Consider the following 103,701-nt stretch of genomic DNA (forward strand, 5'->3'; position numbering starts at 1 on the left):
TTTAATAGTAATTTTATAATTCTCCATAATATTGTAGTTTGCAATAATAGTCTCTATTTTTATTTCTTTCAAAGTGGGTACTTTGAGCCCTCAAAATAGCCGGTTTAAAATACAAATAAGGACTAATAGTGAATACATATTTTTTAAGGGTTAAACTTATAGCTCGTGATTTTATAGGGACTAAAACATATTTAACTTATGATAATAATACGTAGGAAACTTGGAAATTGAATGACGGTTTGACAACTTTGAGATCATTAAGGTTGATTAGAAGTTTTTCAACTTGAAAAAAGAATAATAATAATAATAGAAGTTTTTAAAAAATTGAGGTTGATTAAAACCTACTTGAGATGATCATTAATATCAAAAGAGAAATTGAAAGGTTTGACAACTTTATTAATTGAGAATTATATGTTTGTGATGGGGCCACATATATGACAATCAACCTTATTGAGTCGATGAACTTCGTGTTAGGGTGCTTAATAAGATATGAGGAAGTAATTTCAAAGTAGGGCAATGTGATGTTTTTTTGTTTCTAAAAGGGGTCAATTCAAAAAAATTCTTGGGTTTCTTTTCTCTTTCTCAACCCCACCTTCCCCCTCAATTTGTACCATAACATACATTACCACCCCATACTACAACATCAATCATCCGGCCGGCAACCTTTAAATTTCAAAAGCCAAATAAAATGGTCTTAACAAGGGCATTAATAACATCGTATATTGCTTAAACACATCGTGTGTGTATATATATATATATATATATATATATATAGGAGTTTTCTAACTTAGACCCTAGTTAGGTCTAAGTTAGCAAGGTGCACATTTTCAATTGGACCAAAATACCCATTCTTTTTAATTAATTAACCAAAATACCCATTAATAGACGCGGATCCAGTGTCGCGCGCGTACCGAAGGACCATGGTTACAGACCGTTGATTTCCATCAGACAGTCAAGATCTGATCTCATCAAGACTGTCTGATCAATCCGACAGCCCAGATCATCCTGACCCATCAGATTACAGCGCGTGCGCCACACTAGATTACACCCTGGAGAGAGAAAAATTTGCTTTTTAAAAGTAGGACACGTGTCACACAATGGTTGGCTGGACGTGATTTTTGTTCATTTAATACTTTGAACTCAATTATTTCGTTGTAAATTAATTTTTTTTTTTTTTTTATACCAAAATTCATAATTTTTTTTTCTACAAATAGAGACTTGGTTCGTTTGATTTGGACACCGAAAAAAAATGCAATTTTTCACTACCTTAATATCATTTTTTGTCTACTAAATACGTTACTTGTGTGTTGTAATTTAACACGCACCACTCAACCAACTCACTGAAACAATTATACCAGGAAAATAGTAGATAATATTCTGGAACTTTTGGTATATTTTATGAAATTTTTGGAGACATGAAACTATTTTTAGTTAATTAAATGCGATAAAACGGTAATTAAAAACTAATGTTTGCTTATGAAACCATTTTACTGGTAGAATGGTTGCACATAGTTGTATTCTGAAACCATTTTACTGGTAGAATGGTTTCAATGAGTAATTTATTAATTGTGTTTCCTTCTGAAACCATTTATCTGGTACAATGGTTTCAGAGAGTTGTAATCTGAAACCATTTTGCTGGTAGAATGGTTTCAGTAAGTTGATTATTAGTTATTTGCTTCTGAAACCATTTAGCTTGTAGAATGGTTGCACATAGTTGTACTCTGAAACTATTTTACTGGTAGAATGGTTTCAGTGAGTAATTTATTAATTGTGTTTGCTTCTGAAACCATTTAGCTGGTAGAATGGTTTCAGTGAGTTGATGTAAGGTAGTGAAAAATGAGATTAAGGTAGTGAAAAATTGGGTTTTTTTCTGTGTCCAAATCAAACGAACCAAGTCTCTATTTGTAGAGAAAAAAAATTATGAATTTTGGTATAAAAAAAAAATAAAAAATTAATTTACAACGAAACAATTGAGTTCAAAGTATTAAATGGAAAAAAATCACGCCCAGCCAATCAGACAGCGACACGTGTCCTGCTTTTAAAAAGTAGATTCTTCTCTCTCCAGGGTGTAATCCAGTGTGGTGCACGCGCTGGAATCTGATGGATGCGGATGATCTGGGCTGTCTGATTGATCAGACAGTCTTGATGAGATCAGATCTTGGCTGTCTGATGGAAATCAACGGCTTGTAACCATGGTTCTGCGGTACGCGCGCGACACTGGATCCGCGTCCATTGATGATAATTTGGTTAATTAATTAAAAAGAATGAGTATTTTGGTTCAACTGAAAATGTGCACTTTGCTAACTGGGTCTAAATTAGCAGCCCCCATATATATATATATATATATATATATATATATATATATATATATATATATATATATATATATATATATATATATGGGGTTTGCTAACTTAGACCCACCTAAAAACATGAAGGTTTAAGTTAGCAAGGTGCACCTTTTCATTTTGGACAAAAAAAACCATTAAAAACCAATTTAAAATAAGGGGTACTTTGGTCAATTTAGTTACTTTTCCTAAAAAATAAAACATCATAGAAACGGTTCCCTAATTTTCCGGTAATTTCCCTCTATTCCTTTTGGACCCGGATTCCGTGCAGTCACCTTTTTGGTGCAGTCATGCATTCAGGCCATCTACAGCCGTCTGATCAAGATCAGACGGTTATGATTTAAAAACTTATTTATTGACTGCATTTGTTTAAGTCGTCCGATCTAATCAGACGGCTATAAAACGACTGCATGGAAAAGTGACTGCAGCAGATCCAATTCCATTCCTTTTCTCATGGATATCGGAAGTGTTATTTGACTTATTTCTACATAGGACAGACCATGCCTTTGTTTTTTAGCTTAATTCTACTCTTAATTACTTTCGACCGGTTTAATTAACAAGGATTTCGTCTTTCTTCATGAGAGTATTTTTTTATAGTATTCACTGATTGATCATTTTTTTTTAATTCAACTTTTATTTAATCATCATTTTGATTATTGCATAGTACGTAATAAATCCAGGATAAAAAACGGTAATATTATAAGCTACTGATCGTTTATAATTAAAAAATATGAAAACCTGTCACATATATGATGATAGTTTTAGAATATAAAAATATAAAAATAATTTATTACTATGCAATAATATTATAAACGATCATCATATATTATAATTTACTCACTGATTTAAAAATATAAAAATATAATTAAAAATAATTTATAAAGTTTTTTCGACTAAATAATTTATAAGGTACTTTTTTTTGACAAATTTTATAAGGTACTTAAATATCATTTATAAATATTATTTTAATAAAGTTTTTGGGGACGGAGTCTCCGCGGTGCGGGAGATGAAACCCCATCCCATCCCCAAATCTTTCTCGAAAGGACTTTCTTCTACATCTCTATTTCCACCGAGAAAAATTCTCCATCTTCGAATCTTCAAATGGAACAACCTCCGTGTTATAAATAATATAAAACCATTTATGTAGCCTTATCCTAACAGCTTAAGCTTTTGGGATAATCGGTTATTTGACATGGTATCAGAGCCTCTATGACTAAGTGGTCTAGAGTTCGATCCCCGCTCCCCTCACTTTCTAATTAAAAAGTGGAATTTAAGCATATGATAGGTGGGCCTATGCATTATCCACGCTTCAAGCTCAAGTGGGCTCTTGCGTGAGGGGGCGTGTTAGAAATAATATAAAATGATTTATGTAGCCTTATCCTAACAGCTTAAGCTTTTGGGATAATCAGTTATTTAATACTCCGTGAAGATTTCTATTTATGGATGAAATTGACATCTCTAATTCCTACGAGAGGCTAGCTTTTGTCATTTCAAAGTTCACTCCAACTTATATATTATTCATAGACCATAATTGTTATTGTAGGTTCTCCTTGGAATTGTTCATGCTCAAATGCAAATTTGGCTATGTTGTAGGAATTGTTCAACTCACATCGATCATTCCATCCACTCACTATTCAGTCTTATAACATTTCAAAATTTCAAACTTCAAATAGAAGCCAAATTTGAGTCAGCAGTGCGAACTTGATGCGTAATTAACTTGTTTACATAAACTAATATACTACTTGTTTACTATTCGTAATATACATATTATTTTTGTATTTCCCTACAACTCCACCACCACCAATATTCCACCTTCATCATGTATGTGATCTTTTTTAGAGAAAAAATGCCAATTCAATGTGAATTTTTTTTCTTCTTAATGGCAAATATAATATAAAAATGAAAAACGTATAATGGACGGTTTAGAACAATAAAGAGGTATCAGAAGTACACTCAACCAGAATCCAATAAGATAGGAAAACAGACAAATAAAAGTACAAGAAAACACCAAACAAACTAGAGCCCCTCAACATCACCACTACGAGAAGAAGAATACACAAAGATTAATCACATGTAGGACAAAACAACAAGTGGGCCCCCAATCTTCCTGACCCAATGAGACCCAACACAACACCCCAACAAACTCTACCTGTTCCAGCATAAAGTAGGGTGGATGAGTCACCCGTAAAAGGAACAGGGGAGCCAATATTTTTACCTACAAACCACTTTTAAGATAAAAGTTTCACCCTATCAACCAGACACTCGATATAAAAGGTCCCTTCCAAAAAGAAAGATGTCATTTCAAAATTTTCAGATAGTCCACACAATAGTTTGCCAAATTAATAATCATCCAAATTTATCTCTTCTACCCATGCCCACCCAAATCATTGTGAGCTTTCATTTGAAAAATTATGTTTTACGCACCAAGATTTAAGATTGTAATATATTGAAATAAAATAATTGAAACGAAAGAAGGATAAAATGAAATGAACTAATTAATTTTGTTTCTCTTGGTTACAAATTAAATGAACTACAATTCGATTATTTAAATGTAAGTTATTTTATTAACTGTTTAATAAAAAGTTATTTTTATTAATTCAAAACAAAATATAAGTTTTTTTAAGGCAGTGTTGTACATAATATAAGTCTCGTTTGTATGACAATAAGTTTCATATCGATTGTACCAAAAAAAAAAAGTTTCATATCGATTATTTACTCTTTTTTTCTTATTAAATGATCAGCATCCACTTTTCAAAGTGGAATACAGCTTAGTAGATTAGTTGGACCACAGATTTGAATCAACAATTTCACATTTTTTAACATTTACACTTTAATGTGTGTGAATTTCACGACTAATCACTTGAGAACAAAAACGGTGTGAATTATTTATACTATAGTCTCTTATGAACGGGCTTATCATAAGTATCCTTGTAGCATTAGAAAACCCTTTACAATATTTTATGCATAAACTTAATTCTTAAAGTGATTTTGTATGTTGTCAAAAAAAAAAAAAAAGTGATTTTGCATATGAGTTATGCGTGCATGAGATCATTCAATATAAATGGTTGCATATTTACCAAGAATAATGCTAGCAATACACTCTTTAACAAACACACTCCAACACACTTTTTTTTATTGGTTGAAATTCACATGAGTCCCATAAAAAAATGTGGACCCATATAACTTTTATGGGACCCATATAAATTTTAACCAATAGAAGAGAGTGTGTTAAAATGTGTTTGTTAAATACTCCCATCCGTCCCAAAAAGAATGACCCATTTTGAATATATGCACTATTCATATATATTGTTTTGACCATATTTTTCTACTAATAAATAAAAATAAATATTAACATATAAGATGTTGTTAGATTCGTCTCGATGAGTATTTTCAAAATATCAATTTTTTATAATTTTTACTATTATACAATTAAAGATATTAGTCGCCAAAGTTATGCATTGGCATGCGTGTTTCGGTCAACTGGGTCATTCTTTTTGGGACGGAGGGAGTAGTGTGTTGCTAGCACTCCTCATTTACCAAAAAATTAAATATAGATGGTGGTATATATTCATTCGTTTGAAAGCTAACATATAGCTATTTATTTAAAAGACAATTTATATTAAGGTTGGTAAACGCAGGCATAGTTTTCTAAATTAATAAATTAATGATCATTTATTTGTCGACTATTATATATATCAGAGAAAAAAAATTATACAAAGAAAAAAAGCACAATTTCATTATTTAGAGCTTTTTAATGGTGATACCACTTTGGGTATCATATATTATTAGGTTAGGTGTTCAGTGCAGTCAAAAATATATATTGACTGATACGAACACCATCCGCAAACATCAAAGGCAGCGGTATTTTATCGAACCGATGACCGAATGGATTGGAGAAAGCATAAATCAAAGTCCTAGGAGCAGATGTGGTATCATCTAAATCATCCAATTTCGTAGCAGAATTGAACCCGACCTTGGAATTTCACGTGTTAAGCATATTATTTTACCTTGTGATCAAGATCAGACAATCCAAAATTAAAGATCAAATTTTCCCTTCTCTAAGAGTATGAGAGAACGATAAAGTCAAGTACGCGTCCGGAAGATACGAATCTGACCAAGAACACTTGCGTGTGGGTGAAAATTATTGTCATCTTCAAGGATGAGATCAATAGCTGATTTAGAATCAGATTTCAAGGTAATCGTACGTAACCTAAGCCCCAAACCAATTGAAGCACTTTGAGAATAACATGAAGAAATAAATTGATGCAACACTATTGCATCAGAGCACATAATAATAATTTAAGGAAAATGCTAAACAGTATCCCCGAAACTAGAGGTGGGAACGGAACAGGCCAGGCCGGCCTACACGGCCTTAAGGCCTAGCCTACATAGGCTCAGGCCAGGCCAGCCTATTTCTTTAAATAGAGCAGGCCAATGCTTTTTTATAAGCCTATTTAGCTAAAAAGGCCAGGCCGCAGGCCATTAAAAAAGCCTTTGAGGCCTACTAGGCCGGCCTATTTAAGTTAACATGAATAATATTTTTATTACGATTATTATTTATATATTAAAATTTATACTTTGATTAAATTATAAATCTATTAACTTTTTAAGTAATTTAAGTTTATTAATCTACATTAGTTTTTAACATATATAAATGTATTATTATAAACTAGAATTGAAATATGATGACATATATAGTCAAATTCTCTAAAATATCAAATGGAACATTATTTTATTAGTTCATAAGTATATTTCAAAATAAATATAATTATTTATTTAAATATGTTCATATGAAATAGGCTTTTAAACAGGCTAACAGGCCACATCAGACTTTCAAAAGGCCAGACTCAGGCCTAGAATTTAAGCCTATGATAGGCCACAGGCCAGACTCAGACCTTCGATTTTTTGACAGGCCAGGCTCAGGCTTGGCAAAGCCTAGCTCGGCCTAGCCTATTCCCACCTCTACCCGAAACACTAGTTAAACATATAAATAAGGTAAAGAAATTCTGTATTGAAAATTGTACATTCAATACATTGAAAGAGTAAAATATTATCTTATATATCAACATTAATTTTATCTTTTATTTCTATATTTGATATGCTTAACTAATACTAGGGAGCACCGTTACCGTGTTACCGTTTAACATGAACCATAATTTAATACAACATATGTAAATAGGTGTATACGTAGAAAACAAAACACCAAATTCTTAAAACAACATGACAACATCATAGGAAAATTACTTATAATTAAAAAATAACAAGATAATACCTATAGTTTGTTACATTCAAAGAGAAAAGTACCTTAAATATAGAAAATCTATAGCCATAAATATATTTATTAGAAAAAGAAAATCTGTTTGATTTAACATAATTTCTTATTTTTAGATATAACCCAACCAAAATTTAAAACTAATACATGACTTAGTTGTTATGATGAAAACACAAAGCATAAACACTTAAACCAAATCCGAAAACAACTCAAACTGATCCAATAGATTGGAAGGGGAAAGGTTCTTTATAACCCTTCCTCTTTCATTTTCATTCCTTGGCTCTCTCTTTTGAGAAAGTTCCATAAAAATTCTCATCATTTGGTTATTGCAATCGAGATTAAGGACTAACCTCCTAAATGCATGCATATTCATGCATGCATATGTCTCAAATTTTTATATTACAACCAGAAATTTCATTTCTGAAAGGTATGAACATTAATTCCTTTGCAATTTTTTTTTTCTCTTTTATTTGGAATTCTTTTAAATAATCATTTTGTTTTCTCTTCAAATCCAATTTTTTCAACATGATTATAATTGTGTTTTTGTGAAATTGTTATATTGACATTAATAAATCATGTTTTTCTCTTGTTTCAGAGTTTCAAGTAAAAATAAAATAATATAAAGCATGGCTACCGTAGGGTTCTGCGGTTTAAAGCCATTGCTTTTACGCCGCAAAGCTAGTATATTAGAGGTAAATTCATACCCTAAATGCTTGGTTATATGATTTTAGGTTTTACAATTTTTGTTATAACTATACAAAATTGATTTGTAAGACGGAGAATGAAGTTAATATCTGGAAAAATGACTTGTCAGCTTTGTTTATGATTTTTATTATAAAAACGGTATCTTAACATTTTTTGTTTTTAAAAATTTGTACAAGAAATTGTGGAAATTTTGTTGTTTTCAATTAAGTAGAAAATTTATAATATTTTTATAACAAAAAAGATGAACCGAAAACTTTCGAGTTCATAGACATTTAGTGACGGTTTTTGTGATAAAACTATGAAAAGCACCATTAATTGATATTCTATAAGCATTTTGCAGGGACTTAGAGTAATAAAAAGCTCAACCACAGCTAAGAAGTCTTCTTCCACACCTTCCACACCCAAGAAGTTTTTTAAGAAGTCTTCAAAGGCTCAGAGCAAAGAAAATGGAGACCCAATGGAGTTATCATTTGTAGGAGCAGACCAATTGATTTTAATGGTAGAGATTCATAAGAAGATCATGGCATTCAGAGACATCATGGACTTAGCTTCATGCAATAGCTCTGCTTCCTTGCGGGAGGTACGTGACTTAAGGGTTTAGTCTTGTAACCTTAAGAGACAGAGTTCAAATATCTTCGAAGATTGTTGTAAAATAAAATGATTATTAGTGTCGCTTTAATTAAAACGACCATATGTCACATTGCAGATAGTTTTGAAAACCCTGCATGATCTGCAAAGGCTTTATCCAAAGATCATAACAAAAACTCAAGTGTCAAAGATTAAGGACAAGCCTACTGATCAGGTAATTAGTTTCAACATTTAATTAGCTGAACCTCAAATGAAATTTTCTTAATTATAATAATTAATGAAATTTTAGCATTCTAAAATTTTTAAATGTGGATATTTGTTTTGCACTAGGCTATGGCTTACTTCTGTGTGGCTTTCAAGCATCTTGGAGAGTCATGGATGATGGATAATGATTGCATGAACAAGCTTAATATTGTATTTCCTACTTGCAAGGATAACAACAATATGCGTCAATTGGGTACGTTATTAATGATCTTATGCACCGATAATGTAAAACTAAAAACATTTTACGCATAGTAAAATGTGATCGGATATCAAGCCACTAGGTTTTATCTAGTGGTGAGGGATTTGGGTAGTATGCTAGAGGTCCTGGGTTCAATCCTCAGCTTCATTGTAAACAAAAACTAAAAGTGATCCAAAATCAGGACGGTTAAATCACTTACTTTTCAACGACAGTTAAAATACATGTTTGTCGCAATTCAAGCTCTCAAACTATTTGATTTGTTTTCTGTAGGTGACACTATGCTGGTGACTCTAGATAACTTGATGAAGTTAGCAAATGAGAAGTTTGACATAGAAGAAAATGAACAAAAGAACACAATGAGATCATCTTCATTTTCAGAGAGTAGTTTCTCTTGCTGCTCATCTCCTCTTACCCCAAGATCTGTCCTACCCGAATATATGAAATCGGCTTCAAGAATTAGTACCGAAAGTCCAAGAAATTCTCTTGCCTCGCCACTTCTTTCGTCTCTTAGAGATCAAGCTGTTGGAAAATTGAATCCAGTTGATGGTAAGCGTTTATCTTGTAATATGTCGCCAAAACATATCGAAAAGATAGATGAAGAACCTATAACAGAAATGGAAGTGGATGATGATAAGAATATAAAGGATACATCATCAGAAGATCTTGTGTTTGATATGGACACAAATGAGGATGATCATCATAAAACAACAGTTAAACCTGATCAAGCTATGGAGGAAGTTGAGCTACCACAATCTCCTAAACAAATTCAACCAGAATCTCCTAAACCAACACAAACACCTTTACTTCAACTACAAGAAACAGTGCCTGTTTCTTCACCTTCTCCCCCTCCCCCACCACCACCACCACCTTCTGCACCGACCATGATAATGCCAAAGAAAGTACTAACATTACCACCAACAACAACACCACCACCTCCGCCTCCACCATCTATGATGCAGCTAAATGTGGAAGTGCCACCACCTTCAGCTCCAGCTCCAACTACACCTCCACCTTCACCAGCAGCACCATCTCCACCACCACCACCTATGAAAGGTGGATCAGTTCCAGAACTTCCACCACCGGTACCACGTGGTAATGGAGGCGGAGCACCGCCGCCTCCTCCAGGTGGAGCAGGGAGAACCTTGCGCGCCAAGGCAACTAGTAAATTGAAAAGGTCAACACAATTAGGCAATTTGTATAGATCTCTTAAGGGAAAATTGGAAGGGTCTAGCTTAAATGGAAAATCAGCTGCTCCTGGAAAGAAAAGTGCTATTGGAGGAGCAAGCAATGGAGGAAAACAAGGAATGGCTGATGCTCTAGCAGAGATGACAAGAAGGTATGCTTGTTAAACCATCCACAACACCATAATCTGTTTGGATTGACTTATTTGAGGTTATCTACTAGTATAAACACTTGTGAGATTGTTTAGAAAAGCTTATGAAAACAGTTTATGATTGACGTGTGTATAAGCTATTTCCAACTTACTTTCATAAACTCTCTAGGATAGCGCTTATGAAAATTGTTTGACAATATGTTATCTTTTGTTATAAGAAGTAACTTATACATAAACATTAATATGACAAGCACTGATGTTATAAGTAGTTAAGTACTTAATTAAACTGTTTATCCAAACATATTTTGTTAACTTGATATACAAGTCTTGGAACCAAATGTCTCATTTCTTAATGTTTTTGTTTTGCCACTTCTTATTAGATCCTCTTACTTCATCCAAATAGAAGAAGATGTTCAGAAGTACACAAACCAAATCATAGAACTCCAATCTAAAATTACAAATTTCAAGACAAACAACATGACCGAATTGAGCAAGTTCCACGGAGACGTTGAATCCATCCTTGAGAATCTAACTGATGAATCACAGGCGAGTTCATGATAAAACTCATACCCATTTGGTTTGTATTTCTACTAATTATTGTTTCATTCACCATAGCTAATATACAATCTTATTTCTGTGTAGGTGCTATCGCGATTCGAAGGCTTCCCCACAAAGAAATTGGAAGCTATTAGAATGGCAGCAGCATTGTACAATAAGTTGAATTCAATCCTTTCTGAACTTCAAAATTGGAAGGTAGTGACTCCTATAGTTCAACACCTAGAGAAGGTTGAACGTTATTTCAACAAGGTAATAAAAAATCATCAAGTATATTTATTTACTTACCTTTGTATCCTTAATACAATTTTCATTTCGGAATTCTAACCATCAAAATGCAACAAAATGCAGATCAAAACAGAACTAGATGCTTTGGAACGAACCAAAGATGATGAAGCTAAGAAGTTTAAGGGTCACAACATTGAATTTGACTTCAATATTCTTATAAAGATTAAGGAAGCAATTGTGGATCTTTCCTCCAATTGCATGGAGTTAGCACTTAAGGTATCCTAGCTAGTTAGAACAAACTATGAAGCACGGACACTCGACACCAACACGAAACCGACACTTATGACTACACTTAATTATGTCATTTTTTCAAATTATTATCGGTGTCGACGTGTCAATGTTAGTGTCGTGTCCAGTGTCTGTGTCCTACCTAGGAAGAAAGTAAAACTAAAAAACTACTTTCGATTTTCGACCATTTTTACTTTTAAGATGTTGGTCCAGTGGTGATTGGCGCTGAACTTGGTAGGGAGGACCACGGTTCGATCCCCGGCAACTGCGATCAGGATGGGCCGGAACCACTTGATGCCAGAACTGACCCCCGAACCAGATTAGACGGTCCAGTGGGCCGGATACTGGTGGTGAAAACAAAAGCAAACCCAATTATAGTATTCACATTACGTCGCGCGTCAATCTAACACATGTTAATTTCGCGACAAAATTTTATTAATAAGCCTACTAAGTACTAACTTAATTTTCATTTTCTTAAATAATCTTAATATAGGAGAAGCGTGAAGAAGGCAAGAGTGATGCAAAAATGCTATGGAGAGCATTCCAACTTGCATTTCGTGTCTATACATTTGCTGGTGGACATGATGATCGTGCTGACAAGTTAACAAGAGAATTGGCTAAGGAAATAGAAAGTGGCCCTGGCCCTAATCATCCATGATTGCATGCATACATATAAACTATGATTTTATGGAGTGAAAAATTTGATATGGTGAGGTTCATGTGAATATATTAAAATGAAACCCATCATCATGAAACCTTTTTTGTTGTTTCAAAGCCATTTGTATATTAAAATGAATCACTGGCGACTTGGAATTATACATTTTTTGTTTTGTTAATTTTATAGGAGCTAGTCATGGTTGAAGAGTTATGAAAATTCATTTCTGAACTCTACCAGAAGTAGAAAGCTTAACTAAAGCTTCACTACTTTAGTTAATTTGTCTATATATATTTGCACATATAGTATATTGTGTGTATATATTACAGTCAACAAAAAAAAAGTGTATATATATTACAGTCAACAAAAAAAAAATATTGTGTATACATATTAAGCTTCATTACCTGTTCTGTACAAAATTACTGATCATTAATCGATCGTTAGTTGGTTAAGTGGTGATTAATGTTTGGTAGGAAAGATCACGGTTCGATCCTCGCAACTGCAATCGAGAAGAGACTAGAACCAATTGATTCCAAAACTTATCTTCGAACCAGATTAGACGGTACGGTACGTGGACATGATACTAATGTTGAAAACAAAAATTACCAATCATCAGAAAAAGAATTTTACCAATCATCAAACCACTTGTCTAAAAAGAGATAATAATTAAAGATGGTATTTAATTAACTTAAATGTTTTCCTCGGTGACAAAATCATCATCCTCATCACAATCAATAGAGCTAGAACTAATTCCGTAGAACAATATCCTTACCCTTTGAATAATACTATCAAGTTCTGTCAACATGTCTTGCATGTCTTGCACAGGCTTCTTCAATATTTTCTCTAGCTTATGACAAATTTGAATAAGGTCCCACGATGTTTGACACAATTTGTCACTCAACATTTCTTCCAGAGAAATAACCGGGAACCGGTATTTTTTATCTTTAAGGTCATCTTCACGGAAATTACCGAGAAATTAAGCAACTTTTTTATTGTTTGGCGGATTCGGTCCCGTTTGTTGATGCTGCATATTTGCATTTGGAAGCTTTGCAAAAGCATCTTCATCAGCCTTAAGGTCAGTTGCACTGGAATTAATCATATGCCATGCACCAAAACGCGGATCGGCTTTAATCATATGCCATTTGTTCTTACTGTTCTTTACACCAGGAACTTTAAGCACTGCAAAATTGAAAAATTGGAATACCTCCTGCTCAGCATCATCCACAGGCAGCCACTTAGCTGGTATCAACCAAAAAGTTAAGCAAGGTATGACATGCTCTTATGTCGGTCCTACGGGCATTTGCTTCTCTAAAAGCCTCAAATTCAGCTAGTCATAATGTTTCCAATTATCATACTATTTTCAACCATGATGACTAAACAACATCGGTGGGATCAGTGAGTGAGAGTAGCCGACAACAAACTTTACGGCAATTGACACACGAAATAACTAAAACTAAACAACCTAAAATTACTAAAAAAAGAAAACAAACAGAAGAAGAGAAGGGAGAGGTGTGAAGCCTCAAAAATCTAAAAGCCTCTATTTATAGCAATTTCGGTTGCACAAGTGGTGGCCACTTGGAAGACCTTTAACTGATGCGGGAGACTTGACCACCGATTGATCCGCTACTTGTAGTGGACAACACATTCAAAATTTCTCAAAAAATTTCTTATGTTTATAACGTACTTTACTTGGCGGAAAGGTAAAATTGAAAAATCATTGGGCGCGCGAAAAGCGTTTCCAAAAGAAATGTTTGTACAACAATACTCAAGAGATAAATATAATAAGTAATGACTCCAGAAGTTAACAGTAGTCCTCCTAAGGTTGAGGAACAAAAAACACTTGAAATAGATAGTTGCACTATATTACTCACATAACATGCCTTATGTTATGTTTTGAGTTTGTTAAATAAAATCTTTTGCTGCTAAAAAAAAAAGGTAGTTGCAGACTTTTGATTTTGGATGAAATAAAATATTGATTGGAACATTACAAGCAAGTATTTGTTAATCCCCTTTGCTTTCAGTTGTATACAGTTTTCATGTTCTTATCTTACTTTCTCATCTATCAAACTCAAAATTACAAGGCCAAATGGCATCCTGAAAAACATGAAAAATGTTGAAAAAATATACAGCAGTACAAAATTGGTTTCTTTTAACTCACCTGCCATTATTTCCTTCAAAAACTGAATTCAACACTTCAGCTCCTTTTAGCTGCCTCAGTAAAATCTTCATAAGCCTTTGGAAAAAATTTATTCCCTTTCCTTTCTCTATCTTGAATAAACTCCTAATATTCCACCAATCAGGGATAATAATAATAATACAATGACAAAAACCTAAGCATATTTGCTATGTATGTTTAATAATGGCATAATTAAGGAACTAGTAAATGTAATCACAACTTCTTGCTTTTCTTTCTTCCTTTTACTTTTTTCTCTAAGCTTCTGAGCCTTTGGCTAATAACGGCAGAAGAAGAAGGTGAAGGTAACTTTTTGTTTGATTGATTTGATGATTCTACTGGCATTGAGCTTTGACGTGCCACTGATGCGGCTTTTTTTATTGCTTCAAATATAGAGAAGGGAGCTTTCTGAGAACTGCTGGGTTCTGGAGGAGGTAAATCAGGAATACCCAACTTTTTCTTTACACCAGGAACTTTAAGCACTGCAAAATTGGAAATAAAAGAACATATAGGGGTCAGAAAAAATCAAAATACAAAAGTTCACTTATGTTTTGTACTGAGCAATTTAAAATAGAAATCCAAACCCATTTAATACATAAATTATACACCCTCCTTCCCTAATTATAAGATCTTTTGCCTTTTCAAAAAAAATTATAAGATCTTTTAAAAAAAATTGTTTGTCCCTAAATATAAGAACCTTTGCAAATTACTAGAAAACAAACACAGGGATCATAAAAACAATCAAGAAAATCAAAATACAGAAGTTCACTAATTTTTTGTACCAAGCAGTTTAAAATAGTAACCAAGATCCATTTAATACATAAATTAGTAAGAAATTTTTTATAGACTCAAAATTATAAGAAATTTAGGTCTCACTAAGCAACCAATAGGTCTCACTAAGCAACCAATGATTTCCTTTCTTTAAAGTAATACCTATCCTTGTTTTTAGAGTAACCCATTTTAATGCTCAGAATATTTCGTGAGGACTTGCAATACCAAGGAACGAGGGCGGAACAAGCACCCTTGTCCCTTGGAGAGTACAGTACAAGAGAAGTTAAATCTTATTTGTCCACCTAAAAAGGTTATGTAAAATTAGTCCCCCAATCATAGATGTGACATCAATTCGGTCCTCCAAAAAAATTGACATCAATAAAGTTTCTATATCAAAAAATGACATCATTTGAGTTCCTCAATCTAAAAGAGCATATAGACAATTTTGATGCCATTATCCATGTTTGCAGGACTAAATTTAGGTTGAAATTATGTGACACAACAAATGACAACACTTTTATCTTTGGTTCAATCCGTTATACACAAAACTATGGTTCCCTAACTCAAATATGCATTTCAGCGTATTGAACTGGTGAATAAGACAACGTGATATTGCAAATGAGAATTTTGAAGTTCCTTACCCATTCCATATGAAAGTGAAAACAAATTTGATGTAACCCAGTAACAAAATATAGCCTGCAAAAGTATACACGAACACAAGTTCAGACTACATAGAATGACAAATAAAAGCAGCAGTAGTTAGAAGAAAATAGGCAAACACACCTTTTCTTACTTGATTAGCCAAACACCATTAAATTCTTTACAGCACGTTTTAATTTATCATGTGTAATGTAATGACATGTGTGTAATGAAAAAGGATAATCAATAATCTATAGTGCATAATGGCTCTGTTGTAGATGCCCTTCAATTTAAGGTTAATTTCAATATTAGTTCTAATAATTGTTGAGACCTTTTTTTTTTGTTAACTGTTAAGACTTCTTTTCTAAAATATAGCACTTTTCTAAGTTCCTGACTGGAATACAATGTTGTTTTATTACGAGTCAACAGATAATATTTTCCAGGTTTTCCAACAAGTTTAAAAAATTGAATCATTTTTTGTCCGATTACTATGACCTATCTTTTTAATTAAAAAATAAAAATTCATTGAGAAGAGAAGGGAAGAGAAGTGCAGAGGAGGAAAAGAAATCCTTGTAGAGATTGAGAAAAATATTTGAAAAAAAAGCAGATATAGCAGCAAAGCCAGTTCTCGTTGTTGATACAAGGTCAGTAGAGGTACATAGGTTATTCAGCTCTAGTTTACATGTGTGTAATGCACACTACACCATGCATAGGATGCATTCTATATATTGCGAGACCTGATTTTTTATTTTATTGATGTTGTATACTTACAAGTTACAAGGTTGCTAGACAAATCACAAGCCGCAAAGATTTTACCATCATACCATGCCCTCCCGATACAAAAATAAATTTATTCCGAGATAATCTAACTAGAACATGTGGTTAATACTTAGTATCAAAGACAAAACTACTGTTTCTTCGCAAATTCATACAATAATTTTTTTTCAATGCATACACATGTGGTAGCTAAGGGAAGTTATTCCTTCCAATAAAAAGGTTAGCTAGGAGAGTTTACCTTCGGAAAACTCATGGTGAAAGGAACTGAAAGAAGAGCAAGAACCCTTGAGAAATTTTTCATGGTGCCAGCCACAGGATTTCCTTCCATTCCTTCTTGCATATTACACTGAAGAGCAATATAAAATTTGTTAATCTTAATTGGAAATCAAATATAACAGATATCATAAGACCACTCTTCTCATATCAATTTTAAACTATTTTTTGTCATATGAAGTGACTCGTTTTAGTGAACACTAATGAAATTAAAAACTGAAATGTACAACCAAACAAACATTTAGACAAGATCTCAGAAGGTCAAACTGCAATGATGGTTGAAAAGTTGAAAGTAATGTTTCGGGAAATGAAGTACTCACCTCTACAACTACTAAGAATGACAATGCAGTTAAAACTGGAAAAATGTATAAGGCATCTGGAGTTGAGAGATCAGTAAACCATAAAGCTCCACCATGCTTGAATGATGGCATTTTTTCAGCCATGTTGGTTATCTACCATTAAAGAAAATAAAATAAAATTGTGAATGGATAGAAACAATATTAAGGCTCATCAAATCCTACAATTAGGGGAAATATCAAAGCAAAAGTCAGCTTACCGCAAGAAAAAAACTAATGAAGACAGGACCTTGAATAAAGAGTCCTTTCAATGGCGTAAATGGACTCACACCATATCTGCATCAACGAAACCAGCAAGAGAAGATAGATGAGATCTAATGAAACAAAAGATCCACGAAGTTTATTTAATACTTAAAAGAAAGGTTCCTTAGTGCCACAGACCAATTACATCATATCTCTTAAATACTAATCATCATGAATCATCATACTACAATTGTAACCAAAAGAAATGTTTAAACATCTAATTCATTTGACTATTTTTACAGAAGCAACATTGTTTATTTAATGAAAACAGCAGAATCAAAATGAGGCAATAATAGTGAAACACGGAATATTAAATTATTTATGGCAATCACAAGTCACAACAAAGATTATTCCGCTGATACATTGTATCACCGAATGTAGTATTTACATAAAATTTGGAGATCAAACCATGAAACTGCTTACTCTTTGAATAGCTTATTCATCTTCTTCTGACCTTCAGCAACAGCCTCGGGATCCATTGTCTGAAAAATGGATCTTATTGTGTTAGATTATTTCATAGACAAACCACTTATCTTACTGAAAATTATTTTCGAAGGATTTTGTTGAAGTTGTTAGTTTTAGATGAAAAAAAAAAAAAAAAGAGAAACAATAAGAGCATTAAATTATTACTAATATTTGGATATTGAACTAATACAAAAGACTAAAAGCATTAATCCCTAACTATTAAAGATACAAGGCTCCTAATCCTAAATAAATAGGAAAATCATGACAGAAATCACGATAATAAGAAGTAATAAAAAAATAATCCTAGGTGACAAACTAAGATACTCTATGATTAGACACCAATCATAGAAGATAAACAAAGATACTCTAAGATTAATATCAAAGCTTTTCAAAGACATTTTATTTTATCTATTCTGAGATTACCATGGTAATACCCCGAATGGGTTACAGAAATTATTGAAGATTTTTCAGGATCCTAAAAAACTACCTTGATCATGCCATAGTGTTGGAGGAAGGGGAAGAAGTTCCTAATATTCAACCTTAAAGGTACCCCCATTATTGAAAAACTGGGATAGAAAGCTGGTCAGTGATACGCTGAAAGCTGGTGTGAATCGACCTAGTGTGAATGCCTATTCAAGCCCTATAATTCTTGTAAAGAAAAAGAATTGAAGGTGGAGGTTTGTCTTAAAAGAGGGATTAGGAAAGGGATAGGGAATTCGGGTATTTAGTGAGTGGCTGGTTGGGAGAAATGACTTGTCAACAGTAGATACGAGAATTCAATTACCACACTTTGACCAACAAACACTGGTTAGGGGAGAAGAACGTTCATTATCTCAAAGCACTTTAGCAGTGGCTATGGTTTGAAATTTCCATTTCAGCTAATGCAAATACCATTATTGCAGAAATTCATATTGCATATCATCTAGCTGTGCATAAATGGATTTGGTGATATTGTTGACGTGACGCTCACCAATAATAACCAAGTTTATTTGTGTGCTCGCTTGATATCAGATCACAGAATCGCATCAACTAATACAATTATGTATGTGCAGCAATGCTTCCTGGTCTCCAAGACTAGACTTGAAGGCGACAACTCAAACTCCTACTTAAGGCGTTCAAACATAGTATTATCATTCTTTTGAGTGTGACGACTGAAGATGCCACCTCCGTCTGAATCTCTTCATAAGAACACCAATCGAGAGGTATTACTCCCATCTAAATAGGGTAGAACACATTGTCAAAGGAAACTAGAACTAGAAGTGTAGAAAATGTAAGAGTAGATGCTCCCAACCAAGGTGAACTCCGACTGCCCCAATCTAAGAAGTCAATACCCAAATAGAAAACAAACACACCCCTGCAATTTTACTTTCCTGCCTATATAACAAATTCCATCACTTTCTCTCCCCTCCACTTAGCTTGTCCTTTTTTCTATTTCGAGCATAGGATGACAAAATAAGCTGTTAGAACTGGTAAAGGCTTCTCTAAATTGGGCTTCTATCCGAAACTCAGGGGGGTTTCTTGATTATGATCTGTCGATGAACCAAAAGGATCAGGTTCCTATCATATTCCAGCTGCTCCTCTTGCACAAGAGAACTTAGTCATACTATGAATGGAGAAAATGAGACTACTTAAGTGGAATTATATATTATGATCCCTATAGTTTTACCGAAAACATAGATCATCAGGTTAGACACTGACACTTTACCGGTGAACTAAAAATCCAAAAAAACATATGCAAACTAAAATTTCAAGATATAAAACAATAGAACTAGTGAGGCTCTTGTTGGTTGCTGCCTAACTTACCTACATAACAATATATAGCAAAGCATTATATCCAACGTTACTGATATTAAGAAATGACTTGATGAACTAGAGCACAATTACCTTCCCCTCCATCTCTTCCTTTATCTCTTCCAAACGAGGCCTCATTAGCTGCAACATGCGTGAAACAGTAAGCTTTGGTAATAATAAGATAGATAGAGATATTGAACAAGTGTATTTTCAAATATACAACAAGCTTTGGGACCTTCATTCAAAAGGGGGAAAAAATATTTATCAAAAAAAAAAAGGGAAAAAGTTGAAGGAACGAAATGGTGAAGTGTGAATAAACCCTACAACCCATATTAGGGACAGCGTGTTTCAAAATGGAAAAAGTAGCCAAGTGGGAAATTTCACTTCAAATAACTACTCCCTCCGGTCCTTATTATAAGAAACAATTTGGAAAAAACACACATACCAAGAAACCTTATCTTTCTTAATAAAAATTCTAAAATTTTACAATCTATTCCAAAATTAACCTTGGTGTATTAATTTATCCTTAGGGAATATATCACTCTAATTAATGCATAACTTTGGAATAGATACAATTTAATAAGGGTAAAAATGGAATTGTAAGAATAAATTTAATGATTGTTTCTTATAAAAAGGACCAAATTTTTTTTCCAAATTGTTTCTTATAAAAAGGACCGGAGGGAGTAATTTGTATCCACTCAAAACAGAACAGCAAAGGAGCAAGGGGCAATTAATAGTCATTGACATTACTTCATTATAGCAAGAAACTGGTATGAAAGCAAAGCAGCAAAACATACTGTAAGCTTAGAAGTGGCCTTGAGTTGATTTATTAAGAGTGGAACAGTTGCGCTTCGAATCAAGAGAGTTGTTAGAATTATAGCCGCCCACCTGATACAAAGGAGCAATAAGGTGAACGTTTCCTTTCAAAATTCATGTGCCATCAAATTTTCTATCAATTAACAAGTGATTAAAGAACAGTGTAGCTAGCATGTTCTCAAAACCCTAAATTTACATTCAACTTAAAAAGGTCCTAAAATAAGCCAAGATTCCGATTTGGATATTCTTAAGGGAAAATCATTAGCTTCATTACTTATTAAAAACAGTTACTTATGAACAACAGTTAGTAATAAACTACCTAAAGCAACTGATTATCAAAATCCACATCCCTGGTAAAAGCCAAATATCACACAATGCAAATTCGGGTGAATATCAATTCTGAACTATTTTGGCATTCCCTCAGAATTTCAACATACTGTTTTAGATTTAGGGATTGTTTATTGACTTATTAGAGTTTATCTACTAGCATAAGCATTTGTGGCTTATTTCCATAACCTCTCCAATATAGCTAATGAATTGGTTTATTTGAGATTATCTACTTACATAAGCACTTGTGAGACTGTTTAGGGCCCGTTTGGATTGGCTTATTTTTGAGCTTATGTGAAAGAGCTTATACAAATAAATAAGCTTTTATGTATTATAATAAGTTTTTCAAGATAGTTTATGAGAAAACAACTTATAAAGATACAAATTTTGTAAGTGAAACCTTATGAATTAACATAAAAGTTTATTTATTTGCATAAGCTATTTACATAAGCTCAAAAATAAGCCAAATCCAAACGGGCCAACAGCTTATGAAAACACCTTAGTACATATGTCCATAAGTTATTTTCAACTTATTTTCATAAACTCTCCATGATACCTTACGAAAACAGCTTATAACTTATTCGACAATAATTGATTTTATATTATCTTTTACTACACAAATAACTTATACATAAACATTTATATAATAAGAGCTTATGCTGCTATTAGTGCTTAATTAAGTTATTTATACAACCAGGGCCTATATAACTCATACGAAAACAGTTCATTATGGAAATAGTTCATATGAACTCACCAATTTAGCCCGGTGTAGGTATGAACAGCATCAATAACATACTGCAAAGCTTGTACAGGCAAATAAGAATCAGCAGCAGCAATAGCAACTTCACTAACAACAGGACCCTGAGAAGAAACAGCCGCCTCCATTGTCGAATCCTTAAGAACATCAGCAACATCAGCCATTATAGTAATCTTATCCGAACCAGCTTGATCCAGTGTCGACATATTTCTACACAAATTATATCCAGCAAAAGGAGAAAAGCTTTGTCTATGTTTAGAAGACGAGAAAAAACCTATTGATCCATTAACAGAGTTTCCAAAGGATCTTCTTTGAATAAAACTGTTACTAATTTCTGTTGAAGATGATTTTGTTTCATTTTGTTTGGGTTCATCGTTGTGGAGGATATAGGTGAAAGATGGGTGGCATCTTCGATCTATGAGGTTGTTTCCTCTTTGTAAGAGGAAACGTCTATATGCCATTGATTGAATTTGAAAGTTCTATGAAACAGTGTTGAATAACGGTGTTAGAACAGAACGTGAACGGTTTTAATGGTGTTTATGGTGGTTGATAACTAACTCCGGTAGCTTTTTCGGCAAGATTTTGCTTTTTACGGCAAATTGAGCTGAGTTCAGTGCGACAGCATCATTTTAGGGTTTTAAATTTTAATTAATTAATTATTGCAGTAATTTGTTAAAATCTGTTTGTTTCATCTTTTTTCGGAAAAATGTTTTTTTTTCTTCAGTGAATGAATAGTGATGGGCCGCTTACAAAAACAAATTGGATTGGGGTTTGGATTAAAATTAAAAAATCTCGTTTTATATCTCAAATAAGTAACTACGACTTCAACCAATTGAGAATATCTTGTTTGTCTTTGTAATTTTTGGGATACCGAAAATTGATCTAGGGTTATTTTATCAAGGGGGAGTCTGTGAATGGGTCGGTCATTATTAGTCTTGATGTTGAGAGATTTGTATAAGTTTGATATGAACAAAAGAGAGAGGGGTAGGAATAAGCGTTTTGGAGAGAGGTGAGAGTGAGTGATTTAAAGAGAGATCGGAGTGAACGATTCGTAGAGATGTTGTAGTGAAGATGCATGTGCATAGTTAGTATACTCTTTATATTATTGTCGTAATTTATATTTGGAAACGCAGTTGTTAAAAAGAGGTATTAGTCCCGTGTGGTAATTTATTGACTTTTAAATAATTTTAATGTATTACAAAATTGGCCCTTATTCGCCAAGTACATCATTTTATTTGACTTTTGAACTATGACCGGCTTTTAATCAATGGTAGAAGGCAAACAATGAGCCTTGATAATCGATTCAAAACATTTACCAAAAATAGTAAATCTTCTAGACAACAACTGTCATTCTCTCTAGTTTTGGAGCAGCAAGGCTATTCATTATGATGGTTTTTATCTTCATGGAGGTCGTAGCATGAAGTGGATCGGTTAGTGGATAATTAAACGGCTTAAATGCAGCTTTGATCTCGAAAGTTTTATAATTGTGCGATTTTGATCCCCCAAGTTTCAATTATGCGATTTTAACCCCAAGTTTCACAATTGTTCGATTTGGCCCCCAAAGTTTACCCCATAAACAATTTTTAGTCAAAAAGATCAACGAGAACTAACAAATGCAAAAGGGACCAAATTGAACCTTTTTTTTTTGTTTACTTACATCAGTTAAAACCCTTTGGACAAGCAACATATTCAACCCTTTTGTCTCCTTCTTCATAGTCTCAAACTTGCTCTATCGGTTCCTTCCATTTTTGTTCATGTTGCTCATTCTCCACATGTGTTGTAGGTTGTAGTGTGTCATAGTAGCAGCCATTATTCATCCCCGCACATCGCAGCTTGGAACGCAATGCAGACAGACAGCGCAAACTCCACCCACTTTTCATTGGTAGTATCAGCATAAACTCCACTTTACGTACCCACCACCACCTATAGTACTACTTTTTTTATTCCATTAGTTGGATTGAATCACGTACTTTTAGAAATTGGTATCTTTTGAATTCTTAAATTTTTACTAGAATAGAACCACAAGACGTAAATGAATAATTAAGGGTGATACTAATTAGTGTTTTTGAGACACTAATTAAAAAAATACTATATTTTAGATTAAAAATAATGTTTTTTATATTTTAAATATATTAAAATTCAAAATAATTTTATTTTTTTAATTAGTGTCTAAATTGCACCATTTAGCATTTATTAATTAAAATGCTAGGGAGAGACATGATTAGTTAATTTAGTGGTGATTAATGTTGAATTTGGTATAGAGGGCCACCGTTTGATTGACCTCAATTGCATTCGGAGGAGGCTAAAACCATTTGACAGGAGAATTAATTTTTGAATGAGATTAGACAGGCTAGTCTAGTAGTCCAATAAAAAAAAATGCTACTAGTATTGCAAAAGAAGAAAAAGGAGAAAACGTTAAAACTTGGAAACGCAGTGTCATGTCAGGAGTCACTTTGGTTGTTTGTCCCCCGTACGTTTCGGTTTGAGTTGCGGCTTCTCTTGTTTTTTGTTTTTATTGCTTGGAATTTGTTTGGACCAGGTTGTTGTTTGTTGGTATCAACAAATTAATCTCAAAATCTAATTTCATTTATTTATTTATCTTGTAGTAGATTGAAGAGTTGTGGATTCTAAGCTGGTTAATAGCTATGGCTTCTTCTCTGTTACTGGCTGTTGTCTTTGTGTTTGATCTCATTGCTTTTGCTCTCGCTGTTGCTGCTGAACAGCGAAGGAGTACCGTAAGTCTCTCTCTCTCTCTCTCTCTCTCTCTCTCTCTCTCTCCCTCCCTCCTTAACTTATTTTTTCTTTGTTGATTTGTTTGGTTCTACCCCAGGTTAAAATTTATTTTGTTAAATTGATTTTAATTAAAAATAAGTTAACGTAAAGTGATTTATGTTGGGATGTGTTTCGGTTTCGGTGAAAGTGAGTTGAACAATAAATTTGAGTGTAAACATCACATTTGCAGGCAAAAGTTACAAATCATAACTTAGAGTTAGACTCGGTTGGCAAAAAATAGCAAATGGTTGGTTAAGCTATTTTATTGATTTTGTAGTGTTTGGTAAAATTAACGGTTAAATTAGCTTATATGAAATCACATAAAAAAGATATATTTAATTTTTTTAAGTAAGATGACAACGGTATTATTGGAAGAAAAAATAATAAGTCATAAGCTTTAAGCTATAAGCTAGTAAAAATAAGCTATAGGTTCATGAGAAAAAAATGTTACCAAACGAGTCTTTTTTTCAAAATGAGCTTATAAGCTATAAGACATAAACTCAAAATTTGGTAGTACCAAACAGTGGCAAAATTTATAATCAAGAACTCCCAAATATGCCAAAAATCAATTTAAGTCTTCAGAGATAAAATCACTTTTGATGCTTCTAAAGTGAAACCAAACATGCACTTTTGACTCTCAGTCAGACCTCTTCCTGCTTACTACTACTTGGGGATGAAACTTTTATGTTTTGTAATGCTAGGAATTACACTTATAAATAACACTGCCTAAACTTACTTCGCAATTTGTAAAGAACAAGTAAATAAGAGGACACAATAGTGACTTAATGGTTAAGACTTAGAAAGTTGGTTGAAAATCATTGAGAATTATAGCAATGAGCTTAAATAACTAAATACAGATCTCACGACTCAACCAGCAAGGTTCAGATGATTCACACCGGTCCTCTTCTACATGTAGTCATGGATAGGATTAATTAGCGCGTACCGAAGAACAGAAACTGATATAGTCATATTACTAATGTAAAGAATCCTCTAAATACTTGTGCAAGTGCAAGTGTTTGGAATAGTTTATACAAAGAGTTTATGATATGTTCATAAGTTATTTCAACTTATCTTACTAAGCTCCTCAACACTATGGAAACAGCTTATGCAGAGCTTTCTCTTCCCTTAATAAGCCATGATAAGATCTTATTGAATAAATATTTTACCCAAAGACCCCCTAAATTTTTGCTCTTGCTCTTTACCTCCCCTTATATTAAATATCTTATACTTCAAAAAGTTAAAGTCACAAAGTACAATTGGTCTATTATTGATTTTACAAACTCTTATAGCTTAAGTGGTTTTGTAAGGGATTAATCAAGGGGTGAGTCCATTCAGTCAAAGAACTTGTAGGGCACTAGGAGAACTACGTACATCTAGAGATATTAATGAATTGAGCTAACTATTGAAGCTTGACTCATTAAATGCTCAATTAAACCATTGAATGAACTAGACAAACAAACTTAGGTTTGAGATTAGACTTATACTAAAATCAAATGTACACTAATTAGTATTTGTTTTTGTAATAACAGGCCAATTTAGCACAAAATATTGAAGGTAGAAAGTATTGTCAATATGATTCTGACATTGCCACCGGCCTAGGTGTTGGGTCCCTCTTTATCCTTGTTGCAAGTCAAGTGATCATTATGGTTGTAACTAGATGCCTTTGCTGTGGGAAAGCCATGAGACCTAGTGGATCAAGATCATGGGCAATTTGTTTGTTCATCACCACCTGGTATTTTAATTTCTAAGCACCGACAATGTAAATTTTGTTTATGCATGCTTCCAATCAAATCATACAACGAGATCACTTTGTTATGCCATGTTAAGAAGTCTCATATCGCTTGCAAGATGGCCTGAATATATGTTTATAAAGTAAAGACAATCCTCACACTGGTTTTATAGGGTTGAATTGGACCCAACTCTTAATTCTTAAAATATGTACACAAATATATACACTAGATGTATGTAGTTCTCCTATATGATAATGTGATTTAACCTATATGTAAAATAGGTTTACACTGACCGTGTATATAAATTAAATTCTACTTATTTTCTTTTGTTTTGCAATTCTTGATGTATGGTGTTTATGATATTGATGATCCAGGTTGACATTTCTTATTGCTGCTTCATGCCTTCTAGCTGGTTCAGTAAGGAATGCTTACCACACAAAGTATAGAGATCTATTGGGAGAGAGAGCTCCTTCATGTCAAACCTTGAGGAAAGGAGTTTTTGGAGCTGGAGCTGCTTTCATTGTTCTTACAGGCATAGTCTCTGAGCTTTACTATGTTAGTTTTTCAAAAGCTAATAATGGTGGTGCCCTTCCCTATGCTAGAGACACAGGTGTCACTATGAGCAATTTGTGAATTTAATGGATCTGGATTCTGTGCTGTAAGATTTTCATGCAGTAGATCACATCCTTTCATTTGAGATTGAACGGTTCTGATGTTACACACAGTTTTATGCATTAAAACAATCTCAACCACCGATTTTAGATTGGACGGCTAAGATCAGTTACTGTGTGATGCAACTGTTCCATTTAATGCAATGTATGTCACTTAGGGCTTGGGAGTGTATTATTATTAACTTGGCTTACATGTGAAATTCTACTTGTAATTATGAAGCTAGTTTGAAAAAAGAGTGTTAATTTATTTAGACTATGGTCTCTATATTTGGATTCCTTTGACTCTTAAATCTTGTCACAATAGGTAGTGTTCCATTGCCTTGCGAATCTAACTTATATATACCTCTCTAAGAATCACATTGGAGGGTAGGGTGGTTTATATTTCATTTTTGTTGACTTTTCAATGATGGTTCATGGCACTATAGGTACATAGTGGTCCCTTATAGGACATGCTAGTATATTATATACCGACATCAAGGAATCACAATGGATAACATTTGGATATAAGTCTTAACATTATAGGATCATCAAGATTTTATGCCAAATTATATGGTTAATGAAGTCACCAAATCCAAATACATAGTTGGATAGAGATTAAAAGAATCACATATAGTAAAAGCAGATGTGTGAATTGTATCAGCAAGCATTCAAGATGAAAATGGTGAATGGGAGAGGAAAATATCTGAATAGAATTTGAATAATATTCATCTTATTGAATTGATAAACTTGTGAATGAAATTACAATGGAAGAGGTAGAATATTGTCCTTATATATGAGAACAAACCAGACAACCACTAGAAAACCTGAAATAACAGAAAATAACATAAAGTAACAAACAAAAGCTAAATACTTGTGAATTGAAATCTAATGAGAGAGAGAAAATGGAAAAATATTTCTAATAAATTAATACTAGGTTAGACTCGGATTTAGATCCTCTCTACCTTTCGGCCACCCTACCTTTTCCTCGCAAAAGGTAGAGGATTCTTGTCCGTCAGATTAGACTAAAGTCTTGCAAAGTCTATCTCAGCCTTTTTCCACCATTATTAACGAGTACGTCACTGCCCGTTGCGCCCCTATTGAGATCACAAAGTTCTTACATATATAAGTGTTAAATATTGTTACTTAGGTTGAAGGAATTCTATTTCCTAAAACTTCACACAAGTTATTTTAAAAATAGTAATGAAACTAACTTCTAAACACATTCATACATGAGTTTAAGTGGTCCCATGCAAATCTTTTACTTTGTTCAATACAGATCTATAGTGATATATTGTTTTCAGTTGTGTCTACATGTGACCTTCATGATAACAATTGAAAGCAAAGTTGTTAAATTTTCAAGCCAATAAATGAAAACATTTAAAGAATTTTATAAGAAAGTTTAATGCATTTCAAGATATTAACACATCTAATCTTAGGAATTGGATCCTATGTAATCGTTAACCATGCAGTCAGGCCGTAGTCAAAAGCTGCTAGCCATCTGATCTGGCATAGATCTTGATGCAGTTTTAAATTTTTAAAACAGTAAAAATTTTGACTTTAAATCTAAACTTCAAACGGTTCAAATCTCGCTGACTGCATGCAGTCATAGGAAGATTACACTATGAGTAGAGCAAACATATATGTTAGGTACTATAGTGACATGATTCATGAGCTCTCTCTAAGAGATAGAGTGGTTGTTGTGGTCCAATTCAAGTTGCAAAGTGACTCAATATATTCAGTGTAACAAGATATTAATGGACCAGAAAAGCATGCGTATGAATCTGATGAAGATGATTGTGGCTACTTGTTAAGGTAGGATATTGAGGTCTTCACATGCATAAAGTACAAAGCTGCTAGTGTTAACCAATTATTCAAATCAAAGTTACTAATTTATTGCTCTGTGGGGAAAACCAGCTTTGTGACAAAAAAAGGTCTACTAGTATATTATATTGGTCCATGGCTCCTCAGTCCTCAATAATAGAAGAAACGAGAATCAGAAAATAATCCTTGAATATTATTTGGTGGTCCAATATACCGTACATTATTCTATTTAAATTGGAGGAATTAAGATGAAAACTCCATTCAACTAATGGATAAACAACTTATTAAACATTTTGTCAAAAAAACTTAATTAAACATAATGAATATTATTTGACCTAATGGGTCTTTTCTTGGGTTGAGGTGTTCAAGCCCAATAAGTATGACATTGAGATCCATAAGCAGCTCGTCCGTATAGGACGCGTGAAGTTAGAGCACACGTGGCTCACATCACTTGTCCGTGCAAATCACGTAAAGGTGGAACACACATATCGCACATCACTTGTCCATGCATATCACGTGGAGGTGGAACATGTGAAGGTGGAGCTCGTGATGTATTAGCTAGGCCTGTAGGAGTGGAGCTCATTACATGGTTGAGCTAGGCCTGGAGGAGTGAAGCTCATGATGACCTCAATGGTCAAACTATAATATTAATCCATGATATGGTCTCCATATCAGTTCACAGTCCACCAATTGTCAAGCCAGTTAAGGTGTAGACGTTTGTTTCTTGATCTAGTCGATCTATATCAGTCCACTTAGAAATCGAGACTAAGGGTAGTTTATAAATGACACTCACACTCTTCTAACTACCAAAACATCTTTTATAAAAGAAAAAACATACAAGGCCTAAAACAGACATACCTCAAAAACACAATGGTGTGGACATGAGATCGAAATAAACTATTTTCATAAACTCTCTCAAACAATGTCATGAATACTTAGTCCAGTAGATAATCTCAAATAAGTTGATATGAAGGAAAAACTAAGAAATTATGCAGAGGCACATACTTGTAATAAACAACTATACAATAAGAATTATTTTAATCCACAGATCAAAGAATGATCTGATCAAGGTGCTGATTCAGAAGCAATAAAAATCTGTGTGATAATATCATTCCCAACAAATAAACATATCCACAAGAATCTTCCATCACATTCTCCTGTCTGTTCAGTGCTAAAGCAGATTCCATATCTATAATAATCATCCACATAACAAAACACTCAGAAAATTTCAAAAAACAATTCCTATATTAAGAAATAATGCCAAACAAGTTGCATACACTAACAAAACCAATTTATTAGAGATTAAAGGAAATAATAGAGAGATGAACAAATAAGCAAACTTAGTGGATTACAGCTAATTGGGACCCTTTGCTTGAACCTGAAGCTGAATCAAAAACATGACAGCTTCAATCCAAATACTGTTTTTTTTAAGTAGCAATTACATATGCAGAAAATAATTAACATGCCTAATCTGGAAAATTAACAAGAACACTTACTTAATCATCTGTATGAAAAGAAAAGAAAAAAACACAAAAATTAATACACCCCAATTAAATTAAATAGCTAATTAATTAATCTATGAACAATAACACTACCACATGTTGAGATGTTACTTTTTCTTGTTTTATGGTATCAAGGTTTGATATCAGAATCATCCCAATAAGGATTCTTTAGATCAGTTGATACCAATGAATCAATGTCTTCCCAATTCCAATACTTTGTAGCTTCCATTCCACCAGTTGTTGCCGCCGCCGCCGCTGCTGCTGCAGGAGGTATCTCCCATGGCTTTGTGTTAGCTGCAGGTTCCTCCATTGTTTTAAACTCTTCTCCATAGTAATAAACATTAGAAGATGAACAAGTAGTTCTGTCAAATGAAGTTGAAGTTGAAAAGGGAAAGATCATGCTTTGATTTTGATGAGGAAGATTCATAGTTGAACTAGTACTAGTAAAAACTCCATTACCATGATGACCATTACCAATACCAAAATCTTTGGTTTCTGATAAGTCTCTTGTATTCATCATATTCTGTTGTAGAAGCAAAGATGGTGGATGAATTAAAGCTTGATATAGAGATGAAGGAATGGTTTTTTGATCACTAACTCCAAGAGGGTTTTGAATCATCAGGTTGCTATTCAAATTCAAACCACCATTCATATTATTAGCAACAATTGAGGTGGTGCAAGTAGTAGTAGCTGTAGTGGTTGAAGAAGTAACTGGTGTGTTTGATTTTTTGCTTCTCTTATTCTTTCTTCCACCACCAACCGGAACGTTGCGTAACGTTCCGCCTTTAGTCCAGTGTCTTTTACAAGCTCTACAGAAATGACGAGGTTGAGACTTGTTATAATTGTTATAGTAACAAAACTTTGTGTTTGTTGAATCACATCTTGGACAATTCAAATGTTCTGATTGCTGTTGAGTTTGTTGTTGTTGCTGTTGTTGTTGTTTTCTCATTAGATGATGAGGTTTTGGAAGTTCTAAATCTTGTGATTCTAATAAGGTTTGTTTCCAATCAACTCCACTGCTAGAAATAACCTGTTTAGAACTCAAACCCATGTCTTAAATCTTCAAAAGTAGTAATTAATCAGAAAAACAAATAAGATCAAACCATGAAAAGAACAAGAAATTAAGAAAAAGTTTGTGGAAATTGTAAGGAAAATTGTGAGTTGGAGTGGTTTTGAAGATGAGAAGAAGTGAGCATATGTATTTTGTTATATCTGTTTGATGTTTATATCTAATGGCTATTTATGATCTTATCTATCTGTTAATTAAAATTAAAAAAGGACTAATTAATAATTATAAACAAGAAAATGAGAAAAAATTACTTGAGATTATGTGTGTGAAGAGTTTTGTAGTGTAATGTAGCAGACGGCGCAATCCTATGAAATTTAATGCAGACTATGGTTCTAACAAAACAACCTAGTTCTTTCTTCTAGCACAAGTATTATATTATATTATTTTATATTATATTATTATAGATAGAATAGAAGGAAATGAATTTTACACGGTTAATGTGTCAACGCAGTACTGTTGCTAACCGTCTGATCGGATATCAATTGCCTGGATTAAAGTCTATAGTAAATTAATCAAATTAATTTAATAAATCTGAGTCACCGGATCTATTTTGTACGGTCGTGATCATCTACTGCGTGTAATTGCGTGAAACAATTATAATAGGTAATCGGAATCCAGAATAGAAGGGGAGAAAGAGAGAGGGGAATACTTAACCACTAAGTTGAAGGTGAGTGGTTGACACGTGGAAGGTTTTAGACCAGTGATAGTGCTGTATGTGTTTTGGTTGTAAAATGGACGTAGATGTTGGGAAACAGATTTCCTGCTGTCATTTTTGACACAGTTTTCACACTGTTTTATATAACAACCGTCCGATTAAAATCATGTGGTTGAGATCGTTTTGAGTAATTTCATAACTGATTGTCTGATCTACATTTGATGGTTGTGATTTCAAACTGTGTTAAACTTTGTGGAAATTTACTGCAGCAAATCCCTATCCTCTATCCTAGATGTTGCATGATGCTATTTTGTGGTATGCTATTATAATTTGATTAGAGGGGGGACTTAGCCAAGCCACCAATACAAAATATACAAAGTGAAAACAAATTAGTCCACCTCATATTTCTAAAAAAAATAAATTAAAAGTGTATTTTTGAACAAAACAATAATTGTAATTTTGTTCGAAAGTGTACATCTGGACAGCGTAAATCTTTATTTTTTACAATAAAATTATATTTTTTACGGATGTATGCGTCAGAAGTGATTTTCAGGATGGAAAAGTTTTCTCCTACACATAGGTGACAAGGAAAATTATTAAGAGGCTAGCTTAGGCAAGTACTTATGCAGTATGGTCCATATGGGCTAAATTTGTTTATCTAAATTGATTTGTCATTAGGGGTAAGGGGTGGGGTGGTAATGTGGGGCCAAAGATTCTTAGTAGTAAGGTTAACAACAGTTGGCACAAGCATGATGGTGGCTAGTGGGACATAAGGGAAATTAAGGTTAATTAATAATAGTTAATAGTGAGGGTGGTGATTTATTATGGTCTCAAATTATGTCATGTGATTAGATGTAATGTAACCTAGTTGGCTTGGGGATATATCTATAATCTATGTGATGCATGCATGTGTTAAGTTTCAAGTCTATAGATGTGTAATTTTTTCTCATGATTCTATAAATCTATTGGTTAGAGCTTATGTGGATTTGTGGTCCTCATATAGAGGGTGATTAATTGAAGTTGTAGCAATTATTTTGATGAGTGAAGACAGCTACACTACCAGAACAAAGCTTGATGGTTAGAGACAGCATAATAAGGTTCATTACCATTTACAGTTAAACAAATTGAACCTTAAAATGCCTTTAAAATATGATGAAGGAGGATTATGCTGGAAACCTTTTTACATTGATTGTAATAAGCCTTCGAACTTTGTATCATAAAAATGCATTAATCTCCGTCCGAAAATCTATGAGACATAAATATGCATGAATTAGGAATCGAACCTCTGACTACATATTTAAGAGGACCAATATTTTTACCATTCGAACCAATTTATTATTGGTAATAGATTGTAGAAAAGGCAAAACTATTGGTTAATAATGTTAATACAATTATACGTATTTCAGGATCCGGACTCTAACTCAAAAGTTGTCCAAAATTAGTTGTACAAATATCATTCTCTAAACTAAATAGATTGTGTAATTTCATGTAGTACTTTTAAATCGTTGAACTATCTTAACTTTACATTAAACATTGCACTGTTTAAAAACTTTTCATAATATATCACTATCACTATAATCAATTAAATATAATTGAACAAAGATTATATTTTCATTGAAATGTCCATAGGAAATAAAAAGTGAAACAAATATACATATCATGGTGTAAACATTGAATCATACTAAACATTTTAAATTTGTAGTTGCTGTCAGACTTGAAAGTTTGAACACAAATTCAGGTACAATAATAGAAACCTAGCAGATTATTAGTCAAAAGGTAACCCAAGTGTAACATTGACACATTTGAATTTTCATAATATTTGTCAGCCTTGAGACTAACATTATCTATAGTGCACCTTTGATAACAGTACTATAATAAAATTAAGGTAGTGAAAACCAGACCAAACCGATCAGTTTAATTGATTGAACCGAGAATCGGACCTACATTCAATCTGAACGGTCTCTAAAATCGTTGTTTTAACTAGGTGAGATGGTAAAGTAATAAAATTACATTTACTAGGTAAAAGAGCACTCAACTCAACCAAAAAATGAGAATGCTATAGATTTAAATAATTAGTTGATTGCAATTATATAAACTTTGCACTTTAACTTTTTATATATTAAATAGATATAGGTTGATTATATATATAGACATGAATCAAAATATAGTACTAATTAATGGATTAATTGAAAAGAAATAATAATACATACAATATATCTTCTCCAACTTGGGTGCCATAAGATTGGGATTTTTGGACCACATAAGGCACATGCAAATATATAATTAAGCCACGATTAAGGACTGAGATCACAAATAAAAACAATTGATTAAACTTTGATATATTATTTTTGAAAGGTTGATATATATAAACTATATGAAGAGGGAATTAGAATGTGCATGAAAAATCAATCTTGGTCGGCTGGGTAGGTAAAGTGTATAAAATTGAAGAGGACAAAACAAAGAATGTTTGTTGGACAAAGTTGAAAACGACATTGTGAATTAATTAATTAAATTAAAGTTGATGACTTCTTAAGTAAGGGAATTATAGTCTATTATGTCCAACTAAGATACCACTTATGTCCATCAAACTACTTTACATAAATAATTCAATACTCTCACTAATTAGTCCTTTTAAATATTTGATTAAGGATCCATAGAACAGATTCGCGTGGCTCTTGATGTTGCTGGTGGAGCCAAGCAACAACAAACACATGCTTGTACAAGTTTCATAATTTAAATTAGAGTATCTTTAATTACTTGCAAATGTTAATATAATAATAATAATCAGTTAATATTATGTTGGGTGAGAATCATATTCTTCTTATTATTATTTCACTTCTTAACTCTTTTACTATACAACCACAAAGTCAACCTTATATCTCGTAATACTGGTCCAGGATGGATTATAGACACAACGGCGATAGACCGTTGTGCAGCTCAATGCAGGATGGTAATGATCTAGAACGGATCATAGACAATGATCTGAGTCTGTTTGGCAATGGCAAAAGAATATGGTTGTGCGAATCCATATGGGTGGTGGTAGGTAGCAAGGACTTCACATAGTCAAGAGATCTGTGACTGTCCAATCATAATTTGAAAATTCATATCTCAAGCTTATTATTTTCGGTTTATAAAAAAAAATCAAAATTTTTAAATCTGGACCATTTGATCTCGATCAAACAGTCACAAATCCTATGACCGCGCGTGAATGCGTCCAGTTAGTGTAACCTTAGAGAATCTGGGTTCAAAAGTATAGTTTAAAGGGTGATGATTTGATCACTGTTTCTTTAGACTAAAGATCAACGAGGAATGCGACTTGACCTAATCCGGAACAAATACTATATACAATTTGATTTATTTATTTTTATCTTTTAAATCAGTGTCTTGATGTATATACTTGTCATTATTTTTATTGAAACTATTCCCACACTCGAATTAAAAAAAATTATTAGTCAATTGTGATTGCTGTGTAAGAACTATAAGAAGGAATTAATAATTTGATCAATATATGTATAGCAGCAATATATGTCCCACTTTGGCAATCGATGGCTTCCAGGTTAGAACAAAGATTGTGATGTCTTAATTAATTATTTTTATTTTGTTTATCACTATATGTGACTTTATATTTGACATTCTCTAATACCACATTTTTTTGTGACTTTATTTTTCTTTTGTTATTATTGCTTAGTGCTTAGGTAGTTTCTCAGTTGTGTATATATCCATTTATTTATATTGTTGAAGAGAACTTAATTGGTGTGATGAGCCACTTTTAAGAGAAGCATTCGTATGTTTCATGCCATGTGTGTTGTTGTGTGATTCCATGAGATTAATTAAAAGAGAAAATTGGAAGATTATATATTCTATATAGTAGGTAGGTGTTTGATTTCTTGGTAAGTTGGTAAAGTGGAATATGGAAAACAAAAGTTATTCCCCCTGGTGGAGAAGCATATGTGATTTTTATTCTAACGTGTTACATGCTACTAATGTGTTAACAAGAAAATGAAATTTATATGTAGTGATTAGAATAACTCATGTAGATCAATGGTTGCAATGAGTATGAGAATCTTTACACTATGACATGCTAACGAAAATGATTGTTTTGTGAAAAATTGGGAGAAGTTAAACCTACACCTACCTATGTCGATTGTGTACTTAAAAATACATTCATTAATTTGTTATAATGAAATCCAACTATTGTCTATATTGTTTTAATTTATTTCTTGGTAAATTTTACTAGTTATGTTAGATTTTATATTCATATATCTTAGAGCTACCTTCCTAAGACTACTATTTTTAATGTTAAAAAAAATGTTAATGACACACAATATTATTGTTGTGGCAAGTGTGATGTGAATTAAATTTTATATTGTTTAGAAAAGTTGAGGTTTGACACTTTATGACCGATAAATTTTATGTTTTAAGGTTTTTTTATTAAAATGTGGTGTTTAACTCACTTGTATAATTGTTCTGAACTCAATGTAGATGATCTCTCAGTTGCCTCCTCTTGACCCAACAATTATATAGAAGAAAAATTGTTCTATTTCGAAGTTAAGAGATACACTTCATAAAACATTGTAAAATATATTTAAAAACAAAATTTGTTCCATTTCAAAAGAAATGATACAGTTAGAAGGTTTCATTAAAAGCTTTTAGAATTTGAGTTTGGTCTAATTAAATTTTATAAAATTGACTTGTAAGATGAAAATTGGTTCTATTTATTCATGTTCCAATATAAGACTCTTTAACACAACTCTTTCATTGCGTAAAAAAAAAATATTGTCAAATAACCGATTATCCCAAAACCTTAAGGTGTTAGGATAGAGCCATATCAATGGTTTTATAATATTTCTAACACGCCCCCTCACGCAAGAGCCCACTTGGGCCATATCAATGGTTTTATAATATTTCTAACACGCCCCCTCACGCAAGAGCCCACTTGGGCTTGAAGCGTGGATAATGCATAGGTCCACCTACCATATGCTTAAATTCCACTTTTTAATTAGAAAGTGAGGGGAGCGGGGATCGAACTCTAGACCACTTAGTCATAGAAGCTCTGATACCATGTCAAATAACCGATTATCCCAAAACCTTAAGGTGTTAGGATAGAGCCATATCAATGGTTTTATAATATTTCTAACAAATATAACTCTCTGACATTCAACACTATTGAACTTGATCAGTGGCTTTATAGTGAAAATTTAATAACAGATGGATCTAATAAATCTTAAACTAGGTTCATACCATTAGAATTTTTAGACTGAATCTAATCCTATAAAATCAACAAGTAAAATAAAAGATTATCTCTATTTATAAATAAACTGATATTCAAATGTGAGAATCTTTAACAAGAGCAGCCACAAAGTCATATTTATGCGTCCGCAAAATTGTCATATTTGCTAATATTGCTAATAAAAAACAAAGAAAGGTGTACTCTATTAACTACTATAAAAAAAAAAGGTATAATCTAAATCCAATCCATAAAATGTGTCGTATACTACCGCATTTATTTATTTATTTATTTAAGTTTCCTTCAAAAAAATATTTATTTAAGCTATTTATTTTATGGGGTCATGAATCATGATGCTATTTCTTTTTACCCAACAAAAAGAAAAATAATACAGTGATAATTATTCTACAATGCGATGTATAAAATAGCATAAATATGATTGAATACAAGAAAGAGTGAAATGAAATAATAGAAGGATAAGTTTAAAAGCTAACGGCCCGTTTGGTGCGCAGGATAAGACGACAGGATATGATAAAATTATTCTATCCTGTTTAAATCTCTTGTTTGGTGCACCAAGAGGAAAGGATAAATCTAACCTATTACTCCTTTGTTATTTTAATCCTTAGTTTTTGGTGGGTTAGCAACCTGATAGGATAACTTTAACATGCGCGTGATTTTCTATTCCACAAAAGTACCTTCTTCGATTCCCATCCTCTACCAAGCTCGTCCTTTTTTTTCCAACTCCACCATCAGTCATTCACAAAAATACCTTCTCTCCTGATCCTTCTTTTTCGTTTGAAGCAACTAACTCCACTCTTGTCTGCTTTTCTACAATTGATTCAATTGTTTGCACCTTCTTCATGTTACAATCCACAATTAATTTGCAACATCCTCTTTTCTCTCAATTCCACTTTCTTTCATGTAACAATTTAAAATTGGTTTGCTTCTAATGACCATAAATCGATTTGATGAGCTTCTAATTCCTAATTAATCTCTAATTTTGTTTCTCAGTTCCTAATTTTATTCTTCTGTCGGCTGAAAACAAAAAGTACTGTGTTGTTGTAACCTAATTTTGTTTATCAGTTCCAAATTTTGTGTTCTAAGGAAAATTACATTTTGTTTGATTATTTATTAATATTTTAATGTCATTTAAAAATATGAAAATTTATTTATTTACTTATTTTTTTAAAAAAGTATTTATTTCACTATGATAATTTGATCATTTAAATATAACTAGTTAAAAGACCGTGTGAATTTATTCGATATTTAAGTTTGTCATTATATTAAGGTAAAAATTTATTTAGAATAAAATATTTAAAAATTTATTATATAATATTGCTAAAATATAAGTGAAATTATTGTACTATTTTTTGTAATATGTATTTATTGTCAATATTAAGTTGCACCAAACACATGATATGATAACATAATGCTATCATATTTTTTATCATGTGTGCTCCAAACACAAGATATGATAAGTGTTTATCCTATCACTATCATATCATATCTTTATCCAGCTTCTTATCATATCCTGTCAATATCCTATCCTGCGCACCAAACGGGCCCTAATAGTATGAAAAAGTTGATTATATCTAAATGTTTGATCACTTTATAATATAGTGATTCTAATTGTATATCCAACTGAGGTATTTAAGTGAGTTTTATAGAGTGATAATCCATTTCTTTTCTTTTCTTTTTTCATTGAAAAATTATGATGTGGTAGAGTGGATAGCAAAGATATGGTTCCATATTTAAGCTATATATTGCATCATCATTTAAAATTGATTTATTGAGTGTGTCGGTTTAAATAATTTTGTATAGAAGTATAAATTGATTAAGGGTTGTATAATTTTGTATCATCGGAGCAAAATGTGTATAAGTTGCATGAGTATGATATAATATTGTATGATTGGTGTTGTTCAATTGGTTCAGTTATGCAACTGTTAATGCCCGATTTTTCACATTTCTTAATCCAAGACTCGAGCCGCCCTAACATGATGCTTCCATATGTTGACGGTTATGTCGACTTTATGTCGGATCGTGGATCTGTGGCCAGCCCTAATAGTTAGTAGAGTAGTTAAGTGAATTGAAATATACTACCACCCCCGTCCCTAATTATAAGACCCCGTTTGACCACTGCACGCACGCCAATGCACAATTTTGATCACTAATATTTTTAATTGTCTATTAGTAAAAATTATAAAAATTTAATATTTTGAAAATACTCATCAAAACAAATTGAACAAGATTTTATATGCTAATATTTATATTTATATATTATTAAAAAAATACGGTCATAACAAAGTAAATGAATAGTACATTTTTGTCAAACAGAGTCTTATAATTAGGGACGAAGGTAGTATAAATAAGGATATATTAGTTAAAAAATTAAGGCTTAAATGCAGTTTTACCCCCCATGTTTTGAAAAATGCGGAATTTTACCCCTCCTATTTTAAAATGCGGAATTTTACCCCCCCTATTTTATAATTTGTTGGATTTTGCCCCCCACCAAAATTCTGCACAAAATCTGCTTCTGAGCCTCAAGTTCAAAGCTTCGCACAGAACTCAATTTGGATCAATAATTCACAAAACGGATACCGAAACGACCGTAATCGAGTTAGCTTTCCACAGAATCAAACCCCACTAAATTTGGAGTTACAGAGAGAGATTAAGTACCGTTTTAGAGAAGGTCTGTCCAATTACTAATTCTGCAGAAATCTACTTGTGATCTTCAAATTCAACATTGTTTACCGAATGCATTTAAGCCAAATTATAGGGGGGGTAAAATTCCGCATTTTTCAAAATAGGAGGGGTAAAACTGCATTTAAGCCAAAAATTAATGACATGATGCATTGGTATTCTAAATAAACAAATAATTTATGACAGAGAAATATTGCAAAAACTACATTTATAATGAGTGCAAACTACTAGCGTTTTGAATAAACTCCAGGTAAATAGCTCTACTAATCATAAAAGAAGGGTGATATGCTTTGATTTCATGTACATTTTTTTCAAATAGAAACCACGTCTTGCTTTTAAATTTATCTTTTAAGAGATATATTAAAAGGCTTTACCTCAAATTCATTCACTATATAAACTCAATGAGAGTGAGTGTGACTGTGGAGAATAGCAAAATAAATTATTCTGTACAAATTCAACATGTAATATATAAAACTCAAGAAAACCTGAAACCGCACCTTAGTGACAAGCTGACAATTTTGAGATTTGATGGGATATTTCGTCTTCTATAGTTGGCTTGATTGGTTTTATTTCCATACCATAGAGATTCCAAAATTTATGCTTTTTCAAAATAAGAAATAGAAGCAATATATTGCAGTCTAATCCCCTTAATATCTTTCTTGTTCAAGTAGCTACTCGGTAACAAATGAATTGATTCAAATGGTAAAAAAATTGAGCCATTAAGCAAAGTGGTCAGGAGTTTTCAACTTTTACGTATGAAGAAAATTCGGTTGAGAAGAGAGAACCGATATGTATATATTAAAAAAAAAAGGATGCATGTTAATTGTGCCCACACAAGCATCACAATCGTTGTAGCCAAATCTTCCATTCGATACATACCATACAAGGTGGGTAAAATCTATCAAATATGTGGGTCTATATCTAGAAAATTAAGACACCAACCATGAAGATTGGCTTCCTATTTCTGACCTTTAGATTAAAATTTTGTGGCAAAATGAAAAGTACCGGTCATCCGCCAAAGGACCACAAGTCTAATTACATGCATCCATTTGCACTCTCAAAAAGCCAAAACCAATTAGAACCCTCCATTTAAATGTAATGTCAGTGGGACAAGAATATGATAGCACATACGTTGTTCTATAGGCGGGGAACCGAGTAAGGAAGAAAGAAAACAAATAATAGTGATTTGATTGAGAGTGGAGCCAAGTGTTTTTTTGCTAGAAGAATTAAGGCATGCATAAACCACTAACTGGATTGGGTGGATTCTAATAATTTATAGGATAGACCTAAAAACAATCTAGGTGGAACAAGTTTCCTTTAAATTAGTGACTAGTGTGAGCAAAAGTAACATATTGCTTCAGTTGTTTGGTTTATTGCAAAGAACGCCCCTATTTTCATATTCTCAGTGGGAACCATTCTGGATGACCAAAAGAATTACTTCATAAAAATATAAAAGATATTTGATTTTTATAAGACATATGCATCTCTTTTTGCCAAAATCCCAAATGGATTAACTTAAACCAGAACATAAGACATAAATTATCTGACATGTTCGGTATAATGTTTCCATCGCATTATTACATGAGTAGAATATTCCTATCCAAAACAATAAAAACAACTTGCAGACACTAACATTATACAGATGCGATAAAACACCGCTGAAAACCAATACTCTGCTGCTCATGGAAAATGACAATTTGATGAATAGATAACTTCCAGGTCTTCCATTTACCTGCAAAATAAAGAGGAACAGAAGAACCTTAAAACTTGAAGTCTTTCTTCTTGGACTTGCCATCCTTTTCTTGCATCTTTCTCTTCCTCTTCTTCTCATTCTGCACCAGATGGAGATTATTAAATATACAAATAAAGACTGATATTTTTTTGTAAAAAAATGTACAGGTCCGTATGATTTGAGGATTGAATGCAACGCACCTCAGCAACCATGTCACTGAAATCCTCACGCTGACTCCGTAATTTCTCTTCCTCCCTTGCTTCTTCATACCTGGAATAGTTCTAGCAGACGTAAGAAACTATATACAAGATGTTAACATTATTAACAGGCAAACAAAACATATAAAACAGAAGTCATACTTTGCAGGTAAAACGTTCTCCATGGCATCCAACTCCTCTGGCAGTAAAGTGACATCCACTTTATCTGTCTTTTGACCTTTAAGCAAATCAACCTGGAAACCATAAAACATGTTATCCCACAATAAAAGATGATACATACCACCTTACTCCCCTCCCCCCCAAAAAAGAGTGGAAAACTCTTCATTCTTACCCTTTTAGCCCCTGACTTGTCTTGGGTGCCGGTGCCAACCACATAACTGGAGAGTAATGTATATCCAAATTTATTAAGATACAAACAATTGCGAGGGAAAAATGGAAAAACAAAATACTATAAAAAAAGTTATATAAATTTAGCATACGTGTGGGTAGTTCCAAGCAAAGTTCCAGGAGCAAGTTTTTCCTCTTTTTCTTCAAGGACCTTCACAGAAAATATGATTAATGAGTAATGACATCAACTAACTGATCGAGAGATGCAAAGCTGATGGAAGAGCAGCAGTAGAAAGACTCACTTGATAAAGAGGCCTTTCAGGTTCCTTTCTCTGCTGCTTACGAAGGTCAATAACATCAGGTGTCTCCACCCCAGTGGGTGTGCTGAAGACAAAAATGCAAAAGAAATGAACTCACAAACAAAAGGAAATCAAAAACAATATCAATCTACACAAACCAACCACCAATATAAAGAGAATTAGACAAGGATCAGTTAGGAGAAAACTAAATTTAAGGACCAGTGAAATATTCATGTGGTTAGTTAGCTTAGTTTTTTTTTTAATGGCATTAGTTAGCTTAGTTAATTTTAACCACTCTTTTTTGACTAAATTAGCCACATGATGGGTTCTTAAACTTCACCTCATTTTATCATTTATTATGCTAATCCAAAAAAAGATAAAAAGAGCCTAGACTGTTGACCTAAAAAGAAAGTAAAATGAAATATAACAATACCTTGACAGACTATCAACAGATTGAATACCATCTTCAAGTTCATCCTCCTCCATTTCTACTTCCTCTTCCTCCTCATCATCATCCTCTTCCTCTTCCTCCTCTTCTTCCAAGTCACCCCAGTGTTTTGTTTTATCAACCGGCTCTTCCTGCATTGAGAGAACATTCATGTAAAATGTAACTAAGAATCTGATAGAAACTGAAACTTTCCTATGGCATGTATTAATAAATAAACCCACAATTCAGAAAACATCTGGTAAGAAGAGGTATTGGCAGAAAGAAAAATAAATCCAATAAGCAGACTCCTCTGTGGCTCTAACAAGTGGAAACAGCCACACCCAAACTTCCAAAAAAGATGATCTCCTTTCAGTGCCACCTATCTTCTTCATATTCAAAACAGAGAGTGGGGGGATTTTGTCCGGCTTGAAATCTAAGTGTCCTAATTTATATTTTACATTAAAATAAAAATATATAATTTTTAAGGGGATTCGGTACAGTGGTTTCAAATGAGAGGAGCACCCATATGAGAGAGAGAGAGGGGGGGGGGGGGGGGGGGGGGGGGGGGAATCCCATATCCCATTTGGAAGCATTTAAATACTTCACATCAAAACAGTGTCTGGAGCAATTATAGATCAGGTGCTTTTAACACCCAAAACCAAGGAAATTAAAATTCCACCAGAATAGGTGGAATTATGAAAATCCATTCTGAGTCTCACTTCCCATCATTTGCCCATATGATGCCTATCTTCATCTTCTCTCCCATAGTGACCTTCACACCACCTAGCAACACATTGCACAGTGCCACTGAAGATCATTCCTGATCTTTACCCTCATCACGGCAACAAAGTAACTCCGGCAGCATCAGGGCGAGGTTCTACAATAGTTGTCATCACTGATATCAAGCAACAACCCAATAGACGTTGACAGCGTGAACGCCAGCCAACATGGGGAGGGACATCAGTACCATCAAAACAGGCTTTAGGGACTTTCTCAGTACCAGCAGTAAAAATACTTCTTGATCCCAATACCATTGATGTTGGAAAACAGCCATATACAATTGTGATGATTATAACTCTTGCTTATTGATACTGCCAAGAATATCTCATAGTCAAAGACAACCGCATCGGAGGACAAGTACTCACACCAAATCACAATTGTGATGGTTCCATTACTGAAATATGGGGAAAAAAACCTTCTCTCTTTTTTCCCTTTCCTTTTTCCTAGTTTTATAATTGAATGAGGGTATTTGATTTTTATTTTATTTTGGATGATAACTAACAACGCTTTACAATTTCATCATCTAAATAACCCTTTGACAAAACTAAAATTTTACAAATGAAAGAAATTTAATTATTTAGAATTCTAATTCTCTACAGTTATCAAATGCATTACCCAAATATAACTTAATTTCAAACATCAATCTTAAAATGTACTTATTTTAATATCGAAAATCATAAAGGCAAACATTGGAAGATTATATTGGCCAGCAGTTACCCCTCTAATTGCAAAGTGAAACTTTTATGTAAACCAACCTCATAATTAGGCTGATCTTGCTGATGAACACCAAAAACATCTCCATAAAGTGGACGCCCAAACTGCTCAGATGCAGACAAGTAAAGAAGTCAATGACTTGAAAAGGGGATGATGGGGTGCGGGAAGCCCCTTAATGAAAACAAAAATTCAGAAACTCGTAGTTATTATTTTAAATAAAGACGACCAAGATAAAAAAAATGTACTTCATCAACAGGAGGCTTGCCCCAGCCACCAGGATGATAGCCAAAACTAGCTCCTGGGGGAATGGGAGCATTCAAGCCAGGGATCTTCAGATGAGGGTATGATGGTGGAGGACCGTATCTCTGAAAAGGAAAACGGATAAAATTAAATTTAATGAAGGTCATGAACAGAATAATACAACATATACATTCCAAGACAATGATTTTACCTGCATATTAATAAGCCATGGAGGAGGAGAACCCTCAGGCATACCAAGAGCTTCTTTCAACTCATGCGATAACATGCCAGGTTTCATCTCCCTCAACTTTACCTGCACAGCAAGCAATATAACAATGTCATATAATATGACACTTCAACCAATCAATGGACAAATCTCATCAGAAGGATTTAAAATAATGTAATCTTTAAACCAACCATTAACAAAAATATTTTTTACATTTGACAAAGATGAAGAGTTTCACATGAACTATCCACTACTCAAGAAGGAGATGATATAAAGAACAGCTAAGGGCCTATTTAGTTTGAGAAACGGTGTTCTTTTTCGTCCTATTTTAACTTTTACTTAAAAAAATGATACACTTTTTCACTTTATTTATGTTCTCAAATATTTGTACAAGAAATAGAGAAAAAAACTTGTTGTATTCACTTTTCACTGTTTCCTATACACATATTTGAAAACAGAATAAAGTTAAAATAAATGGGTATATTTGTAATTAAAAGTGAATACATAAAGTGAAAACAAAAGCATTTTTCAAACCAAATAGACCCTAAAATCTTGGGTTTTAGAGCATCTACTATGTAGCATGTATGTATGCAGTATTTTAAATCTAGCAGTAACATTTTAAAATGAATCATACCTCAAATTCTTTTCCTTCATGATACAACTCCCCAAGAGATGACAGCTTTGGCTTTGTCTGATATTTAAAGAATGCATCATGAAGAACCTGGCAACCAAGAAACAAAGTCACTTGAGAAAGTGTTGAAACAGTTGACTTCTGATCACACAACATAAAGTGAAGAGTAAAGAAACCTGATAATCAATATCCATCTTCCCCATTTTCGGTTGCATGCGTTCCCGTTGCTTTTGTTTCAACTTTTTGCTGTCCTCTTTCTCAATATAAGACTGCGAGAGAAAATGTAAGATACCTGACAAGTAGGTACTACTAGCAATGTAATATAATTACATAAAAAGACGTATTAAATTGAAAGAAGGATGTACAATTAACAATGGATGTAGATTGACAAGTACATAAAACACCAGTTGGAAAACAAGCGACGTATCAAGATTCACAGTATAAACAAAAGGTGTGTAGTGCTGTAGCTTCTTTGAAACATCTAAAAACTCATAAAAAGATTATATACATTATTCTCAATCATAAACAAATTTCTCCCCAGATAACAATTAAAAATCAAAAGACTTCCAAAATCTGTCTTAATGACATCAAAATTTTGAAACAGGAACATCCAGCTGTTAAATTAATTAACAATGCTCGACTATGAAAGCCATTTCAAAAGAGTGTAGAAGTGTGACATTCCAAATACACACATGTCGTATTAATTTTGTAAGTAAATTACACAAACCATGTTCTCTTGGAATGTTTCTTTTTGTGGGTGACCACTCAGACAAAGAATCATTTCTATGCAAACAGATGAGATTGCATTACCTGTCTGATTTTCTCAATTCCTGTTGCAGCAATAAAATCAGGAAGCTGAAAGGGTTGTTTCTCAATACCTCTTTTCCCCTGCAAAATCAATAAAAAAATTGATGAGATGCAAACAATTCATGTGAAAATGACTAAGATGTTATGTGGTCAGGCATTATTAATTATAAAATATAAAACAATGAAGACAAGAGGAATTCGGGCCCGGGGATTAAGCACAGTGAAAGGTATCTGAAAATTCAAAGCATAACTATTAGCACCTTAGTTATAAATAAAATGGCCAATGCAACTACACAAAAAAAAGGATACATGATTATAAACCCATCTTATACAACACCCATATTGATATTCCCCATGCAATCTAACAAAGATATAAAAGATAAATAACAACGAGATAAAAGATAAATGATTCAAAGCTACTCAGTGCCAAACACCTACAATTCCAGGGTTGGTGATTGCCACAACTGCTCCCCTGCAAGTACCACATACATACATATAAGAGAAACCATATCGATGTTATCTTCCTCACTCTATTCATACATCCCACATATAAGTAGACAAGTAACCCCCATACATGTTTGCATCTCAAAACCATAATTATCAATTTAGAATGTTGCCTAACCTGCAGAAATTTTCTCTTTTGACACCAGTGTCTAGGTACAGGTACAGTATTTCGATAAGACTTCAAGAACACCAGCAACTTCGGATCTGCTGAAGTAGCATCCCATACCTTAAAATGAAAAAGAAAAACACTGTTGCATAAAACTTGCATGATGGCCAAGAGAAGGACTAAAAAGTACGAATGAGGACTCAAAAAGTTTATAATTGGTGATACCACTACAAAATGTATACCAACCTCAACAACATCAGGCCTTGAGCTTATCTGTTTCAGCTCGGCAATCTTCATCCTGCGTTGAAGCTGAACACAAGATAAAACATTTAGCATAATTATGGAAGCAAGCACAATAGTTAAATTGAATCAACAAAAAATAAATAAATGTTACAAAATGTTAAAACCTTTTTCTTCTTGTTTGAGACACCTTTCTCTTTTTGCTCATTATCATTTTCTTCTTCCTCTTCAGAATCAGAGTCTGCCTTTTTCTTTGTAATTGAATTTTCTGCTAGCTCATCTTTCTTATCATTATCCTAGATGCACCCAAGTAAATAATTCATCAAACAATAAATGTAGACACTGTTAAAAATAAACAATTCACAGAAACATTCTTACCTCTGACCCAGTAACCTCGCTGAAACTAAATTTCTCAAAGATTTTTTTAAATTCTTCATCCAAGCCTTCATATAGCTCTGCCTTTTCCGGGACATACTCAATTTCAATTTGTTCAACAACCTAAAATTTAAGATAGATGACAACATTAAATAGGTCACTATCGATTTGTGTATTAATGATATGATATTGCAATTGAAAACTTAAGCTGGAACCATTGCTACTCTTTTATTAAAGGAAATATGGATCTGTATCGAGAATGGACAAAATTAGTAAGTGAAAATTGGATGGAATAGTCAATAGTTACAAAAATGGACAAATTTAGTGGCAGAAAACTAATAGCATGGACAAAGTTAATTGGTGAAGACCTCCTAAACTAATAATTAAAAATTAACCTTCTCCTCACTCAAAAACATGTAAATCTTTCATCACTTTGCAATCCTAATTCCCAACCTTTCTCTCATTGCAAAGTTAAACGGTAAGTGGTCCCCAGTGTAGTTCAAGTGGTTCAGCTTGGGAGTTCGAGAAGGATGTCCAAAATTCAAACCCTACTAATGACATAATAGATACTACAAACCTTTGAAGCACATACACTCCTTGGACTAGGCGTGTCCTGGTGTCGGACACACCATCATTGTCCAACACTCATATGACACTTGTTGGATAACTTAGAGGTGTCCTATAAAAACTTTTTCTTTGTTTCGATACTCCTTGGACACATTAATCTCATTGGAACTCTCTCTGGTGAGAGTTGGGTTAAAGATTTTAAATTTGATCACATTATTTTCAGATTTTCCGACATATGGATAAATGAGGATGAAATACTAGTATTTCATGTTTTAGAATTTTTCTGTAATAACACAAATTGCTCAACTAACAAATATCAGTGTACCTAATAATTTAGATATTTTATAAATGATGTTCATATCGATGTTGACAATTGTGGATCACAGAAAATAGTGGTTTGTTCGAATTCCACTATGCTACAGTGCTATAGCACCACAATTTGACCAAACTTTGTACTAAGTAGCATAATGTGGAATGATGGAGATTATCAAAAAAAAAAAAAAAAAGTGGAATGATGGCGCTTTGTTCGAATTCTGCTACGCTATAGAGACACTATAAACTATAACCACTATATATATGTATCAGTGTCCTACGATTTTTTACATTAGCCGTGTCGGTGTCCATGCTTCATATCTACTAACAACTAATATTTGTCGACAAAAAACAAAGAATCAGATAATAATGGTTCAAAATAATTGTCTAATTCAACCTATATGCACTGAGTAACAGCAATGCCTAGTAGGAACTAGGAAAGAATTTCAGATAAAGATCATTCATTCTCCTTTGGTGCTTCTCTTCTCTTCACATTCACTCGCACGTCCTTCACAAAACCCTAAAACAATTATATGCTAAACTACGAGCTCAGTTCAACTTCACAAACCCGCACTTCACCGTGGCAAATTATGAACAAATGCCAACATCCACTCTCACAATTAATTTCCTTAGCTCATATAATTTCCAGTGATAGTGCCATTTTCGATTGTAAATCGAACCTAATCAACCCAAAATCTGCCAGAAATTAAGAAGAAAGATGAGCACCTGTTGCGGTTCAGCCTTCGTGTTCGTGTCATTGTCGTCTTCGGAGGCGTTTGATTTCGGTTCCTTTGAGGCCTTGTTGATCTTCTTTTGCTTCCGGCGACGTCGACGGCGCTCGCTCTCCCGCGATTTTTTTAAGGTGGCGGAGTTTGTGCCATGATCTCCGTTGGGAACGACGCCGTTTTGATGCGTTAGCGTTTCCGTAGCCATTGTTGCTTGGTCGGAATCCACAAATGGGTTAACCGAACGAGTTCGTTCCAGTGAGTGCCGATGGAGTTAGACGAAGATTTCAGTTTCGCGCGTGTGAGAAATTTGTTGGGCCATATTTCGTTTCAGCAAATATCGTGATGGTTGGGGTTACTATTTACACCCCTGATTATTTTGGATTTTCACTTACTATCACCCAATATACTTCTCATTAAAAATCTACCCTCTCTCATAACAGAAAAAAAGGTTAATATTTTTTTTTATTGACCAAAAATAAATTGGGGTAAGGATCTTAGGCATCTTATGTTAGAATTTTTTTTAAGTAAAAAAAAGAAAATGTTCGAATATTTTTTAATATTTTGCGGGCTGCAACTAATTGTGGGTTTTGATTTTAATAAAAAACGGATTGATATGGTTAGGCCACATAATTGTGATCAACAATAATGTGTTTTGACACTAATTTTGATTTGTGTATAAACAAAATGTAGGTTCAACCTCTAGGGTACATGATGGATGACACTAAGATTGTTATCTTATAAATATATAGGTTGTGTCTCTTTTGTCATCACGTCGTCACTCTGACTAAAAAACTTGTTTGAGGTTTGCCTCATTGAGAACTTCAAATTCCGGAACATGTGATTAGACAAAAGAAGACCTATGATATTGATGATTTCTGTGAACATGATTGTTACTTCAACGAGTAAGCATGGGCGGACCTACATGGTGGCCTAGTGTGGCCATGGCCACACCAAAATTTTCAAAATTTTTATACATATGTGTACAATGTTAAATATGTTTTTGGTCCTTATAAAATGATGACATTTTAAATTTAGTCTTTACATAATTTGTATTAAATTTTTAGTCCCTAGAAAATTATCATGCACTCAATTTTGGTCCTTACTTGTAAAGACAACGTGTATTTTTGAATGATTTTCTCACAGGTATGTTTAGAAAAAAAGTTCATCTAAAAAAAAAGGAACTCAAAAAATTTGATTTCCGGATCATGATTACTTTTATCTTGAATTGTTGCCTTTTAAAAAACTCGTTTAAATTTGTATCTTGTCAAAAAATGATAAATATAAGAGAAATACAACTTTTTAGTGTTGTTGATTTGCACTTGCACAAGTTCAATGCTAGGTATGATGAAGATAATACTAAATTTTTATTATTCCCTCCGTCTCTAATTTTTGGTTCTTTTAGCTTTTTATTTTTGTCTTAAAACTTTGATTATTCTAAAAAATTAAAGTACGATTAATGATGTTTTACAAGTTGTTCTCTTACAAAAATTTGGCCACACCAAAAAATATATAGCTTTTGATGTGAATAAAATTTGGTCACACCAAAAATAAATTTCAGATTTGCTATTACAAAGTGGTGTTCTAATTTCATATAATATGAGTGCGTTTGATTCGTAAGACAGCAACAACCGGACATAACATCACAAGATAAAACAAGATAATACAGGACAGGATAAAACTGTACCGGATAGATATAGAGTGATAATATTTTTATATTCAGAAATAAAATAAGTATTTTTGTATTTTTTATAATTGTACCATGGACAAAAAATTGTGGCAAAAGTTAATATGCATAAGTCCAAATTTATGTATGATGCATAAGTTAATTACAACCATTTGATCATGAAATTTTTTATGCCACGTGTTATGATCTCAAGTTGTCACCCTGTGAACCTGAGTCACACAGGATCACACATCTCTCACTTCTCCACTTCGCAATCGCGCATCCTTCTCTCGCGCACCACCGTGCTTCGCGTCACCGTCGTGTTTCTTCTCTGTATCGCCACCGTTCGCCGTCGTGTTTCTTCTCTGTATCATCTTCTCGTTTTCGCCATCGTGAAGCTCCAATTGAATTCTGGAAATTGGAGATTCAATTTGCAGAATTCAATTTGCGCCTAACTCTAACAATCTTCTAATTTCATCTTGGGATTATGTAATCTTCTGCACCTTCTATAATTTAGGAATTGAATAATTGCAAAATCAAACCCTAAATTGATTTTGAATCACAATTGTGTTTTCTGCATATGATATTCTACTTTGATTTTGTTTTTGATTTTGATTTTGATTTTGATTCTGATATGCATGGATTCTGATATTATACTAGCTTGTAGATTTTGATTTTTCATTAGTGTTCATCAATTTTCAATCCATGCATGAATGTTGTTTTTGCTTGAAACCATTAGGCAAGTATTTTGGTTTCAATCTAAGTTAGATATTAGAGTGGGTGAATATAATCAACAATTGATTATTTCTGATATGTTACTTGTATAGAAATTGTCCATACTGATATGTTACTAGTTATAGCAATTGGCCATATTTTATAACTCATTTATGAAAGACTTTGAAATAGATAGAATTAACACATATGGCTATGGTGGTGAGAGTAAGTAATATTCAATTGCAGTGTAGTAATTGAATACCTTCATGGCAGTAGTAATTGAATACATATGATTATGGTTAGCAGAAAATTCATGCACTGCTAGAGACTATCCAATAGTGTTCATATAATTTGACTTTTTTAAGTTAGTAGAGTAGTTTACAATTTGGTATTGATATTATTTCTGATATGTTACTTGTATAGAAATTGGCCATACTGATATTTTTTAATCTTTGTGTTTATGGATCACAATTGTGTTTATGCATTGGATCACAATTGTGTTTATGCATTGATCAAAGAACAACTGGACTGTTTTTTTAATCTTTTTGTTTATGAATCACAATTGTGTTTATGCATTGATCAAAGAACAAGTGGACTGTTTAATGGTTTCCACATTTGAGTTTTGAATTGTGTTTGTCTGCTGTGAAACCATTTAACAAGACTAATGGTTTCAATGTATAACTTATTGAAACCATTCCACCGGAAAAATGGTTTCAAGCTGCTTTGACAGGACTTGTTTTCAAGGAAGGTGATGTTAAATTAAATCCATGTATTTTATATATTACCGTTTAATGTTAATTGGAAAGAGAAGAAAAAGTTAAGTATAAGTTGTCTTGATATTATCTTGTATTCTTTAAATAGGACTGTGCTATGGCAAGCTAGAAGCTGGAGCTCTCACGTTTATTATTCCTATACTTCTTCTTGGCCATCTGGTATTCTTCTTTCGTTCCTCTAAAGTGCTCTATTAAACATATTGCATATTTAATTTAAGATAGCCACATCCTATGGTTTCTTTTAGTTTTTTAGTTAAGGATTTGGAATTTTGGATTCAGTGATTTCAAAATATAGTTACTGTTGTCACGAGATTGGAATCGTTGGATGAAGATCTAATGATTCATATTTCAACTTCAGCGAGCGAATGAAGTGTATCCGGAATCCTAATTTTTTCTAGCCTTGCAACATGTCCAATGACTGAGATTGAGTTGGACTGAGCTGCAGAGGATCCAATTGCGAGTAACGACCTTCTATTATGATTGCACTGAACTTATATCGTTAAAATGAAACACATTATCAATTTCTTTTGATGCTATTATTATTTGAATTCTTGGATTTTCCATTGTCCATTTGACAATTACATTATTGCACATTTGCACTGCATCTCAATTGCCTTCATCGAATAAACAGATGGCGAGGATTGTTATTATCACCAATAAAATTTGCAGAGTGGTTTGATGGACGATGGAACTAAGCTTACTTTGCTTGCTCTATGGATGGGGCTTTTTGTGATATTTGCTGGAAGGAAGTTCACCCAGCCTATCAAGGTAAATTACTTATGATAATTTTGTTTTTGACATTAGTATCTTATCTTCATTCCACGCACAAATCCCCTGATCTTGGACTCCTGTTTAACATCAAGGATGACATCGGTGACAAGTCCGTTTTCACATTCAATTCTCTTCGTGATGATGAAAAGAAAGCCTTGATTGAGAAATTGGAACAACAAAAAAGTCAGTATTAAGTGTATCAGCTCCACCACACCTTGAGGTAGACTGCTTGAACTCGCAGGATTTTTTCGAAAAGATGATGTTATGCAAAGCTATGTGAGCACCGCCTGCAGTTCTCATATAAGAGAGAGTGAAATTGCTTAGTTCAATTTTGTATGGTTAACAAATTCTGTATGGTTTACAAATTTTGTATGGTTAACAATTTTGGTTGAAGAATTTTCTTAAGAAGCATATCACTCAAGTTGAGTGCGATCGTGGTTGTGTCTTTGACCAATTTTATGAAATCTATGCTCAGTACATTACATCAATTAAGGTTTATTTTATATCTAGTTTCTTTATCCCTGCTTTTTTTCTAGCTTAAGATGGTTGGCTTTAGTTTTGAGATTTTTCTTTCTTTTTTTTCTAATAGGATGATAGTTTAGGAAAAAGAGATTCAAGAATCTGCAAAAGAATAGTTTAGGAAACCAAAATAATTGTGTAATGTTTCTAAAAATATAAAAGAACAATGAAATTATTACTGAAACCATAAGTGTGATATAATGGTTTTGATAGTTTTCTACGTGTAACCAAAATAATTGTCTAATGATTTTGTAATAAAATTAATAAAATTGGATTAAAAGGGGACCGACGGGTTTACATCCGCTCATTCGAGGGATGAATACTATTTATGCAATATTATTCTGGAAACCATTATGTTGGTAAAATGGTTTTAGAGTGTTAAACAGTGAAACCATTTGTATTGAAAAATGGTTTTATGTGTTTATTGAAACCAATATTGTGTTTAAATGGTTTTAAAAATCCTGGAAACCATTATGCTGGTTAAATGGTTTCAGATAGTTATACACTGAAACCATTTGTATTATAAAATGGTTTTACACTAAATGGTTTAATGATTTTAAATACTGATTATGACTGAAACCATACGTAGGGTATAATGGTTTTGATAGTTTTCTATGTGAAACCAAAATAATTGTCTAATGGTTTTGTAATAAAATTAATAAAATTGGATTAAAAGGGGACCGACGGGTTTACATCCGCTCATTCGAGGGATGAATACTATTTATGCAATATTATTCTGGAAACCATTATGTTGGTAAAATGGTTTTAGAGTGTTAAACAGTGAAACCATTTGTATTGAAAAATGGTTTTATGTGTTTATTGAAACCAATATTGTGTTTAAATGATTTTAAAAATCCTGGAAACCATTATGCTGGTTAAATGGTTTCAGATAGTTATACACTGAAACCATTTGTATTGTAAAATGATTTTACACTAAATGGTTTAATGATTTTAAATACTGATTATGACTGAAACCATACGTATGGTATAATGGTTTTGATAGTTTTCTATGTGAAACCAAAATAATTGTCTAATGGTTTTGTAACAAACTTTAGTGGTTGAGATCTACTAGTGTCAAATTGATCAAACCCATCTAATCTAAAATCAATAATTGTGATTTAAAATAGTGAAAAACTGTGTCGAATATTACTACGACATATATGAATTCATTATTAAGACATAAAAGAAAGCAACTAGATTGAACACCAATCATGCAATATTTTTATATGATATATTTTGATATTTTGGTATGATATAATCATCAATACGTACCAACAAAATAACATGAAATGAATAATTCCCAATAAATTGGCTGTTCACCATGTCTAATAATTTTGTAACAAACTCTAGTACAAACTTATAAAATAAAAATAGTCAATCAGTGACAATTTTTCTTTTTAAAGCCTCGTCATCTCTCTTTTGTTTCTTCCGTTCTATAAGGAATTTCTGCCTTTGTCTAGCTTTTTCATAATCATTTTTAAGTCGCTTCTTTGACTTAATTGGATTTGGTCTTTCTTTGAACTTTGGTGCAGTGGACTTCACCCCATCAGATGGTTCACCGACAGCAGCTGCTTTTGAAGACTTAGATGGTGTCACGGAAGATGGGTCTGTACTAATACCTTTAGAAAGAAGCAACTCCTCTGCTTTTTTCCAAGCTTCAAGAACACCATGAAGGAAAATTTGAGAAGCCTCAGGATCTGCGCAAACACGTGTAGAAAATAACAACAAAAACCATTCAATTTGGTTACTCACACAAAAACAACAACGTAGTTTCAACAAAGCAATACTGTTTCATGCAGCATCTTCAAGAAAAACAAGAACTACTACTAGTACTAGTACTACTCATCATGCAGCATCATTGAAATGAGAAAAGATTCATGGTGATGAGAAAATATTAATTCACACATGTCCAAACCCTCTTCACAACTAGCTAGCTATGAATGGTAGGTGGATATACAAAACACAGAACAAATTCACTATACAAAACACCTAAAAAAAGAGAAATGTAACATTGAAACCATAAGTATGGTTTTATGGTTTCACTAAGTTATACACTGAAACCATTTATCAAGACTAATGGTTTCAATGTTTAGACTATAGAAACCATTTAACAAGACTACTCAAAATCATTTTCAAAATCAAATTAGAATCAATACAAGATCAGTAACATATGCAGAATTCATCCTTATTCTGAAGATCAGTAACATCAAAACCAAAATGTTTCAAATCAAAAGCAATGTACTATAGAATCACATGACCCATGTTTTGGGGAAACAATTATAGGGTCTGTTTTTATGAATCACACAACAGTTATAACTAAAGGCCACAAGTAATGTAACTTGGCATAAAGCAACAGAAACAAAACATAATGCTAAATTACATTACTTGTAATAGTTGCACACTTGTAGGCAAAACATAATGCTAAATTCCAAAATTAATACAACCTTGTAGCATATCAGAAACAAAATCAAAAATGGTTTAGCATATCAAAACCAAAATCAAAATTAAAATCAAAATGGTTTTGCACACTTTTTTTGTAGATTATATTATTACTACTAATAGAAAACTTAGTATTTCATGCCATTAATTACTACTACTATCTATAATCATTTTCAAACATCTAGCCTATAACATGGATCTTAATTACATATGAATATTGATTCACTTTGTGAACATTATGAATTCATTTCTATAATGTGTGTCTGTATTACATTTAATTTGTGTTTCGTTTTTTCACTGCTAGATTACTTTCTATGTTTTAAACATTTTGAGAAGTAGGAAAAAAGAGAAACATAACATTGAAACCATAATTATGGTTTTATGGTTTTGATAGTTTCAATGTGAAACCATAATACTTGCCTAATGGTTTCAGGCAAAAACAACATTAATCCATATGAGATTCAAACTCAAAATCAAAATCCCTTTGTTTTATTACATTATTATATTATTATATTTTTCACCATTTGAAGAACTATTTTTTTACTGGTTTTGTCCTTCCGTTCTTTCTTCTGGTTTTTCCTATTTGTTGAACTAGGTGACAACGGTACATTATTTTGTAGGATCATGTAAAAGTTGTTGCTATATATATCGATGAAAATCGGGTTAAACTCACTGGACCTGGTAAAAATTTACGGGTTCGAGTATCTGGCGTTGAAGAAGAAGACATATTGTCTGGGTTCGTCCTGTCTAGTGCTGGTAAGGAGTTCTTTTCTACCTCTTATTAAATTTTACCTCAATAGTACATTTTAGAAGTTATTGGAGAAGTTTTATTGAGAATGTGTTATAGAAAGCATAATTAAAAATCAATTTTGATGCAATACGTAAAAACTAGTTTATTTTGGAAGTATTTCATTTCTTCTTCTTCTGATATGAAAAGTTAAGCCTCCTAGTATGCCATGACAATTAGCCCAACTAATATACTATGACCTCAGTTCCCATTCCAAACAATTTCAAATTGTATTGTTTTGATTTGAAATTTACTTATATTGTTTTGATAGTTTTAATGTGAAACCATAATACTTGACTAATGGTTTCATGCAAAAACAACATTCATCCATATGAGATTCAAACTCAAAATCAAAATCCAGAAATATAACAATAAAAATCAAAGTATTCAAGCTTTCAAACGTGCAAAAGTTAAACATATTCAAGCATGCAAAATTATCAAACCTAATTCTCAAATCAAAATCAAAGTAAAAATTTAGCTTAACCTGTTTTCTTTTCACCATTTGGTTCGTTCAGTGTTCTTCAATTAGGGAATGGTGATGAATGATGAACGTAATCCTCAATTCAAAAATTGTCAAACCTAATTCCCAAAATATAACTAGGAAACCATTTAGTACATCCAATGGTTTTAACCTTGTGAAATTAGAAAATAATCAAACCAAAATAATACCTAATTCACAAAATTGAAGTAAAAATCTAGCTCTAACCTGTTTTCTTTTCACCATTTTGTGGTTGGTTCATTCAAATTATGTATATGGTGATGAATGATGAATGGTTTTGAATGACGGCGACATTGAAGATATTTCTCGGCGACGGTGACCGTGTCTGAAAGAGCGAGCGAGCTTTTGCGAAACCGTGTTGTTGCAGATGGAAGGCGTTAATGGCGACGACGATGGCGAAGAGGGAGCGAGTTTTGTTTGATGATGAACGAGTGATTTATTTTCTGAAATGTGTTGTTCACGTGGGTGGGGATCTGTTGGGGTGTACGAAGTAATGGACAGAGGTGTGCTAAGCAATGATCTTGGGCTTATGCACGGTGCATAAGCTTGACCTTATGCACCATAACCGGACCCAAAAATTGTCATGTAGTTTAGTGAAAGACAAACAATCTTGTTTGATAACCGAAATAGTAGTAATTTTCTCTGTGCTAAAAAAAAAAAGAAAATTACAAGAATATTGTAGTCATGAGATACTAGAAGTCTAGAACCATAGATAACGATAAAGGTAAGAGCAATATGATGATTGGTGAGAAATGAACCAGCAAGATCGCGTGTGAGATCATGAAATGTTTATTCAGTACAATAGTACTACTTTAATCACTTCATTGTCCGACGTGGCAGTTGAGATTGAGAATCAAGCAGCACATCATCATCATCATCATCATCAACCAATCATCATCCATGGCGGTGCTAGCTCCAACCTCAGCTCTCATCAACCACCGCACACTCCGTCACCAACGCCCATTCCCCACTCCCTCCAACAACAACAAACTTCCTTTCACCGTCTTCGCCATGGCTCCAAAACAGAAGGTACAAAACAAAACAAAATATACTCATAATTATAATGTTTTCTAATTTTAATTTTAACATATTCAATTCAATTTCGGCGTTCCAGGTGAACAAGTACAACGATAACTGGAAGAAACAATGGTACGGAGCAGGAATATTCTACGAAGGAAGCGAAGAAGTTGAAGTAGACGTATTCAAGAAACTCGAGAAGAGGAAAGTATTAAGCAACGTAGAAAAAGCTGGATTGTTATCAAAAGCTGAAGAATTAGGCGTTACGCTATCTTCAATTGAGAAATTAGGTTTATTTTCTAAAGCTGAAGAACTTGGCTTACTCAGCTTATTAGAGAATCTCGCTACAATTTCTCCTTCTGTTTTGGCTTCTTTGTCTCTTCCGACGCTTGTGGCGGCTATTGCAACGGTTGTTCTTATTCCTGATGATTCTACTGCTCTTGTTGTTGTTCAGGCCGTCGTCGCCGCGGCTCTTGGTGTTGGGGCGGTTGGGTTGTTTGCTGGGTCTGTTGTGCTCGGCGGGTTGCAAGAGGCTGATTGATTGATTGATTGGGTCAGTAAGTACATGAGTTTTTAACCGCGGTTGTTTTTGTTGTAATTATATATATTGTGTTAATAATTTACTTCATTAGCAATCAAAAAATTATAATAGTTTGTAATTTATTTTCTCCATCTTATTATCATCTTTTTTGTTTATAGCAAATATGCTAAATACACAAATTAGAGATTAGACGGTTTTTGGTAAAATTAAGTTATAAGTTGACTTATATGTGAAAATTAGTCGATAGCTGAAAAGCTAATTGAAAACTATAATATCTTATGGCTGAAAAACTATTTGAATGAAATTAAAGTATTTGTCAAATTTAGATATTGTAAAAAAAGACATAAAAATATATGGTTAGTGGATAATTATTCGTAATAGAACTCAAGTTTTATCTAAAGTGATAAAAAAGAGGTAGAGAACTCACTTAATGGACCGATGGAGTATAAACATGAGGTGGAGGTCGAGGTTAGAATGAGACATAACTTAGGAGATGATGAAAAGTTGTATATATAGGTCAATGTATGCGACATATGCTATTTGACAGAAAAAAAAATTCTCAAGTTTTATCTAAAGTGATAAAAGAGAGGTAGATAACTCACTTAATGGACCGATGAAGTATAAACATGAGGTGGATGTCGAGGTTAGAATGAAACATACCTTAGGAGATGATGAAAAGTTGTATATATAATAGGTCAATGTATGCGACATATGCTATTTGACAAAAAAAAAAATGCAATTTTAAACAAAATAAACGCCCACCGTGGGGCTCGAACCAACGACCACAAGGTTAAGAGCCTTGCGCTCTACCAACTGAGCTAGACGGGCTACTTGTTTTTTGACCGAAGGAAGGCTACTTATTGTATTCTTAATTTGTGTGCGATAATAAATCATATTGATGTGATTCAGTTTAGCGTATCATTTATGAACCATGCACACTCTTAGACGTGAGATATCTCATCGAACTGTCAATTTCTTTTCAGTGTAAAATATATTTATGTAAATATTGATTAAAAAAATTTGTCGAAAATAAAAAAGATAATGACTAACTTGAAATGGTAACACAAATGTTACAAGAAATGTTGTGCTTCTTGTCAATGGATTGCTAGTTTTGATCTATCTACTCTTTATTTATAAAATTCATTTTGTAGAAGTATACATTTGTGTAAATTCACATCTAGGAGTGAAAAAAGTGATTTTAGAGTACAAAATTGATCTTAAAGTAAAAATATTTTGCCTGAAAATTGATTTTAACTTGAACTTTATATTTTTTGCCTCTAATTGTGATTTTTATTCTTATTGTTCATATTACTTTTACACTTGAATGTATACATACAAACCTAAACTATTCTACATTCAAATAACTTTTAATGAAAACAAAATAATTTCACAAAATCATATTGAAAGTCAATTTTTGTCATACAGAAGTCTAAAACTAAACACAACACTTGGAAAAGTAGTAAGTACTACATTTATCACACAACTTTATTGTTCAAGACTAAAGATAAATAATGAAATATGCGGAAACATGACCACTTATAAAAATTTCAACATTACAACAACATTACAGTAGATAAAAACCATATTTGGATGATTAAATTGCAGACTTACTTCAACTGGATACTGCACAGCATCAACGGAGTTCAAAGAAGCCCTCTTCTTCTTTTGTAATCACCGACTGACAGAGTCAGTACATGCCTCCTGCCATCATTTTCCGAGAGTTTAAATCCAACTGTTGCTTCTATTCTTTGTTTTCTTGCCATAAATCCTGCTTGAGCTCCTTGTGCTCCACCATACTTATGAAGTAACGCCAACGAAAATGGCAGCTCAAAATTGTGCAGCGTATTTGATTCTGTCCCTTGATCCACCGGAGCATTCGTATCAACCAACTTTCCAGCATCAGCAGCAGCTTCCAAGGCAATGGCAGTAGCCACCACCCCAGACTCCGCAGTTACTGGTACTCCAGCTCCGTTGCTGCCTGCATCAGCAATTAAGCCAGCGGTAATAATATTTCCAGCAGCAGCTTTTTCAGAAGGATTGGCAACATAGTAGTTCCTCGATCTTGTCCACCTCCTTGAAAATGGATCATAACCTGCATCCCCTTCTTTCAAACCGGTTATTGGCCTCAATTCAGAAGCATTCTTGAAGTTCTCAACCCTATTTTTTCTGTTCATTTCAGCCAGTTTCAGAGCTTTGGCATCCTTCACTTTTGCATTTCTGGATGCCTCTAATTCTAATATTCTTGTCTTGATCCTCTCTACTTCCGCTTCGTCATTCTTACCTTGTGCTCTTTCCAACTCCCTCCTCAGTCTATCCTTCTCAGCGGCAATATTCATCGGCCTTGACGAGGCAGACTTTTTATCTTGTAACATCTGCTTCACAGTAGCTGCAGAGTAGACATATGAGATGATTTTATGTATAGCTTGTTTTTTTTCTAACACATCCTGTTTGCTTGGCATCCGGCCACCACTTCGTTCTACTTCCTTAACCCATTGCTTGTATTCCTCTTCAAGTGGAGCAGAGTCGCTTATCATAGCCATTTGCCACCTAGCAGCAGAACTTTCATTTCCCCAAACAACATTCAAGTACTTGGATGTTGTTTTGTTCTCTAGTTTATACTGTCGATCAGGGTCCGAGGAATCAACATTTTTCACCATGCACAGCCGGTAGATAGGTCCAGTTTTTGATCTCCCGATTCCAACTCTTACAAAGCAACCAACAACTAACTCCTCGAAGAAAGGTTCCATAAACCATTTTGCAAGTTTTGACCTGCGAATAGTTATTTCCTTGATATCCTGAAAGGATGGCCCCTCAGATCCAGATAATCCCCTATCATCATCGCTGTCAGCAATTCCTCCATCCCCAGTTGACCCATCTTCATCACTGTGTGACCTACTATCACTATCACTATGGCTTGAACTACTGAGATTTGCTGATGTGAAAGATTTGCGCTTTGGTGGGGAAAATTGTCGGGGACCTGAGTTTCTTGAAGCCTCTCTCAATCTACGGTGAGCTTCTGGATCTTGTTGTTTCAACCGCTTTGCACGCAATTCATTTAATGCTTCATTTTTGGCTGACCTATCGGCAGATCTGGCTGATGCGCGCACGCGAGATGATGACAGCAGGGGAGACTGCTTTCCGGTAATTATTGCCTTTCCTTTCTCACGCTTTGATGCTATCTTTCCCAACAAACTTTTATCGTCCTTTTTTGAAGCCCTATCCGACAAAATCATCTCTCTTTGAAGTTCACTCATCTCAGAAAGCTTCCGCCTGTCATCTTCATCTTTATAGAGATCATCACCGATATTTGATTCATCACTGGTATCTCCTTCACGGTCGCTTCGTCCATCATCATCTGCTTCTTCCTGACTACCCAAATCATCATCTCTGTCGGTCGGATCTAATCTCTTCTTCAGAGGAACTTGTGAACCAGATGGCTTTCTGCTTGCATAATTATGCTCATCATCTGAATCATCATCCCTAGAGTCACTCCCACCATCCGAATACGAGCCATCACGACGTCTCCTCGAAGGCGGGTGAGAATGTCGATTCCTGCCAGCTGTGCCAGTTCTTCCCGCAGCCTCCAAAAGCAAATTTTCCAAATCGGCCATAGTGATCAAAAAGACTCCTCAAATCTATCCAACATACACTAAATATCAGTAACCAAACTAAGTATTATTATTATTTATTTTAACCCACATGACAACAATATACAGGGAAAATATACACAACATAACTACTTAGTACGGCGCATCAAAAAGTCAATCAAGGATTAATTACCATACATGAGAAGATTGGTGAACAAGTTATACCAATCTAAATAATTCGCGTCGTCCTTCATCAGTTTCCCATAAAACTAATTTCCCAAAAAAAAAAACATAAAACAAAGCATCTAATAGACATCAAATCTTAGCCATGACAGTAACAATTATGATTCAAGGTTAACAATCATATACTTCCTCCGTCCTACAACAACAGTCATATTTGATCACTTCATACAAATTAAGAAAAACGATAAATGAAAAAAAGAGAATAGTGATTTTATTAAATTAAATTATCCTTATTAATCATTGATGTGTTCTCATTATCTTAAATACAAAGTGAAAAATAATAACTTCAGAGTGATGATGCACATAATATTAATTAGATGATACAAATTTTCTACTACTGAGGGAGTATACAATAATTTTCAGCTCAATCAACCACACAGGTATACTATATAGAATTCATAATTTGGACAAGGGTTGAATTGAAAATTTGACTTGATTTACACAAAAATTATCTCCCATATTGCAAATATCATAACTAATCAATAAACAAAAGCAATTTCTCATGTCCAAGCAAATTATTTTCATTACTTTACTTTTCTAATAAAAACAAATCATAAGAGTCTCTAATATATATTGTGTTTAGGAACAACAAGATCTATGGTTGGATGCATGTATTATAAAAAAGCAAGAATGAATAATTGAATGAAAGAAAAGATAGATCTGGAAGCTTACTGGTGCAGTGGGAGAGAAGTTCCAATGAGTTTGACTTCAAAATTGAAATTGCTTAGAATAAAGAGATTGAGGTTTTGCCTTAATTGTAAGAAGGTTGAAATTCTGAGAGGAATGTTACAATATTTCCATTCCTACTTTGTTGTTAGCTGTTACTACTGTCTGTATCTTTAGAGAAAGCTTCTACTGATAGATATTAAAGTGATTAATGTTCTGAGCTGAAATTTTATTGTCTTGTCTGGTAGCTGGGAACCTACGAGATCTAGAAGTAACACTATTTGAATAATTTTTTTTAGTAAAAAAGAAAATATTTGTTTTGTTTTTTTGTTTTTGGATAAATTATTTAACATATAATTTTTTTATAAAGTAATTATTTAACATATTTAAAACTACTTTTATAGTATGAAAATATTATTACAAGGTAACCAAATTCCTTTGTTTGAAATATTTTAACTAGTCACTGTTAAAATCTACAATAAACTACTAGTATAATTCAACTTTAAAATATTAAATATTGGTTCTTTAATTTTAATTAACCTTTCAGAATTTTATTCCTCGTTATCCATCCATAAAATAAGAATAAAAGTGGTTCCAAAAACAAAAAAAAAGAATAAAAAAAGCTCTTCAATATATTTTCAATGTCACACAACAGGTACAAACAAGGTTATCTGTTCAGATAAATCTAATGATACTTTCATAATCATACATGGTCAAAGATCTTGTACCAAATCTGTTACACTTACAACAACTTTGTCAATGTTGGATTGGGGCCCACATAGCATATATTGAACTTGAATGAGAATTCACCAATGCATTCTTATCATACAGGTAAAGAAAAATCTAAGACCTTTGATTGAATTTAGGATCCAATGTAATTTCATAAAGGTATTAATCTAAGATGAAGCAAACTTCTTCACCTTATTAATTTACTAGTATACAACAAAATATATTTTCCTATGAAATATTATTTTTATCATGTATATTATTAGTATCACTACTATTCTTATGATTTTCTGCATTATTGTGTTTTCTGCAACATCCCTCCAATCCATCACAGTTGCGTGAGAGAATAACATCAGGCGCCTCCTCGATATCATCTGCAGGCTAATAACGGAAGCACACAACACAAGTAAGACAACGCACCAAACATGAAGAAGCAAAAATGTTAATGTGTAACACAGTCTAGTCTATACCTGCCATAGTTCCAGTAGATGCCATAACAAAAAATTGAATATCATAACCAAGCAAAAGATCTTTCCTGCCCATGCTCCACAAGAAAGGTATCTAAGTAGCCAACGATAATAAATTTGTAAGTTCCGTAATTCATTACGGCAAAAGAATTGCTAAAGTTGTAGTGTTGTGTCAAATAAAGATACCAGAATACATTGTTTTACTACCAGCTTATGTTACAAGCATATTAAAGAATTTTATGCCCAGGTAATTATTAGAATACAAAAATCACATAATTAAAACAGAATGATCAGTGAATTTCCTTTTACAACTAGATGTTGCTATTAGAATCAAATTGAACATATGAAAGTGTTTACCGTGAGAGACTTTCAAGTAGGTTTTGATCGGGACACTTCAAAGCACGATCATATACAATTTTGGTCCTTTTGGCAACATCATGCCAGCTATAGAGTTCCCTCATCTACAGAAACTAAATACACTAAGTAACTAGTTTACCCAGTGAAAGCAAAAGAAAATGGTCATTTAAACTAAACACTTACTCGATTGTGCATGACTTGAGGATCAATATTAGGCAGCATAGTTATTGCCTTTTGGATTGAGCGCACCATATCACTTGGATCAGGTTCCGCCAAAACAATCATGTCATCTGGTACAACCTACAGCAAGGAAGTGAATCTATATCAACCTCCACGTGATAGTATTCCAAAATCTTGGAATTGACAAAAAATTGAAGGGCATAAGAGAATTTCTCGAAGAAAAACTACATAAAAGGTATTTATATATCAAATAAGAATAAAAAGAATATAGAGACATTGCATTATATATGCAGGGGCCAGGGTTCGAACCCCGGTCATCCCACTTATCCACTTTAAGGGTGGAATTTATAGTCACTAGGCTACTTGACAAAAAAAAAAAAGAATACATGTGGTACATACATACCTCAGGAACGCCTCCGACGCGCGTGCTGACTGTTAACAATCCACAACTAGCAGCCTCTAATATGGCTATGCAAAAAGCTTCTGTTAAGGAACTGTAACAGTGGAAACGTCAGGTAGGACAATAAATACAAAATAAATAAGGGTATTGCTAACGAGTGCCCCACGAGTGCCCCCGGGGCACTCTTTATGCATTCCATTTAAAGAAATTATTATTCTAAAAAGTAAAACATTTCAAATTCCAAGGCATTGGCTCCACACATTTTCATAAAACCTTCATCAATACTTACTATTTAAAATGCTTAAAGAGTACCCAGGGATCACTCGTAGCATTTTCCAATAAATAATATCAGATACACCTCAGAATGATAAATTTAATGTTCTTAATATATTCAAATCAATAACCTAACATCAGAAAAGCTGTATTGTGACCTAGATCAGATATTTGACTGTTCCAACGTCAAGGGGATTCATGACACAGGTCACAATGCTACATTAACCAACCAAGGGTACATAAGCAAACAGTAGAAAGTAGTGACAATCACTGGATATTTTGGGGTTATTTGGGTGAAATGGTGTGTCCTTTTGCTCCAGAGATCATGCTACACACTGGTGCACATTTCTTAAGATTGGCAAGGTGCAGGAGACGGAACCAGAAAAAATTATTGAGGGTGGCAGAAATATACATCATATAAACAACATCAACTACCTAAAAGCACTTAGAAAAAATTGCCGCTCATTTGAGTATCACAAGACTCGATGAATTAATCACAATATATAGGTGCACATGAAAGATATATCCAATTTAAAAAAGAAACATAAAATTAATTTTTGCTATTAATAGTTGAATAAAATTTAGTTTAATGAAGAAAAAGGTGTCCTACAAAAGCAAATATATATGCAAAGAAGCCATCAAAATCATGATTTTTCTTTTACAAAAATAAGTCGGTTAGTATATAAGTGGAATTGTAATTCATATAAACAATGCTACTATTAGTTTAAAAGGTGTTAGTATAACTTAATTCATTACTACAGTGGCGTACATTATTTTTCTTTATGATTGATACAGGGGCAAATATTATATTCATGTATAAATTACTATAGTATGATGTGTTAGGGGTGGCGGTCGCCCCATTTTCAATACACCTGGTTCCGTCCCTGGGCAAGTGCATGTCAAGCCTACATTATAAAGATGCTAGGTGAAATTTGAAATACTTACGGTTAATAACAGAAATAGATGCTTTGGAGGTCAATGAGTTATATGACATCAATTTAACAATTCCACTGGGTTTATAGAACTGTGCAACTTTTGAAGATAAACTGAAATTGTATGAATGGAACATCAGTCTCAACCGTATAAAGGAGGGGAGAAAAAAAAAACTAAACTGCTCTTTCCAGACACTTCAATGATTTATAGAACCGATCACACAAATCATAGATTTCCCATTATTTCTTAAAGATGTTACTCAAACCTAGAACTGAGAAGTATGATAGATGAGAACAGAAGGAAAATTTAAAATATTGACAACTAGATTTGCATCAAAATTAAGTTAGAAAATTTACTGTTCAACTAGATTTGCATCAAAATTAAGTTAGAAAATTTACTGTTCAAGTTCCAGCAAATTAAAATGTTGTATAGTAGTGAATGTCAGGCAGAGAAATAACAATAATAGCAAAAACAAGTGTAGAAGATCCAACGGATAATCACAAATTATGACAGTATAAATAAATTCATAACTATAAAAATAAAGAACGAAAGAACTTTTCCAGGAAGCCAAACCTGTTTAAGAAAATATGCCCAGATATTAGAACAGATCGGACTTGTGTATGTGGTACAGCTCCCAACAAATCAACTCGATCTTGAAGAGAATGCTTTTCTCTCATTTCTTCCAACCGTACACGCTTAGGCCCATCACCTCCAATAATGAAACGAACCTTCAAATGGGATACATAAATCATCATGTAGCCTTTTGTCAAATGTAAGATTACATCTAATCTTACATTGGTGTCTCTTAAGTGATATCAAATAAGCTAAAATATGAAGTTAGGATCGCAGGAATAGTTATTTATGGACTCTACAGTTTATTATTGAAATATTACGGACTCTATAGTTATTTCATGCATTTGACAGAAACTGCCTCTTTGAAAAACTTTTATACAGCCCCAAAAGAAGAAAAACAACAAAAAAGACTTATCCCGCTAGGTGGAACCGGAAAAGGCACCATTGACAATCATTTGTCAAACATAAAAATTGCAACTTTTTCTGTCAAAGCACTATGCAACTTTTTCCAACAAAAAGGCCAAGCATTTCAAGAGGGGCCATAAGTTAATACTTAATACCATTATATAGACATCATACAGAAATCTAGACCCAAATTTCATATACTGCAATATGCAAAACAAGCTGATGCCTGATAGTGTTTTCATCAACTCACATTAGGATTCAATCGGCACACTTCTGGAATGACTTCAACGAGCAAGTCCGCTCCTTTACGGTAAACCAATCGGCTGATAACAACAATAACAATGTCCAATCTGCTAGGACGCTCCAATGCTGGCTTAAACATGGCAGTATCAACAGCATTAGGTATTACAAAAACCTTCTCCGGCGCCAAATCAGACCTCAAAACTGTGTTTTCCTTGCTTGTATGAGAAACACAAATGGCTTGACTCACATCTGCCAAGGTAAACTGCAAAACCTTGTTCATGTGAATACTTCCAGCATCACTAAAACCATTCAACGAATGATCCGTAAACACAACCTTGTATCCCATGATTCTGGCATGCATAAGGGCCTCATGACAAAGTGTTGAAAAGGTTTGATGTCCATGCACAATGTTAATTTTTTCTCGAATAAGAATAGTTCTTATAATGGGCAGTGTCCCATACAAAGTTGGAAATGTATTCTGATTAAAGAATGGTCTCCATGGAACATAGTACACTTTCAAACCACCTGTCATGTATCTAACCCCTGAGCGTTTTCCATAAGCATGCGTTACAACCACCACCTGATCATCAGTAGTCATATTTTCATTCAATTCAAAAACATTGCAAATTACCACAGCCAGCACAACAAGTTATAAAATATATCAGTCAGAAATTGAGGAGTGTGTAACCATGTTATGTTGCTCAGTGAATGAGCAAGTTCTAAATGATTTTTTTCCTTAGATGAAAACAATCCTTTTCAAGTGATATATTTTTTTTTATGAAAACAATCCTTCCCATCAAGTCGAACCGGGCTTTGATATCACATGTTGGGAAAGCAATAAAAAAAAATCTCCACAAATAAGCAAAACAATTTCTTCCTTTAAATTATAACCATCAATCAAATTAGTCTCTAACTATAACAAATTATCAATTCCGTGCTTGAAATTGTAAAATGTCAATCAAAAGGATTTAGGGCCCGTTTGGATTTGACTTATTTTTTAGCTTATAAAAATAGCTTATGCAAATAAATAAACTTTATGTTAATTAATGAGTTTTCACTAACAAAAATTATATCTTTATAAGCTGTAACAAACTACCTTGAAATATTTTTAATAATACACAAAAGCTTATTTATTTGCATAAGGCATAAACTCAAAAATAAGTCAATCCAAACGGGCCCTTAATACTAATAAACCATAAGCTAGCCTAGAGAGCTTATGAAAGTAAGCCAAAAACAACTTATCAACTTGTCATAAATTGTTTCTATATGTTCTTATAAATAATCACAAAAGTGCGTAAACCAGTATATAAGCTCAAATAAGTGAATTCAACTAAGTAGACCTAGAATGCTTCAACTAGATGAAACCCACTTCATTTTTTTGCAAATTCAAAATAATAATGCGATACTTGAGCAAAAAAGAGTGTTAAAGGAAGAACAAGAACCTTATGGCCTAAGTTGAGCAAGCACTGAGAGAGGTAATAGATGTGATTTTCAACGCCACCAAAGTTGGGATAGAAAAAATCAGAGACCATAAGAATGGAATGCTTTTGATTTTGTTGAAGATCACTCATCATCATTATGAAAACCAAATGGTTGAAGTGATGAGAATGAATGTGGTGAAATCAAATCGAAAACAATTGGGACTGGAATTTAATTTGGTTTTCCTTTTGCGTATCAGTGCCATAATTTCGATGTTTCTTCTACAACGTAACGTACCCGCGTAAGATAAAACGGGAAAAGAAAAAAAAGAAAAAGATTATTATTGATTAATGATTAGTTACGTTTGAATTAACTTATTTTTAAGGTTATGGAAATAGATTATATAATTTTTTATGTATTATAAATTTGTCAATTTAGTTTACGATAAAATAGATTATAAAAATATAATTTTTATTGGTGTGAACTTATAAAATAGTATACAATCTAATTTATATTGTATAAATTGTTTGCATAAGTTCAAAAATAAGCTAATCCAAATGGGGCATAATTTTTTTTGGGCTAAAATACTCTTTCAGTCCTTTAATTAAATTGTTGGTTTTACTTTAGTTTTTTGTTTTTTTTTAACAGCATTGTTGGTTTTACTTTGTTCGCTTGATTAATAAATGTTCCGTTTAAATCCCTTAATTTTGTTTCCGTCTGATCAGATATTTCAAACGGTTCATCAATGGTTTTAATAAGGTCTTGAAATTTTCACGATGCTCGAATTGAACCATTAATAGTAATAAATATGTTTGTCTTTAGAAATGTTACGGAGAGATGGTTAGACCTCTCTCACTTTTCATAAAGATCAATTTGTTGAGAAATATAATAATTAAACACATAATACAAGATCAGCGGATGATTATTCCCAGGATCATACTTTTCTCACACTATAATAATAACAATGGAACAACAACAATATCTTTAACGTAAACTAGTATAATGCTTTGCATCTCGGTCACAACGTTGCCGTGATTTTTTTAATTATTGTAGGGCGAATATTTCCATACTTTAATATCATCATTCTACTAGCTTTTCAGTTATAAACTAACTTATAGCTTAATTTTACCAAACATAGCCATAATAAATCTCATCACTGATTTACTTCACACGTGTTGCTTCAAAAACAATAGTTCGATACACACTCCAAACTTGCCCATCCAAATACACCATTCAATTCATAACCAAACTTCAAGTGTTTTTGGCTAGGAAAGCAAGGATAAGCTGATTCACCTGTTCAGGAAATTGTTCTTGAACAAAATGAGTTCCCTCTGGAATAAATGTAACCTCCAAGTTGGGAACAAACTCTTTAGCCTTTTCACTTTTTATTAAATCCTCAAACCCTGGAAACTTGAAAACATAATCTTTGCCACCCATTATCAGCAGTGTTGGAACTTTGACCACAGTATCTGGCAACTTCAAATCATCACCTACTGTCCTACAAAATGCAAACAAAATAATTCCAATATCATTAACAAGAATTCCTCTTCACACTAGACAGGGCCAACCGACACCCATGTGCCGGCTGTGCGGTGGCATCGAGCCTCAAAATTTTTAGGCTAGACATCAAAATTTTGAGACCCTGTAATAATAGTTACTTATATATTTTTAATGTTCATAAAATATTAAATGTGTATCAATGTATTAATGGTAGCATCTAATATTTGCCTCGCCTCCAAATAGTCGGGGACGGCCCTGACAATAGAATGAATATCTGTATGATAGGTTAAAGGAACTAGCAAATGAGAGAAAAAAAGTTAGTACCTATATGGAACCTGCAATGCGGTTCGGAATCCAGATTTCTCATACAAGGCTCCATAAGTTGAAAGATCCTCCTCAGTAAACCAAGAGGGAAGAGGGGTATCAGGTTCCACCAAATCCATGATCTCCTGGTTTTCATTAGCTATTGGTAATTCACTTCTTGAGAAAAGGATATAAACGTTTCGCACAACAGTTTTTGCATCAAAGCGTCCAAAATCCGCCTCTGCTCTTCCTGGTTCCTGATACATACATATACATGTAGACGGATACAAAGACATGATGATAGTATCAGTAACATGCATAAAAGTAACACTCTTTATGGTTGACGGTAAAAGACCAAAAGGAAAATATACAGATTTACCTTCCATCTCAACATGTAGAAGCCTTCTGGGAGGTATTTATGAAGCATAGAGGGTCCTGGTGGAGCATATGGAACTCCCAATGTGATAACTCCTAACACCCTTTCTGGGTGTAGAATGGAGAATAGATATGCAGGAGAAGCTCCAAAATCTTTTCCAACAAGAAACACCTATGATATGAATTATGATTACATCAAAGATTAGGCATCATACATATTAAGCATATATATACTATAAAGCATAGTGGCACATTGGTTGGAATTACTTCAAGTTGTGGATGAAATCAGTCACGGCTAACAAATAAGAATATCATTACATGCTCAACAATACACAGTGAATACATCAAGATTAGATAAATCGAATTTGAAATTATGAATTACAGTATAGATTTTCCCTTCTTGAGGTAAAAAAGAATTGTTGTATATTATAGGCAAATTAGTCCTTGAAATTGTAAGTATCAGTCAAAATAGTCTCGCTGCAAATACATCCTTGAAATATTAAATTCATTCAAAATGGCCAATCGGTTCAATAATACTCTTGTTAGAGACATATCATAATGTACATTGATCTTAAATACTAAAATTTGGTAGATGAACATACTCACTCCATCCTTAATTATAAGCAAAAATATACTTTTTAGATTCATTCAAAAATTGATGTATATGATCTATAATATAAGCTAGATACATTTATTATTCAATGAATCTGAAAAGTTGACTTTTGCTTATAATTAAGAATTGGGGAGTACGTGAATAATAATGCATATGGTCAAACTGCTATACGGAGTGCTTAGAAAAGTATTTGGCAATTTGCAAAAATGTATGACTACTAGCTAGCAAAAGTGATCATGAATTTTAGTGTGTACCTTGGAAAGAGAAAGAGCATCAAGAATTGCGAGGAGGTCGTCGAGAAGATGAGAGAAGGTGGTCTTTTCTGGTTCAGGTGGTGGATCAGATAGGCCGTAGCCTCTGTAATCGGGAGCAATAGCTCTGAATCCAGCACCGGCGATGGCTATCATCTGGTGGCGCCAGGAGTACCATATCTCCGGGAAGCCGTGGAGGAATACAGCAACTTTTGGACCTGCAGGATAAAATAGAAAGAAAGGTGTTTGACTTTGATTCACAAGACAAAACAAAGATTGGATTGGATTGGATTCTCTGTGAGTACCGTTTCCAATTTCAGCTATGTGGAGTTTAAGAGCTCCCACGTTAACAAACTTGTGTTGAATTTTATCCATCAATTACAATCTCAGAGATAGAGAGAGAATGTCTTTCGTGTCTGAACTGAACACTGTCTTGCTCGTGCTTGCTAAGCAGTATATTACTATTACTACTTCACTTCACTTTGGTAAATGAATGAACAACCTTCGTATTCCAATCACCGTGGAGCACGTTAACTTACCAACAAACTATACTTTCCACTTCTATATAAACAAACAAAAATGTCAAGTGTCCTTAATTTTTACTTCAACGAAGTTTTAAAATTTTGTCATTTTTAATGTAATTTTTTATATATATATTTTGTATGTCTAATTAGTGTTCTTAAGGCATTTTATTTTGGGTTACAAGGCTAAAAGAAAACAAAAGTAAGGAAATTAAGTCGAAAGAAAGTTCCGGCCAAGTCGCTTCTAAGAAGATCGCTATTGCCTTCTGGGGGCATAGCATGAATTGTGAGATCAGCATTAAATGAAGTCTCAAGCTTTGCTAAGAAATTAGTGCACCGGTTCCCTTATCTTAGAGTGTGACAAAGAGTGATGTTGGTGTTTAGTAACAACTCTTTTATATCTTCAATTAGGACCGCATGAACATTGATAGTTGGCACTGAGGCAATTGATGATGTTTATGCAATGCAAAGAATCAGAGTAGCAGATAAGTTCTTCAATGACCATATTTTTGGCTAGAGTGAGTCCCTGGTGGATTGCATAAAGTTATAAGCATGAAGGATGTCAGATGACCCTTGGATAAAACCTGAGAATCTCGAAAGAAATTATCCTGAACTATTCCTTATAATTCCTCCAAAACCTGCTCTAACCGGAGAGCCAAGGATAGTGCAAAAATGATTGTTGTTGTTCTATTTAATCAATCTTTCAGCCGAAGCACCAGTGGAATTGAGAGGGAAACACTTATTTGGTCTCACTTATTTTCTAGTTATTTTGATACATTTCTTAAAATAAAAGTGTATTTTTATAATGAAAAACATCAAATATAAGTGACCTTGAAAATAAGATATTAAAATGAACTTTGAAACAAGTTGGACAGAACTTTGCATTTAGTGATCCACTCATCAACTCTAACACGTTTTTTGTATGATTTCCTCACTCTTGATCCCGCCATTCATACTTGTCGCCCCTGTTGTCTTGCAGTTTTGGTGGTACATCATCATTTTAACTTTTTTATTTGTCTAAATTCCTATTATCTAGTATCTTGTTCATTTTTGTCCTTTTGTTCTTCTGTCCTTACTTTACTTATCAAGATTCTATTTGATTATACATGCATCATTCAGTTTTTGTTTTCTTGCACCTTGTTCAATTTTTGTCCTTTAGTTACTTAGTATCACCTACTTGAAATATGCTGTTTAGTATTTAACACAGAGAAAAAAATAATACTAAATCCGAAAATCAATTTAGGAAAGATTGGCTTCAGGAAAAGCATGTGTTATTGTAAAACCTGGAGATTGACTACAAATATATATCCTAATAATACTGGTCACCAAGTCATAACAAGTCTATTAACAAAGGAGATTGTTTCACTGGTATTTTATTTTCACAACACTGTAAAAGTCTATTAAACACCATTAAATAAGCAAAATCAAATAGAAAAATACACGATTCGCGATCCCTTATTTCAGGAGTACACTTTGCAAGAAATACAACTAAACTTCCACCAAAAATCAAGTGTGCTTGGCAAGGAAGGCAAGGATAAGCTGATTCACCTGTTCGGGAAATTGTTCTTGAACAAAATGGGTTCCTTCTGGGATAAATGTAACCTCCAGATTGGGAACAAACTCTTTGGCCTTTTCACCCTTTGTTAAATCCTCAATGCCTGGAAACTTGTAAACATAATCCTTGCCACCCATTATCAGTAGTGCTGGAACTTTGACTATAGGATCCGGTAAGTTAAAGTGTTCACTAAATGACCTACAAATGCAAACAAAACATGTCATAAAAATTGAAAGGTGGAAAGGATCATATGCTTTATAGCAACATAGCAGCATTTCACTGGCAAAAAATGGGAACAAATGAAAAATGACAGCACCTGTATGGAACCTGCAATGCAGTTTGGAATCCCGATTTTTCATACAAAGCTCCATATGTTGCAAGATCATCCTCACTGAACCAAGAGGGAAGAGGGGTATCAGGCGCCACCAAATCCATGATCTCCTGGTTTTCATTAGCTATTGGTATCTCACTCTTTGAGAAAAGGATGTAAACATTTCGCACAACAGTTTTTGCATCAAAGCGTCCAAAATCAGCCTCTGCCCTTCCTGGTTTCTGACATGTACATACATACAAACAGAAACAAAATTATTTGTTAGTTATTGTAATGATATTACCGACCATCGCGGCTGAGATGTCAAAGGAAATTAGATTTACCCGCCATCTCAAAATGTAGAAGCCTTCAGGGAGGAATTTGTGAAACATAGAGGGGCCTGGTGGAACATAAGGAATTCCCAAAGTGATAACTCCCGAGACCCTTTCCGGGTGCAGAATGGAAAATAAATATGCAGGACGTACTCCAAAATCTTTTCCAACAAGAAACACCTAATGTACATTGACAAAAAGGACTAATCAATCGACAGATTAACCATATGATTATGATAGTGATGAATTTGAAGGGAATATTGACAACTCCATGGAGATGCTAATTGAAGAGGTAGAGAAACTACAGATTAATTTGTTGAGTTGTGTTATTTGAACATCAAAACCCAAAAAACGGTACATGACACTGAATATGTTTATCTCAATTTCTCTCTTACTTTTATTTACTACAATTTTTTTTTTTTTTGACTTATTATTTACTACAACTTATGCGTGTTTCAGAAATACACACATTTACCAAAGGACACCACCATATTTGACATCAAAACTTAAATGTCAAAATATCATTTCTCTAATTGTCCCTACGGAGACATCTTATAAAAATTAGAACGATATAGAGAAGATTGCCATGACCCGTATCCATATGCAAGGATGACACACAAATCACAAAAAAAAATATGATTTCTCTAATTTGTTCTCCTATTAATTAATTTATTTTTAGTCAAAAAAAAATATTTATTTTTAAGCAAAATAATACTCCCTTCGTTTTTTTTTTTCTTCTAATTGTCTGGTTTCATCAGATTTAGCATTTCTAATTAACTGTCTGGTTTGTGTTTTAAGGATACGATTTGTCAATTATACCCTTCCTCAATTATTCTTATCTTTTTCAATAATTGACTATTGAATTCACAATTGATTATTATTCAAAACTAATATACAATAATTTTTTTTGACTGTATATACAACAAAATTATAACATGTGAAATTGGAAGAGTGTACCTTAGAAAGAGCAAGAGCATCAAGAATTGCAAGGAGGTCGTCGAGAAGATCAGTGAAGGTAGTCTTTTCGGGTTCGGGTGGCGAATCGGATAGTCCGTAGCCTCTGTAATCAGGAGCTATAGCTCTGAAACCGGCACCGGCGACAGCAACCATCTGGTGGCGCCAGGAGTACCATATTTCCGGGAAGCCGTGAAGGAATACGACGACGTTTGGACCTGAAAGAAAGAAAAGTGTTTGACTTTTTATTGAGAAGATGACAAACACATGGTTCAGTGGATTCTGACTCACCAGTTCCAATTTCTGCTATGTGAAGTTTCAGAGCTTCGACATTCACGAACTTGTGTTGGATTTCATCCATTGATCACAATCACAACAATCTCACACTCAGACTGACCACTGAACTGAATTGAACTGTCATGTTCACTCTTTTATCATAAATAATAAATGCAATGCAGTCCTTTCCATCAAATAATTCAACTCTAATTCTTTTTTAAAAAATAAATCAATTTTGCTGCATAAATAATATATTTTTTTGTGCGTAACTATTAATTTCTGGAGTTTTAAATTATTTACCGATAAACTCTCCTTAAAAATTTTAAGCTATCGGATATCTAAGTCAATGATTGAATTTATGACCTCCTTAATTAATTTAGAAGAAATTCACGACATTTCATTCTCATCTATACATTCTTGGATATTACTATTTACTACTTCTTGGATATTACTAATATTTTAAAGAAAATGCTAAACAGTGCCCCCAGGCACTAGTTAACGATACATATATAGAAGTTTTATCTCGTAAATTGTGCATTCAATGTTTTAATGATGTGAAAAGTTATTCTCTCTCATCATTAACTTTATCATTTGTTTCCTTTTTTAGTATGCTTAACTAGTGCCCCAGGGGCACTTTTTAGCATGACCCATATTTTAATCACTTCATCTTTCTAAAATATAGGAGAGTGTAATAATCAAGACTAAATTTTTATATAGATTTTATATAGTTAGACTAACAATATGGGTGTTTTTGGTAGGAGAGAAAAAAATAAGGGGGAAATAAAAATACGGAAATCAATGTATGTAGTAGTACTTGGACTAATGTTAAGGAAAATGTTAAACAGTGCCCCCGGGGTACTAATTAAGGATACAAATATAGAAGTTTTATCTCGTAAATTGTGCATTCAATGTTTTAATGATGTGAAAAATTATTCTCTCTCATCATTAACTTTATCATTTGTTTCCTTTTTTAGTATGTTTAACTAGTGCCCCAGGGGCACTGTTTAGCATGACCCTAATGTTAATCCAAGTATATGCATTAATTTATGTATTTTTATTTCTCTCTTCTCTTTTTCTCTCCTACCAAACAAGGAAATGGATTTGGACTAATGTTAAGCCGGACGTCGTGACCCGGGTTCGAATTTGGGATCTCACAATTATATGTGACTTTAATTTCAGTGGATTACCACTTCATCTAAGAAAAAAAAAATTAACTTACCAATCTTTATTATTTTTTAATCTGTGTGCAAAACTCTAAAATGACCAAAGTTTTGAGACAGAGGACATAAAATACATCAAAATAACCTAATTGATCACTAATTAACTATATAAACAAAGTTAATGTGATGCTCTGAATATGAATTTATAAGTAATGATAAGGATAATTATTACCTTACAAGTGATTAGGTTTGTAGGCAGGGACGTATTCAGAAACTTTTCACACCGGGGACAGAAAAATAATAGTAAATAATAAAAATGAATCTATTTATTTATAGAGATTATCTTTTGTTACATTGTCCATGTAATTTTTTGTTATCATGTTATATTTACGATACGAAACTCATATTCTTTAGTTTAACAGTGATTGACTAATCACATCTGGGGAATATGTGGGGCACAAAAAATGAGTTCTTCCCTCGATTGAATTTTGTCCATACGCAAGAGCCAAATATCAAACTTTTGACCACTTGCTTAAAGGACTCGAGACTCTTACCACTTAAACCAACTAAATTTTTAATTAAATGGTTATAGTTTTAATAATCCAACACTTATAATTGTTCGACAATATAAATATTTTACACTGTAAATGTATATCAATAAAATTCTTATTTATATAATATAATTATAAATTACAATATACTAATTATATATGATATAATATGTATCATATAATATATTATGTATATGTATGTATGTAAATGAGGGGGGGGGGGGGGGGCTTGGCCACTGCTTGCCCCCCTCCAGATCCGTCCCTGTTTGTAGGATCGAGTTAAATTCAACTTTTAATAGACAATATTCACCTTATAAGTTGGTTTTATAGTATGTAATTCTAATGGCTGCTGACGATATTCTTTAAAGTAAAAATCACAATTCTCTTAATTTTTACGGCTAAAATTTTAACAAATATTGTGTCATTTATATCTTATTTTAATTTTTTTAATATTTTATTTTAATTGGAAACCAATAAGTATTTTAGATAAATAATACCTTAAAGAAATTATGACAAGACAACACAAACAATATACCATAAAGTTTAATTTTTTATTTTTGAATATTAGATAAATAATACAATTTATTGAAGTCATACATATCATTCATCAAGAACACCGCCAACCAATTGTGATGTTTAAATTAAAAATGAAAATTTTAATATTAATAAATCACACACAATTCTTTCATTCTATTAAATATGACTCTTGGAGTCATGCATATCATATCAATCACAAAAATAAACACAAGCAATTATTACATGCATAATACTATTAATTAATAAATTAGTAGTCAAAAACAACATCTTAGAATTCATTCTCCTCAATTTTTTATGTAATAATATATGCATTTTTTCTTTGATCTATTATTTCTTCTCATATTTTCTTTTGTATTTTTATCCTTTTTTTCATTTTTTAAGCACACATTTATAAAAATAAAAGATAATTGTGCAAAATTACGGAGTATATTGTTACTACAAAAACAAAAATATATACCATCTAATATACAATACTGGTAAATTAAATTTATGCTCATCCAATATTTATATTTATTATATATGTATTATAAAAAAATAACTTGTTGTCTCTTTAAATATGGGACTCCGGGCAGTCGTCAATCTCGAATCGACTACGAGTATTTACTATACAAATTTATTTTATTTTATGTATCCATTAAGCTATATGTCTCATGCATATAGTTGATTTTATCTACAACAGCGGCCATCGTGCGTATGAATTATTTTTAATCAATTTTATGTATGAATAATGAAAAAAATTCTATGCTTAAATGTATTCATTTAACTCATTCTAAGCATATACCTTTTATTTTTATTTCAACTTCGACAAACAAAATTTATTCATTTTATATATTTTTTTATATATTAGTAAATCATTTTACTAAATTATGGGTTATATATGATAGTCTTTTCCTTTATTATTTCTAACATATATATACATATTAATAAGGCTTAATTGCATATTTGGTCCCTTATGTTTATTTTAGGTTTCAATTTGGTCCTTTATGTTTAAAAAGTTTTAAAATGGTCATTTTCGTCAAATTTTTGTTTAAATCATCGACTTGTCAAGTGAATTTGCATACGTGGACCACTTAGGCAAGTACCATGTGAAAGTTTTGGAAGAAATTAACTCAAAATTTAACAAAAAATTAGAAAAAATTAACTCAAAATTTAACGAAAAAGACCAATGTTATGTTGAGATCAATAACATAAGGGACCAACTTGAAATTTTTTAAACATAAGAGACCAAATTAAAACTTAAAATAAACGTAACGGACTAAATATACAATTAAGCCTTAATAAATATTAAATATAACAAATAATAATTTTTTAGAAATCTAACCCCGACAATGCCGGGAAAATATGCTAGTAATTTAGGAATTTAAGTTAGTTTTAGAATTACATTTTTTTTTTATAGAAAATATGCTAGTAATTTAGGAATTTAAGTAAGTTTTAGAATTACATTAGTCGGTCTTTATTTATATCTATATATATTTAGTTAGACTTCTTAGCCTTTTAGGTATCTAATCATTATATTCCTTCAAAAAAAATAAAAAAATCTAATCATTATATATATATAGTGTCTTTGAGACACACCGGAAGACCTAAAAAATAAATGAAAATATTTTATTTATCTAAGTTTATCTTTTCTTTATATTTTCAATAGAATAGTTCTACCTATATATCAATTTGATGATTTCATTCATCGCCCTCAATCCTCATATTTTCATGGCAGATTTTACATTTTCACTTTACTCGTCTATATCGATCCATCTTACTCACTCATTCCTCCAATTTATCACATCACCACACTCACACTCAATCTTTAGCACCCACTCCATATACCACCTTTGCAATATTTTTTCCTCCATATTTATCAGCAGCAACCTCAAACATTTTATTCTCCCCTTCCAACAATCTTCCAAATTCATCAAACTCATAATCTTCATATTCAACTTCTACGTACATTTACGGATACCTAGGAAATGACAACAACAACAACTACCGAAACCTTGTTCATCACTCTCAGGCATAACATGCTGCACTACAAAAAATGCGCCTCTTGTGGGGGTTTTACAAAACCCTAGTTCAGTGAAAAGTGACGCATCTTCTGTGAAGCATAAGAAATATTCCTTTATATTTGGGGGTTTTTAAACCCCGCAAATTGATGTAATTTTTTTTAATTCCCGCTTCGCTCTGGCGCCTATTATTTTCATTAGGAAACAAACAGCTCCGCCGCCTCATTCGAAATCGTCTGCCACCTTCGGATCCGTCGCCTCACTCAAAACCGTCCGCTGCTATTTGGCCCCACCATGTTTCCAACTTAGGCTTTATGATGCTTGTTGAATTTTAATTCTATGAATTATCATGCCTTAAGGTGCAATGCTTGTTTTCTATTTGATAAAATGCTTCGACCAAAATTTATGTAAAGGACACCGATCATAAATAAAACGAAGGAATATAGATTTTAATATGAGATTGATACTGTACTTTTCATCATTATTTTTAAAGTATGGTGTCGTTGATTCCTGTCCTCGCTATTGTAGAAAAATAATTGAATATTACCCCTTGCTTATGATTCTTTGATTGTAACTCTCTGTTTTAATTTTTTTTTTTTTTTAAAAGTAAGTTGTTAATGCTGGTTAGAAAAATGAGATGATTATCATGAGATTATGAGCTTCTAAATTCATGTATTTATTGATGTGAATGCATTTTAATTGTAAATCTAGCTAAGTATGTTGCTGAGTGAGAGTGTCTTAGTTGGAGTGTCTAAGATATTAGTGGTTGGTTTGGTAGCAACTTCTGCCCCTCTTGTTCTTCCAAATTTTGTAGTTACTTCTGCTAGTAGAGCAAAACTAAAAATATCAAACAGTGGCAATTACATATCTGGGATAAGTAATAATAATTAGTTTTGCATAATTTATTTGCCTGCAAATGTTTTGAACATATTTCTATGACATGTGAGTGTTCTAAATGTGTAAATTTTGTTCATTTAATTATGATACTAGCATGCTAAACATTCTCATTCATGCCACTGATTTTCAGCATGTTACTTTCCTTTCTTCATAGTTACAACTATGAAATCACCAAACACACTGAGCATGGTTGTCAATCCCGAGCGATCCCAGTGGGATCCCGGTGGAGCGGCGCGGAGCGGAGCTCTGCCGGGACGGGATGGGATGGAGCGACATAGCTAAGCTTCTCGGCGGGATCCCAGCAGGTTTCCAGTGGACCGGAGCGGAGCGGGTCCCGGGTTGTCATCCCGGGTTACAGCAGCGGACCTAGGGGGGTTGTGGTGGGCCACGGCACACCCCCCAAAAAAAAATTTTATACCATGGGAATTTACTATACTACCCCTGAAAAAAATTATATGAAAAGAAATATTAGAAAACTTTTTGTTTTCCCTCTTTCATTCTTTTGCATCGCGTAATACCTCACCTCACCGTACCTAACACTGAAGCTCTGTTCTCTCGACGGCTTCGATTGTTTCTTCTCCGTCTCCGACAACCTCCCTGAAACACGACTTCATCTCGCCTCTAACCCTCTGTGAAATACGACGCCATCTCCTCGCTTAAAATCATTCATCGGTGTCGACGGCCGACGGCGAATCGTTCTCCCTCTTTGTGACACTTCTTCTCTGTTTTTAGAAAGGTAAGCACTTTTTTTCTCTATTCTCCACGTTTTTTGTTGTTTAGTTTGAATGAATGATTTTGTTATTGGAAATTTTGTGAATTGTAAAGCAATTTTAAAACATGTGGTTTGATATTGAGAATGTTTTAACAAACTAAAATTGATTACAATCTTTGAAAATATTATCCTTAAACTATTGATTGTTGTTGATTTTATAACTACAACCACACCACACAAGTTAACCCTAAATCCCCTAACCCTAATCCATTTGTTTGTTATAACTTTTTTTGCTTTTTTTTTTTTTAATTTGTTCAACAAGTTATATAGAGGAATAAGAGGATGTTTCTTTTTCTTTTTGGGTTTACCATAAAACTTAACAAGTAACAAGTGAAAACTTTGATTGTTAGTTTTTTGTTTTGGTTATAACTTGTGCTTTTATTGTTATAAATTATAATCTATTAACTTGCCTTGTTTTGTTGATTGTGAGTGTTCTTGTTTTTGTGATTGTTCATTGTTCGTTGCTAACTTATGTGGTCAATGTTGTTTGTTCTTCACCAAAGCGACATGATACAAGAAGCCCAATTAAGAGAAATTGAACATTTGTTGGAGATTGATGAGATCATTACCGGTAAAGGTTAAAATCAAATTGGTACTTTGAAACAAGCGGCGAGTACTCGTTGGGGATCACATTTCAATTCTATTTGTAGCTTGATGAATATGTATGAAGCTGCTTGTCGTGTTTTAACAACATTATCAGACAAAGGAGGGAATTATAATACACGTGGGGATGGTCATAGTGGTTACAATCACTTGAAGCGATTTGATTTTATATTGATCATGCATTTGATGAAAGAAAGTATGAAGATAACATATGTGCTTTGTCAAGATTTATAACAACAAACTCAGGATGTGGTTAATGTTATGAATTTAGTTCGTTTAACAAAAAGTCTTATTCAAGAACTAAGAGAAAATGGTTGGGATAAGTTGTATGTTAATGTGACATCTTATTGTGTATGACATGATATTGAGATTCCTGATCTTGATGATACTCATTCACCAACAAGATATGGACGGTCTCGTCTTTTAAAGAATAAGGTCACATTGGAACATTACTTTAAAGTTGAAATATTTTATGCAATTATTGACCAACAATTACAAGAGTCGAATAACAAATTTAGTGAGCAACCAATGGAGTTGTTAACTCTAAGTGGTGCTTTGAATCTTAAGGGTAATTTTAAAGCTTTTGATGTTGATACTATTTGCACTCTCGTTGAAAAATATTATCCTTTGGATTTAAACGAGCAAGAGAAGATTACTTTGCCATATCAGCTTCGACATTTTGTTGTTGATGCTCGTCAATCACCAGATTTCAAGAATTTATCAACTATTCAAAATTTATGTTCATGTTTGGTTGCAACTGACAGGAATAAAATTTACTTTTTGATTGATAGACTTCTTCGTCTTGTCATGACCCTTCCAGTTTCTACTGCCACAACTGAGAGATCTTTTTCGGCAATGAAAATTATCAAGACTAAGTTGCGAAACAAGATGAAAGGTCGGTTTCTAGCAGATAACATGACTGTTTTCATTGAAAGGGAAATTAGTGCAAGTATTAGTTCAGATTATATTATTGATGATTTCACGTCGCTAGATACACATAGAGTGTTATTTTAAGGTATGTAGTTTAATTTTCTAGTATCAACTTTGTTTTTATGTACTACTTAAATTTTAATATGCAATATTATAGTTTATTTTAGCGGCCCACCCGCGTTTTTATTCCTGGTTCCGCCACTGCCGGGTTAGGATTGAGATTTTTATTTTCATGGGTTTTAAAGAGCTTTTTTGAAATCTCACTCATTTTAGTAAGGGTAAAATTGGTTTTTTACCTTTAAAATTGTTACTTACTCCTTGTTGGCGCAGCAGAAGCAAGAGTTTGCTTGGTTCACCAGCACAAGCTGCAGGCTCAGCAGGCTTGATTGCAGGCACAGGCACGCACGCAGTACTACAGTAGGCACAGAACGCAGGCAAGCTCATAGGCGCGCAGGCTTGAGCTTGAGCTTGAGCAGACACACAGTTTTGCAAAAGCTGTGTTATACAAGATGAAAACCTTTTTGTTGATTTTGATTAAGAACTGAGTATGAAAACTTAGGGAAAATAGAGAATTTTATTCTTCCTTATTGGGCCACAAAAGTATATTACAAATGAATGCACTCTAATGCATTTATAGTGGTTGGCTTGTACAACAAGTAAGCTCAACCACTAGGCCTAACAAACTCCTAACTAACAAAGTTAGTTTCTAACAAACTAACCAACTTAAAGTTAGTTGTAACTAACTCTTATTTAACTACTAACTAACAAATTCAAGATGAATTATATCATTTTTTAACACTCCTCCTTAATTCATGCCTGAATTACAAACAACCAGACCTAAGCTCCTCCTTAAAAACTCAAACCTGTCAAGTTTCACTGCTTTTGTAAAACCATCTGCAAGTTGTACCTCAGTTGGACAGTACTGCACTTCAATCATACCAGTTGTCAATTGTTCTCTAATGAAGTGGAATCTGGTAGCAATGTGCTTGCTCCTGTCATGTGAGATTTGATTTTTAGCAAGACTTATAGCAGACTTGTTGTCAATCCTAAGGATTAGAGGCTTCACTGGTTCACATTTGATCTCTTTCATCACTGAGTTCAACAAAATGGCTTGACATGCTGCAAATGTGCCTGCTATATACTCAGCTTCACAGGATGAGAGGGCAGTCACAGCTTGTTTCTTTGTACACCAAGATATTGCAGCATTGTTGAACTTGAAGACATAACCTGATGTGCTCCTCCTATCAGTTATGTCTCCACACCAATCACTATCAGAATACCCTATCAAAGTACTCCCTGCACTGTTTGTACCAATAGGGAATAGCAAACCAAGTTCCAAAGTACCTTTAAGGTATCTGAGGATCCTCTTAGCAGCTATCATGTGAGGCTTCCTTGGATCATGCATAAACCTGCTGATAACACTTACAGCATAGCATATATCAGGCCTACTGTTGCACACATACCTCACTGAGCCAACTATTTGCCTAAACACAGTTGGATCAACCTTCTCTTCATCTGAGCACTCATCAAATTTTGTATTTATCTTTGATGGATTTGACAATGAATTGCAGCTTTCCATTTCAAATTTTTCAAGTAATTCACCAATGTACTTCTGCTGGTGCATTACTATACCATCCTATCTTCTCATAAATTCCATTCCCAGAAAGAATGAAAGTTCACCAAGATCAGACATTTCAAATTCGCTTTTTAGCTTATCTTTCACTTTTGCAATTTCTGCAATTTTACTTTCAGTTATGAGCAAATCATCAACATACAAGCAGATTATGAAAATATCTTCATCTTTAGGGCAATGTACATATACACCAAACTCAGCTGCACATTTTTTGAACCCTATCTGAATCAGAAAGTCATCAATCCTCTTGTTCCATGCTCGAGGAGTCTGTTTCAAGCCATATAGTGCCTTATACAGCTTATACACCATTGCTTCTTTCCCTTTTATTTCAAAACCTGGAGGCTGCGACACATATACCTCCTCATCAAGTGGATCATTCAGAAATGCTGACTTCACATCCAGATGGTACAGGCTCTATTTGCTCTTACAAGTCAATGCTACAACCAACCTTACAGTTTCAATCGTAGCAACTGGTGCAAACACCTCATTGTAGTCAATTCCATGCTTTTGTAAGAACCCTCTAGCAACTAACCTTGCTTTATGCTTTGAAATTGAGCCATCAGGGTTCAATTTCACTTTGAACACCCATTTCACATCAATTTTCTTTTTCTTGTCTGGCAAGGCAACTAGTTTCCAAGTCTGATTTTTCTCAATTGACTTAAGCTCTTCTTCGATAGCCTTCTTCCACACATTGCTTTTCAAAGCATCTCTGTAATTCAGTGGTTCAGAATCAGCTAGTAATGCAAAGTGAATGAGATCACCCTCATCATTCACTGCATTGTCTTGAGTAACTTCACAGTCATTCAATCTAGCTGGTACACGTTTGGTTCTCTGAGTTCTTGCAATCATATGAATTCTATCATCATCATCACTTGATAGATTCATATTACCATCACTTTCTGTACCTTGATTCTAAGTAATGTCAACAGCTGGTTCAACTTCATCACCTCCATCAGATTCATCACTTGAGCTTGGATAGATGAATGTTGATTGTAATTTACTGCTATACACTGGTTCTTTCTCCCATTTCCATTTCTCTTCTTCATTCACAATTAAATCTTTGCTGATGTGAACCTTCTGAGTAACTGGATTGTATAGCTTGTAGGCACCAGTTGGATGATACCATATAAGTATCATTATTTCACTTTTATCTTCAAGTTTGGTTCTTCTAGCATCTGGCACATGCTTATAACACAATGAACCAAAAATCTTGAGATGTTTCACACTTGGCTTCCTCCCACACCAAGCTTCCTTTGGCACAACTTTAAGTTTCTTTGTAGGACACTTATTCAGAATGTAGGCTACAGTAAGCACTGCCTCACCCCAGAACTTATGTGGCAAATTCTTCTGCTTAATCATGCTTCTTGCCATATCTAACAATGTTTTGTTCCTTCTCTCTGCTAGTCCATTGTGTTGTGGTGTATATGGAGCAGTAACTTCATGTGTAATGCCTTGATTAGTACAGAAGTTCTCAAATTCTTTTGAGGTATACTCTCCACCACCATCTATTCTCAAGATCTTAATTGATTTTTCACTTTCTTTTTCAATTAAGACTTTAAACTTCTTAAACACTTCTAAAGCTTCACTCTTCAACTTCAAAGTGTATAACCAGATCATTCTACTGTACTCATCAACAAATGTAATGAAATACTTGCTTCCTCCTAATGAAGCAACTTCAAATGGACCACAGATGTCACTATGAATAACTTGCAATACAACACTAGCTCTCTTAGGCATCTCAACTACAAAAGGTTTCCTACTGTGCTTACTCTTCACACATATCTCACATATGGACTTCTTTGTCTTGAACTTAGGCAAACCATACACCAATTACTTAGAATTTAAATCACTGAGGCTTCTATAGTTCAAGTGTCCATACCTTTTGTGCCAAAGTGCTTCAATCTCATCAATCATTGTGGTAGACATGCACATCATATCTACACTTGAGATTTTACACTTGTAGGTTCTGTTGTTTGACAAGCTGCACATCAAGATCAAGTTCTTCATTTTGTCAAACAGCTTCAGTGCATTGTCCTCCATGCTCACAGAGAACCCTATTTGCACCAATTGACCTAAAATGAGTAGATTGCAGTTCATACCAGGGACATATAATACTTCAGAGATGATCACTTTGCCTCCCTTCTTGCTTTTGATCACTATGTTACCAATACCTTCAGCAGCAAGTTTTCTGCCATCAGCTAGCTTTATACTAGACCTCTTGCTTGCATCAAAATTGGTTAACCATTCTCCATGTGGTGTCATATGATTTGAGCACCCTGAATCAAGAAACCATTCTTCATTTTTCTCACATTCATCTCCTATAGTAGCTATCATCAAGACTGACTTGACATCAGTTTCTTCTGCTACATTAGCCTCTTGTTGATCTTTCTTGTACCAACACTCATCTGCAAAATGGCCAAGCTTCTCACAATTGTAGCATTTCACCTTGCTTTTATCAAAGTTCTTCTTCTTGTTTTTACCTTTGACAAAACCGCCTCCTTTAGAAGATTCAGCTTTGTCATCAGTTTTTGAACTCTGATCTTTAAGCCACTTTGGTTTATCTTTCGCTTTCTTTTTATAATTCTTGCCATTGTCATCTTTCTTGTTGGTTTGAGCTTGCAGGGCTTGTTGATTCACCTTTTCTGAACCTCTACTAAGTACTTTAATCTCATGTGCTTCCAAAGCACTTTGCAATTCCTCAATTTTCATAGTAGCTGTATCTTTCACATATTTTATAGCTATTACTACATTATCAAAGTTTGGAGTTAAGGACCTGAGCACTTTCTCTACTACCATTTCATCAGTGACAGTCTCTCCACAGTTTTGCATTTGATGTACAAGTGCAAGTAGTTTTGAGAAGAAATCACTTACTTTTTGATCCTCCTCCATCACCATAGACTCGTATTGCCTTCTAAACGCCTGCAATTTCACCTTCTTGACCTTGGTACCACCATCATGGTAACCCTCAAGTATATCCCAAGCTTCTTTGGACTTAGTAGATTTTGAAATCTTTTCAAAATGCTGTGCATCACAATTCTGCTGGATATAGAACAAAGCCTTACAGTCTTTCTTCTTATTTTATTTGTATGTGTTTCTCTGATCATTGGTTGGGTTTGCTCCCAACTCATCATATCCATTTAGCACAACCTCAAGACACTCTTGTGCTCCAAATAAAGACTTCATCACTGCACTCCATCTGTCCCAATTCTTTCCATCAAGAATCAGAATGTTCGTACCAAAACCTTGAGTGTTCATCTTGAAACTTCAAGAAATCAATCTACACAACTCACTTAGTGTTTCTCCAATTGATTCCTTCACAATTCACTCTTGTTACCTGTGATTGAACCATGCTCTTGATGCCAATTATTGGCGCAGCAGAAGCAAGAGTTTGCTTGGTTCACCAGCACAAGCTGCAGGCTCAGCAGGCTTGATTGCAGGCACAGGCACGCACGCAGTAGGCACAGAACGCAGGCAAGCTCATAGGCGCGCAGACTTGAGCTTGAGCACACACACAGTTTTGCAAAAGCTGTGTTATACAAGATGAAAACTTTTTTGTTGATTTTGATTAAGAACTGGGTATGAAAACTTAGGGAAAATAGAGAATTTTATTCTTCCTTATTGGGCCACAAAAGTATATTACAAATGAATGCACTCTAATGCATTTATAGTGGTTGGCTTGTACAACAAGTAAGCTCAACCACTAGGCCTAACAAACTCCTAACTAACAAAGTTAGTTTCTAACAAACTAACCAACTTCAAGTTAGTTGTAACTAACTCTTATTTAACTACTAACTAACAAATTCAAGATGAATTATATCATTTCTTAACACTCCTAACTAAACCCTAGCCGCAGTTCATTCTTTCTCTCACGCTATCGTACTCTCTTCTCTCACTCTCACGATCCAAACTTCTTCAACCTTCATCTGGTGTTTCTTCTACGACCTTCATCTGTTGTTTCTTCTTCAACCTCGGATGATTAGATTTAGACTTTGATGATGAACTTGAGTTTTAATTTTTAGTTACTTTATTAATCTAAGTGTTGGAGACTTGGACTTTTGCTTATTTATTTTGCTTGATTGGTAATTTTTAGTTACTTTATGATGAAGAAGGTGTTGTAGACTTGAGCTATGTTGCATGGGTACTCCATTTTAGACCGAGTACCGGTACCGGGTACCGGTACGCGTATGGTACTCCCCCGGTACGCATCGACGCCGTACCTTTTTTTTTTTGTTTTTTGCAACGGGTACACGCGTGGTACACCTGTGGTACTCGCGTGGTACACCAATCCAAAAAAACACGATTTTTTTTCTCCTTTTTCTTTTATTATTAGTTTTTTTTATAGGAAGATTTACGTTTTTTATTTGTTTATAATATAAAGTAGCAATTATTGGTAAAAAACAATAACAAAGTAGCCGCCGGAATTATTCACTCATTCATTGAAAAGGAATAGACTAAATTTAAAGAGAGATGAAGATCTAGTTTTTATTCATACCAATCTTCGTGTTCTCTCAAGAAAGAGAAATATTAATATTTATAATGAAAGTACAACAAAAATGTGGGATATTCGTAGAGATGAATGAGATTTATTTAATATATAGTTGTTATTCTTGAAATTGCTAGTCTTTCTCGCGGTGAACCTAACTAAAGGTCACTTTTTTAGTGATGATGAAGAGAGAAATAATTGACTCTTTTTGAGCTAATTGGTTTTTAATTTCATATTTTGTTGTTTCTAATAATTTAAATTACATTTAAAGTGTGTTGTGATATTTTTTATGTTTAATTATTTGTTTTAACAATATAACTATATTATTTGATATATATAATTATATTTTTTAAAAAAATTATAGGGACGTACCCGTACCTTAATTTTTCTAAAAATGACGTACCCCGTACCGGTACCGGTATACCGGTACCGGTATACCGGTACCGTACCCGCACCCGGGCAACATAGGACTTGAGATTTGTGTTTTTAATTTATAATTTATGAATGTTTTATGAATTTTGAGATGTTTGTTTAATTTTACATTAATTATATGTTTATAATATTATTTATGTAATTTATAAATAAAAAAAAATAATAGCGGCATCCCGGCCATCACGCTCCCCGGGGTGCCGCTATCCCAGTTTTGGGGCTGGCCGCTCCGCTCCGCGATCCAGAATTAACTACCATGCCAGTGAGCATAAAAAGAAGCAGAAAATACACAACTGAAAATGTTTTTCCCATTGACATCTCCAGCCAATCAAAACCGTGGAATATAATTAAGTTCATATTGCAATTACGTAATTGGCCAATGAATTGCCAAAATTAATTGAACTTGAAAGCTTTGTCTTAAGTGCAGGCGCTGGTTACTTCCATTTTTATAAACGTAATTTTCAATTGATTTTCTTAATAATGATAATTAAAACGAAACTAACTAGTCCTGTGAGCTTGAGTCTTGACTCAGTTGGTAGGACATTACATTATATATGTAGGGGATCGGGGTTCGATCCCTAGCCATTCCACTTATCCACCATAAGGGTGTGTTTGGATCGAGGTAAATGGAGATTAAATGAGAAATTCTTTTAAAATTATCATAAAGTACATTTTGTTTGAACCTAGCAGCTCGGCGCACTGTCATTGGTCTCATAAAATATGAATGGACAAATCCTTGGATCATATACAATCTTGAAGGGAGGCTATAAAAAGTGAGATCCTGTAACCATACACAATAAGCAGGAAAAGAACAACTTAATGCATAAAACTATATTATTCTGACAAGTGAAAAAAAAAAAGTTCCTGAAAATCTGCAAACCAGTAGCTGCTATGTAATAAGAGGGAGGAAACAACTTCACATTATTGCACAATTTGTCTGAGATGCGTCAAGCATTTCTGGAGATCTGCAGACGGAAATGTTCACATTAGCTGATGTCACACATAATATATATATGTAGTTTGACAACTACAAGATAAAAATTAAAAATATAGCACCAAGTTTTCAGAAAAGCAGAAGGTATAACGTGACGGTTGATGTTATCGAGTGCCAAATATTTGGATCTTCTCCAATGTTCATAATCTCTAAAGTAGTGCTAGCAACACTTCAAGTCTTTAACACTATTTCCAACATTCGCTCTCTTATTGAGTGAAATACACGTGGGTCTGTTGCTAGCACTATTCTTCTCTCCCTCTTTCTACAACAAAAAACCATTCTTCTATCTCTCTAAATTTCTTTCCGTCTCTTCATCTTTTCCTCATTTTCTCTCTCCCACCACAAACATCTTTGATGTCAGAGGTTCAATCCTCAACTAGGATCACAGGCTAAGGTTGTGTAACTTCAATATATAGTATTTTTAAAATAAAAAAACTTCAGTACTAATTTAACGAGCAGTAATTCCTTGCAAGTTAGATCACATAATTGCAAAAACATTTCATTTGACATGCAAAGTAACTTTTTATATATCATGAGTTGCAAATTTATATATCATGAGTTGCAAATTTATTTGAGTGAGTACCGAGTATCAGACATTAGCCATAAATATGAACTGCTTTATTATAGTCAACTTACACAACCTATTCATTTTCCATGACAAATCATTCATTATGAGTATCGAGGAAGCTGAAATGAAACTATATAAATTTGTGTTCATGCATAAGTATTTGAGTTTGAAATAAGCTAACAGAGATTACTGCTACAAGAAGGAACTTACAACTGGCCAAGGCTGGCTAAATCGAAATCGGGAGCAAGCTCCTGGACAATATCATTTGGAGGTTGTCCACAGTCTTGCATTTTCTGCATGAGCTCAACAATCTTGGTGAAGTTTCCAGAATCTTTTTCATAAACTTCATTAAGATTCCGTATCAGACTGTATTGGTTTGAATACCGTTCGTATTCTTCTTTGGTTAAACTGGCTTTATGCTCATCCAACCACTTAGGATACCTTTCTCCAATTTCCTTCATTGGTTCAGCAAGTATTTCCTTGGACAAAAGTTGTTGCATCATAGTCTCCACAATAGATTCCATGTCCTAACAAAATTAATAAAATTATCAGCACTAATTCCAAGTTCCAACACAGAAAGTTAATATACATTAATCAATCAAGAGTACATTAAACCGAAGTTGCTTCTGTTATTGCCTATTGGACACATCAAGCTCGTTATCATAACTACAAAACTTAAGTAAACTATAAATCCAATACTAAGTTACTCATCTAGTTGAGTAATTGAGTTCTAAAACAACACTTTGACCTGAGGTACTTGTGGAAGCAGTTAGTGATACAATCAAATTTTGAGGCAGAAACTTTTTGTATGGCATTTGCACAAAACTAAAGTCATTTGACATACTTGAAAACAGTACATTGAAGACCACACACAAGAAAAAGAAAAAAAAAAAACCCATCTGATTATTAAGTAAAATGTCCCAGTGTGATTGAATTATAATAACCCAATGTCCATCTGATTGAATTATAATAACCCAATGTGTTGCATACAGTAAGATCCCTGCGTTTGATTAAAATAAATGGTAAACATTAGCACAGACACTTCTCTAAAGTGTCATGTCAGCGTGTCAGACACGTTTCAAACAACCATACTTCTTGAACAAGCTTTGGACACATTAGAGTTGTGCCTGATGTCCGTATTAGAGTTTTTGCTTGATAGATTATAGCAAAGTTTTTCTGAGGAATGTTAACTAAGATTAGACCAAAATGCAGTTAATCACCAACATAGGTTTCTAAAGCATGAGATATTAATCTAATTTTTTTAAGGCTTAATTAGTAAAATGGTCCCTTAAAGACATTTTTGGTTTCATATTGGTCCCTTAAAGAAAAAAAGGTCCAAATAGGTCCCTTAAAGAAAAAAAAGTCCGAATAGGTCCCTTAAAGACATATCCGTTAATCAGTTTGGTCCTATTTAGACCTCTTTTTAGGGACCAAACTGATTAATAGAGATGTCTTTAAGGGACTTATTCGGACTTTTTTTCTTTAAGGGACCTATTTGAACCTTTTTTTCTTTAAGGGACCAATCTGAAACCAAAAATGTCTTTAAGGGACCATTTTATTAATTAAGTCCTTTTTTAATATTAAACAATAACAAGATAAAAGCATAAAGGCTATATATTTATATAGTCCAATCCAAGATAACCTAAAGATATGTGTATAAGAATGGACAACTCTCACCTTACAAACCAATTTGAAAATTGCTCTTTAGGCCCCCTTGCATTGCTCTCAGACCCCTCAAACTGACAAAATTGCCCCTATGGTAATTTCGGTACTTAGGATCCGAAATAATATAACTTCGGAAGATAGGAACCAAACTCTGCTAAGCAAGAAAGAATCACAAAGAGCTTAAACAAAACTCGGTGTTGTGTGGCAGTGAGAATACAATAGTAATGAAATATCACAATTGCTTGAATGGTTGCATAATTGAAACAAGTGTATAGGCAACAATATCAAATATTTCCTTGGTTGGCAATTTGTGTACCAGAAATATCAATTTCGGGACCATAAATTGAGAGACAACCTAAAATATCAATTTCATGACCCGAAATTGAACTTGAAAAATCAATTGCTTTTACCAGACAATATGCTAATACATATTAAGAAAACAGAGTAAAATTTGTTTCTGCCGCATGAAGTGAGACGAATGGAAGGGATTGAATGGATTGAAATTGTTGTTCTTGTTTTCGCCCTCAAAATCGCACTCAAGAGGGAGAGACACAGTTGTTTTCGCAAAGTGATGAAGTTTCTGGGTTTAACTGCTATATTACACCAGTTCGGTACGCAAATACCAAAATTACCATGTTCGGGTTTTACATTACGAAGCTGAGCGTTTTCGGTACATAGCTACCAATTAACTGACTCGAACAGGTGTTGTGACCATTAAACACAACTTCGGCAAGTATGAACCGAAATTATGTATTAAGTATAGCTATCACGTTTTACAAGCCCAACAACGTGGAAGTGGCTAAAATAAAGGAACAACCAACAACTATCATCTCTTAACAATTAGGATTAGTGACTCAGCAAAATAGAAACAACAAACTTCACTAAAACTACTCCTATGACCACAAATTATGCTCCACTACTTACTCAACATAATCATGCTTCCTGGATTACAATTTCAGGAACCTTGCATAACTCATTTTTGTTGGAGACCTTTGCTTTGAGTTTTGCCTTCTTATCCACTCATCTTACAATTATAAAAAAATATCGAGGAAAACAAATTCAGGAAGCATAATTCCACCCTCAACACTTTGTGTTTTTCGTAACTGATGAACCGATTGAGTTTAAAACCGTATAATACAGAGCTTCAGGTGCAGCTACCGAACCATATAACACGACTTCGGTTTGCAGGAACCGAAAACATAGGTTTCGGATAGGTTTCGGTTTGTAGTTACCGAACGAAACGGAGACCAAAAATTGGGGTATTTTAGGATTTTAGGGGGGTTTGAGAGCAACGCAGAGGCCTAAAAAGCAATTTTCAACCAATTTTGTATGGGTTGAGTTAGGCCCAACCCAAATTCTAAAATGGTATGAGAGCCTATCTATTGGGCAACCTGCTATTAGGTTTTTGGCTATCCACCATTTATATTCACACGCACCAAGTCCAATCCTTATCCTTACGTTACAAGCCAATTTTGTAAGGGTCAGACCCAAACCCAAATCCTAAACAAGAGTAGTCATATATTGAGCACATAAATAGGATAATGGAATGAATTAGCACCTGAGAGCCAGCAAGTTCTTCAAACTGTTTAACCCAATCTTCCATCATGCCATCTTTACCCAAATCATCAGCAGCACCGACACCGGGCGGGGTGATGAATTCAAGGCCCTTAACTGCCTCTTTAGTTTGCTCCCTGAGCTTGTTGAGAGCTTCAGATACATGAGCATCTTTGGAAACCTTTTGTTTACCCTTTTTCTTTGTTCTCAAATCAGGTAAACCTAATCCTAATCCTTGAACCCCTGAGGGTAGAGAAGGAGACTCATTTTTGTTGGAAGTTTGTTCGCCCCCGTTTCTAATAAGAAAACATAAATAAAGAAACAGCGTTTGAGATTGGAGTAAAGAAATAAAAAAGGAAAATATTGCAAAAGAGTGAATGAGAGAGTGAGAGACCTTGGAAGGGAAGAATTTAGGTTGAGGGTCTGGAAATCATCTAAAGCACCTGAAAATATTGAATAGAATGAGTTAGAGAGAGATAAAGGAGAGAGAGATGAAGAGATAGAGAGAGCTTACTGTCGAGGAGTTGGTCGAGGTCGTCGGAGTGGTCGGCCATGGTTGTCTGTCTGTCTGTGACTGCCAAACTCCTATAGTTGTTGGAATGAACAAAAACTGCAAGAAACAACCAACCCGGCCCAATGCTAATGCAACTCTGTTTTGATCCACTTCCAACTAATATGAAAGATAGCTCTCATCTCACCATAGTGGTGAAGAATCCTCCATTGCTGCAAAACAAACATGTTAACAATTGAATCAAAACTGCAGCCAGCCATAAAACATGTAATCATGCTTATACATCTTCTATAGATCTATAATAAGAAAAACAGTAAATAATAATGAGAAAATAAATAAATAAATAAACTTACCAGAGAGAGGGTGAAGACGGAATCTGCGTTCTTGAGATAGCAAGGAAAGAGCGGCGGCTGCTGTTTGTTACCTATCCAGCCCTTCCTTTTCTCCCAGTGTAGACGGTAGTGGTGCCTCTGTCTTTGTTTTTTGAGGAGTAGTATATGTGGCGTGCAGTGGTTTAAGTTGTTTCAGCCTTTGTATCGTACTCTCTTCGTGCACGGTTTTGTTTGGTTTGCGGTTTTTATTTCAGAAAACCGAACCAAACCAAACCGTAATACTTAACTTAACTCTATCAACTATTAGCAATCATTAATCAACCTAAATTGAGTCCATAAAATAGTAGGCTGTCAAAACATTTCATTTCACGTGATCCAGAACTATATTGTTGATCTTTAAAATAAGTCTAAAAAGGTTTAGCGGCGCAGCTTGTTGCCCGTCTACTCATATGTAATTATTATAATTATAATATATAAAATAAGTTATTATGTATATGCAATTTCTATATATGCATATTGTATCATGTAAACAACAAAATAAATTAAAATTTTCTATGTTTATTTTGTAACAAGTTTGATAGGCTTGTTTCCTATGAAATTATTCCTCGGAAATTGACAAAATTCTTGTAGTGTCGGCATGTTGAAATTCTTGGGATAATTTAATTCCAAGTGAAAAAAATTCTTGGGATAGTTTAGTTCCAAGTGAAGTATACTCTTTATGGTGGAGTATGATTATCGGTATAGACAATGGAAATGGAAGATGGAACTCTTGCAATCAAGGTGGAGACTATTGGGGTTGATTGTTAAGTCTCACATCGCCTAGTTTTTTAAATAAAGGAGGTTAAAAAATTAGTTATTGGAAAAGTCCCACATCGCTTAGAGTGGTGAAGCAAGACGGAAATCAAGGTATATATTAGACTTAAGTTATTTGGAAGAGTATTATTGAAGGATAGTGTTATTATACATAATAATTAAGAGAAAGGATTTGAAAATCATTTTGAAGAGCCAAGAGGATGAAAAGTGAAAACATGGAACATGAGTATGCAAAGTAAAACATCATTGTAACTTCTGAATTACTTGGAATTACAAGGATTGAAACCTTTCACTTCACTTAATAGTTAATACAACTAAATTGATTGACACCTTACAATTTTAATGACTAATTGATGTCTTAAGTACTCAAACTAAACATCAATATACATTGTTCAATCACAGTTATTAATAACAATAACACATAAATATTAAAACATACTTTCAAACAATGCCTTCAAACAAAGTTCCCTCTTTTTAATAATGATATTCTTGCTATTTTAACTGTTTATTCATTTCTGTCATATTTGGTAGCAACTGCAATTAGAGGATATTTTCGACGACAAGTAAGGCCATTAGTTTCAGACATGTCCAAATCCTTTCCTTCTACTCCATCAGGCAATTTCCAATCAAATTGGTTAACAAGGTTTGCTAAAACCAATTCATTGATAGAAATAGCAAAAGTCACTCCAGGACAACCTCTCCTTCCTGCTCCAAATGGTATAAGTTCAAAATCCAATCCTTTATAATCTATTGAACTATTCATGAACCTTTCTGGTTTAAACTCTAGAGGTTTCTCCCAAATTGAAGAGTCTCTTGCAATTGCCCAAGCATTCACTATCACATGTGAACCAGCTGCTATGTCATAGCCATCTAATTTGATATCTTCCATAGTTCTCCGAGGGACTAATAAGGGTACCGGGATATGCAGGCGAAGAGTTTCTTTGATCACAGCCTTTAAGTAGTTCATGTTAACCAAATCCTCCTCAGTTACATGAGTTCTGTTACCAACCACAGTTCTGACCTCATCTTGCAATTTATGCATCACAGTTTGATGTCTTAGTAGTTCTGACAATGCCCATTCTAGGACTGTGTAGGTAGTATCAGTTCCAGCAGCAAACATGTCCTACAGAAAAAGTAAGACAACATTAATATTTGATAAAATGAACACCAAAACTTCAACAAAATCACGATAACATCGTAATTTTGACAGATTCAAAAGGCAACACCTTAGACTACAATGGCTGAAAAACCATTACAGATCAAGGCAAAGACAACGGTTTTATGAAGATAGGCAAAAAAAAAATTAAAGAAGTTAAATTAGCCCACCCAATTTATTTTTTTTAGATTAAAAATGTTGTTATACACAAAAATGTGTCGTAAGTAATATAACTAAAAGAAGGAATAAAAAAAAAGTGATATTCTTACCAGTAACAAACCCTTAATTGCAGTTTTATCCAATGAGAAGCCAGTATCATTGCTCTTTTGAACTGAAAGCAAAACGTCCACAAAATCACTGTTATCTTCACCAACATGGCCATCAAATCTACTACCACTGATGTGCTCCTCAATAACTTTGTCAAAAAATTCATCCAAATGTTTGGCCACTTTTTCCGCCTTGCTATAAAAACCATTAAACTTACCCAACCAACTAAGCCAAGGTATATAATCTCCTATAAAGAAAATAATCAATAACTCTCCAAACTCCAACATTAGCTCCGGCAACACTCCGCCTTCCTCACGGTATCTTTTTCCTAGAACCACCCTGCATGTTATATCATTAGTAATTGTAGAGCACACCTCTGATAAATTCACAGAAGTATTCTTCTGTTGAATGATGCTTTGCATCACTTTTGCAGTTTCTTCCTCTCTAATACAACGATAAGATTCAACTCTTTTGTTACTCAAAAGGTTTATCACACTGAGACTCCTTACCTGTTTCCAATACTCACCATATCCACAACTTGCCACATCTTTGGAACAGTAGAAAAGGATATCGAAGATTTTACGATGTGGCCTATCACAACAGACCGAGTCATGAGTTTTCAATACTTTACTAGCTGCATCAGCAGAGGAAACTACAATGACTGGAACCTTTCCAAAATAAAGAAGCATTAGAGGTCCATATTTTTGAGCAAAATTTTGGAGTGATCGGTGAGGGAATAAGCTAAGTTGATGGAGATTACCAAGTATAGGCAATCTTGGAGGTGAAGGTGGTGAGTTTTTTTGTGTGACAGAAGAATTGTTGAAAAACCATTTGATGAAGAAGAAAAGAGAAAGTACTAGTAGAAAGATAGTGACAAAAAGCATAGGGAATAATGAGTAGAAGTTTTTCTCTAAAAAAGAAGTTTGTAGAAAGGTTGACATGGGATTAATTAAGCTTTTCTCTAATATATCACTTGGTGTTTTGATGTTTGTTGTTGGTTCTTCTTCTGATATGGTCCTCTTTATATAATGGTGACTGAGTGATTAAGTTAAGATAAATGAATTAATAAAGGATATTGAAAAACTGTATTTCTGTATAATGATTTGTGTCTAATGATTGTCCCAAAAATTAGGGGTGAGTATGAACCCGAGACCCGACTCGAAACCGATATAACCGACAACACATTGAAGCATTCGGTCGGGTGCGGGTCGAGTCTCGGGTCAACAAATTGCGAAAAGCCGGGCATGAACGGTTGCATACGGGCGGGTGCGAGTATTTAAAATTCTATCTCTCCATAACCGAAACCGACCGAACAACCATTAGATGCAAATTATTTTTTTTTCTTCTCTCCCTTTCAATCTAATATACTCTTCTCTTTGTTATTTTTATCCATCTTTGATATAAGATAAAAATGTTATATTTTACAAAGCTTATAATTAATAATATGGTGATAAAGAAGGTGGGAAAGATATTCTAATATATATATTCTAGATCTATTTTAATTTCTACGTCTTTTCTACTTGATATTTTATTATCTTTAGATCTACATATTGAAAGAAAGTAACTGCATCTAACCCTCTTTGTTTTTTAATTTACTTCGTGTATCTTTTGTTGTATTGTGTACGAGGTATTAAACTATTCGAAAATTAAGAATTTTTGGATAATGGAGGAGTTTTAGATGTAAACAAAGTTTCGATCTAACCCGTAATAACCGATCCGTTCAACCCATCACCCGTATGACCCGAACCCGAACAAACCGATGATATAGATGGTCGGAATTGGGTCCAAATTAATTGGTTGCAGTTTTTATCGATTTAGTGATTTTCGGCTCGAATTCGACCGAAACCGACCGATGCTCAGGCCTACCAAAAATTGTCGAAATTAGTTGTTTAAATAGCATTCCTCTTATTGATAATCACAATAATGTTATGTAAACACAAATTTTAAACACAAAGTTGACAAATATACCATTTTACAATTTTTTAATTTGCTTTGGTATGCATGCACAGACTCAATTTATCTACTATGTCAAATACGTGTTTGGAAAACTTTGTTGAAATAACACAGCTCTATTGAGCTGTACACAATAAGGTAACATTGACAGCTTTTCCTGCGCTTACTCCAATTAATAGACAAAAGGAGGGCAACTTAACCGGCTAAACGATATGAATGCAATAAATATGCATTTGATTCGCAAAATATCAAGTATCGGATAGAATAATACATGACAGAACATGATAATATAAGACAGGACAAAATTGTACTGGAGAGCGATAAAGAGATAATATTTTTTTATATACGAAAATAAAATAGGTATTTTTGTATTTTTATAGTTGTACTATGTGGAAAAAAAGTTGTCAAGTGGTTTTTTTTTTGGTTTCAAGTCATGTGGTTCAATGAGGGACAAAAATCATTCCTCACTACCAATTTTATCCAGTCTCATAACCAGTTTTTAAATCAAACAGGGTACAATAAAAATTGTGAAGTCAAGTCCCATATTTTTTAGCAGACCAAACACACTGAAGATCTTGGAAGAAGAGCCAATGAACATCATAACACCAAGTGTCTTATAATTTTTGGGTTAAGTCTACCTCAATCTTACGAAACTGACTTATAAATTGTGGATTGTCCTTTTCCGAAAAAATTAGGATTTTATCTCTATTTTTAAACTCATGTTCAGGCTCAAGCCATCTCACATTTGATGCGAAACTCTTAACCAAATAATATTGGTATACGTGACAAAGTTAGTGGCTGGAAAAACAAGATCAACCAAGTATCGGTTTTAATTAATGTGACAAAGTTAGTCAAATCTAGTAGCCTCTGCTAATGGACAATTGATAAAGAAACAAGACCAATCAGAGAATTAGGGGAAATAAAGGAAACTGATAGCGTAGGTGGATGTAGTAAAAAGACGCCACAATCAAGGTGGAAAATCAATCGATAAATCATAAAATGCCACAACTATTATGAAAATTCCGGTCAATAACTCAAAGATTAGCATCACGGTAAACTAACAAGATAAAAATGTGGTTAAAAGAACCAATTGAACCGATAAGATAAAAATATGGTTAAAACAACCAAGGAAAATACTCATATTTTTACTTAATCAAAAACTGTTTTATTTCATGAAAGAAAATTATAATATATAGAGCTTTTAGTTGCTCAATAGTCCCTAATAAATTCAAATAAAACTTATAAATTAAATCTAATAATTAAAAAGAAAAAAGTACTCCTAAATGGCATAAGAGCCTTACAATTATTTTTCCTAAATAGCAAGCACTAAATCATACGTAACTTATTTGTTGAGTGATTGAAAATCATCAAATCGATAAAAATTGCAACCTTTTAATTTGAATTCAATTCCGACTATTTACATATTCGATTATTCAGGTGTCGGGTCATACGAGTAACATGTAGTACGAGTCAATTTTAATGAGTTAGATTGAAACCTTGTTGCTATATCTAACATTTTATTGATTCATACATTTCAATTTTTCAAATAATTCAACACTTCTTGCAGAAGACAACAAACGATAGAAAAACTAAATGAACAACAAAGAGGGTGTGATGCAACTACTTTGTTTGAAATTTTTAGATCCAAAGACAATATATAATAAAGGCTTAATTAGTTAAATGGTCCCTTAAAGACATTTTAGGTTTTACAATGGTCCCTTAAAGAAAAAAAAAAATCGCTTTAGTCCCTTAAAGACATATCCGTTAGCCAAAAAGATCCTCTCCGTTAATTTGTTTTAATCTGAACCATTTGATCTTTTTGTTAAAATTGTAATGGTAGGATTTGAATGTGTACTGAATATAACGGTGAACTATCATCACATAAATATTTCCCTTGTTCTTCATCTTCCTTCCTCTCTTATTCATCTTCGATACAAGCTTCATGAATCTTCATCAAACAAACCAAACAAAAAAAAACTAGAGTAAAACTATTATCAAATCTCATAGTCAAACCATTCAATAGATTCACAGACAATTCAAGATTTAGATCTGTAATTTTTCTGGATTTTTATTTTAGAGCTCAGATACTAAAGTTGGTTTGTCCCGTCCTGTTTTTGGACGGGCTTTATGCGGACGAACTTGACTTTTGAGCTCAAATGCCTAAGTTGGTCCGTCCCGTCCTGTTTTTGGATGAGCTTTAAGTGGGAGAGTCTAAACGGGGTGGGCCACCCACTTTGCCACCTCTATAACATAATTAATGATCGGATTTGAATAATAGGATTTATGGAATCATCATTGTGTTAGCCTTTTTTTCTTGATTAATTTCTTTTGTGTCCAACCTTGTCACAATTGTAGCATGTAAATTCTTTTGTAGTCCAAGACTTGCTTCTTGACTTGGTGTGTGACTCTCAAATTTGTCAGGCTTATGGAAATGTCTAGTCTAACTTCTCCTTCACGACTTTGTAACTAGAGTTTCTAACTAAATAGTAGTACCAAAACCACCTTCCTTTCATAATCACTTTATTATATAAGCATGTTCTATCTGTTTTCCATTTATGAAATTTAATAAGTCATCAATATTTTTTAAAAAAATATTATATAAACGTGTGACAGTCATACAGTCTGATCAAGGACTCAATCCATTGATCGAATCAATCAGCGGTATGGATTTTAAAACATGCATGAGACTAAGACACGAAGCCAATAGTAAGCCCCACACACTTGCTCCTATTTATTTTTCACGTTGAATATATGTGATGATACAGTACATGGGACAAAGACTCCAAGCCAATAGTAAGCTGTAAGCGCACCCACTTGTTCCTTCTTTCTTTCTTTCTTTCTTTCTTTGGAAAGTGACCCAACCCAACCAACAAGTACGTACTTCTGCCGTTTCCCTTCTAGGACTGTGGTGTTGGTACAATTAAATTTACCCCTTCCAAGTGGGACATGGCCTTAAGGTTTCTATTGATATACTAGAGAACAAAAGCTGCCATCATTTGCTATTCCTCTTCTTCAAACTTCATGTGCTAGCTATTCTACTATCGTTTTGCTTCTTTTCATTTTCTTTGCTTTTCATTTTTCTTGTTTTTGCTTCATCATCCCGTGTTTGTTATTCTCGGTTATGTTTTGGTTATTGTGGTTTATGTTTTTTCTTTTTCATGCTCATTATATATTATGTATATGAAAAAAAAATAGTGAAAATTCAGGTGTGGCTATAGCCACACTCTGCCTCTACGATCCGTCTCTGGGTTGGAACCACTTGATTTCAGAACTGACCCCGAACCAAATTAAGCGGTCTGGTGGGACACAATCCCCATTCCTATCATAATAATCCACATGCAAATAAAATTTATAATTGCATTGATATAAAAAGATAAATAAATTACAATTGCATTTTTTTTTTTACTCAGAATCTTTATTTATGCATAAATATATTACTCCTCCGTACCACAATATATGTCACTTTGGGGAAAAAATTTGTACCACAATATAAATATGTCTCTTTATATTAAGAATGAAACATTTAATG

At 33.5% G+C, this 103,701-nt stretch overlaps 14 protein-coding genes, 1 non-coding gene and 2 pseudogenes across 23 annotated transcripts; 6 read left to right on the forward strand and 11 right to left on the reverse strand.

Annotated features, from left to right (window-relative positions):
- Positions 1 to 7,786: 7,786 nt before the first annotated feature.
- LOC123914022 (uncharacterized protein At4g04980-like) lies at positions 7,787 to 12,714 on the forward strand. Its single transcript, XM_045964993.1, has 10 exons — positions 7,787 to 8,047; positions 8,216 to 8,312; positions 8,666 to 8,905; positions 9,032 to 9,127; positions 9,244 to 9,370; positions 9,647 to 10,712; positions 11,090 to 11,255; positions 11,352 to 11,516; positions 11,616 to 11,768; positions 12,274 to 12,714. Exons 2-10 carry the CDS (start codon positions 8,247 to 8,249, stop codon positions 12,436 to 12,438), a joined length of 2,244 nt encoding a protein of 747 aa, XP_045820949.1. The 5' UTR covers positions 7,787 to 8,047; positions 8,216 to 8,246; the 3' UTR covers positions 12,439 to 12,714.
- A 1,693-nt stretch (positions 12,715 to 14,407) lies between these two features.
- On the reverse strand, positions 14,408 to 22,486 carry LOC123914023 (mitochondrial inner membrane protein OXA1). Its single transcript, XM_045964994.1, has 9 exons — positions 21,821 to 22,486; positions 20,721 to 20,811; positions 20,017 to 20,064; positions 18,091 to 18,149; positions 17,625 to 17,700; positions 17,389 to 17,520; positions 17,034 to 17,141; positions 16,021 to 16,075; positions 14,408 to 15,090 (listed from the first exon to the last, which is right to left on the reverse strand). Exons 1-9 carry the CDS (start codon positions 22,282 to 22,284, stop codon positions 14,825 to 14,827), a joined length of 1,299 nt encoding a protein of 432 aa, XP_045820950.1. The 5' UTR covers positions 22,285 to 22,486; the 3' UTR covers positions 14,408 to 14,824.
- A 1,699-nt stretch (positions 22,487 to 24,185) lies between these two features.
- LOC123916262 lies at positions 24,186 to 27,259 on the forward strand. 5 transcript variants are annotated; one of them, XM_045967680.1, is made up of 4 exons: positions 24,186 to 24,293; positions 24,433 to 24,558; positions 26,125 to 26,327; positions 26,700 to 27,259. In XM_045967680.1, exons 2-4 carry the CDS (start codon positions 24,469 to 24,471, stop codon positions 26,956 to 26,958), a joined length of 552 nt encoding a protein of 183 aa, XP_045823636.1. In that variant the 5' UTR covers positions 24,186 to 24,293; positions 24,433 to 24,468; the 3' UTR covers positions 26,959 to 27,259. The 5 variants fall into 5 exon arrangements, with proteins under 5 accessions (XP_045823636.1, XP_045823634.1, XP_045823638.1 ...); XM_045967678.1 differs by having other exon boundaries at positions 24,200 to 24,293; positions 24,430 to 24,558; XM_045967682.1 differs by having other exon boundaries at positions 24,221 to 24,309.
- Positions 27,260 to 29,719: 2,460 nt separating this feature from the next.
- LOC123916261 (dof zinc finger protein DOF1.4-like) lies at positions 29,720 to 31,732 on the reverse strand. 2 transcript variants are annotated; one of them, XM_045967675.1, is made up of 2 exons: positions 30,392 to 31,718; positions 29,720 to 29,985 (listed from the first exon to the last, which is right to left on the reverse strand). In XM_045967675.1, the coding sequence occupies exon 1, from the start codon at positions 31,347 to 31,349 to the stop codon at positions 30,429 to 30,431; it is 921 nt and encodes a 306-aa protein (XP_045823631.1). In that variant the 5' UTR covers positions 31,350 to 31,718; the 3' UTR covers positions 29,720 to 29,985; positions 30,392 to 30,428. The 2 variants fall into 2 exon arrangements, with proteins under 2 accessions (XP_045823631.1, XP_045823632.1); XM_045967676.1 differs by lacking the exon at positions 29,720 to 29,985 and having other exon boundaries at positions 30,066 to 31,328; positions 31,619 to 31,732.
- Positions 31,733 to 41,436: 9,704 nt separating this feature from the next.
- Positions 41,437 to 49,577, reverse strand: LOC123913883 (splicing factor 3B subunit 2-like). Its single transcript, XM_045964781.1, has 18 exons — positions 49,181 to 49,577; positions 47,579 to 47,698; positions 47,368 to 47,496; positions 47,207 to 47,269; positions 46,973 to 47,080; positions 46,354 to 46,431; positions 45,720 to 45,812; positions 45,547 to 45,633; positions 44,898 to 44,999; positions 44,692 to 44,811; positions 44,488 to 44,550; positions 42,959 to 43,104; positions 42,529 to 42,610; positions 42,379 to 42,437; positions 42,231 to 42,276; positions 42,041 to 42,132; positions 41,882 to 41,951; positions 41,437 to 41,781 (listed from the first exon to the last, which is right to left on the reverse strand). The coding sequence occupies exons 1-18, from the start codon at positions 49,385 to 49,387 to the stop codon at positions 41,710 to 41,712; spliced, it is 1,737 nt and encodes a 578-aa protein (XP_045820737.1). The 5' UTR covers positions 49,388 to 49,577; the 3' UTR covers positions 41,437 to 41,709.
- A 2,666-nt stretch (positions 49,578 to 52,243) lies between these two features.
- LOC123914672 lies at positions 52,244 to 53,591 on the forward strand (the record flags this gene model as incomplete). Its single annotated transcript, XM_045965861.1, has 4 exons — positions 52,244 to 52,307; positions 52,421 to 52,491; positions 53,002 to 53,100; positions 53,196 to 53,591. Coding segments are annotated over 4 exons (336 nt in total), but the record flags the coding sequence as incomplete, so codon positions are not given.
- A 1,243-nt stretch (positions 53,592 to 54,834) lies between these two features.
- Positions 54,835 to 58,006, reverse strand: LOC123916504. Of its 3 annotated transcripts, none has more exons than XR_006812167.1 (3): positions 57,555 to 58,006; positions 57,333 to 57,427; positions 54,835 to 55,319 (listed from the first exon to the last, which is right to left on the reverse strand). XR_006812167.1 is itself a non-coding variant. In XM_045967968.1 (3 exons), the coding sequence occupies exons 2-3, from the start codon at positions 57,586 to 57,588 to the stop codon at positions 54,997 to 54,999; spliced, it is 357 nt and encodes a 118-aa protein (XP_045823924.1). In that variant the 5' UTR covers positions 57,589 to 57,602; positions 57,661 to 57,920; the 3' UTR covers positions 54,835 to 54,996. The 3 variants fall into 3 exon arrangements, 1 of the variants encoding a protein (XP_045823924.1); XR_006812168.1 differs by having other exon boundaries at positions 57,333 to 57,445; positions 57,555 to 57,922; XM_045967968.1 differs by lacking the exon at positions 57,333 to 57,427 and having other exon boundaries at positions 57,555 to 57,602; positions 57,661 to 57,920.
- On the forward strand, positions 57,992 to 59,027 carry LOC123916503. Its single transcript, XM_045967967.1, has 2 exons — positions 57,992 to 58,376; positions 58,462 to 59,027. Exons 1-2 carry the CDS (start codon positions 58,248 to 58,250, stop codon positions 58,903 to 58,905), a joined length of 573 nt encoding a protein of 190 aa, XP_045823923.1. The 5' UTR covers positions 57,992 to 58,247; the 3' UTR covers positions 58,906 to 59,027.
- Positions 59,028 to 59,660: 633 nt separating this feature from the next.
- TRNAK-CUU lies at positions 59,661 to 59,733 on the reverse strand. The gene has a single exon. It is a non-coding gene; the product is annotated as a tRNA-Lys (tRNA).
- Positions 59,734 to 60,276: 543 nt separating this feature from the next.
- LOC123914039 (protein RTF1 homolog) lies at positions 60,277 to 63,669 on the reverse strand. The gene is made up of 2 exons (XM_045965012.1): positions 63,408 to 63,669; positions 60,277 to 62,540 (listed from the first exon to the last, which is right to left on the reverse strand). The coding sequence occupies exon 2, from the start codon at positions 62,514 to 62,516 to the stop codon at positions 60,549 to 60,551; it is 1,968 nt and encodes a 655-aa protein (XP_045820968.1). The 5' UTR covers positions 62,517 to 62,540; positions 63,408 to 63,669; the 3' UTR covers positions 60,277 to 60,548.
- A 510-nt stretch (positions 63,670 to 64,179) lies between these two features.
- Positions 64,180 to 69,700, reverse strand: LOC123919045 (phosphatidylinositol N-acetylglucosaminyltransferase subunit A-like). Its single transcript, XM_045971267.1, has 8 exons — positions 69,401 to 69,700; positions 67,966 to 68,538; positions 67,311 to 67,465; positions 65,535 to 65,625; positions 65,135 to 65,251; positions 64,952 to 65,055; positions 64,598 to 64,688; positions 64,180 to 64,508 (listed from the first exon to the last, which is right to left on the reverse strand). The coding sequence occupies exons 1-8, from the start codon at positions 69,533 to 69,535 to the stop codon at positions 64,359 to 64,361; spliced, it is 1,416 nt and encodes a 471-aa protein (XP_045827223.1). The 5' UTR covers positions 69,536 to 69,700; the 3' UTR covers positions 64,180 to 64,358.
- A 569-nt stretch (positions 69,701 to 70,269) lies between these two features.
- LOC123918333 (bifunctional epoxide hydrolase 2-like) lies at positions 70,270 to 72,957 on the reverse strand. 2 transcript variants are annotated; one of them, XM_045970349.1, is made up of 5 exons: positions 72,725 to 72,957; positions 72,423 to 72,637; positions 71,560 to 71,727; positions 71,202 to 71,437; positions 70,270 to 70,875 (listed from the first exon to the last, which is right to left on the reverse strand). In XM_045970349.1, exons 1-5 carry the CDS (start codon positions 72,792 to 72,794, stop codon positions 70,629 to 70,631), a joined length of 936 nt encoding a protein of 311 aa, XP_045826305.1. In that variant the 5' UTR covers positions 72,795 to 72,957; the 3' UTR covers positions 70,270 to 70,628. The 2 variants fall into 2 exon arrangements, with proteins under 2 accessions (XP_045826305.1, XP_045826306.1); XM_045970350.1 differs by having other exon boundaries at positions 70,270 to 70,870; positions 72,725 to 72,875.
- A 1,302-nt stretch (positions 72,958 to 74,259) lies between these two features.
- On the reverse strand, positions 74,260 to 76,543 carry LOC123917383 (epoxide hydrolase A-like). Its single transcript, XM_045969083.1, has 5 exons — positions 76,383 to 76,543; positions 76,095 to 76,309; positions 75,150 to 75,317; positions 74,812 to 75,047; positions 74,260 to 74,693 (listed from the first exon to the last, which is right to left on the reverse strand). The coding sequence occupies exons 1-5, from the start codon at positions 76,450 to 76,452 to the stop codon at positions 74,447 to 74,449; spliced, it is 936 nt and encodes a 311-aa protein (XP_045825039.1). The 5' UTR covers positions 76,453 to 76,543; the 3' UTR covers positions 74,260 to 74,446.
- LOC123919173 lies at positions 75,672 to 75,781 on the forward strand (annotated as a pseudogene).
- A 4,786-nt stretch (positions 76,544 to 81,329) lies between the features above and the next one.
- LOC123914673 lies at positions 81,330 to 83,898 on the forward strand (annotated as a pseudogene).
- Positions 83,899 to 90,986: 7,088 nt separating this feature from the next.
- On the reverse strand, positions 90,987 to 96,186 carry LOC123917073 (peroxisome biogenesis protein 19-2-like). The gene is made up of 6 exons (XM_045968693.1): positions 96,005 to 96,186; positions 95,655 to 95,863; positions 95,535 to 95,583; positions 95,145 to 95,436; positions 92,132 to 92,448; positions 90,987 to 91,324 (listed from the first exon to the last, which is right to left on the reverse strand). Exons 2-6 carry the CDS (start codon positions 95,692 to 95,694, stop codon positions 91,276 to 91,278), a joined length of 747 nt encoding a protein of 248 aa, XP_045824649.1. The 5' UTR covers positions 95,695 to 95,863; positions 96,005 to 96,186; the 3' UTR covers positions 90,987 to 91,275.
- An 833-nt stretch (positions 96,187 to 97,019) lies between these two features.
- Positions 97,020 to 99,349, reverse strand: LOC123915713 (cytochrome P450 736A117-like). Its single transcript, XM_045966923.1, has 2 exons — positions 98,222 to 99,349; positions 97,020 to 97,919 (listed from the first exon to the last, which is right to left on the reverse strand). Exons 1-2 carry the CDS (start codon positions 99,158 to 99,160, stop codon positions 97,302 to 97,304), a joined length of 1,557 nt encoding a protein of 518 aa, XP_045822879.1. The 5' UTR covers positions 99,161 to 99,349; the 3' UTR covers positions 97,020 to 97,301.
- Positions 99,350 to 103,701: the final 4,352 nt, after the last annotated feature.

This window comes from Trifolium pratense, linkage group LG3, assembly GCF_020283565.1.
Source record: "Trifolium pratense cultivar HEN17-A07 linkage group LG3, ARS_RC_1.1, whole genome shotgun sequence".
Classification (NCBI taxonomy): Eukaryota; Viridiplantae; Streptophyta; class Magnoliopsida; order Fabales; family Fabaceae; genus Trifolium; species Trifolium pratense.

Bases quoted from the DNA above. Each gene is read 5' to 3' on its own strand.
- LOC123914022 (XM_045964993.1), top strand. From the start codon at position 8,247: ATGGCTACCGTAGGGTTCTGCGGTTTAAAGCCATTGCTTTTACGCCGC. The intron at 8,313-8,665 runs GTAAATTCATAC...AGCATTTTGCAG, and splicing joins GCAAAGCTAGTATATTAGAG to GGACTTAGAGTAATAAAAAG. The intron at 11,517-11,615 runs GTAATAAAAAAT...AACAAAATGCAG, and splicing joins TTGAACGTTATTTCAACAAG to ATCAAAACAGAACTAGATGC.
- LOC123914023 (XM_045964994.1), bottom strand. From the start codon at position 22,284: ATGGCATATAGACGTTTCCTCTTACAAAGAGGAAACAACCTCATAGAT. The intron at 17,521-17,624 runs GTAAGCTGACTT...CTTTAATGGTAG, and splicing joins TCATTAGTTTTTTTCTTGCG to ATAACCAACATGGCTGAAAA. The intron at 17,142-17,388 runs GTGAGTACTTCA...ATTGCTCTTCAG, and splicing joins CATTCTTAGTAGTTGTAGAG to TGTAATATGCAAGAAGGAAT.
- LOC123916262 (XM_045967680.1), top strand. From the start codon at position 24,469: ATGGCTTCTTCTCTGTTACTGGCTGTTGTCTTTGTGTTTGATCTCATT. The intron at 24,559-26,124 runs GTAAGTCTCTCT...TTGTAATAACAG, and splicing joins CTGAACAGCGAAGGAGTACC to GCCAATTTAGCACAAAATAT. The intron at 26,328-26,699 runs GTATTTTAATTT...TTGATGATCCAG, and splicing joins TGTTTGTTCATCACCACCTG to GTTGACATTTCTTATTGCTG.
- LOC123916261 (XM_045967675.1), bottom strand. From the start codon at position 31,349: ATGGGTTTGAGTTCTAAACAGGTTATTTCTAGCAGTGGAGTTGATTGG.
- LOC123913883 (XM_045964781.1), bottom strand. From the start codon at position 49,387: ATGGCTACGGAAACGCTAACGCATCAAAACGGCGTCGTTCCCAACGGA. The intron at 46,432-46,972 runs GTTAGGCAACAT...TTGATTTTGCAG, and splicing joins AAAAGAGAAAATTTCTGCAG to GGGAAAAGAGGTATTGAGAA. The intron at 41,782-41,881 runs GTGCGTTGCATT...CATCTGGTGCAG, and splicing joins TCAGTGACATGGTTGCTGAG to AATGAGAAGAAGAGGAAGAG.
- LOC123916504 (XM_045967968.1), bottom strand. From the start codon at position 57,588: ATGAACCAACCACAAAATGGTGAAAAGAAAACAG. The intron at 55,320-57,554 runs GTTAGAGCTAGA...GTGTTTGCGCAG, and splicing joins AAATGGTGAAAAGAAAACAG to ATCCTGAGGCTTCTCAAATT.
- LOC123916503 (XM_045967967.1), top strand. From the start codon at position 58,248: ATGGCGGTGCTAGCTCCAACCTCAGCTCTCATCAACCACCGCACACTC. The intron at 58,377-58,461 runs GTACAAAACAAA...TCGGCGTTCCAG, and splicing joins CCATGGCTCCAAAACAGAAG to GTGAACAAGTACAACGATAA.
- LOC123914039 (XM_045965012.1), bottom strand. From the start codon at position 62,516: ATGGCCGATTTGGAAAATTTGCTTTTGGAGGCTGCGGGAAGAACTGGC.
- LOC123919045 (XM_045971267.1), bottom strand. From the start codon at position 69,535: ATGATGATGAGTGATCTTCAACAAAATCAAAAGCATTCCATTCTTATG. The intron at 68,539-69,400 runs GTTCTTGTTCTT...ACTGATGATCAG, and splicing joins TGCTCAACTTAGGCCATAAG to GTGGTGGTTGTAACGCATGC. The intron at 65,252-65,534 runs GTATGTATGTAC...TCCTTGCTGTAG, and splicing joins GCGTCGGAGGCGTTCCTGAG to GTTGTACCAGATGACATGAT.
- LOC123918333 (XM_045970349.1), bottom strand. From the start codon at position 72,794: ATGGATAAAATTCAACACAAGTTTGTTAACGTGGGAGCTCTTAAACTC. The intron at 72,638-72,724 runs GTACTCACAGAG...TTTATCCTGCAG, and splicing joins CATAGCTGAAATTGGAAACG to GTCCAAAAGTTGCTGTATTC. The intron at 71,728-72,422 runs GTACACACTAAA...TTCATATCATAG, and splicing joins ATGCTCTTTCTCTTTCCAAG to GTGTTTCTTGTTGGAAAAGA.
- LOC123917383 (XM_045969083.1), bottom strand. From the start codon at position 76,452: ATGGATGAAATCCAACACAAGTTCGTGAATGTCGAAGCTCTGAAACTT. The intron at 76,310-76,382 runs GTGAGTCAGAAT...TCTTTCTTTCAG, and splicing joins CATAGCAGAAATTGGAACTG to GTCCAAACGTCGTCGTATTC. The intron at 75,048-75,149 runs GTAAATCTAATT...TGTACATGTCAG, and splicing joins TCTACATTTTGAGATGGCGG to AAACCAGGAAGGGCAGAGGC.
- LOC123917073 (XM_045968693.1), bottom strand. From the start codon at position 95,694: ATGGCCGACCACTCCGACGACCTCGACCAACTCCTCGACA. The intron at 95,437-95,534 runs GTCTCTCACTCT...TTTTCTTATTAG, and splicing joins CTAAATTCTTCCCTTCCAAG to AAACGGGGGCGAACAAACTT. The intron at 91,325-92,131 runs GTAAGTTCCTTC...TTCCGTCTGCAG, and splicing joins TTAGCCAGCCTTGGCCAGTT to ATCTCCAGAAATGCTTGACG.
- LOC123915713 (XM_045966923.1), bottom strand. From the start codon at position 99,160: ATGTCAACCTTTCTACAAACTTCTTTTTTAGAGAAAAACTTCTACTCA. The intron at 97,920-98,221 runs GTAAGAATATCA...CTTTTTCTGTAG, and splicing joins CAATTAAGGGTTTGTTACTG to GACATGTTTGCTGCTGGAAC.